Below are 133,953 nucleotides of genomic sequence, written 5' to 3'. Positions count from 1 at the left end.
GTTGCCATTTCCTCTGCCAGGGGATTTTCCCAACCCAGGGATGAAACCCACATCTCCTTCATCTCCTGCATTGACAGGCAGATTCTTTATCATTGAGCCACCTGTAAAGCCCTAATGAAGGCAATCATGAATAAATGTTTAACACTGTTGATTGTTGGCAAAAATAAGTCAGGGATGGAAGCCAGCAAAAAGTGTGGTTCCTCGGTGCTGAGAAAGAATGTAAGGTTCAAAGTAGGCCAGAAGTTTGGTTTGGATCCTGGTTTAGACCCTTAATGCCTGGGTGGCCTTGGGTAAGTAAGGGATTTAGCTTCTCTGAGCCTCAGTTTCCTCAGCTATGAAATAAAAAGTATCCTGTAGCACTAAGTATATATCACAAAGACAAGATTACAATTTCAAAATTAGATGAGATAATGCCGATAACATAAAAATTCATTCTTTTAGGTGATCGTCACTTCTTGCCTGGACTTTTCTATTGTGTAGGAAAGCCCCACAAACTCTATGCTCAACAACAGAATTATCCTGTATGTTCCACCAAGGTAGCTGATCCAATCCTGTCCCAGACTTTTGTTTGCATTCACCCCTCTTTTCTCCCCTTAGAACTTGATGGCTAGTTCCTTTTCCATATCTAAGACTTTCTCATCTGAGAATGAGGCTATTCTGCATCCATGGTGAAATCAGGTTATCTTTATAGCCCCTTTTGTTAGATAAGTTAGATAATTTAGATGTTGCTCTTCCCGACTCTGCGACTCCATGGACTGCAGCACACCATGCCTCCCTGTCCATCATCAACTCCTGGAGCTTGCTCAGACTCATGTCCCTTGAGTTGGTGATGCCATCCAACCATCTTGTCCTCTGTTGTCCCCTTCTCCTCCTGCCTTCAATCTTTCCCAGCATCAGGGTGTTTTCCAATGAGTCTCTTCTTGGCATCAGGTGGCCAAAGTATTGGAGTTTCAGCTTCAGCATCAGTCCTTCCAATGAATATTTAGGACTGATTTCTTTTAAGATTGACTGGTTTCATCTCCTTGCTGTCCAAAGGACTCTCAAGAAACTTCTCCAACACCACAACTCAAAAGCATCAATTCTTCAGTGCTCAGCTTTCTTTATAGTCCAACTCTCACATCTATGCGTGACTACTGGAAAAACCATAGCTTTGGCTAGACGGACCTTTGTTGGCAAAGTAATGTCTCTGCTTTTTAATATGCTGTCTAGGTGTGTCATAGCTTTTCTTCCAAGGAGCAAGTGTCTTTTAATTTCCTGGCTGCAGTCACCATCTGCAGTGATTTTGGAGCCTAAAAAAATAAAGTCTGTTACTGTCTCCATTGTTTCCCCATCTATTTGCCATGAAGTGATGGGACTGGATGCCTTGATCTTCGTTTTCTGAATGCTGAGTTTTAACCCAACTTTTTCTCTCTCCTCTTTCACTTTCATCAAGAGGCTCTTTGGTTCTTTCTTGCTCTCTGCCATAAGAGTGGTGTCATCTGCATATCTGAGGTTATTGATATTTTTCCAGGCAATCTTGATTCCAGCTTGTGCTCCATTCAGCCTGGAGCACATGGAGCATGATGGACTCTGCATATAAGTTAAATAAGCAGGGTGACAATATACAGCCTTGACATACCCCTTTCCCAATTTGGAACCAGTCTTTAGTTCCATGTCCAGTTCTAACTGTTGCTTCTTGACCTGCATACAGATTTCTCAGGAGACAGGTCAGGTGGTCTGGTATTCCCATCTCTTTAAGAATTTTCCACAGTTTGTTGTGATCCACACAGTCAAAGGCTTTGGCGTTGTCCTTTGCCTTCTGCCTATTTACTGTTATGGTATAGGAAAAGTGGACCTGGGGACAAACATGAATGAATTTGTTACATAGCTGTTGCTCTGATTCTTAGTCCTTCGGACTTGGGCTGGAATTACACTACTAACTTTCGTTGGTTTCCAGCTTGCACACAGTAAATCATGAGACTCCTTAGCCTCCATAATCACATAAGCCAATTCCGCATTATAAATTGTAGCCATCTCTATATCTATCTTCTGTTAGTTGTATTTCTCTGAAAAGCCTTGAGACAGAAATTGATGCTGAGAAGTGGGGTGCAGCTGTAACAAATACCAAAAAAATGTGGTAGTGGCTTGTGAACTGGTTAATGGGTAGAGGCTGCTTGTGATTTCTTATTCTTTTTCTTTCTTTTTTTTTTTTGCTGCATGAAATGTGTGGGATCTTAGTTCCCAGAACAAGGAACTTGCCCCCTGTGGTGGTAGCATGGAGTCTGAATCACTGGACTGCCAGGGAAGTCCCTGGTAGTGATTTTATACAAGCTAGAAAAAGTCGATATTGCCATGAAGGGACTGTTAAAGGGAATTCTGATGACAGCTCAGAAAGGAAAGAGGAGCGCTGTAGAGAAAGCTTCCATCTTCTTAGCGAATACAAATAATCACATACAGAGTGTTGGTAGAAATATGCATACTAAAGATGATTCCAGTGATGTCTCAGAGAGAAATAAAGATGTCATCAGACGATGGCAAAAAGGCATTCCTTATTACAAAGTGGCAAAGATCCTCTCCAGCTGTGAACCTGTGAAACCAGTTCAGTGATGTTTCTACCCAGTCTATGGTATTTTGTTAAAGCAGCCCAAAGTAAGCCTTTACCCAGAGAAATGAAGATTTATGTCCACACAAAAACTGGTACCCAAGCTTTTATAGTAGTTCATAATAGTCCCACACTGGGAACAATATAAATTCTTTAATGGATGAATTGCTGAACTGTGGTATTCATACCATAAAATACCACTCAACAAGAAAAAGGAAAAACCCCTGATAAATAGAACTTTGATGGCTCTTGAGGGATTATGTTGAGTTTAAAAAAGAAAGTAATCTCAAAAGGTTATTGTATGATTCCATTTGTACAACTTCTCTCAGTGAGGCAGCAGTGAGTGGTGACTAGAAATGAGACCTTAATTCTCTGCCCAGGAGCTGAACGTGGGCAACCTGTGTGAAAGCCAGGAATTCTAGCCACCAGATCAGCAAGGCCTAAAAGGCTAGCAGCTAATTTTCCTGGGATCTTTGTGCCCCAGTGAAAAATGCATTTATCACGCAGGCAGAAAATGTAAATGCAGGTATGAAGCTTATTATTAGAGACATAGCACAGCAACAAGTGGGAGAGCACAGAGAGAAATGGTTTGTTTAGTTAAGACAGGAGCAAGGAGAGATACACACCTGGAGAGAAAGGCTGTGGGTGTCCCCCCCTCGTGAGGTGGAGCACAGTAAGGAGACAGTTAAGTCACTTATATAGGGCAGTCCTTCTGGGTCTTTGTCTTGCTTCAGGCCAATTATCTGGTCTCTTTTTTCATAGCTGACCTATCCTAGGATATGCACCTGAGTGCACATGCACCCCCCAGCCAAGGTGGATCTTCGAATGAAGGCTTCTAGAAGGAGCAAGACTTATTATGGCCTGGCATTATTCCTTGACTTCTGACCCACAAGGAGACATTCTGTTCATGTGTAGTATCTCCCTCTTCCCAAAAGAAGGGGGAGCTGAGATCCCTTAATCCTTTACTCAGAAAGAGTTTTGCCCCTCTTTGTCCTTACCATGACTATCACCTTGACTATTGCCATGACTATTACCCTAAGGTGTTTATAAGGACAAATACTGACTATTTACCCTCTTTCTGTTGTTACTTCCATTTTGGAGGGCAAACAGGAGGGTGACTGTAAATACCTTCACTGGAGGTCATCTGTCTCTTGTCTCAAGAAATGCTAACAGTTATTAAGTACCCAACCTGAAGCCCACTTCTTCATGACCCATGAAATAAAAACAGGAAGCCAGTTGTAAATGTCTAACCTGAAGGCCATCTATCTCTCACATCACAACCTTGAAATGACAATGTTATCAAATCTCTTATTATTATATAGTAGAAGTGACAAATAGATTCAAGGGATTAAATCTGATAGGGTACCTGAAGAACTATGGAAGGAGGTTCATAACATTGTACAGGAGACAATGACCAAAACCATCCTAAAGAAAAGAAATGCAAGAAGGCAAACTGATTGTCTGAGGAGGCCTTACAAATAGCTGAGAAAAGAAGAGAAGCAAAAGGCAAAAGACAAAAGGAAAGATATGCCTATCTGAATGCAGATTTACAAAGAACAGCAAAGAGAGATAAGAAAGCCTTCTTAAGTATATAAGATCAGACCAGATCAGATCAGTCACTCAGTCGTGCCTGACTCTTTGCGACCCCATGAATTGCAGCACGCCAGGCCTTCCTGTCCATCACCAACTCCCAGAGTTCACCCAGACTCACATCCATCGAGTCAGTGATGCCATCCAGCCATCTCATCTTCTGTCGTCCCCTTCTCCTCCTGCCCCCAATCCCTCTCAGCATCAGAGTCTTTTCCAATGAGTCAACTCTTCTCAGGAGGTGGCCAAAGTACTGGAGTTGTAGCTTTAGCATCATTCCTTCCAAAGAAATCCCAGGGCTGATCTGCTTCAGAATGGGCTGGTTGGATCTCCTTGCAGTCCAAGGGACTTTCAAGAGTCTTCTCCAACACCACAGTTCAAAAGCATCAATTCTTCGGCGCTCAGCCTTCTTCACAGTCCAACTCTCACATCCATACATGACCACAGGAAAAACCACAGCCTTGACTAGACGAAACTTTGTTGGCAAAGTAATGTCTCTGCTTTTGAATATGCTATCTAGGTTGGTCATAACTTTCCTTCCAAGGAGTAAGCGTCTTTTAATTTCATGGCTGCAGTCACCATCTGTAGTGATTTTGGAACCCAGAAGAATAAAGTCTGACACTGTTTCCCCATCTATTTCCCATGAAGTGATGGGACCGGATGCTATGATCTTCGTTTTCTGAATGTTGAGCTTTAAGCCAACTTTTTCACTCTCCACTTTCACTTTCATCAAGAGGCTTTTGAGTTCCTCTTCATTTTCTACCATAAGGGTGGTATCATCTGCATATCTGAGGTTATTGATATTTCTCCCAGCAATCTTGATTCCAGCTTGTGTTTCTTGCAGTCCAGCATTTCTCATGATGTACTCTGCATATAAGTTAAATAAGCAGGGTGACAATATACAGCCTTGACAAACTCCTTTTCCTATTTGGAACCAGTCTGTTGTTCCATGTCCAGTTCTAACTGTTGCTTCCTGACCTGTATACAAATTTCTCAAGAGGCAGATCAGGTGGTCTGGTATTCCCATCTCTTTCAGAATTTTCCACAGTTTATTGTGATCCACACAGTCAAAGGCTTTGGCATAGTCAATAAAGCAGAAATAGATGTTTTTCTGGAACTCTCTTGCTTTTTCCATGATCCAGCAGATGTTGGCAATTTGATCTCTGGTTCCTCTGCCTTTTCTAAAACCAGCTTGAACATCAAGAAGTTCACAGTTCACATATTGCTGAAGCCTGGCTTGGAGAATTTTGAGCATTACTTTACTAGCGTGTGAGATGAGTGCAATTGTGCGGTAGTTTGAGCATTCTTTGGCATTGCCTTTCTTTGGGATTGGAATGAAAACTGACCTTTTCCAGTCCTGTGGCTACTGCTGAGTTTTCCAAATTTGCTGGCATATTGAGTGCAGCACTTTCACAGCATCATCTTTCAGGATTTGGAATAGTTCAACTGGAATTCCATCACCTCCACTAGCTTTGTTCGTAGTGATGCTTTCTAAGGCCCACTTGACTTCACATTCCAGGATGTCTGGCTCTAGGTCAGTGATCACACCATCGTGATTATCTGGGTCGTGAAGCTCTTTTTTGTACAGTTCTTCTGTGTATTCTTGCCACCTCTTCTTAGTATCTTCTGCTTCTGTTAGGTCCATACCATTTCTGTCCTTTATCGAGCTCATCTTTGCATGAAATGTTCCTTTGGTATCTCTGATTTTCTTGAAGAGATCCCTAGTCTTTCCCATTCTGTTGTTTTCCTCTATTTCTTTGCATTGATCGCTAAAGAAGGCTTTCTTATCTCTCCTTGCTATTCTTTGGAACTCTGCATTCAGATGTTTATATCTTTCCTTTTCTCCTTTGCTTTTCGCTTCTCTTCTTTTCACAGCTATTTGTAAGGCCTCCCCAGACAGCCATTTTGCTTTTTTGCATTTCTTTTCCATGGGGATGGTCTTGATCCCTGTCTCCTGTACAATGTCACGAACCTCATTCCATAGTTCATCAGGCACTCTATCAGATCTAGGCCCTTAAATCTATTTCTCACTTCCACTCTTAAGTATATACTGCAAAGAAATAGAGGAAAACAATAGAATGGGAAAGACTAGAGATCTCTTCAAGAAAACTGGAGATACCAAGGGAACTTTTCATGCAAAGCTGGGCACATTAAAGGAGAGAAACAGCAAGGACTTAATAGAAGCAAAAGAGATTAAGAGGTGGCAAGAAAACACAGAAGAACGGTACAAAAAAGATATTAATGACCCAGATAACCATGATGGTGTGGTCACTCACCTAGAGTCAGACATCCTGGAGTGTGAAGTCAAGTGGGCCCGAGGAAGCATCACTATGAACAAAGCTAGTGGAGGTGATGGACTTCCAGCTGAACTATTTCAAATCCTAAAGATGATGCTGTTAAAAGGCTGCACTAAATATGCCAGAAATTTGGAAAATTCAGCAATGGCTACAGGACTGGAAAAGATCAGTTTTCATTCCAATAAAGGAAGGTAGTGCCAAACATTGTTCAAACTATTGCACAATTGCACTTATCTCACACGCTAGCAAGGTAATGCTCAAAATTCTCCAAGTGAGGCTTCAACAGTATGTGAACCAAGATCTTCCAGACATATAAGCTGGATTTGGAAAAGGCAGAGGAATCAGAGATCAAATTGCCAAAATCCACTAGATCATAGAAAAAGCAAGAGAATTTCAGAAAAACATCTGCTTCACTGACTACGTTAAAACCTTTGACTGTGTGGATCACAACAAACTGGAAAATTCTTAAAGAGATGGGAATAACAGGCTACCTTACCTGCCTCCTGAGAAATCTGTATGCAGGTCAAGAAGTAACAGTTAGAATCAGACATGGAACAACAGACTGGCTCCAAATTGGGAAAGGAGTATGTCAAGGCTGTATACTGTCACCCTTCTTATTTAACTAATATACAAAGTACATCATGCTAATGCCAGGCTGGATGAAGCACAAGCTGGAATTGAGATTGCCGGGAGAAATATCAACAACCTCAGATATGCAGTTGATACCACTCTAATGGCAGAACATGAAGATAAAGCCTCTTGATGAGGGTGAAAGAGGAGAGTGAAAAATCTGGCTTAAAACTCAACATTCAAAAACACTAAGAGCATGGCATTCGGTCCCATTACTTCATGGCAGATAAATGGGGAAAAAATGAAAACAGTGACAGACTTTATTTTCTTGGACTCCAAAATCACTGCAGATTGTGCCCCATGAAATTAAAAGACGCTTGCTCCTTGGAAAAAATGCTATGACCAACCCAGGCAGCATATTAAAAAGCAGAGACATCACTTTGCTGACAAAGTTAAAGCTTTGCCATATAGTCAAAGCTATGGTTTTTCCAGTAGTCAAGTATGGATGTGAGAGCTGGACCACAAAGAAAGATGAGCACTGAAAAATTGATGCTTTTGAATTGAGGTGTTGGAGAAGACTCTTGAGAGTCCCTTGGACTGCAAGGAGATCAAACTAGTCAATCCTAAAGGAAATCAACCCTGAATATCCATTGGAAGGACTGATGCTGACGCTGAAGCTCCAATACTTTGGCCACCTGATGCCAAGAAGAGACTCATTGGAAAAGACCCTGATTCTGGGAAAGATTGAAGGCAGGAGGAGAAGGGGACAACAGAGGATGAGATGGTTGGATGGCATCACTGACTCAATGGTCATGGGTCCGAGCAAGCTCCAGGAGTTGGTGATGGGCAGGGAAGCCTGGCGTGCTGCAGTCCATGAGGTCACAAAGAGTCAGATAGGACTGAGTGACTGAACAACAACAACAACTATGTTCAGAGGATGACCAAATTAGAAGTTTAGTGACTGAACAATAATAATAATAAAGATGGAGAATGGCTTAGTGATTGCCAGGGGTTAAGCAGGGGATGGAGTTTGGAGAGAAGGAGGTGTGGTTATTAAAAAGGTGACACGTAATTAAATTGCATAAAACATGGACTGTAGCCCACCAGCTTCCTCTGTTCATGGGATTCTCCAGGCAAGAGTACTGAAGTGGTTAGCCATTCCCTTCTCCAGGGAATCTTCCTAAACCAGGGATCAGATCCGGGTCTCTGGCATTGCAGACAGGTTCTTTATTGTCTGAGCCATCAAGGAAGCCCACTTAAGTGTGGCTTTAAAAAGGTGACACTTGATTAAATTGCATAGAACTAAATACATGTGCACACACACACAAATGAATGCATGTAAAACTAAGGTAAGCGGATTATTACCAGTTTCCTGTATTATTTGTGATACTGTATTATTTGTTGTTGTTTTAGTCACCACATTGAGTCCGACTCCTCCTGCAGTCCTTTGCAGCCTCAAGGACTGTAGCCCACCAGGTTCCTCTGTCCATGGGATTCTCCAGGCAATAATACTGGAGTGGGTTGCCATTTCTGACCCAGGGATGGAACCTACGACTCCTGCATTGACAGGTGGATTCTTTACCAACGAGCCGCCTGGGAAGCCCTTTAGTATTATAGTTCTGCATATTTATGCATGATATCACTATCAGGGAAATTGAATAAAGGAGAAATAAAATCTCTTATTTCTTACAACTGTATGTAGATCTACAATTATGTCTAAGTAAAAAGTTTAAAAAACTGAAGACACATAAATAAATCTTGTTTCATTTTGTTTCATCACTCCCAACTCTTTCCTATCTAATTCTGTTCACTCTTTCCTGCCCAAATCATCATGACAAGTTATATATCATGGCAACATTATAAATTATTGGGGGTCTCATTAACAGAGAGAAGAATTAGCTCATGTGTTGGTTCTCTTGGGTCTCATTTCTGTAAATTTTCTTCCTCTCCTAGTTTCTTGGGCCATCTATGAGATGTAGTTCCAGCCAGGCAGCACTTGACTCCAATCTGGATCAGGGCTCCAATCCCTCTTCAAGAGTCAGAATGCTGTCTGGAATCTCCCCCAACATTTAGTGTAGTCACTTGTTTAATGATGATCTATTAGCTGGACTGTAAATTCCATGAGGATAGGAATCCACTCATTTATTTGTTCATTCATTCAGTAAATATTGCATGTCTACTAAGTGCCAGGCTGTTCTAGGTGCTGAGGGTACTCAGAGGTGTGAGATTAGTAGGTATGATGTGTATGAAACTAGTATCAGGAAGACCAGTTGGGTGGCAGCGGCAGAAACCCTGGTGAGAAATGATAGTGGCTACTAAGATAGTGGTTGTGGGATTGAAGAGAGGAGCCAAATGCAAGAGATGCTAGGAAGAAGCTGACAGGTGCATGTAAGGCATTAAGGAAAAACGAGAGACAAAAATGACTCCAAGATTCCAACTTTGGTGCCTCAGTCCCTAAGAGTGAGAATACCAGCAGGAAGCAGACTTTCACTGAACAGTGGCCTCTCACTAATTCCATTTTAGAAATTTCCTTTGGCACCTGGAGTGTTGAAGTATAATTGTTAATTCAACAGTTAAGTCATGGACTTGGGGTTCAGAGGAATGTTGCCTAGAGTTATATATCTGATAGCTGAAGTCATAGGAAGAAATGAGATTACGTAAGCAAAGTACTGCTGTGGTTCAGTCCCTAAGTTGTGTCTGACTCGTTGTGACTTCGTGGACGGTAACACGCCAGGCTCCTCTGTCCACCACTCCCAGAGTTTGCTCAAATTCATGTCCTTTGAGTCAGTGATGCTACCTAGTGATGGGTAGGTAGCGTCACTTAAGGAAAGTATTGGATACATAGAGGCAGGAAAGAGAAGCACTAAGTTGAATGGCGAGGTTGAAAAAGAGGAATCTCTTTACTCTATTTGCATGCATTCTCAAGTCACTTCAGTCGTGTTTGACTCTGTGACCCCATGGATTGTAGCCTGACAGCTTCCTCCAACCATGGGAATTTCCTGGCAAGGGTACTGGAGTGGGTTTCCATGCCCTCCTTCAGGGGATCATCTGGACCCAGGGATCAAACCTGCCTCTCTTAAGTCTCCTGCAATGCGGGCAAATTCTTTACTGTGGAGCCACAAGAGAAGCCTGTTTACTTTGCTTCCATAGAACTAAAACTAAGAATGTCAAATTGTGCCAGAATGTCAAGTAAAAGTAGGATTCCTGAGAATCTAGGAAAGCACACTCGTTCCCTGAACTTGCACACCTCTTCACAGGTGGCTGTGTGCTTATCTGAGGTCATTTATACAACTGAATGAACAACCGCCTCGGGGAACCATGCCCTTCTTCCCCAAGAGATCTTCTGATTATAAGTTGACTTTCTAGCTAAATTTGCATTTTGAGAAGAACAATAGCAACAATAATAACTAATATTTAGCACCTGCTCTGTACCAGGTAAACACTTTACATGTATTATTCATTTAAATTGTTCATCTTCTAAACCCTATGAGGTAGGTACTATTATTGATACTTACCCCACTTTATAGATAAAAACACTGAGATTCAGAGATGTTAATTTGCCTAAGATCACATAGTTAATGAGTAACTCGGTTTTATTAAGTCCAGAGTCCACATACTGAGCCAGTAGGCTATACTTTATCCCCAGAATAAGTGGATGACACTGATGCAAACATTCTGTTTTGCTTGGGTTATATTTTTCACTGTAAATGAACAAATAGACATTCCAATGATATTAGCAATGGCAATAATAAAGATTTGTGAGTTATTTGGGTGCAAGAAGTTGTCAAGATTAGGAAGTATAGACAGATCTAAACCTGACTGTGAAATAAACGAGAGAGAGATGGGAAGTCTTCAAGGCAAGTGTATTAAAGACATTTTTATTGCTTTTATTTTTCTTTTAAAGATGGGAGAAAGATTAGTTTGTTAGGTAAAAAAAAATGAGGTAAGGGAACACATTAGGGAAAGGAGGAAAATTGAGAGATTAAAGGACCAGAAGAGATACCAGGTCACAAACTCAAAGTACAGTTCAGTTCAGTAGCTCAGTTGTGTCCGACTCTTTGCGACTGCATGAATCACAGCACGCCAGGGCTCCCTGTCCATCACCAACTCCCGGAGCTCACTCAAACTCATGTCCATCGAGTCGGTGATGCCATCCAGCCATCTCATCCTCTGTCGTCCCCTTCTCCTCCTGCCCCCAATCCCTCCCAGCATCAGGGTCTTTTCCAATGAATCTTCACATGAGGCGGCCAAAGTATTGGAGTTTCAGCTTCAGCATATGAACACTCAGGACTGATCTCCTTTAGGATGGACTGGCTGGACCTCCTTGCAGTCCAAGGGACTCTCAAGAGTCTTCTCCAACACCACAGTTCAAAAGCATCAATTCTTCAGCACTCAGCTTTCTTTATAGTCCAACTCTCACATCCATACATGACCACTGGAAAAGCAAGGATAAGAAAGACTTCCTCAGAGATCAATGCAAACAAATAGAGGAAAAAAACAGAATGGGAAAGACTAGAGATCTCTTCAGGAAAATTAAGGATATCAAGAGAACATTTCATGCAAGATAGGCTCAATAAAGGACAGAAATGGTATGGACCTAACAGAAGCAGAAGATACTAAGAAGAGGTGGCAAGAATACACAGAAGAACTGTACAAAAAAGAGCTTCACGACCCAGATAATCATGATGGTTTGATCACTCACCTAGAGCCAGACATCCTGGAATGTGAAGTCAAGTGGGCCTTAGAAAGCATCACTACAAACAAAGCTAGTGGAGGTGATGGAATTCCTGTTGAGCTATTTCAAATCCTGAAATATGATGCTGTGAAAGTGCTGCACTCAATATGCCAGCAAATTTGGAAAACTCAGCAGTGGCCACAGGACTGGAAAAGGTCAGTTTTCATTCCAATCCCAAAGAAAGGCAATACCAAAGAATGCTCAAACTACCACACAATTGCACTCATCTCACATGCTAGTAAAGTGATGCTCAAAATTCTCCAAGCCAGGCTTCAGCAATACGTGAACCGTGAACTTCCAGATGTTCAGGTTGGTTTTAGAAAATGCAGAGGAACCAGAGATCAAATTGCCAACATCTAATGGATCATCAAAAAAGCGAGAGAGTTCCCGAAAAACATCTATTTCTGTTTTATTGACTATGCCAAAGCCTTTGACTCTGTGGATCACAAAAAACTGTGGAAAATTCTGAAAGAGATGGGAATACCAGACCACCTGATCTGCCTCTTGAGAAACCTGTATGTAGGTTAGGAAGCAACAGTTAGAACTGGACATGGAACAACAGACTGGTTCCAAATAGGAAAAGGAGTATGTCAAGGCTGTATATTGTCACCCTGCTTATTTAACTTATATGCAGAGTACATCATGAGAAACGCTGGGCTGGAAGAAGCACAAGCTGGAATCAAGATTGCCGGGAGAAATATCAATAACCTCAGATATGCAGATGACACCACCCTTATGGCAGAAAATGAAGAGGAACTCAAAAGCCTCTTGATGAAAGTGAAAGTGGAGAGTGAAAAAGTTGGCTTAAAGCTCAACATTCAGAAAATGAAGATCATGGCATCCGGTCCCATCACTTCATGGGAAATAGATGGGGAAACAGTGGAAACAGTGTCAGACTTTATTTTTCTGGGCTCCAAAATCACTGCAGATGGTGATTGCAGCTGTGAAATTAAAAGACACTTACTCCTTGGAAGGAATGTTATGACCAAAGTACAGACAACAGGAATATTAATAACTTATGATGAGAGAAAAGCTATGTCACTAAGAAATGGAACCAGGTGCAGATGAATTACAGAAAAAGGGAGGTGCTGGAAGCTTCAAATGATCTCTATGTTCTCAGTAAAAGAGAAGGAAATGCCTTTTCTGTGAGAATGGGAGACTCAAAAGAAGGGCATAAGGAGGGTGGCGACCGTTGCAAAAGCTGCTGTGGGAGAAGAAGCTGATGAGGAAGCGGTCATGTTCACAGGAGGACTGCCGGGTGGTTCGGAAAATCCAGCTGAGGTTGAAGACCAGGGACTTGTAAGGACAATACTGAAAAATTTTGTGATTTTTCTCGAGCAACTCTTCCCAACCTGATCTGAAATCTGAGAAACCTGTTAGTGGGAGTCTAATTTCATGATGCAGTTAAGGCAGAAGAGTAAAGACAGAAGGGGCTGTTCATGGTTTAAGCTAGCTAGTGGAAGGATTGAAGATAAAAGACAGGTGATAGATGGAAAGGGAAAGGGGGATTAAAAGAAAGAAATAAGCAGAGTTGGAAAGAAAGAAAGTGGTTGTCCAAGCATGAGATGTGAGAGTTAAAAATTTTAGAGGAAGTTCTAGCAGACAGTTGTAACATACAATATTGTACTAACTGCATGATTCAACTAATTGAACTGAAGTGCTTGCTGGCCAGCAGCAAGGTAATATAATAACTGGAGGTGCTATTTTCAGAATTGAAATTTGGCATTCGAAAGACCATTAGGAACATCGATTTTTTTTTTTTTTTTTTTTTTTTTTTAAGGAACTGCTGCTGCTGCTGCTACTGCTAAGTCGCTTCAGTCGTGTCCGACTCTGTGCGACCCAATAGACGGCAGCCCACCAGGCTCCTCTGTCCATGGGATTTTCCAGGCAAGAGTACTGGAGTGGGGTGCCATTGCCTTCTCTGTTTTAAGGAACACCAATGTTTATAAACGTCACGTAAGAGGCACGTTCTGCTTCCCTGGTGTTCACTGCCCTCTCTGTTGGCATGAGTTCAAAAGCCAGTGTGTTCTTTCTGTTTCAACTCCTAGAGGATGCTAATGCGGTTTTCTTTTTACGTATGGCTGCGTCAAATCTTAGTTGTAGCAGGTGGGATCTCTGTTGTGGGCAGTTGGGCTCCAGAGTGTGTGGGCTCTGTAGTTGGAACATGTGGATTCAGTAGTTGTGGGATGCAAACTTAGTTGCCCCATGGCATGTGGGATCTTAGTTCCCCAACCAGGGATCAAACCCTCAACCCTTGCATTGGGAGGGGGATTCTTAACCACTGGACCAACAGGAAAGTCCCAAGGTTTTCTTTCTTTTGACCAATATTTGTTGCCTGCTTAATAAAGCCAGACAGTCTGTTAGGTGTTGATGACTCATCAACAAATAAGATGAAATATCTATCCTCAAGAAGTTTAAATGCAGCAATCAATAGGTAAAAAATAATGCAGAATGATAAATACTATGATTATGTTAAAACTTGGGTGTCAGTGAGAGACCACATAACTCAACCTTGAGTAGTCATAAGAGGCTTCTGTGAGAAGGTGTCATCTAAAATGAAATAAAGGAGTAGTACATATAATCCCAGAGAAGGTGATGCCACTCCACTCCAGTACTCTTGCCTGGAAAATCCCATGGTTGGAGGAGCCTCGTGGGCTGCAGTCCATGGGGTCATGAAGAGTCGGGCACGAATGAGTGACTTCACTTTCACTTTTTACTTTCATGCATTGGAGAAGGAAATGGCAACCCACTCCAGTGTTCTTGCCTGGAGAATCTCAGGGATGGGGGAGCCTGGTGGGCTGCCATCTATGGGGTCTCACAGAGTCAGACACGACTGAAGCGACTTAGCAGCAGCAGCAAGTATAATCTAGGCAGATGAATGGGGAGGGGGAAATAAGAGGGACCTAATGTCACAGAGACATCTCTGTCTCTGAAGGAGCCTCTGAGTTCCTTGCATCTCTTGGTATCTTCATTCTTATAGGCCAATTATCTTAACATCTCCATACTAGGGGATATTTCTACCAGGAATCATTGAACCAGAAGATTTATATTTAACTGTCAGTAATGTTTCTTATTTATGTGTCTTTAGATATGTCAGCTAATCCCAAGTCAGTTTCTTCATCTTAAAACAGGAATAACAATACCTACTTCAGTTATTGACTTCAGTTAAGGACTTCCCTGGTGGCTCAGATGGTAAAGCTTCTGTCTACAATGCGGGAGACCTGGGTTCGATCCCTGGGTTGGGAAGATCCCCTGGAGAAGGAAATGGCAACCCACTCCAGTACTACTGCCTGGAAAATCCCATGGACAGAGGAGCCTGGTAGGCTACAGTCCATGGGGTCGCAAAGAGTCGGACACGACTGAGCGACTTCCTTCACTTCACTTCAGTTATTAAGATGATCAAATTAAGTGATACATGTGAAAGCACTATGTAAACGGTTAAATGTTACATAGATCTTAACTGTTCTTAGTGTCCTAAGATGTCATGTCCTATGCTTTTATATTCATTATGGGGATTAAGAAACCAAAAGTCCTGAATCGTTGCTACAGATTTACTGATACTTTTCAGGTCTGCCAAGTTTAAGCTCTGAAATAAATTGTTCTCTGAAGCTACTTAAAATGTTTGAATTAATGCCATAAATTATTGTCATTGGTCCTCTACTCAAAAGCCACCGCAGAGTAGATATGGCAGCTAAAGTATCATCTAGCAGTAGAATGAGCGATGCCATCCTTAGAGTACATGGGCCATTCTATGGTAAAAAAGATCAGTAGAGAGGAAAATCTGAAAATTAACAGGCCTAATAAATAGTGCAGAATAAAGGTGAGATCGTGTGGTGGGAGGATGAAAAAGATCTTTACTTCCAAATTTAGGATGGCCTCTTGAAACATCAACATCTGCTTTACTCTACTTCAGAAAAGCCCCTCTAACGAAAAATCACTGTATAGAATTGGTTTCTTGTTTGGTGGGCAAATTCATTTGACAAACTCATGCCACAGGGGTGGAGGCACTTAGGAATACTTCTAACAAGTGAATCTCTGCAACTTTTATATTAATTTTCCCCCTAATTTTACTAAGAAAAATTTTAAAAATACATACAGCTAATTTGAGAAAATTTTATATACTCACCTGTGTGTGCTGTGTGCTTGGTCACTCACCTGTGCCTGACTCTTTGCAACCTCATGGACTGTATGTAGCCCACCAGGTTCCTCTGTTCATGGGATTTTCCAGGGAAGAATACTGGAGTGGGTTGCCATTTCTTACACCAGGGGATCTTCCCAACCCAGGGATCAAACCCAGTTCCCTTGTGTCTCCTGCATTGGCAGGCAGATTCTTTATCATTTCACCACCTGGGAAGCCCCCACCTGAGTACCTACCACCTATTAATAGATTCTATCATTAACATTTTACTACACCTGCAAGGATAATTCTTTAGGTTAAATATTTTATTTTGAGATAATTGTTGATGCACATGCAATTGTAAAGAATAATACAAAGAGAATATTTGTTCTTTACCCAGTTTTCCTCAGTGGTACTGTCTTGAAAAACTATAGTCCAATGGCACAACCAGGATACTGACATTGATACAGTCAAGATACAGAACATTTTCATCATCTTAAGGATTCCCTCCTGCTGCCCTTGTATAGTCACATCCACTCTCACCTCTTCCCTAACTCTAGAAATTACTAATCTGTTCTCTATTTCCATAATTTTGTTATTTCAAGAATGTGTGGCATCATTCAGAATACAATCTTTTGGGACTGGCCTTTTTCTCTCAGCATAATTCTCTGTTGATTCATCCAAGCTGCTGTATGTATCAGTACTTTATTCTTTTTCATTGCTGAAAAGCATTCCTCTCTAGGAAGGTACAACAGTCTGTTCAACTGTTCACCTGTTGAAGAACACCTGAGTTGTTTCCAGTTTTGGATTATTATGAATAAGGCTGCTATAAACATTGGTGTACAGGTTTTTATTTTTCATTTTTGCCACACTGTGTGGCTTATGGGATCTTAGGTCCTCAATCAGAGATTGAACCTGGGCCCTCGGCAGTGAGAGCATCAAGTTTGAACCACTGGACCGCCCGGAGATTACCAGTGTACAGGTTTTTACAGAAACATAAATTTTCGTTTCTCTGGGATAGATGTCCAGGAGTGTAAACAATGGTAATTACAAATTTAGGTTTTAAAAAAATTTATTTTTTAAATTGAAGGATAATTGCTTTATAATATTGCTTTGGTTTCTTTCTAGAGGTTCTGTTGTCGTTTAGAAGTTGCTCTGTAGGAGCCGTTCCATATTCTAATGAGTTTTTGATGTATTTGTAGGGAGGCAGGTGATCTCCTCATCTTACTCCTCTGCCATCTTCTGTCCACAAGTTTAGTTTTTAAAGAAATCACCAAAGTTTTTCCACTGATGGGTACCATTTTACATCATCATTAGTAATATCTGAGTGATCTAGCCTCTCCCCTTCATTGCCGGCATTGGGTATTGTCACTATTTTTTTATATTAGACATTCATAGAGATGTGTAGTGATGTCTCATTGTGGTTTTAATTTTCATTTCTTTAATGGCTATTGACATTGAATATATTTTCATATGCTTATATTGTTCTTTGGTGAAATATCTTTTTATGCGTTTTGCTCATTTTCCATTTGGCTTTTTTTAATTGTTGAGTTTTGGAAGTTCTTATATTTTCTAGATACAAGTCCTTTGTAGAGCAGGAGGGAATTTTCTCAGGTCAAGTTTAAGACATCTGTGGATATCCCAGTGGAAATGTCCAGCTTGCGGTTGGCTGCATGTGTCTGTAGGTTAGGAGAGAGATTTGAGCAGAACATTAAGCTTTGAGAGTTGTGAGAGCACAACTGACATTACACTGGAGGGAAGACAATATTAGAGATGAAGGGAAAGAAGGTCAAGAGAACATTTGTACATACAAATAGTGTAAGAACTGAGAACAAATGGTTAAAGAAATAGGAGCAGATAGGAGAGTGGTGAGATGAAAACCAGAACCTGGTTTTTGCTTTACTGTATGGAAATGGCAACCTGCTCCAGTATTCTTGCCTGGAGAATCCCATGGACAGAGGAACCTTGCAGGCTGCAGTCCATGGGGTCACAAGAGTCGGACAAGACTGAGTGACTTTGACTACTGATGGGTATCATCTAGAATTTAAAAAAAAATCTACAAAGAGATGATGCTCACAAAACTGCTTAAAAAGCAAGTGAACTAGAGTTTTCATCAAATGCAATATTTAAAAGTTAAGTAGAAACATGTTAACTGCTATTATGGAGTTTTGCAATCAGGTAGTTGGATAATAGTAGCTATGTAATATATAGTTATATATTTTTTTTAATAAAGTGAAGGAAAAATTCAATTAGGTTGAGTATTATAAAAGTAAAGAAATTTATAGGAAAATTCTTCTAATTATTAATAAAAAACAACTTTTACCTGGATTTCCCCCAAATAGTTTGAACTTTCACCTTAAACTCAAGAAATGGTGAATCTACCCATGTTAAAAACAATAAGACTTTACTTTGTAGTAGCCTTAAACACACAGACTGCTCCTGTAGTGGGTTGAACAGTGTCTCCCCAAAATTTGTGATCACGCTTATTTGAAAATACCATCTTTGCAGATTTAATTTTAGTTAAGGATCTTGAGATGAATTCATTCTGGATTTAGGGAGGACCTTAAATCCACTGGCTGATGTCTTCATAATGGAAAGGAGAGGGAGATTTGGGCACAGAGAGACACACAGAAGGGGTAGAAATGTGAAGAGGAAGCAGAGATTGGAGTGTCTCTGCAAGCCAAAGAATGCCAGCGACTGCTGACAACCAGAAGTGACTGCCGATAACCAAAAGCTTTCTCTACATGCTAGGAGAGAGGTATGGGACATTTTCTCCCTCAGAGCCCCCAGAGGAATCAACCCTGCTGACACTCTGATTTCAGACTTTTGGCCTCCAGAACTGTGTGCGAGTACATTTCTGTCATTTTAAGATACCCAGGTTGCAGTAATTTGTTACAGCAGCCTTAGGATACTAATGTGGCTCCTCAGTTCAGTCGCTCAGTCGTGTCCAACTCTGCGACCCCATGGACTGCAGCACACCAGGCTTCCCTGTCCATCACCAACTCCTGGAGCTTGCTAAAACTCATGTCCATCGAGTCAGTGATGACATCCAACCATCTCATCCTCTGTCATCCGCTTCATCTCCTGCCTTCAATTTTTCCCAGCATCAATGAGTAAGTTTTCCAATGAGTCAGTTCTTCGCACCAGGTGGCCAAAGTATTGGAGCTTCAGCTTCAGCATCAGTCCTTCCAATGAATATTCAGGACTGATTTCCTTTAGGGTTGACTGGTTTGATCTCCTTGTAGTCCAAGGGACTCTCAAGTATTCTCCAACACCACAGTTCAAAAGTATCAATTCTTCAGCGCTCAACGTTTTTTATGGTCCAGCTCTCACATCCATACATGACTCCTGGAAAAACCAAAGCTTTGACTAGACAGACCTTTGTTGGTAAAGTAATGTCTCTGCTTTTTTAGTATACTATCTGGGTTGGTCATAGCTTTTCTTCCAAGGAGCAAGCGTCTTTTAATTTCCTGGCTGCAGTCACCATCTGCAGTGATTTTGGAGCCCCCCAAAATAAAGTCTGCCACTGTTTCTATTGTTTCCCCGTCTATCTCCCATGAAGTAATGGGACCAGATGCATGATTTTCATTTTTCGAATGTTGTTTTAAGCCAGCTTTTTCACTCTCCTCTTTCACTCTTATCAGTTCCTATCCCTCACCGTTTTCCCAGGCCCCCAAAATACCACTACAAATTTTTTGTTATTCATTAAAAAAAGCACAGATTTTTTTTAAAATTTTATTTTATTTTTAAACTTTACATAACTGTATTAGTTTTGCCAAATATCAAAATGAATCCGCCACAGGTATACATGTGTTCCCCATCCTGAACCCTCCTCCCTCCTCCCTCCCCATTCCATCCCTCTGGGTCGTCCCAGTGCACCAGCCCCAAGCATCCAGTATCGTGCATCAAACCTGGACTGGCAACTCATTTCATACATGATATTTTACATGTTTCAATGCCATTCTCCCAAATCTTCCCACCCTCTCCCTCTCCCACAGAGTCCATAAGACTATTCTATGCATCAGTGTCTCTTTTGCTGTCTCATACACAGGGTTATTGTTACCATCTTTCTAAATTCCATATATATGCGTTAGTATACTGTATTGGTGTTTTTCTTTCTGGCTTACTTCACTCTGTATAATAGGCTCCAGTTTCATCCACCTCATTAGAACTGATTCAAATGTATTCTTTTTAATGGCTGAGTAATACTCCATTGTGTATATGTACCACAGCTTTCTTATCCATTCATCTGCTGATGGGCATCTAGGTTGCTTCCATGTCCTGGCTATTATAAACAGTGCTGCGATGAACATTGGGGTACACGTGTCTCTTTCCCTTCTGGTTTCCTCAGTGTGTATGCCCAGCAGTGGGATTGCTGGATCATAAGGCAGGTCTATTTCCAAAAAAAGCACAGATTTTTATCATTGGCACTTACTGCATGGAGACAACAAAAGTATGCTCAGAGCTGGTGTTTTATTTTATTTATTTTTGACTGCTGGGTCTTTGTTGATATGCCCGGGCTCTCTCTAGTTGCGGTGAGCACGAGCTACTCTTTGTTGTGGTGCATGGGCTTCTTATTTCGGTGGCTTCTCTTGTGGTGCACAGGTTCTGGGCACATGGGCTTCAGTAGTTGCAGCACGTGGGCTCAGTAGTTGTGGCATGTGTGCTCGGTAGTTGTAACCCCTGGGGTCTAGAGCATGGACTTGGTAATAGTGGCTCATGGGTTTAGTTGATCTGGGGTACGTGGGATCCTCCTGGACCAGTGATAGAACACATGTCCCCTGTGTTGGCAGACAGATTTTTATCCACTGTGAAGTAAAGTGAAAGCTGCTCAGTTGTGTCCGACTCTTTGCGACTTCATGGACTGCAGAGTCCGTGGAATTCTCCAGGCCAAAATACTGGAGTGGGTAGCCTTTCCCTTCTCCAGGGGATCTTCCCAACCCAGGGATCAAACCCAGTAATACAACGGAAGTCCTAGTTGGTATTTTCAATGCTTATAAAACTAATGGCCAATTATTTAACTTTGTGCTCTCTGTTTAAAGTCAGTTTGCCTGTATCCTCTTCCAATTAATGTTGATTAGAATAAATTCATTTGGTTGGTTATTATTTGCTTCCTACAATCAAACATACTCTTTTTTTTCTTTTGGGCTGCCGATGTTAGCGATATGTTAGTTAGTGATGGCTGTTAGTTCCCAGAACAGGGATAAACCTGCTCTACCTGCATTGGAAGCACAGAGTCTTAACCACTGGACTGCCAGGAAAGTCTGCAAGCACACTCTTGCTTGGTCTACCTGAGAGAAGAGGGCTGAGACTGAGGTTAGTGATGGTCACTTTGAAATCTGGTGTCTGCATTATTAAAAATCCCCATAAATGAAGTATATTAGCTCATTGAAGTTATTTACTTTGCTAATAATTATTTACAATAAGGAAGTTTGAAACAACAAACTACTGATAACTATTTGAGGTAATAACCACAACAAAAATATTAACTTGACCTGTTCTCTGTCCAAGTTTTAACTAGAGGCAGTGTTTTGGTGGCTTCCCAGTTAGCTCAGGGGTAAAGAATCTGCCTGCCAATTCAGGTAGATGCAGGAGATGTGGGTTGGATCTCTGGGTCAGGAAGATCCCCTGGAGTAGGAAATGGCAACCTGCTCCAGTATTCTTACCTGGGAAATCCCATGGACAGAGAAGTCTCATGGGCTGCAGCCCATGGGGTCGCAAAGAGTCAGATAGAACTGAACAACTAACACTTTTCACTTTCAGTCTTAGGACTATTGACGTTTGGGGTCAGGCAATTCTTTGCTGTAAGGGGCTACCTAGTGTAATACAGGATGTTTAGTAGCATCCCTGGTCTCTATCCATTAGCTGCCTCCCTTTTCCTGTTGTGATGACCAAAGATCTCCAGACACTATGGGAAAAATTTTCCCCAGCTGGGAACCAACCATTGTTCTAAGTCTTGAGAGAGAAAGAAGCAAACCTCTGCTCTACTCCCCCACCTACACATGTGTTTTAAGCCAACCTTAGGTTTTTCCCATTTTATTGATATGATTGACATATGTGTGCTCAGTTGCTCAGTTGTGTCATATTGATATATAGTACTGCATATGTTTAAGGAGTATAGCATAATAATGTGACTTACATTTATTGGGAAAGAAGCTTAGTTTTTAATCCTTATCAAATACTCCTACCTCACTGTACTTGCAGTATCTTGAACCTGTTTCTAGGTTGCACTTATCATGGTTCATTATTATTATAAAGCATGGGGCTGTGTCCTTTCCCGTCTGTGAACTCCTCCAGGACAAGAACAGTGTTTTTACTTTGTCTGGATGCAGTAGAAGTCCTCAAGTTGAATGACCTTCTGTATTGCTTAAACACAAGAAATGTTCGCAAAGTAAGGGTTTCCCTGTAGTTTATTTCTTTTTAAGGATATGGAATATCTGTCTTGCCTCATGCCTTTGAATTTCGTAATTTTTAAACTCATCTTATATATTTCAATTAAAGTGAAAAAGCAGTGACCATCTTGACACTTCATGATGATTCAGCTTTGGATAAGTGAACCAATGTGTATCTTATTCCTCCCACTTTCAGTCAGAAGACACCTGCAGACTAAGTAACAGGAGTCATCGCCTTGCAAAGCCGTTTAGCAGTTTTGCCGAAACCAGCCTAGGCCTGGTCAGGACACAACGTCCACCAAGGGCGCTCTCCAGCCCGTGGCTATTAATACTCAAAGAAGCACACGGCTTTCCGTGGGCGGGCCGTTGGAAGACCCGTCCTTAGATGTGTGTTAATTTTCGGGCCTTGACATCGTTTCGGAAGCATTTAACTCCACCTCTCCATCCGGAATTAAAAACAACGCTCCCATTCCCGCCCGTCACCACCTCCTGGCCGCATCTCACTTTCTTTTTGGTCTTATGTTTCAGAAGTTCTGATTTTTCCTAGAGAGCTAGAGGGAAGCCAGGTAACAAAAGTGGAGTTCTATTACTTTATTTGCTCTGGTGGGACACTACAGGCAGTCCCACTTTGTTCCTGGCTCTCCAGGAGAAGACAAAAGTGGCGGTTGGCAAATTCAGCGCCCGCGCTGGGCTCCAGGTTTGATTGACAAGGACGGGCGGAGGGATCGCACGGAGGCGGGGCCGAGGAGCAGCAGGTCGAGCCCGAGACAAAGAAGGTTTTGGCAGCCCCGGGAGAAGAGGCAAGGGTTCCTTGGGGTAACTGGTCTTTGCGCTCTAAGGGGCATTTCGTGCAGTCGCTTTCTCATTTGAAGAGAGGGTGGGCGGGCTGACGGGCAGGCGGGCTGGTGGAGGGGGCCGGGCGGGAAGGGCCTGGCGAGGAGGGGAAGGGGGGGAGGGGGGGAGGACGGGGAACCGGGGTGGGGGCTGCGCCGCGGTCACGTGGTCTCCGCAGCAACGGGGTTGGGGCTGTTCTTCCGGGTTGCTGGCGCCGCGGGGCTGCAGCCCGGGTCTGCCAGCGCGGCGTCCCCTCGCGGCCCGTGGACTCCTGGCCTCCCCGCCAAGGTGAGCGTCAATGAGCTGGCAGCCCGGGAACGCTCCTGGGGCGCAGCTGGGGAAGGGGCGTGGGGCTGGTACGGAAGGTCGAGGTCCCCGAGGTGGGAAGGAGACCTGTCAAGGAGTAGCTGGGGGCGGGGTCGGCAGTGACCGGGGCGCCGGGTGCACCCTGGAGCCTGGGGCCGGGCCTCGAGGGCCCTCTTTCTGGTCTCAAGCTGCGGTGACTGGGAAGCGAGTCGGGGGTGGTGGATTCGAGAACTGGGTTTTCGCCGCAGAGGGCAGGGAACGAAGTGTCAGCTGTTCAGATGCAGATTTTGGAGCTTTGGGGGAATGGGGCTGGAGTTCTACGGGGTCCTTTCAGCTTAAAGGATGGAAGGAGGGTGGGAGGTCATAGAGGACTTTCGATAAGTGGTGCATCCAGAGAGGTGGCACCTGGACGCCCCGAAACTGCTTGAACCCGGAGAGAATTTGGGGTGGGTGACCGGCTGGAGACACAGGTGGTGGTGTTGAAAGTTTTAAGTGTATTGGGGGTGGGGTGGGGCAGGCTGGTGTTGGTCTGGGCGAGGCTGTACTGGGCTTAGAGTGGGGTCTGGGCTGGCGATGGGGGAAAGATTGTGTAGTGGGGCTGAGCTGATTCGAACTCCGGAGGCGGAATGACTATTATGCCGCCGATCTCCACCAATCGGCTTCAGAGGAAGGTTATAAATAGCGGTCCCTGGCAGATATTGGCCGGGTGGCAGTTTAGTTCCCGAGGGAGGAGCTTGAACCTGTGGGTTTGAGCGAGGTCACACTGCCTGCTAGTCTAAGCTTTGGTAGGGTATTGTGTCCTTGGTTGGCATGTCTCGCTTTTAAAAGCGTGACTTGTTTATTACAGTTTCAGGTGCCCTTTATTCGCCCTCTGGTGCAGGGAAGTCCTTAAGGAATCTGTAAGGAGTCTTGTAGGACAGGATGTATTCGGAACAGTGAGGGTTGTGTGCTTTTATTTAAAATGTTTCCCTCTTCTTCTGCAAACTGTGGCTGTTTAAAAATTAAAAAAAAATTGAATTGGCAGTTTAGAATTGCTTTCTTATCAGCAAGTGTGCTCAGGCTGCTTACCTCTGCTGATGGAATCACTTTTCCACAAAGCTACATAGCCTTTAATTTTTAAAGGAAATTTCCTGAAAGCCCTTGGAGAATATATTCATAGAACCCCAGGCTTCAGGTTATCTAACTCTAGTTACACATTCACTCAATCAAACAATACTTGCTGATTTCCTCTATTTTGTGCAAGGCACTGGGCCAGAGGTAATACTAAAGTGAATACTGATAGCAGTAAAGATACTGTGTCCTTTTAATCCTCACAGTGACCCTACAAGGTCCTGTTATTATTTTCCCCATTTTAAAGGTGATGAAATCAGATACAGAGAAGTTCAGTGACTTGCCAAGGTGACACAGCTAATGCGTTGCAGGTGGGGCTTCCAACTAAGAGTTTACACTCTTAGCCTCTATGTTATCCTCTCTCAGCTTCTTGCCTCCAAAGATTTTCTATTAGGGGAGATACCAAAATGACTTACATTAATTGGTGGTGTGAATGCCCCAATTTTCAGTTGTAAAGTTGCTGTCCATTTCTTAATAGCCATAGAAGCACATGGATAATAAAATAGCAGAGAGCTTTCAAGTGAAGTTAGGGGAAGATGTGACAATTAAGATAACGGCTCTTGAATAACAGCTCTCTGTGTCTGCAGTTCCTCCCCATCTGAGGATTTAGCTAACTGCACACTGTGTATATTGTACTATTGATATTTACTATTGAAAAATAGCCGCCTAGGAGCAGACCCATGAAGTTCAAACTCTGTTGTTCAAGGGTCACCTCTACTGTCTTTGCTGTAAACAAGTACTCGGCTGTGATAAAATGGTCTAGATATTCTCTGAAAACCTTTCAGGGTCATTTTTATTTGATTTAGGCTTAGTGACATTTTCTTGACACTAAACTACTTCCTTATCAACTGTCTTATATGCTCATAACTTGAATCAAGTAGAATCTGGGGGAGCACATGGTCTCTGAAGGCCTTGGCTATGTTGATGTCTGATGCCAGGGCTCTGTTCAACATCAAATTAAAATTTTTTAAGTAGACAGGGCAAATTTTGCAGACTCCAGGCCATGAAACAGGACTTCAGCTTTAGAGCATTGCAAAATCTCCATCTAATGATAAAACTTCTAGAGCCTGACTGTGCCCTTCAAGGGAGATTTCCTGCACTCCTTTTATAGAAGAGCAGACTGAGGTGCTGAGAAATTCAAGCCAAACAGCGAGTGAGTAGCAGGTTTAGACAATACCCGGGCTGCATTATAACTAGCTTTGTTATTTTGCTGATGAGGTCTGGGTAAGCCTGACCAGTGAGAATGGTGGTTGTTGGGGAGCTGAGATGATCCAGGAAGAGAAACTAGGGTAAATGAGGAGATTGGGCTAGGACTAGGTCCTTGGTAGTGGTAGGAAAAAAATTTCCCTTTCGACAGGAATTATCTTTTGTATATCTTTGGATCTCCCTCAGTTCTTGGCGTAGATTCAGTGATGTTTTCAGTGGGTGGCTGAATTTTGAACTTGTTTGTTCTCCATTCTCAGCCATGAATAACTCTAGAAGTGACCTCTGAATGAACGAGGAGGGTATTTATTGATTCAGGGATGCTTTAGAAAAACTGAGATGAAATGACATATATGGAAATACTCTGAAAATATAAAATCTTCTATCAGCATGTAAAGAATTATTCACATTTTTGGTTGCATGCCTGGACACATCTTACATGCTCCCTTTTCCTTAGCTTTGTTCATAGTATTCTGTCCTTCTCAAGTGCCTTTTCCTTCCTTTTCTTAGCCCTGTAGGAGGATATGATCTTCTTTGATGCCTCAAAGAACTTTGGACTTGTGTTACTCTGCTTTCTCTGTTATTGCTTGTTGACTTTTCTTATCTCCAGGTCTGTAACCGATTCCAGTTTAATTCTACAGATGCTCCTAATGGCTGTGCCTCTGAGACTCAGCCCTCCGTATGTTTATTGAATTAAAAGCATCAAGAATAAGCACTACCTGGATTGAGCATTTCTATTCCCAGTGTTGCTTTCTGGTATTTGCAGGAAGTGGCTTCAAGGACTTGTGGCAGTAGTTATGACATGAAAAATGAGTTAGACCCTTCTTCCTCTAGAGGCTGGAAGTATGTTTTTGGAGGCTGCTGGGTTTGGGTGCTGGGTCCCAAAAGGGCCCGCACCATGGGGCAGAGCCTAAAGGCATAGTAAGTGGAGTTAACTGTGGTTGACTGAGAAGAGTTCCTTCACATTTTTGAAGGAAAGAGCATTGGGAATCAGGGGGATGGTGGGAGAGCCTTCTGTGTACTCCCTGGGATCTGCCAGGGAGGTTGGAGAAAATAGCCACTGAAATCTCCAAAACAGTAAAGGTCAGTGCCATTTCACCTAGCTCATTTAGAGCTGGCAAAAACGGGCCTCAAGTGGTGAGAACCACTCACAGAATTCCTAGTTACGCCCACATATGCAAGCACAAACCTATGTGATAAAGTTAACTATGGAATTTTTTTCTTTTTTTAAAAATTGGAGTTGTATTTTGTGCGTGTTAAATTTTCTTGAGATGTACGCCTGGCAAACATGAATCTCACTCAGTCACGCTGGGTTTGGGGTGGGGGTGTGTATGTCTCTCAGGATGTATAGCCTGCTGCGCTGAAAAGGATGGTGGGGTTTTCTGTATTGTATAGTGGCCAAACAAGTACTACTGTACTATTTGGACAGTCTAAGGAAAGCTAAGGGGAATTTTGATTTTGTGCAGTTTTTGCTGGACAAACTGAGATGATAACTTTCATATATGATGTGACGGGACTTTATAGCAACTTTTCTTAACTTTCCAGCTACATTAAAGATCACTTAGACTTATGTGACCTAGCTTGGAATTGAATAATGAGTTTATAACTACAATTTTAAGTGGGAAAACAGATTCCAAGTTTTAAATACCTGAATTGGAAACAACCTTTTGAAGCATCTTCTTTAAGTAAAGGACTTGGCAAGTAAATTCTTTGTAGATGCCCATGTTTAACTGTTATTTTCCAACCTCTCTCAATTTGCTTTTTTTAAAAAAAGGTTTTTGATGTCCAAAAGGCAAAGTATTTTATTCTCAGCACATACATTTTTGCTTTCTTTCCTTTAGTGATTTACCTTTAAGGAAATTGGGGATCCAGAAAATCGGGAACTTCTGTGAACATGGCGAACCTACTGAAAACGGTGCTGACTGGCTGTTCATGCCCTTTCCTCAGCAGTTTGGGGTCCTGTAAGGTTCTACCAGGGAAGAAGAATTTTTTACGAACATTTCATACTCATCGGATACTGTGGTGTAGTGCCCCTGTAAAACCAGGTAAAGTCTCACTTTGAGTCATAGAAACAATAGATCTGATGATGGATAAACCACGCAGTTTTATAGCCTAGTGCTTGTGAGTGATCATTTTGAGTAAGAAACCAAATGCGTGCCTTCTTACATTTTCCATATACGGAAGTTCTTGGCTGTCAGTGCTAACAGAGAAGAATATACAATAGAAAAAGAAAAATGTTAAATAAATTGAGTTTATACCCAGGAAACCATTGGTCATAGTAACCATTTCTCCTAGTAGCTCTTCCTCTTTCCTAGTTGGTATTGGGGAGTCATACCATACATGGCTTAATGATGCTTAAGAATTAGGAACTAAACAGATTGATTGATCTGCATTAATGTTTCTGGATTTAGTAAGTGGCAGCTTCATCTCAGTTGCTCAGGGCAGAAACCTTAGAGTCATTCCCAATGCTTCTGATCGGTATAGATCAGCTCTACATCGTATCTTGAATCTGTTATTTTCTCACCATCACCACTTTTACAATCCTGGTCCAAGCCTCCATCACCTGTCACCTGGACTATTACATTAGTCTTCTAAGTGGTCTCTGTGCCCTTTACCTCTGTCCCTGCCAACAGTCTGTTCTGTACAAGACAATGAGAATGATCTTTTAAAAATGAAAGATCATGTTACCCTTCTGTTCAGAATTTGCCACCAGCTTCCTAGCTCACACAGAGTAATAGCTGAAGTCTTCCAGTGGCCTACAGGCTTTCTCTGCTAGGACTCCCACATGCTTCTGTTTTGTGGTGCAAGCCAAAAGGAGGAGAGGCTAAAAGGGGAACCTTCTAAGCTGTGTCAGATCCCTTTAAGTATCTTGCCCAAAGACCTTTCTAGCACTCTGTCTATATACCTCATTGGCCAGAACTCAGGTGGCAATATGTTGCTTTAAGGGAGACTTGGACATTTAGCCTTTTATTCTAGCTGGCAACATACTTAAATAAAAATAGCATTCTGTTATTTTTAGGGGAGGAACAGCATGGATATTTGGGAGGTATCAGAAGTCTTTGCCATATAGAATGATTCTCTTTTTGTTTGAAGGACCGTTTGTGCATTAAGCATGCCTAAATTGCTGAGTGTTTTCAGTTCTTATGTCTGCCTTTGGTAGATTTCATAGCCTCTTTTCTTATTCTCACGTGACAAGTCACTATTGGCAGGGTACCTGCCCCTAAGAGCCCTCAGCCTTATCTTCAGATTAAGTGTTCTGGAAGGCCAGATTATCCAGTGTGATAAGAAAGTGTATAAAGCAAAAGTCAGTAACTACACTGAGTACATGGGAATTGTCCTTGTAAGTGAAAGCGTGTACTTCAAGATCTCTATTATCAATTATGAGTAAGGCTTTTTTTGTTTGCTTAATTTCTGTTCTTGACTATTTCCTAGATAATTATTTTTTTAATTTCTAAAAGATGAGGATTCTGTTTATTCCTTAATGTAGCCACAATTTCATTAACACATTGAAAAGCTCGAAAAGTAATTTCAGTCAGTTTTAATATTTTCTCAAAATTTTTTTTAAACAGATGCCTAGTTCAAATTATGATCCAAACAGAGTCCATGTGTTGTATTTACTTGCTTGTCTCTTAGGTCTCTTTCAGTCTGTACGTTCCTCTTCTCTCTTTTCTTTTTATTTGTTGAAGAATTTAGTTGTCCTGTAGAATTTCCCACATTATTCCCTTAGTATTATTTAACTAGGTTTCTTGTATTTTCTGTAATATTTAGCTAGATCTCAAGGCTTGCTCTGACTCAGGTTTGCCTTTTTCAGCTAGTGTACTTCATAGGTGATGTTGTGCACTATCTGTTGTATTACATCAGGAGGATTGATCAGTGAGTTTAGATGTTGTCAGTGTGATCTATCTTTTGTGAAGTTCCCATCGATTTTTCACTCAGAGGCGCTAGCAGCGGTTTAATTGATTGTTAACTAAATATGTGATTTTATCAGTAGCTTTAATATCCTATCATTTTATCTTCATTTATTAGCTAGAATTTTTCTATTAAAAAAACTTTCCTTATGTTACAGTCATCCCTTAGTATCCATGGGGGATTGGTTCCAGACCTCCCGTGAATACCAGAATCTTTGGATGCTCAAGTTCCTCATATAAAATGGTGTAGTATTTGCATATAACCTACACAGATCCTCCTGTATACTTTAAATCATGTTTACGTTACTTATCTTTAGGTTAAATCATCTTTAGGTTGACTTTCCTGGTGGCTCATATGGTAAAGTGTCTGTCTACAATGCGGGAGACCCAGGTTCCATCCCTGGGTTGGGAAGATCCTCTGGAGAAAGAAATGGCAACCCACTCCAGTACTCTTGCCTGGATAATCCCATGGACGGAGGAGCATGGTAGGCTACAGTCCATGGGATCGCAAAGAGTTGGACACGATTGAGCGACTTCACTTTTTTTCTTAGGTTACTCATGATGCCTGTGTGTGTTAAGTCACTTCAGTCGTGTCAGACTCTGTGTGACCCTATGGACTGTAGCCCGCCAAGCTCCTTTGTTCATGGGATTCTCCGGGCAAGAATACTGGAGTGGGTTGCCATGCCTTCCTTCAGGTGATCTTCCTGACCTAGGGATGGAACCCGCAGCTCTTATGTCTCTTGCATTGGCAGGCGGGTTCTTTACCACTAGTGCCGCAATACAATGTAAAAAATCTAAGTTTGCTTTTCAGAACTTACGGAATTTATTTTTAATACTTTTGATCTGCATTTGGTTGAATCTGTGGATACAGAGTGCATGCATGCTAAGTCACTTCAGTCATGTCTGACCCTCCTGCATTGGTAGGTGGGTTCTTGACCACTAGTTCCACCTGGGAAGTCCGTGGATAAGGAGGGCCAACTGAATTTAGTTACTCTGAGGTTGTATGGAAAAGGTGGGTAGATGTTTGATCAATGTTCAGTATTTACTAGTTTTGCTCATCAGTTGGTTCTCTTATGTATTCATTTTCTACTTCTGCTGTATTAGGTGATTACAAACCAGCTTCACATGACACATTTATTTTATTATCTTATACTTCTGGACGCCAAAGCCTGAGATGGTTCTCACTGGTTGTCAGCAGGACGCATTCCTTCCAGAGGCTCTAGGGGAGAATCTGTCTCCTTGCCTTTTCCAGTTTCTGGAGACTGTCTACGTTCCTTGGCTCATAGCCTGTTTCTCTGTCTTCAAAGCCAGCAGGATAGCATCTCCAAATTTTTCTTTGACTCTGACTCTTCTGCTCCCTTCTTTCACATTTAAGGATCCATGTGATATATTGAGCCCACCCACATAATTTAGAATATTCTCCCTGTTTCAAGGTCAGTTGATTAACAACCTTAATTCCATCTGTTACCATAATTCTCCTTTGCCATGTACTGGAACATATTCACTGATTCTGAGGATTAAGACATGGATATATTTGGGAGACTGTTATTCATCTCACCACATATTACTTTCTCCAAAGTTGAGAAGCTTTTAGCAAATATTTATTTTTTGAATATTTTTGAATTTTGAAATATTTATTATAATGAATGCATGGATTTTAATATCTTTATATGTATTTTATGACATTTGAAATAAATTATTTTCCTTTTTGATGCTCAAATTGTCTCATATCTGGCCAGTGGAAGCCCTTCCAGGTTGATTCCTAAATCCTTTTGATGTGACTTCATCTGTCTTTGGTAACTTCCTTGGCATATGATATGTAGGACCTAGAGAATTTGAGGTTGTCCAATGAGTGAACTCTAGATAAGTTTATATAATTAATTTTTCACCTTAATCCAAAATATTTGCTATCTTTCAGTTATTTTCCTCTCTTTTAAGTAGAGAGGAAGATTCAGCATGTGTTTGCCTTTGGCTTACTATCAATTATTACTGCTTAAATAGTATGAGATCTAAGACTGTATGTCCAAATGCAGCTATTTTTAGGTTGATTTAGTCTCTGTAAAGTTTCACTTAATAAGTTACTCTGTAGAGATATTTTGATTTACCTTTTTATTATATATATTTAAAGTTTAGATTGCTAGAGTAAGTTTTCTAGACTTTAATAAGACATACAGAAGCAGATGCTCTTCATTAAAAAGATCATGCCCATATATTGAGTAAAACAACAGAAAAAAAAAACTAGTGTATTTTAGCTAAGGCTGGTCTGAACTGTATATAAATAATTTGTTGCTGTTCAGTTGCTAAGTTGTGTCCAACTCTTTGCAACTACGTGGACTGCAGCATGCCAGTTTTCTCTGAAGGTGAGATGTTCCAGGCAAGAATACTGGAGTGAGTTGCCATTTCCTTCTTCAGGGATAAATAATTTAACTGTGTTATACGGGTTCTTCTGTGTTGCAGGGAACAGAATCACAGCAGGTTATATTTTGTGATGAGGTTTTATTTTTGGTGTATGGATTTTTGGGAAGTATGGAGCACGGGGAACCGTTCTCCTCCTTCTTGGAGAAGTGGGCTGTTATTCTGGATGTCATTGTCGTCACTCCTCTTTTCCATCTGCATGCCCACTACCAGCGTTTCTACTGCTGTGGCTGCTGACCCTCTCCCTTCGATTACCTTGTGGCTCTGTTTACAAATAGTTGCTGCGTCATTCTACTCTCCTGGTCCTTTTTGGTGGGTCTCATGTCCCGTTTCTCTCTGAGAGATCCTGATTGGGTTGAATAGTCATTGGCCAACATGGAGTATCCACAGGGCCGAGTTCCTCTATAAGTTGTCTCATGCACTACTGGTTTTCCTTCTGTCTGGTTTGTAGACTGTTATCTTTAACCCAGCTGCTGATCCCCTGGTCTAATCAGTTGTGACCAAGAATAGATGATGCACAAACTGGAATCAGGATTGTGGGGAGAAATATTAATAACCTCAGATAGGCAGATGACACCACCCTTATGGCAGAAAGTGAAGAGGAATTAAAGAGCTTCTTAATGAAAGTGAGAGAGGAAAGTGAAAAGCTGGCTTAAAACAACATTCAGAAAATAAAGATCATGGCATCTGGTCCCATCACTTCATGACAAATAGATGGGGAAACAATGGAAACAGTGACAGACTTTATTTTCTTGGGCTCTAAAATCATTGTGGATGGTGACTGCAACCATGAAATTAAATGACACTTGCTCCTTGGAAGAAAAGCAATGACAAACCTAGATAGTGTATTAAAAAGCAAAGGCATTAGTTTGCCTACAAAGATCCATGTAGTCAAAGCTATGGTTTTTCCAGTAGTCATATATGGATGTGAGAGCTGGGCAATAAAAAGGGCTGAGTGCCGAAGAATTGTTACCTTCGCACTGTGGTGCTGGAGAAGACTCTTGAGAGTCTCTTGGATAGCAAGGAGATCAAACCAGTCAATCTTGGATGAAATCAACCCTGAATATTCATTGGAAGGACTGATGCTGAAGCTGAAACTCCAGTACTTTGGCCACCTGATGCAAAGAGCCGACTCATTGGAAAAGACCCTGACTCTGAGAAAGATTGAAGGCAGGAGGAGAAGGGGATGACAGATGATGAGATGGTTGGATGGCATCACTGACTCAATGGATATGAGTTTGAGCAAGCTCTGGGAGATGTTGAAGGTTAGGGATGTATGGTGTGCTGCAGACCATGGTGTCGCAGAGTCAAGACACGACTGAGTGACTGAGCAACAGTTACTTCCGTCTTCCTTAAAGATAAGGAAGGGGGCCATAAACCACAGAGGTTTAGTTTGATGAGTGGAGTTAGTTTGTTGAGTGGCCTTTCAACCCATTTTTCCCCTAAGAATAAGCTAAGCTAGCTAGTTATATGCCTCGAAGAAAGCCATTTGGTTAAATATTTTTTTTCAGGAGAGTAGGTGTAAGAATTTCCCATCATCTATCAAAAAAAGTTAAAAAATTATGATTATGAATCAGGAACATCACTTTGAACAGCAGCTTGTGCATGTAGTGTATTTTGAACAAATTTCCCATTTCCATTTTCTGAACTGCATTATTAAAACTTTGAATTTTGGTGGTGTTTCTTACCAAATTTTTTTTTTGTCTTTGTTGTAGGAATTCCATACAAGCAACTAACTGTTGGGGTCCCCAAAGAGATTTTCCAAAATGAGAAGCGAGTGGCATTGTCTCCTGCTGGCGTTCAGGCCTTGGTCAAGCAGGGGTTTAATGTTGTTGTGGAATCTGGTGCAGGTGAAGCTTCCAAGTTCTCAGATGATCACTACAGAGCAGCAGGTGCCCAGATCCAAGGGGCGAAGGAAGTGCTGGCTTCTGATTTGGTGGTCAAAGTAATTATTCCTTTCCCCCTTCCATTTATGGCTTGCTGACTTTTCTAAATCTTCTTGTAGAAAGATTACTTCTTGTACAAAGATTAAAGTACCTTCTCTTTTGTTATAGTTTTCATACTTTCAAATGATGCTTTTTTCCTCGAAGAAACGATTGCAAGTTGTGACTATTCTTCACGTTTCAGTAGAACTTTTATGAAAGTGAAAGTGTTGGTCACTCAGTCATGTCCGACTCTTTGTGACCCCGTGGGCTGTAGCCTACCAGGCTCCTCTGTCCCTGGAATTCTCTAGGCAAAAATACTGGAGTAGGTTGTCATGCCCTCCTCCAGGGGATCTTCCCAACCCAGGGATCAAACCTGGGTCTCCCACATTGTAGGCAGATTCTTGACTGTCTGAGCCACCAGGGAACTCAGAACTTTTATGAGGCAATGTGAACTATATTACTATATTTAAGCACGAGAAAAGAAGAAATGATCTTCTTTCTTACATTTGCTGTGTGGAATTTCCTTTTTATTGGCTAGGTAACATTCGTACCATATGGTTCCTATATGTCCACAGTACCCCTGGGTGAGTATTTGCTGCTGCTGCTGCTAAGTCGCTTCAGTTGTGTCCAACTCTGTGCGACCTCATAGACGGCAGCCCACCAGGCTTCCCCGTCCCTGGGATTCTTCAGGCAACAACACTGGAGTGAGTTGCCATTTCCTTCTCCAGTGCATGAAAGTGAAAAGTGAAAGTGAAGTCGCTCAGTCGTGTCCGACTCTAGCGACCCCATGGACTGCAGCCTACCAGGCTCCTCTGTCCATGGGATTTTCCAGGCAAGCGTACTGGAGTGGGATGCCATTGCCTTCTCTGGGGTGAGTATTTAACTCCTACTAGAATAGTAAGAGGCAAAGAACTCCTTGGACTGAATGCACAGTGGTATTCTGATATCTTGAAGGATCGTAGGTCAGTGATTTAACTGATGTAAGTATTATTTCCAGAGGGCAGGACTATTCTGGAAAAAGTAATGTTGGACTTAGAATAGACTTACCTACTTTAATAAAAGGTCTTAAGGTAATGTGTAATAGCTATATGCTAAAGAACTTTACAGATAAAATCTGAAGTGAAAAATCATGTAGAGAAAGGGAAACTGTATCAAGAGTATAACATAGATGAGCTGAACAGTAACTTAAATCTTAAGTCTTCTGTAACCAAGGCAGGGGGGGCAGGGTGGCTCAGTGGTAAAGAATCTGCGTGCAATGCAGGAGTCGCAGAAGATGCAGGTTCAGTCCCTACATCAGGAAGATCCCTTGGAGGAGGGCATGGCAACCCATTCCAGTATTCTTGCCTGGAGAATCCCTGTGGACAGAGGAGCCTGCTGCGCTATAGTCCATATGGTCGCAAAGAGTCAGACACGACTGAAATGTCTTAACACGCAACCAAGGCAAGTAGTGAGGTATGGATTAAATAAGCATGTTTATCAGGTTAAAATAGTCTCACTTTTCTAGGATAGACCAGCTTTTTTCCTACATTAATTTCTAAAGGGGAATCAATACATAGGCTTTTTTACATATAGTCAACTGAATAAACTTGTTAGGATCTTACATAGTGTTTTTTGCAGGAGACACAAAACTTTTTCTATAGAAAATTAATAACAAATTTATGATATGGAAATAAATAGTAATTTAAGTGTTTAAGCATTTAGGTATACTGATACTTGAGATAACAGTATAATAAAAGCTTAGGGGAAAATCGAAAAATAAGTATAAACCATTCTAATGTATGTTTTAGGGATCAAAAACCTTTTCAGATACCCCACAAAAAGAGGTTACTAGGGTGCACATAAGCTTTAGAAATGCTATGTGTTTCCTGTAGATTCACAACGTATATGAACCATGTTAAAGACACTGAGGAATCCTGTAATATGAAAACTTAAATAATTTTATATTTGTAGTAATAAACTACTTGACCTAGGGTCTCTCTTCTGAGTCAAGCCTGTTAATATTCTGAGGAATTCGTTCCCCCAAAAAGCATCTTCAGGGAAACATTCTGTTGGCTTCACTCACTCAGATGTCAGCAGTTTCAGCTAAGCATTTGATAGGGGCCAGGAGAATTCAAAGTTGTCCTCTAATGTTTATTAAATCTATATTATAGATTCTCACTGAGGAAAAAAATAGACCTTGTCAGAGAGTCTTAATTAAAGTCCAGAGCCTAAAATCACACGCATCACCACAGCAACAACTGAAATGGGAATGACAGATAAAGGTGTTTCATAGGTAAATTGAGATGAAATGCTGTTAAATGAAAGTATTGACCCAGTGTTTGTGTTTCGTTTCCTTTTAAAACAGAAGTCCCAGAGCTGTGTTTGTTCTGTGCTTTCTAGCCTAAGAGCACTGCTGTTGCAGATTGGGAGCTAATGAAATGATATACTTGAATTGAAGGTTGACTTTGAACAGGGATGTAAAACACATTTTAAAACACTTTTATAATTGGAAGTTTTAAAAATTTGGCTTGAAAAAGTAGACAGTTGAAACTTTCGGCATGTATGGTGTGTGTTCATTGACTTGATTCAACGTAACAGTACGTTGCAGCTTTTTGCTTAAACCCAACTCAGCAAGGCTACTGGTTTGAGTTGTGTCCATCTGTAGATTTTTCTGGAACTTGAAGGTGACATAAATCTATACACATGAAGATTTTAGTTTATGATGTTCTTAACTTCTAACCACTCCAAATGTTTATGCTTGCAAATTAACAAAAATTGAATCTTTGAACATTCAACAAAAGCTTACTGTCTGTTTATTCTAATGTTTCTTAATTTTACCAGAATAGTGGATTTTGGGACAACAGATTTGCTGTAGAACCTGTTTCCCCCAAAAAACAGATTGTTGTTTTTTTTAATTCCTCTACCTGTCATTGTCAAACCTGTCCTGACACTATTTCCAGGTATGTGTGCTTGTTACTCAAGACTAGGTCATAAGTTCAGTCAGATAATCAGTGGCATAAATTTCTATGTGCTTTATTTTGTTTAGGAATTGAGGAAGAAATTTTTTCATGAGAGATTATTTCTGGAGTGTTATTTCAATAATGGCATATTATTTTAGTTGTCATGTTTACTTAAAAATAAGATAAAGGTATTTACATTTTTAATCAGTGACTTTTTTTTTTCCCCAGGTGCGAGCCCCTATGCTTAACCCAACGTTAGGTATTCATGAAGCTGATCTTTTAAAGACATCGGGTACACTGATCAGTTTTATTTACCCAGCCCAAAATCCAGACTTGCTAAATAAACTGTCCAAAAGGAAGACGACAGTTCTGGCAATGGACCAGGTTCCAAGAGTCACAATTGCTCAGGGATATGATGCGCTAAGCTCCATGGCCAACATTGCTGGGTAGGTTGATTGTTTTCCAGTTGAACAAAAGCACAGTGGTGCTACAGAAACGTGCTCACTACAGCTCTTCTCTCGTACAATGATTTTACTTGTAGTGGCTAGGAGATTGCAGCCTTCCGAGAGTGTACTTCAGTTACTTTTAAGATTCATGTTCCACGGTCATCAGTAGGAAATGGCTATTCACTTTGCATGCTATTGTACATTACTTTTTAATCTTCATGGGCAGAAGGGAAGTAGTATTTCTTTGTACCAAAGGAAATGACTTTTGTTTTGAAATGTGTGCTTATTTTTCTCAATATCTGTTTTCATGAAAAACTGCATGGTAAGTAAACCATAGTCTTAGCAATTTGTAATTATCCAAAAGCTTTAATGTAGTAAACTCATATTTTACCAAAGTCAATAGCAAGGGTAGTGATAACAATTTAGGACAAATGGTTTAAAATTCACCTAAGTCTAGTACTGTTTTAAAGACTGTTATTTATATAGAATGAGAAAGGGTGCAATGTAGAAAGTCTTATTTTAGTTTACTAATTATGAGGCTTCTGAATCTATGCTTAAAAAGTACTTCTGATTTCTGAATACATAATGTTCCAATTTTTTTCCTTTGGAACTTATTTGTACTTTAATGGTGATATACTGTATTTCATGTGTGTATGTGTGTGTGTATCTATGTATATATTAGTTGAAATTACAATTTTATTGTGGTGTAATTGTCATAGAACATTGTTTCCACCTTAAAATTTATACAATGATTTGATATCTGTATATATTGTGAAATTATTACCAGACTAAGTTTAGTTGACATAAATTACTGTTGTCATAGGGTCAAAAATGGTAGAGCATTAGCAGTTTCATATGGTCCCATCTAATATATACATATTGATAGATTTAGCACTTTAATTAGATTTTGCCTAGGGAAATTTATAAATTATTTAATAAATAGGGAAAATGTCTGCACTTGAGGAAGTTTCATCTTAGGTCAAAACCCATGATAACTGAAGGCTAACCATGGCCAAGATGGCAATAAACTTCATTTGCCTGCCGGCCTGAATGCATTCCCCGTCTGTTGCCAGGACTGCTGTGTTGAGAAGAATTCTAGGACCCATTCAGCTCAGAGGAATGTGTCTCTGACTGAGTAACAGTCATGTGTGCCTATGCCTGCCATAGAGCAGGGATAGGCATAACTATGTAAGTGCAGTATATTGCTGACTCTGCCTGGAGAGTGGGAAAAATCTGGAAATCAGATGATGTTTATGAAATCAGCTTATCTAAGAAACGAATTAGATTTTAAGCAGAAAATGATTAATAGTGGCAACTTGCTAATATGAGTGAGGCACCAGCAAATGAAAAAAATTTAAAAATAAAATGATGCAGGAAGAAAGATAACCTGAATAAAGACTTTTACAGCTGACCCAGGAGCCGAAAGTTTTCTTAGGTTTCATATCTTAGATGTAGCATATCAAATGTGCCACAGATTCTTCTCTGGATTCCAGCTGTTCATTTTTGATGTGAAAGAGATGCAGTAAACAAAAATGACAAATAGAACACATTTTGTTTCCTTATGTAAGGAACCAAGGTTCCTTATGTACAGCAACCAACAGATGGTTGGTTTGAAGATTTTTTTGTGATGTGAATTAATGCAGAGGGACAAAGTAAACTTTTGTCACATTTATTTAGTTTCTGAAACAGCTTATGCAGTGTGGAACTTAAAATTTTATATAGGAAAGAAAGAGTCATTCAGTTGTGCCTGAATGGCCTGTAGTCTGCCAGGTTCCTCTGTCCATGGAATTTTCCGGGCAAGAATAATGGAGTGAGTAGATACTCCCTTCTCCAGCAGATCTTCCTGACCCAGGGATTGAACCCCAGTTTCCTGCATTGCAGTCAGATTCTTTACAATCTGAGCCATCAGGGAAACCTTTATGTAGGAAATGAACAATGTGAAGTTTTAAGGATGGTGTTGCTTTGCACATGTACGAAAGGTTATCCCAGTCAGTAGCTCTAGATCAGTGGTTTTCAGCTGCAGAATCTTTTGAGCAAATGAAACATGAGGGAATATAGACAAATCCAATAATTCAAGTGGCCTTAGTTGAATTAATGCTTTCTTGGTGGCTCAGACAGTAAAAGAATCTGCCTGCAATTCAGGAGACCTGGGGTTGATCCCTGGGTCAGGAAGATTCCCCTGGAGAGGGAAATGGCAACCCTCTGCAGTATTCTTGACTGGTGAATCCCATGGACAGAGGAGCCTGGAGGGCTATAGTCTACGGGGTCGCAAAGAGTCGGACATGACTGAACGACTAACACTTCACTTCAGTTGAATTAAGGGACAGAAGGGTATCCAGAAACACTGTGTCTCTGTTTTCCTTCCCATCCGCGATGCTCTAATAGTTGGCTGAAGTGTGAGCTTTTGGAGATCCAGGGACACAGTTTTAAAGAATCACTGTCTTATGTCCTGAGCTGATATATGCAAAAGGCATAGTTAGAGATGAATCGTCTAGTATACTTACCGTACAATATGTGATAAATCATTATCTAACTCACACACATAGGCGTGTTACTGTGACAACATGCTCCTCCTAGTTGACTGTGTTCATCTGAGCCTTTTTGCTCTCCTTCAAAACAGGCCCACTTTTATCACTTTTCCCCACTACCAACGTTTTCTTATACATTTCCTGTGTACTCTATCTCGTTTTTGTTTTTTTTCCCCCAATATAGCAACTGAGTCTTTTAATCAAAATTAATTTCTTCCAGTGGCCTTTGAGTCTTTATCATCTTTGCTCTCTGGAACTTTTTATCACTTGGATTCAGAACTAACAAGTAATATCATTAAAATATTTTTTCTTGCTATAAGTAATAGTAGTAACTATTATATGCTTTTGCATTAACTATTATAAAATTTTTTTACAAAAATATGACCAGATAAAGGTTTTTTTGTCAGCTAGTAGGTGGATCTTATCATCATAATGCTTGCATTATGATTATAATCTTTGCATTATAATGATAAGGTAGAGTGTTTGTTACTGAGTGTGCAAAAGTACCTTTTAAGTATAAAATAATATGAAAATGAAATTAATGTAATAGGTAATTTAATGTAATAAAAATACCCAGTAAAGAAAACTTGGTATAAATTGCTAGTTTTCGATGTATAGAGTGTTTCTTTAGTTAAAAACATACTTGCCAGGCACTTATCGTGATGCTTTATGGTAAGGGCTTTACTGGATTATCTTATTCAGTCCTTACAGCAACTCTAAGAGATCCTTATTGTCCCCAGTTTAGAGATGAGGAAACCAAGGATTAGAGAATTAAAAAAATTTGCCCAAGGTCACAAAACTAGTTAGTGATAGAACTCAGATTCGAATTGAGATCGTGCTGTCTCAAAATATGACAGTTCCAACCATTGGGGATCAGGGGAAGTGTTTTTGGTTATGAGGTTGGGATTTTGTTATGTATAACAGATAGCCAACCTCATTTTTTAATTTTAAAGATTTTTTCCCCATATTATATAAATGCTACACAGTCATCAAAGAAAATTTGGATGATAAAGTAACTGTAGTCCTAGCTGCCAAAGCAAACTGTTGTTAGCATTTTCTTGTCTTCCCTTTGCTTCTCTCATTTTATCCGAGCTAATTTTCTGTAATGGTCATCATGAAGTCAGAGAGCATCATGGGTAAGAATGTGTCTCTGCAGGCAGGATGCTAGGGTCAGACGTCTGGCTCTGCCATTTAATAGCTGAGGGACCTTGGTCAAGTCTCTTTGTCTCTCCATGCCTCAATTTCCTCACCTATAAAATGAAGATTATAGTTATATTTATCCATAGGGTTGTTGTGAAGATCAAAGGAGTAAGTATATATGCAGTACCTAGAGCTGTTTTTGACAGATAGTACTTACTCTATAAATTTTAGTTGTTATTCTCTAATAATTTTGATAATATAAGCTTAAATTCTTTAATTTTATAGACTTATTTATCCACTTATTTGTCTATTTTCCTAAGTTACAAGGCTGTTGTACTAGCAGCAAATCATTTTGGACGGTTTTTTACTGGTCAGATCACAGCTGCTGGAAAAGTTCCTCCAGCTAAGGTAGGTTAAACTTTTAATGTTTCTTCATAGTGTGAATTAATTAAAGGCAAGGATATATACAGTTATTTAAAAATTTTTGTTCTCTGTTAATGTCACAGTGATGACTTTTGTGTCACGTGTAATATGTGGTGGTGCCTCAAAGTTGCTTAAGATTACTTGGGAAAAAAAGAATTTTTGACATTTCTGGAAGTTCTAAGGTTTTTTTTTTTTTTCCTTTCTGTTTTTTACTTTCTAACTTGAATTCTTAAAGGGATTTGGGTGACTTATTACTAGTTTTTTAAAACTTCGTGATACCATTTAGCAAGCTCTCAACTTCCCAGTGATTGTGACATTTTGGCTTGGGAAGGACTTGGTTTTCTCACTTTTTGCCAAATTTTGGGTCAAGAGGACAGTAAATAGTAGGTGGTGTAGTCAGAGTATTTGGCAGGGGGAAAGGCTGCAGTTTCTTTAATCTATATTTAGAGCAGAGAGGAGCAGGAGATAAGAGGTCAGGGTGGCTAAGTGAAAGAATAGATTATGCTGTGACCTTCAAGGCCACATGTCGTAAATGGCAGTATAAGCACTTTGGTAAAGTATAGGAAACAGGACCTTAAATATTGTCATCTATCTGCAGAGTTCACTTTGGGGGGTATAGGTCTACTTGGTGCTTCCTGCTTTTACGTACTTTGTAATATCAATCCAGAGCTCTCACACAAAAGAAATCTGGAAAAAATGAAAAAAGACAATAGCAGCTTTGAGAACTCTAGTATATATGCTAGTGTGTATATAGTGTCTCTATATATCTATCTCGTATATTATATAAATTATATACTGGATTATATACTATATAATATATATATATATACACTGAATGGTTATATGCTAGATTCTAGTATATATACTAGTAGATATATTTATCTAGTATATAGCATAGTATACCTAGTATATAGCTTCCCAGGTGGCGCAAGTGGTAAAGAACCCACCTGCCAATGTAGGTGGACTTAAGAGATGCCAGTTCAGTCCCTGGGCTGGGAAGATCCTCTGGAGGAGGGCATGGCAACCCACTCTAGTATTCTTGCCTGAAGAATCCTATGGACAGAGGAGCCTGGCAGGCTGCAGTCCATAGGGTCACACAGAGTCAGACATGACTGAAGTGACTTAGCACACACACATGTTTAGTATATAGTATATATATCTAGTAGATATATGTATATATCTACTAGGATATATACTAGAAATCTAGTATATAACTATGTAGTATATAGTATATAATCTAGTATATAGTATATTACTTTAAAAACAGACCAGGTGGAACTTCCCTGGCTGTCCAGTGGTTAAAGTGTCACGCTTCCACTGCAGAGTTTGATCATTGGTCAGGGAACTAAGATCCCTCATGCCTTGTGGTGCGGCCAAAAAAATCAACCCCCCTCACCAAAAAAATCCCCCAAAACAGTCCAGGTGAAGCAGGTGAAGATGATGGCAAGTGGTCCAAGTGGAGGCCAGAATACTTAACAAGAAGGTACAAAGAGACAACGCAGAGGTCTGATATGTAAAGTGATTACATCCGGACTTCTTTCTTAGGATGATAAGTAAAGGTCTAGCCCTCATGGTGGTCAGAAGTTGGCTGCTGTTCTTAAACTGGCTGAATGCTTTGATGCACAATCCACTACTCAGTTTTGGTTAGAACCTTTCTGGAATTACATGAAAGTTGAGAGGAAAGCTATGATTATAAAAGATTAAAAAGTGAAACAGAAGACAAGGAGTAAAGGAAGGAGAAATCAGTCAGCTTTTAAAAGGTGGAAAAGTGACTGTCTTTACTGAGAATTTAAACTGCAGCATAAGAGATTTTAGTTACATGTCACAAACACTTGCCTGATATCAAAGAATTAGATAATAGATGGCCTTTTCAGGGTAGAATGAATATTTTGAGTTTCCTTTAAACATGGAGTGTTCTTACTTGTCCAGAATGAGCTAAAATCAATCTGTTGATGGCTGTGATATGCCAGGCACTGTTGCAGGAGCTGGGAACATGGCGTGAACAAGACAAACAAAGTCCCTCCCATATGTAACTTACATTCTAGTAGGGCCCACAGAGAGCAAATAAACAAACCATCAAACAAATATAGGAGATTTTTTAATATATGGAGGAAATGAACAGGATGGTATGGTGGGTGGGTAATGGGAGCAGGCTTCTGTAGTTAGGGTGATGGGGAAAGCGCCTGTAGCATTTAAGTTGGGACCTCAAGGATGGGAAGAAAGAAAGGGGGTTCAGGATTCTGGGCCAAGGGAGAAGCACCTTTAAAGACACTGTGATGGGATGGAATTCAGTGTGCTCGAGGAGAATGAAGGAGGCCTCTGGTCTTGGGGTGTGGTGAGTGAGGTGAAGTGTGATCTGAGATGATGTTGGAAAGGTAGGTCAAGGCTGGATGACGTGGGTCCTGTCTTCTTGGTCTTGTTTCAGAATTCAGATTGTCTTGCAGATGAGGGAAAGTCTGATTTAGGACTGTTTTGGAAAAACTCCACTCTTGCTTGTGTTTCTGATACTTCCTGTTACCAAATTTGTGGGGATTTTCCCCACCCCAGGCACTCCTCCAGCACCAACTGGGCACCCTACGGTTTCACTGAATTCTCCCACTGTCTACTTGGAGGTAGTGTCACATCTCACAGGTTAAGGGCTCAGGCCCATAGGACTGCCCTCACCTCTCAGATGCCAGTCACAAGTCTAGATTGCTACCTATGCTTCTGACAGGTGGGCTGTAAACCAGAGGTTCCCAACCCCCCTCCTTGGGTTTGATTAATTTGCTAGAGCTGCTCACAGAACTCAGGAAAACAGTTTACTTCCCGTTGACCAGTTTATTATGAAAGGATATGATAAAGGATGAGATGAAAATCCTGTTGGGAGAGGTGAGCAGGGCAGGTGGGAAAGGGTGTGGGGCTTCAGTGCCCTCTTTGGGCCCTACTCCTGGAAGCTCCCAGAACCCTGTATTTTGGGGATTTTTATGGAGGCTTCATAAGTAGGTATTTACTCCATTTCCAGCCTCTGTTCCCTCTCTGGAGAACGGATTCTGTCTTTTAAATTATGGGATCTTTTGTTATTTCTTGATTCAGGATAACTTGGCCCAGTCCACTTTTCTTTCTTTCTCTCTCTCTCTCTCTTCCTTCCTCCTTCCTTCTTTGTTTCTCTTTTCCTTCCTTTCCAGGGATTGGGCTTCGGTATGTGGAGTGGGATGGTGCCTTGGGGCCCAGTAGCATCTTATTCCCTCTGGTCCCTCTTTGTCTCCCTTCCTGTAAATCCCCTCTGCTCCTTAAACAAAGCATTCCCATTAAGATTGATAAATGAGATCTCTAAAACACTGCCCAGAGGTCACTGGAGCACAGTTCCACTAGCCTAGTCTTCTTGAAGAGGCGCAAGAAGTGGGCATGATGGGTGGGTGGGAATTTATAAACTTCACAGTATCTGTGGGTGTCTCTCTCTTTTTTTAGCAGGAACAAGGAGTTGCCTTCAATTGACTGAGAAGTATAATAGGGACTTTTCTCTGGAAGGCCCATTCTAGGCTAGAGACAACATTGTTCTTAGCTTGTTTAGAATGAGGAGACTCTTGTTTCTGAGGAATTCTTTGATTTCCTTGGCTCCAGTCCTGCCTTGGTTAGAGGGATTAGTTACATTGGTTTGGATTTCAGGTACAGTTCATTCACAATGGATCAAAGTTAGGCACTTGGTTCCCTCTCTTTCTTGTAGAAGCAATTGAGCTCAAAATAGGATTAGATGCTTCACAAATTGTACCCATCTCTGAAACTTATTTTGATGTTTTATGAGCATAAAGAAATATTACCCTGGGGATTCTATTAGAAGTAGCTTTGATATGGTGGGGAAGAACCGTCGGTCTTTAACATTCCCAACACTGCTGATGCTGTATATAGCTTTTACAGTGAGATGCTGGGTGTCACACTGTTTTAGTGAAGTTGTTTTAAACTTTACTTTTTTTTTTTTTTTAAGATTTATTTAATTGTGACTGTTTTGAGTCTTCGTTACTCTGCATGGGCTTTCTTTAGTTGTGAGCTGGAGCTGGTTCTCTTTGCGGTGTGCAGGCTTCTCATTGCAATGGCTTCTCTTGTTGCGGAGTGCGGGCTCTGGGGCTCCTGGGCTTCAGTAGTTGTGGCTCAAGGGCTTGGTTGTTCCTTGGCACGTGGAATTTTCCTGGACTAGGGATCAAACCCGTGTCTCCTGCATTGGCAGGTGGATTCTTAACCACTAGACCACCAGGGAAGCCCTATTTTAAACTTTTGAAAAACAGTGGTGGTCCAGTTAAAGGGTAGTCTATCCACTCAGTACATTTTCTGAGGACTGAATATCATCACCAGCACCACTGGGTGTAATGATGGATGCTAGTGTGATACCTAGCCCTGAGAGGTACTGGCTGATGATTTTACATAATCAGTTGATCATGAACTTTATTTTAAACATGCGGGTTCTGTTTTCTCTCCTAGATTCTGATAGTTGGTGGTGGCGTTGCTGGGCTGGCTTCTGCAGGTGCAGCCAAGTCCATGGGTGCCATTGTTAGGGGATTTGATACAAGGTGAGTGCTATACTCGTGATTGCTTTAAGGTAAAAACATTTTGCTTCAGGTGAATATTATGTTTTCCTTAGAATTTATAAACTGAAGTAGTGCATTGAAACTGTTGTATGACTTCTTTCCATTTAAAAATATTTCCACTTTTTCACAGTTTACTCAAAGTGAAAATGTATTACTTAGTGGGGGAAAAATTTAAGGACCCAGACACAGTACAGCAGAGATTATTTAAAAAAAGAAAAAGAAAACAACTCACACTCAGACTTGTATTTTCACATAGATTAGCAATGGGACCAGATTGGCAGGGTTTGCTAATCTCTCTCCTGACTTTCTTGTGTTTCTCTACTGTGTTTTATTTCTGCTTGAAATGTGTTTAGGCACTAGGTAGGGCTTGAAACGGAGAAGGCAGTGGCACCCCACTCCAGTACTCTTGCCTGGAGAATCCCATGGACGGAGGAGCCTGGTAGGCTACTGTCCATGGGATCGCTAGGAGTCGGACATGACTGAGCGACTTCACTTTAACTTTTCACTTTCATGCATTGGAGAAGGAAATGGCAACCCACTCCAGTATTCTTGCCTGGAGAATCCCAGGGACAGAGGAGTCTGTTGGACTGCTGTCTATGGGGTCACACAGAGTTGGACATGACTGATGAGACTTAGCAGCAGCAGCAGCAGGGCTTGAAAAAAGATGTTGTGAGTTTGAAGAAGGGGAGTAGTATGGGCAACATCTTGGAGAGCAATAGGGGGAGTGAAGGATGGGGGGTTGAGAGGCATGCTCTTCGTTGAAGGTGAAGTGTATTGGGCAGCAGTAGAGCCTCCAGATGAAAGTACTTGATTATGTCCATTGCATATTTGTTTAAAGCAGACACATCATCATTTTCCTAGGATTTCTTTAAAAGAGAAGTTTGATTAAAATTGTTCTTCATTTCAGGCTGCTATTTAGCACAGGGAGCTTGGCTTGGAGCTCTGTGATGACCTAGAGGGGTGGGATGTGGGGGGAGTGGGGAGGGAGGTCCAACAGGGAGGGAATACATGTATACACAAAGCTGATTCACTTCACTGTACAGCAGAAACTGACACACACATTGTAAAGCAATTATACTCCAATAAAAAAAAATATGAAAAAAAATGTTCATTTCAGAACACACTTTTTTGTTGTTGTTTAATCACTAAGTCATGTTAGACTCTATTGCAGTCCTGTGGACTGTAGCCTGCCAGGCTCCTTCTGTCCATGGAATTTTCCAGGTAAGAATACTGGAGTGGCTTACCCTTGCTTCCTCTAGGGGATCTTCTTGAACCAGGGATTGAACCCTCGTTTCCTGCTTGGCAGGTGGATTCTTTACCACTGAGCCTCCTGGGAAGCCCTGTCACTTTCTTAAAGTGTAAGACAATGGATTATTGGGACTTCCCTGTGGTCCAGTGGTTAAGACTCCACACTTCCACTGCAGGGGGCTTGGGTTTGATCCGTATTGTGGAATTAAGACCCTGCATGCTGCTCGGCCAAAAATAATTCAAAAGATAATGTATTATATCTCTGAAGTGAAAATCCGGGGGAAGGACTCCCTTTTCACACTAGAGGCAGCAGCTCATCACTCATCAGGGCCATCCAGGACCAGGGTCTTTCTGTCTCTCTCTGCCGTCCTCAGCTCTGGCTGAGGTATGAGCGTCCTTGTTCAAGCTGGCAGAAATGGAGAGAAGCTCATGTTCATCCATGCCTTACCTTTCCTGCCCTGCCTTCTACATCCTACCTTTGTGTCCTCTCCCTGACCGTGGCGGTTATCATGGGGCTGAAGGGCTTAGACCACTACTGTTTCCCAAATTTCCCTGATGATAAGAATGACCTGCAGCTCTTGCTAAAAATAGAGATTCTGGTCCCTCTGCTGGAGATTGTAATTTCAGTGGGTCTGGAGAGGAGCTTGGCAATTTGAATTTTTTATTTTATTTTATTTTTTAACTTTACAATATTGTATTGGTTTTGCCATATATCAAAATGAATCCGCCACAGGTATACATGTGTTCCCCATCCTGAACCCTCCTCCCTCCTCCCTCCCCTGAATTTTTAACAAGTACTTGGAGTGATTGTTGTCATTAGGGAGATTGGGATTCACTGTAGTGGACTGGATGTGGTGAGTTAAACACAGTAGAGCTGAGAGCTTTATTGGCTTTGGTTTTCCAGCTAGTACATAGAACTTGGCTGGTGTTTATTTATTTTTAACCTGAATGCATTTTTACATAAGTTAATTGTGTTGGTTCTTCACATTTATGCCATTTTTACATAAGTTAATTGTGTTGGTTCTTCTTACTATTTATGCCATTTATAGATTGCTTTTCTCAAACACAATTTAGTGAGGACTAGGGGCAAAAATCGCTTTGTAACAATATTTCTAAGTAAAAGAGTCTTTTATGTGGTTAAGTCCCCATAGTTGGAATGTTTACAAAGGATTTGACTGATGTCAAATCTGAATGTTGGTCAGATCTCACTTCATCATTGACAGTGGGACCTCTGTCAAGAAACAAAACTGATGACTGGAGTTGGCAGTAGTGAAATTTCTTTTGTGACTTAACTGAGTGATTTAGTTAATTAAGTTAGTAGAATTTCCTATAGTTTTTTTTTTTTCCCCCAGGAAAAAATATCATAGAAGTGTTACCTGTCTTTAGAAAAAAATGGAAACAGTCTGGTCAGAGATCTCAAAAAAAGGGGTGTGCACTTTTGAATTTATAGTTTTCTTAGCAATGTGTATACAAATGATCTTTTTTTCTTAACATTTTATTTTGTATTGGAGTATAATCTGTTAACAATGTGTTAGTATCAGGTGGACAGCAAAGGGACTCAGCCATAGGTATACATGTATCCATTCTCCTGAAACTCCCCTCCCATCCAGGCTGCCACATAACATTGAGCAGAGTTCCCTGTGTTATACAGTAGGACCTTGTTGGTTATCCATCGTAAATATAGCAGTGTGTACATGTCCATCCCAAACTCCCCAACTACCCCTTTCCCCCGTCCTTCCCCCCGGCAACCATAAATTTGTTCTCCTGAGTCTGTGAGTCTCTTTCTGTTTTGTAAATAAGTTCTGTAAATGATGATCTTAATTTCTGTATTAAGGACCTGAAATAACTGCTGCTTCCCCTTCAATAATCACCAGGGCCGCAGCTTTGGAGCAGTTTAAGTCTTTGGGTGCTGAGCCCTTGGAGGTGGATTTGAAGGAATCTGGTGAGGGACAAGGAGGATACGCAAAGGAGATGTCCAAAGAGTTCATTGAGGCCGAAATGAAGCTCTTTGCTCAACAGTGTAAGGAGGTGGACATCCTTATCAGCACAGCTCTTATTCCAGGTGTGTCATTACATCAGGGGTTATTGCTAAAGCACCTTTATGAACGATATTTTAACATGAGAGTGAGTTTAACGTCAGGATTCAAGTAAAGATAGATTTACTTCTAGAAAATAAGAAAGCACATGAAAGGCAGAAAAGACAAAATCACTGTGGCCTTTGGAGAAAAATGGTCATTCATGATGTGATATATTTTCTTCAGTTTCTTTTCCTGTATATTTTTATCTGTGTTTACAGATTATATACAATATTAGATTTATAAGCAGTTTCCTCTGTTTATACCCTTTAAAAATTGGTTTTTAATTTACTTCTGTTCTCTTTGTTAAGATACTACATTCTTATTATAGGAAATCCAAACAGTACTAAAAAATGTGAAGGAAAAAAGCGTACATTGAAAGTTCCACCAGAGATGACCATTATTAATATCTTGATGATTGTTTTTCTGTACATGAGAGATAAAGAGAGGGGGCTTTGTGTGTATGTATTTATGGAATTTCCAGTATATATTTTTTTTACTAAAGGATATGATACTTTGTCATGTTCTAATTACTTCCTTTGAAGTGTTTGGTCTTTGCACCCAAATCATGAGCTCTTTGATAGAAGGAATCACTTAAGTCCTTTACAGTATCTTCTAAAGAATGTTTTTCACTCAATAGATGATTGATATCCAAGCATCCAGCATTTATCAATAGTAAATAGTACACAGTAGCTTAATCTAGCAAGATTTGGGCGTGAAGAGACTCCCTCTTTTTTATTGCTACTTCCTCTCCTGTCCTTTCCTTCTGTTATTGAATAATGAATACCAAGCTGACTCTTATTTTTTTCCCTTTCCAAAAGAAAGTGAGCCAGATAACGAGAGCTTACAGGTTCAGGTTACTTGCGTTTGAACCTATAAAGGAGCTTTGCTTTCTCTAGGGGACTGTGGAGGATCAGGGAAGCTGCTTTGTCATGAGGTTATGGGAAGTGGGAAGTTCTCTTCTGGCACTCCTCCCCCTGCCCCTGCCAAATCTGGCTAATATACACCTAACAGCAGGAGATTGATTGGCATCATATCTATGAGCTTGTGGGGGAAATTGTGCCTCTCAAGCTCTCCGTTGTGTCCTCTTTGCCCACATGGTACCTGACAGGTGAGCTGCTCTCTCCAGGTACCTCCATCCCCCGGGAGCTGGCCAGATGAAGCAGATAGTGGGAAGGTGATCTGGGCTCAGCCCCTAGAGGAATCTGTGTGTGGAAATGAGCCTGGGGTTGGTTACTGGAGACAGGTGCAGACCAGACAGGACAGGAGCTCCCGCTGCTATTTGTGAAATCTGCTGGCCGCAGAGGACTCATGGACAAGCCATGGCAGGAGAGCACTTCAGGGTTCATCCTTTCCTTGTGTGGCGGTGGCTGCTGGCTCACCTCTTACACAGTTGGTTTTGAAGGAGGTGAGGTAGCCTTTGCTGTAGCCACCACGTGACCGTTGAAAGGTTAGCAGGCTGCAGGCCAGAGGAGTTAGGAGCTGAGTAGATATAACAAGTGGCCAGTAGAGGGTGCTAAAGCATTTACTCATGCAGTAAAATGGGGAGGCTTTGAAGCTGGTAGTTTTAGTGAAGCCATATTCTTTATAAAGAACCGAAGATAATTTGGGCATAGTGTATAGAATTATCATTATTATTTTTAAAAATTTTTGTTGGAGTATGGTTGCTTTACAATGTTATGTTAGTTTCTACTGCACAGCATAGAATTATTATTGATTGTAAAGCTTTAAGTAAGTGATAGAACTCAAGACTTCTTGTAAAAAACATTTGGACTTTCTGGGCCTACCCCCACAAAGGGTTTTTTTTTTAACCTAAAAAAGGGGCATATGATGAGGTGACTTTAACCTCTCATTTAAAAAAAAATAAATAGCAATAGTTAATAGTAAGTGTACTTTAGCAACAGGTCAAATTATATATAGTGGAATATAATATACACTATACTATGCTAAAAGAAGTTGTTGAGGAAGTTTTATGAGTCTGTTTTGCTGAGCCTTCCCTGTTTTCAGTCTTTTCTGAAGCAACCTGCTCAGAGCACTTTAAACCTGTACAATGTCCTTGACCAGTGCCATTGACATGAGCTTGCACTCATAAGGCTGATCTTAAAGGACTTTTCTGTTACTTTTTTTAGTAAGCCCTCCAAAAGAGAAAAGCTAATTCAAATATTATAAGGAAGATGGTCTTTTAAAGATCTTTCACATCCCTAGGGGACTGAAACTTGAAAGTATGAGCATTAAAAAAAAAAAAAGATTGAATTATATAAAGGTCCACGTGCCCTTTGAAAAATAGTGTCCTTGGCATTATACCCTTATTGACGTTTGTCCCAAGCCTTTGCATGGGGCACCTGACGGTGTGTGTCTTGCTCCTGAAAGACTGCTGGAGCATAAGTTGTTGTGAAGTTTTCCTTGAGTGGATCCAAAGGGGATTAAGTCAAATGTCAGAAGTTCCCCAAGTAGCAATTCCTTAGACAGAGATCCTCGCGGCTGTGCTGAAGACCTGGCCAGGATAAGAACATTAAGAGAGGAGCATGGGTAGTTAGCTTGCTTCAGGCAGCAATCATGCCAAGTGGGTAAATTTTCATTTCTCTTAGGCACACATGAGTCAGTGGGCTTGGACACACAATTACATTGTACTTAGGAGGATCGTAGGTAGAATGAGATGTTTCTATAGCTAGCTGCTTATTATGCTGCCTGCTATCTTTTATTTTTTTAGATTATTTTTAATTGAAGGATAATTGCTTTACAATATAGGTTTCATTTCTGGCACACATCAACATGAATTAGCCACAGATACACATACGTCCCCTCCCTCTTGAATCTCCCTCCCACCCCCAACTCTTTCCCACCCCTCTAGGTTGTTAGAGAGCCTTGGTTTGAGTTCCCTGATTCATACTGCAAATTTTCATTGGCTATCTGTTTTACATATGGTAGTGTATATGCTTCCACGCTACTTTCTCCATTCGTCTCACCCTCTCCTTCCTCCCCTCCACCCATGTCCATAGTCTGTTCTCTGTGTCTGCATCTCCACTACTGCCCTATGAATAGATTATCAGTACCATCTTTCTAGATTCCATGCTGTGTTGTGCTTAGTTGCTCAGTCGTGTCTGACTCTTTGTGATCCCAGGGACTGACTCTATCCTGCCAGGCTCCTCTGTCCATGAGGATTCTCCAGGCAAGAATACTGGAGTGGGTTGTGATGCCCTCCTCTAGGGGATCTTCCCAACCCAGGGATGGAACCCAGGTCTCCTGCATTGCAGGTGGATTCTTTGCCATCTGAGCCACCAGGGAAGCCCAAGAACACTGGAGTGGGTAGCCTATCCCTTCTCCAGGAGAACTTCCTGACTCAGGAATCAACCTCGGTCTCCTGCATTGCAGGCAGATTCTTTACCAGCTGAGCTTCCAGGGAAGCCCCTAGGTTCCATGCTGCTACTGCTAAGTCGCTTCAGTCGTGTCCGACTCTGTGTGACCCCATAGACGGCAGCCCACCAGGCTCCCCCATCCCTGGGATTCTCCAGGCAAGAAAGCTGGAGTGGGTTGCCATTGCCTTCTCCAATGCATGAAAGTGAAAAGTGAAAGTGAAGTCGCTCAGTCGTGTTCTACTCCTAGCGACCCCATGGACTGCGGCCCACCAGGCCCCTCCGTCCATGGGATTTTCCAGGCAAGAGTCCTGGAGTGGGGTGCCATTGCCTTCTCCGATACGCGTGTTAATATACGCTATTTATTTTTCTGTTTCTGACTTCACTTTGAAGTTCATCCACCTCATTAGAACTGACTCAAATGCATTCCTTTTTATGGCTAAGTAGTATTCCATTGTATTTATGTACCACAGCTGCTTTATTCATCTGTCAGTGGGCATCTGGTTTATGCTGACTGGTATCTTATACTATCCTCTAGATCCTCTCAGTTGAGTTGGGCAATGGATGAGGGCTAGCATTTAACTTAATGGCAGGTAACTTCAAGAGAGGCCTAGTGGAGAGTGTCAGTTTGTGGTTCTGAACCCACCAGGGAGTGCTCCCAACCTTCTTGTGACCTTTAGGGTCATCTAAAAAGTACCTAGAGAGACTCTTCATAAACTTGGAATATTTAATCAGGAAGAGACTGAATCAGATTGAAAATCTGATTGGTAAGTTAGGACTTATAGGGGCCAGGTGAGGAGGAATCGCAGTGGTTTAGCACTGACTGTTTAAGCAGATTTTGCCTAAATTCCTGAGACACTTAGGAGTGCCATGGGGCACACAGTAAATCCACCCTGATGGAAATAGCCTTCTCCATCTAGGACCTTTCCTGATGGCCACCCGCTTACAAAGCATGAGCGTCGTAGGGTCACTTGACATTCCCGTTCTCCCCTTGTCCACCTCAGGTCCTGCCCTCATTTTGTAACGGCACTGGAAAGCCTGGAATTTTGTTTAATACGGACAGCAACTTGGACTGCTCGTGTTCCCAGCATTGTTAGATAAAGGCATCTAAAGTCATCAGGATTGGAGCACATCCCCTCCCTCCCCACCCCCACCCTTACCTGTGCTGAATTTTGCACCCCTTGGTAAAGTGTTTGTTGCCCTTCAGTTTCTAGTCCCGGTTTAGCTTTGGGGCCCCATGTTAAACTAATTTCACGTTCCCTGGGCCTGATTTCAGTCCTGCTGGCTGCTGTGATCTGTACCAAGGCCAAGGATGTTCAGGCTTTAAACATATTGTTCCTTCTCTTGAGAATGCTGTCCCTGCCCTTCTCTGCCTTTTGAAGTCCTACTGAGCTCAGTAGTTACTCCCAGGGACGGAGGAGCCTGGTGGTCTGCTGTCTATGAGGTCGCACAGAGTCGGACACAACTGATGCGACTTAGCAGTAGCAGCAGCAGCAGTTATTCCATAGTTTCTGCTGTCCCCTACTTTGGAGTAAACACTCTTTTTTTCCCCCTGCATTTGTAGCATTTGCCTGTGGCTCGAATGCCAGCAGTGCTCAGCCCACTGCCCTGTGTTGTCCCATCTCCCTGTGCCTCCAGAGTGCCTGGCTTATTTCTGCCATGGATGGTGCTTATCACGGAGCCTTGTATACAACAGTAGCTCAGCAGATATTCCTGAGCTAATGTGGGTTCCTTCTTTATTCTCAGTTGATACAATCCCTTTCATTTTACCAATGCTATCCAAGGAAAGATACAATACTCTTGGGTAGGAATACTGCAGAGGCTAGTCTTAAACTAAGAAAGGAAGCTAGTTTTCTTAAATTTTCAAAACTAGGACTCTTGCTATATTTGCAATTTGAGGCGATTAGCTAGGCCTCTCAGAAGAAAGACTTAGGAAGTAGTGGGATGGTCTGTTCAGGAGTTAGAAGTATCCTGTCAGCCAGGAGGGAGGCTATTCCTTGGTTGATCATAAATTATAATGGGTTGGCCATATATGCTTGGACCTTTTTAAGGCACAATGAAGATTAGGGTAACAGTACTTTTTATTTTTGGGCTTCCCCAGGGGCTCAGTGGTAAAGAATCCGCCTGCAAAGGACCTTTGTGGTAGTTTTGCATGACTCTGGGGAATTGGGAGGGGATGTTCTCCCTTGATATGCAAGGGCCTTGGACATACGAGACCAAACCTGAGGGCTCTCACAGTCTCCTGAAAAATCAACACTGGTTTTCCATCAGATCTCCATCTGTCTCTTGGATTCCATCTTTCATATAGAGTAGAAATATAGTACAAAAGAGTAACTTTCCACAGTAATTTTCAAACCTGTTCTTTTAGGCAGGAGAATAATTGATTCAGCAATATACGTATCTTCATTTATGAAATTCCACAAAGATATTATTGTTTCGATAACTACTCAAGGTTATTCTCTAAAATAAAGCTTTATTTTTCAGATTTATTCTTTTCTTTCTGTAAGCATTGTGGTCCAATATGACAGAACTGTACAGATCAGTGATTTCCAACTTTTTTTGAAGAATGGTTTAACTTTGTTTTATTGACTAATCTGACTCATATACCAGCCTCCCCTCCAATAAATGCATTGTGTGATTGTATGGAATTTTGTAATATTACTTGTATGAAGTTTCATTTGTTTTGAGAATTTTGAAAGACAGAGAGAAATACTTAAATGTTGCAACATCAAGGGGTTGGTTACCACAGGCTGTCTACACACCTCTTTGTAACTTTCAGCAGAGCAGGACAACTTGTCATCAAGAAGATGATGCCAAAGTTGTGAGGTTTTGCATCATGTCTCAGTCTTGACTGTTTAGAGTATGTTTGAGCGCATTTAGTGAGAGACTGGGCCAAATTTAACAGATATCCGTTAGGAAGATTTCTGGCATGGAATCTTCTGGTTTGGTCTGTTGTTTCTCCCAAAGTGTGTTGCAAGATTGGGGAGCATTGTGTTCCCCTCCCTGGCAGTCCTTGAGATGAAAAGAATTGGGAGACTGATGCTGCTCTGGTGAGGACGACCCAATAGTTACAGCTACAACCAGCACCTTCCACCATGTACATTTCTGTTCTCCCTTCTTTCCTGTGTCTCAGTAAGAGTTAGGGAGGTCTAGCTGCCTAACAAATTCACCCCAGAGCTCAGACATTATAGACATTTATTTCCTGCTCAGTTAACAGGAATAAGGTGGTTGACACATTGGAGGGCAGCTCTCCTTGCAGTCTTCTGGGATTCAAGTATGACAGTATCACTATAATGGTGATGAGGCTCTGAAGGTCACTCAGGATACTGTCTCCGTTCCACTGACTAGTAGCAGAAGGCCATGGGGGAGTGTGCATGGGATGCCAGGAAGTGGCACATACCACCTCTGCTTACATTTCTCTTGCTAAAGACCTAGTCACGTGGTCAGACCTAACTGTGACGGAAGCTGGGAATTGTAGTCTAACAGTGCCCGCAGGAATAAGAGAACATTGTGGTAGTTTGCTAAGGCTGCCATAACAAAATCTCACAGACTTGGGGGGTGGGGGGTGGTGGTGGTGTTGCTTAAATGATAGAAATTTATTTTCTTACTGTCTGGAGCCTAGAAGTCCAAGATCAAGGTGTCGGCAGGTTTGGTTTCTTCTGAGGCTTCTTTCCTGGGCTTGCAGAGAGCCTCTTCTGCTGTGTCTTGGTGTCTTTTTTTGTGTGCGTGTGTCCTCATATTCTCTTGTTTTAAGGATACCAGTCATACTGGACTGGAGCCCACCCTGATGGCCTCATTTAATGTAATCATCTCTTTAAAGGTTCTACCTCCAAATATAGTCGTATTCCGAGTTACTATGGGTTAGGGCTTCAACATATGAATTTTTCTGGGGACACAATTCAGCCCATAGCAAATGTGGATTTTGGTGAGGAGCTAAAAGCTGCTTTCCTCTTCCCCTATACTGTGTGTGTGCTCAGTCACTTCAGTTGTGTCTGACTCTTTGCGACCCTATGGACCATAGCCCGCCAGACTCCTCTGCCCATGGAATTTTCTAGACAAGAGTACTGAAGTGGGGTGGCATTTCCTTCTCCAGGGGATCTTCCTGACCCAGGGATTGAACCTGCATCTCCTGCATTGCAGGCGGATTCTTTACCACTGAGCCACTGGGGACATCCCTTATAACTGCTTATGTTTAATCCATTCATTGGCGATCATATCATGGATTTAGAACCAGACAGAGTAGATTCAAATTCTAGTTCCACTACGTAACAGCTGATGTGTCTCTCTTAACTTCAGATTCCTCATCTCTGAAAAGGAGGTGAACATTTTCATCTTACAGAGCTGTTTTGAGGACTTGTTAAGGGAAAAAGCCCAGCGTAGGGCCTGGCACGTAGAGTATTAGCATAATCTCCTTTCTTCCGTTGGTGATGCCTGTCTTGCAGATGGTACCCAGACTGAACAGCTTGTTAAATTTTGCAGTAGAAAGTCTGGACATTCTTGAGCATTTCATGGTATGTCAGAGATAGTCTCTGAAATCTTCAAGCTTATGGACATAACTCATGAAGTTACAAAACCATTGCCATTAGATGGCAATCTAGCATGGATTTCACTGTGGAAAACCGTGACTTAACTTGCTTTTCATCTGACTTTTCTGAAGATATCTGTTTCATTAAGGGTTTTTCGTCAATCTCATTCTAAGTTTTCTGACATGGAAAAGAAAATAAGCAATATTATTTCTATTAAAAAATAACTTCCTAATTGTTTTATAAATTAGTGTATAATAAATATTCATTAATCTTTTTAGGGATTTTGGTAGCTGAGGTACACCTAAATGGGCTTCCCAGGTGGTGCTAGTGGTAAAGAATCTGCCTGCCAGTGCAGAAGACATCCATCCCTGGGTGGGCAAGATCCCCTGGAGAAGGGAATGGCAACCCACTCCAGTACTCTTGCCTGGAGAATTCCATGGACAGAGGAGCCGGGCAGGCTACAGTTCATGGGATTGTAAAGAGTCAGACTCAACTGTGCGACTATTGCTTAATGTAATATATATTTACATGTGTATTATATAATATACGTTTTCTTTTTATGTTACCATTTAAGTTTGGTAGGTTGTTTTCCTTTTTTTGAGAATTCCCATAGATTGTGATTCCATGGTAAAGCTTTGACTAATTTTAATTTTTATCTATACAGAATTTTATAGCTATAACAGGTAACTTATTAAGGTAATCCTGGAAAAATTTTTATAAATGTATTCTCTAGTTATTGGGTAAAGGCTTGTTTTTAGGTTTCTTCTTTAAATAAATCTTTAGGGCTTTCTCTAATCTGCTAAAACATGCTGTTACCCTTTTTGCTAAGTATTACATTTAGAAATATCTTGAGGCATCCAATTTGTAAAAGTCAGATTTTTGCCAGCCTGACTTTCTCTCTGGTTCCTTATACAAATAATTAATTAGGCAGAGAAAATTTTTGTCTAGTTCCAAGAATAGCATTCATATGTAACGTACTCTACTTGACTATTTAAGCTTAGGTCAGGATCATTCCGTACTCCCTGTTGGCTCAGATGGTAAAGACTCTGCCTGCAATGTGGGAGACCCTGATGGGTCAGGAAGATCCCCTGGAGGAGGGCATGGCAACCCACTCCAGTGTTCTTGCCTGGAGAATCCCATGGTAGAGGAGCCTGGAGGGTTGCAAAGAGTTGGACACGACTGAGCGACCAGCACTTTCACTCTCAGAATCTCTTTCTGTTCACAAACACAGCTATCTGTAGCCTCTCCAGTGATAACAGAGCTGGAGGGGGTTGGATCTGTGTGTTGCTCTGTCTACCACACTTGGCAGAATCAGAGACTCATTAGATCAGTGGATCAAAATGTTCAGCAGTTTTTTGCCACATCCAATCTGTTACATAACCAATGATCTCTTTTTTCCTTATGTATACATATATTTGTATACAAAGCCTTTTGTCCTGATCTGTAACGTTTTTACATTTTAAGACTAAATATTTGAACCCCATCTGTGATTTTGAAATTCCAAAAGAGCCCTTGGTGTATATAAGTTAGAATGCCTTTGGCTGCCAGAAGCAGATGTTCCAGCACAATCTGCCTTAAACCAGAAAGGAGATTTGTTGGATCTTGTAACTGAAAAAACTGGGCTTCCTTTGTGGCTCAGCTGGTAAAGAATCGGCTTGCAATGTGGGAGATCTCAGTTCGATTCCTGGATTGGGAAGAACCCCTGGAGAAGGGAAAGGCTACACACTCCAGTATTCTGGCCTGGAGAATTCCACTGACTATAGCCCATGGGGTCACAAAGAGTCAGACATGACTGACTTTGACTTGTCACTTGTAATGGAAAAAAGTCCAGTTATAACTGGAGAGGTATGCTCTGGGGAACCCTGCTGGGCTCCTTTGTCCTCTCAGCTCGGCCCTCTCTGGTTGGTTTCATCCTCAGGGATGAAAGGCAGGGGTAGAGGGGTAGAGGCAGAAGTAGCTTCAGGCCTCAGTGTGCACAGCACATTACACCACCAGAGGACAAGGCAAGCCCAGTCTGATGACTCCCTCTTGAAGAGCAAGGAAACTTCTTTTTCAGAAGCCCTTAGCACACTTTCCCTCATTCTTATTTACTTTGATTGGGTAATGTCTTCACTTTTAAAAAAATTTATTTTTACTTATGTATCTGGGTCTTAGTTGGAACATGTTGGATCTAGTTTCCTGACCAGGGATTGAACCTGTGCCCCCTGCATTGGTAGCTCAGAGTCTTAGCCACCAAAGAAGTCCCAACATCACTACTTTTGAACCAATAAGTGTAGGCTGGGCCTCTCAACTTATGCCTGGATTTCTGAACAGGTCATCAATAAGTTATCCTTGGGCCAGCCAGGCCTGCCTTTGGAGTAGTTTCAGGTCATTTCTCCTTAAAGCTCATGGACTATGTCGAGAAAATGAAAGTCAGTAGTGACAAGAGGATGCTAGATAAACACCAGTGCTCAATGTAAAATTGTGTTCTTGAATAATATTCCTTAATGCATAAATACTACAGTTCAGAGCATCTTTACATGCTCTGTTTTGCATGTAGTCAATATAGTAGTGTATTATATTAAAATTATCCTTGTGTTTATAGTACTTGTTCACAAGAAATCTATTTTGGTTTGGATAAATATATTTAATAAGTTATATTATTAATTTCTTTGTTACTATGTTAAATATACTATGTTCTTGTTAAAGCAGAAAGTTTTTCTTGAGCCTGCTTAATTTGATGCCTTAGAGGCCAGGAAGTTAGGAATTTCCCCATCTGATTAAATGCCATTGAATAATTCCAGTAAGTAATGCTAAATGTTCTTTGGAATTATTATAAAACTTTGTGGTAAACCTTTTTCATCTTGGTGTCTTGTTGTTCTTAATATTTTTAGTGGTTTCCTCTGAATTTTCCTCTTTTTTTTTTTTTGGTGTTATTAAAGTTGTCTGTGAGGGCTTGATTCTTTTTCTGCTAAGACAGAATCTGAAAATTCATTATTTCAGATGATCATGTTAGACCTGATTTACTCAGAGAGGTATAAATAACATTTTGTAGAACTTTCCAGTAAAGCTTTAGCTGTTGGTGTTTAGTTTAAGCTAAGTCTCTCTATTTGAATTTAGTGTTGTAGAGGCCAGTGGTATATTCTTTTGCCACATCGCAGGAAGTTGTTAAAGCTATTTTTAGAAACCCAGGTGCCGCCAGTGCAGGACACTTAAGAGACATGGGTTTGATCTCTGGGTTAGGAAGATTCCCTGGAGGAGGGCACAGCTACCCACTCCAGTATTCTTATCTGGAGAATCTATGGACAGAGGAGCCTGGAGAGCTACAGCCCATAAGGTTGCAAAGAGTCGTACACATGCGACTTAGCATGCAGGCTTTTCTAGATGTTTTTGAATTTGCCACTTTAACAACTACATCTTCAGTTCAGTTCAGTCACTCAGTTGTGTCCGACTCTTTGCGACCCCATGAATCGCAGCACGCCTGGCCTCCCTGTCCATCACCAACTCCTGGAGTTCACCCAGACTCATGTCCATCGAGTCAGTGATGCCATCCAGCCATCTCATCCTCTGGCGTCCCCTCTCCTCCTGCCCCCAATCCCTCCCAGCATCAGAGTCTTTTCCAATGAGTCCACTCTTCGCATGAGGTGGCCAAAGTACTGGAGTTTCAGCTTTAGCATCATTCCTTCCAAGAAATCCCAGGGCTGATCTCCTTCAGAATGGACTGGTTGGATCTCCTTGCAGTCCAAGGGACTCTCAAGAGTCTTCTCCAACACCACAGTTCAAAAGCATCAATTCTTCGGCACTTAGCTTTCTTTATAGTCCAACTCTCACATCCGTACATGACTACTGGAAAAACCATAGCCTTAACTAGACGAACCTTTGTTGGCAAAGTAATATCTCTGCTTTTGAATATGCTGTGTAGGTTGGACATAACTTTCCTTCCAAGGAGTAAGCTTCTTTTAACTACATCTTAGTATTCATTTAATAAGAAAACACAAGAGTATGAAAGCTACTATTAATTCAGTCACATTTCAGAATAAGTATGTGTGATGCACTGCCGTATAGGCACACATCAAGAAACAGTGCACATGTGTGGGGCACTTTTTCAGCCTGCAGTCAGTTCTGCGTGTACACAGAGATTCAAGAATACCTTATATTAATCTGTGGCGCCTCTTGTCTGTTGTTACTGTTTAGTCACTAAGTCGTTCTGACTCTTCTGTGACCCCATGGACTGTAGCCCACCAGGCTTCTCTGTCCATGGAATTTCCCAGGCAAGAATACTGGAGTGGGTTGTCATTTCCTTCTCCAGGTGATCTTCCTGAACCCCTGTCTCCTGCATTGGCAGGCAGGTTCTTTACCACTGAGCTACCAGGGAAGCCCATGGCACCTCTACTTACCCCAAATAATGGCCATCCAGTTGGGAAGCTCTGTAATTAGTGTTATAAATATCTCAGTTATTCTCCTAATAAAAATGTTCCCTAATCTTCGAATGCAACCTCCTTCAGTTCTAAACTGTTAGACCTCAGAGCTATAAGTACAGCTTTTCTTCCCCATTTAGCCTGTACATGGTAGGCACTGAATGGGTATCACTTGAGTCAGTGCATAGATGAAAACTTGAATGATGACTATGAGTGCATGATGTTCTAGATTGTCTTGGCAAAAGTACGGAAGTAAACTCCCAACTGGGAGGGAACTGAGTAATCTTACCAGGAACTTAATGTTCATGAACCACAAGAAACCAAGAAATAGTTCATGAAGTTGGACATCTTCCCAAACCTTTAACCCACAGTTTGTTTTGTGTCAGGAAATACATTAATATTTTTTTCTCCTTGTTGAGTTTTTTCAATCTCCTTTTTTTGAGGGGGTGGTTTGAAGAGATGTAAGTTTTAGTCTTTTTGTGTTTCTCATCTTCTGCAAATAAATGATAAAATCAACAGAAATGAGCAGTCAAAAGGGGAAAGCCCAAGCGTGTCTCTAAAAACCCTTGTATCTGCCTCTTTTTATTAATTTTTCTGCCTCCTTATACAGTCCTGTCCTGGAACACCTGATATGCTTATTTGATCTTTTATCCATGTGTCTAGGACCTGTACTGGGCTGTCACTGGGGTATTATGGGACATCTCTAAACGTTGGATTTATTCTTTTCGGTGTTACATGTTATATAAAAAAAACTCTGTGTGCATCTTCCTGTTTGCTATCCATCCTTAGTTATGATTCTGTCTCCCTGTGTAAGTATTTGGGTTCGCACTTTGAAAGGCTTTCCTAACTATATAGCTTCCTTTGCTGTAGCAGGGAGGGCAGAGGATTTTGAGTGAAGTGTTTTCTGTTGGTAAGTAAACAGACTGGGTAAGGGTTATTTCTTAATTATTTTAATTCTTCTAGTACAACTAACTCTTTAATCTCTGTCCTCTACTTAAAGGGGAAACTGGTTGTGATTATGCTTTGTTTATTTTTATAAAAATAGTGTGTGACTTTTGTTGGAAATACAGTAGAGTACAAAGTAGAAAATAAAGATCATTTGTGATCCTTCTACTCAGTGAAAAATACTATTAACATTTTACCATTTCCTTTCAGCCTTCTTCCCATGCATTTTTATCACATTAGATGAAGATAAAATAGCTTTCTTACCTGCCCCACTAAATACTCTTTTAAGTTTCCCCCTTAATATAATAAGTCATTAAGAACTCTCTATAAATATTTTAATGGTTTTGTTAGAATTTTCTTGTTTGAATGTACTGTATTTTATTTAACTGTTCTCCCAAAATTAAGCTTTTTATGTATTTCCAGTTTTTGTCAATTAAAAATGATACACTAACATTTTTTTCTGCTTTATTCCTATATCTGTATTTTCAGTTATTTCCCCAGGATTAATCAAATCTGGGAAGTAGAATTAGTAGATGAATATTAGTATTTTTGGCAATTTGGTAAACACTTGATATAAACTATGCTTTCCTGGAAAATTATGCAGTTCATAATCTCATCAGTATATCATCCAATTAATTGTTTGATTTCAGCAGTATTCAAGATTTTGTTGACTCTTTCAGTTTGAGGGCAAAAATATATCCCATTCTTTGTACTTGCATTTCTTTTTCTTTCTTTTTTTAATATATTATTTTTTTAGATTGGATTATAATTGCTTTACAATGTTGTGTTAGTTTCTGCTATGCAGCAGCATAAATCAGTTATATGTGTGCATTTATGCCTTCTCTGTTGAGTCTCCCTTCCACGCCATCCCCCATCCTACCCCTTTAGGTCATCACAGAACACCCAGCTGAGCTCTCTGTGCTGTATAGGAGCTTCCAACCAGCTATCTGTTTTACACATGGTAGTATATATATGTGTGTGTTCTCACATTTCTTTGGTTCTTACTGAGGGTGAACTGTTTTCATTGGGTTGTTACCTTTCTATTGAATTAGCCATTTGCATTTGCTGCTCATTTATCTATTAGGATCTTAGTGTAGTGTTTTGTTTCTATTTGAATTTCCGTGAACTTTTTATTATATTAATTTTTTGTCATGTTTATGTTCTTCTGAGGATAGTAATATATACCTTTTCATATTTAAATTTCTTGATGTTTTCCTTTGTAATTTTTCCCATTGCTGAAATTTAAGAAGTACTTTTCAGTCTAAAGACAAGAGAGAGATTTACCAAGGATATCTTTTCTTCTTCTCTTTGTGGGGGTGATTCCTTTATAATTAATTCTAACCTATAGAGTTCAGAGTTTAATTTGAAATAAATGTTGGGTTTGGGTAGATTTCCTCCTGAAAAGCTAACTAATCATCTTATTAATTTTTGTTCTTTCCATTTTGTAATGCCACACTTCGCATTTATTACATTTTTATCACAGTAGGCCATCAGGGTAAGATAGTATTTTGAAATTTCCTTCTCTGTCTTTCCCTCTCTTGACCTAATCTTTTGAGGATTTGCTCATTTGGAATTTTTATGTACTATTCTGCTCCTCTTTTGGCTCTGTTTTTTCCCTTCTGTTTTTAATTTGCATTTCTGCACTTTTCAGAATTTTCAAAAAATTAGTCCACATGTGAGTTCTTAAAGACAGCTGCACTGTTACATTCATCATTGTATTCCCTGTAGCCCTTATTGAATTTTTAAAGCAATAACATTAAAGCAAGCTCTTCTAGAAAACTTGGAAGATAAGAAAAAGCATAAAGAAGAAAATAAATTAGTCTTACCACTCAAAGATATCCTGATGCTGTTAAATGTACTCTATAAAATTTGCTAGGAACTATATACATGTGTACTTAGTCACTCAGTCGCATCTGACTGTTTGTGACCCCATGGACTATAGCCCACCAGACTATCTTGTCCATGGAATTCTCCAGGCAATACTAGAGTGGGTTGCCATGCCCTCCTCCAGGGGATCTTCCTGACCCAGGAATCAAACTGGGGTCTCCTGCATTGCAGGTGAATTCTTTACCAGCTGAGTTACCAGGGAAGCCCAGGAACTATATAGTATTTGTAGTATTTTGTGTGTGTGTGTGTGTGTGTGTATGCTTGAAACATTCATATATATGTGTATAATTTTATTTTTTACTAAATGGGAGCATCCTATACATACTGTTTTGTTGTATACTTTTTACTTGTAATAATTCCATGTTTTTTTAAACATTCCTCTGTGACTTTAAATATATTTTTTTGACTTGCATTCCCATTATTTGGCTATATACTAAATGAAATATTTTATGTGAAAGAAAATGCTATTCTTTCAAAGAGATTGAATTTCAGAGTGATAATACGGTCAGACCACCTGTTATCTCTGTTGCAGCAAAAATATGTGTGTGTGTGAGCCACTGTAGAATGGCTTTGTGTAGGTTGAATAGGTAAAATCAAAGAAGAGAAATAGGTGGTACATTAGATGCTTTGTAGGGAGCCTAAATGGTTTTGGCCACTTGACATCTTACAAAGTGGGCAGCATTACAGATCCAGGGTCTGAGCTATAGCTATAGTTATCTCAGAAGGAAGAAGGAATTCAGAATTTTGGGGGCAGGAGATGTTAGTTAGATGCCAAATCAAATTTGTGAGGTCGATGGTTGTAAAGTCGGTGCAGTTAGAAGTCACCCAAGGGGGTAGACCTGTATCTAAATTGGTTATAGCCAAAAGAGTAGTTTAAGGCATGTCAACCTAAGACCAGAGGGCACAAGACAGGTGGGATAAAAAACTGTGACCAACATGAGTCTGGTTAATAGAGATGAGGCTCTATTAGATGGGGCTTAGTAGAGATGAGGCACTAGAGGTGGGTAGTGACGACAGTCAAATTTACCCCTTTAAATTTGCTCCCTTATGTGGAAGCAACTCTATCACCCATAGCTTTAAATAACTGCAGAACTGAGCAGCATGACCTTTATTTTGGAGAGTCCTCAGATGTGTGTGGTTTGTATCCCCAAATTCCCATGCTCGAGTAAAGGTTAAAATATTGAGGGTGCCTTTATTGGACTGTAGCGTGGGAGCCTAGAGGAAAGGAATTCAAAATTCCAGAGAATTTTGAGTAGTGAAGCCACCAGGACTTCTGGGAGTTGTTTTGGGAAAGTGAAGTGAAATTCGTTCCGTCGTGCCTGGCTCTTTGCGACCCCCATGGACTTCTCCAGGCCAGAATACTGGAATGGGTAGCCTTTCTCTTCTCCAGGGGATCTTCCCAACCCAGGGTTTGATCCCAGGTCTCCTGCATTGCAGGCAGATTCTTTACCATCTGAGCCACCAGGGAAGCCCAAGAATACTGGAGTGGGTAGCCTATCCCTTCTCTAGGGGATCATCCCAACCCAGGAACCGAACAGGAGGTCTCCTGCATTGCAGGCGGATTCTTTACCAACTGAGCTATCAGGGAAGCAAAGACCTCCTCATTCTTGCTCCTTTCCACGGAGACTCAGAAGAGAGCCCCAGATCTTCCCTAAAAAACCAGTATGGTTGAAGCAGACAGTCCACTGGAGCAGTAATGAGAAGGAATGCTAGGCAGAGCGCTTCAGCTGGGGGAGAAAGGCCTTCAGTCACAGGAGACTTAGGAGTTGGGCTTGGTCTTGGAAGTGTTGAGTTTGCATTGAGAAAGGAGGTACACCCACTTGTATCTTTATAGCTGTTTTTTTCACATGTGCTACAAAGAAAGGTTATTTTTCTTTTTCAAATCACATGTATTCCAGTCAAATAGTCTGAGAAACAGATTATTATAATGAAAATTTTACTTTTAGTTGATTTCCATTTATAAAATTGACAGTGTTTTTACTAAAATTCACTCAGAGTTGAAAACTTTCAGAAGAAGAAATAATTAGCCTATTAGCTCTCTGCTTTCCGATAGTCAATCTCACAAGTTCATGCCCTTTTTCTTTTGGCTTAGATATTTACATTGTTTTGTGAAACTTGAACAAGATATTATACCCACCATGGGAGCCCCTGTTGAACATACTGATTGATGTATGTTAGCTTGAAAAATCCTTATGTTCGGTGCTTTATCCTCTATGTAAGAATTAGTATATGATTTAAAGTGTGAAATATCTCGAGAAGAGTATGCTCCATGAGAACAGGGATCTTTTCTGTTTATCTACCAGTAAATTCCCAGCACCAGTCATGGAACTCGACTCAACAGAGGTACAGAATAAATACTTTCGTTGAGTGGGAATAAAAATGTATGGGTGATTTCTAAGATGTTTTGGAGTTCTGGTATTCTGTTATTTCCATATCATGGTACTCCTCTGTCTCTTCTCGAAGTTATCCTGTTAACTTAAGGTTTCCAAGTGGTGCTAGTAGTAAAGAACCTGTTTGCCAACGCAGGAGCCATAAGAGATGTGGGGTTCAATCCTTGGGTTGGGAAGATCACCTGGAGGAGGGCAGCCCACTCCAATATACTTGCCTGGAGAAACCCCTTGGACAGAGGAGCCTGGCGGGCTACAGTCCATGGCGTCACAAAGAGTTGGACATGACTGAGGCGACTTGGCACGCACAGCACAATATAGTATGTGGGAAAATCTGGTGACATTGGTTCAGATGACTGGAAATACTATGTTGGAATTCATAGATTACTACTGAATATTCCCTTGACATTGTGATGTTTATGAACTGTCCAATTTGCATGCACACAGTTTCCTTACTAGCTTATTTATTATGCATTTACAAAAAAAAGGCAAAATGTTGATTTTTTTTTTTTTTTTCACAAGTGGAGCTGGGTGTAAACCAGCTGGAAAGAGCAGTGCTAGTTGAGGTTTCTGTGCTTAGCAGATGGCAAGTGTTGTTTGCTAGTTCAGTGGGTCCTTCCTGCCCATTGGCTTTGCGGCTCATGCTCATCCCATTTCTTCCTTAGGTGACCAGCCTTAACCTTTGTTATGAGCTTTAAGGGGTTTCTTGAAAGGGTTCAATTTGTGAGTATTCAGAGACTACCGTAATAATCAGAATATAGAGTTTTAAAAACTCACATATGCTTTATACTGTTTTCTGTTTTCTTTGGTTTTACTAGGTAAAAAAGCTCCCATTTTGTTTAATAAAGAAATGATTGAGTCCATGAAGGAAGGTTCAGTTGTTGTGGATTTAGCTGCTGAGGCTGGCGGAAACTTTGAAACCACCAAGCCAGGAGAACTTTATGTTCATAAGGTATAGCTCAGAGCTTCCTCTTGCTATGATCCTGATCCTTCATCTTTTAGTGATTTGTGAGAGGGTGTTTTTTGCTTTAAATATTGAGAGAAACTGAGGCTGGAAATTTTCTAAAATTAAAAATAGTCACATTTAAAGCTCTTTTTGAAATATGTATTCATGTGTATATAAAGATGTATAATTTCAAAACTTAGCCTTGGTTGAGAATTGTCCTGGAAAGAATGTGAGCATTTAGTAATAGACCTTTCTGACTGTATTTTTATTCATTTAGGGAATTACTCACATAGGCTACACAGACCTTCCCAGCCGAATGGCCACTCAGGCCAGCACCCTGTATTCCAACAACATCACCAAGCTTCTGAAGGCCATCAGCCCAGACAAAGATAATTTTTACTTTGAAGTGAAAGATGACTTTGACTTTGGTACAATGGGTCACGTCATTAGAGGAACCGTAGTGATGAAGGTGAGTAAAGAGATCTATTCCTTCCTGTGTTTTCATTTTGCATTTGTTCTAGGATTTTTGTTTATGGAAGAATCCTATAGCAATGTGTTGGGTTTATGCCGATAAAAATTATTTAAAAATCCAGAACAACTTAAAGAAAAATATTGCAGATATACATGTGACTCACCTAAAAAAATAGGAGAAGGCAATGGCACCCCACTCCAGTACTCTTGCTTGGAAAATCCCATGGGCGGAGGAGCCTGGTAGGCTGCAGTCCATGGGGTCACTAAGACTCGGACACGACTGAACGACTTCGCTTTCACTTTTCACTTTCATGCATTGGAGAAGGAAATGGCAACCCACTCCAGTATTCTTGCCTGGAGAATCCCAGGGACAGGGGAGCCTGGTGGGCTGCCGTCTATGGAGTCGCACAGAGTCGGACATGACTGAAGCGACTTAGCAGCAGCAGCACCTAAAATATGTATTGCTTTTGAAAAACAGAAAACAAACAAAACCCCCAGAACTGAATAAAGTAAAAATTAAACATTCCCCCGCCTATCTTCTTTTAAGTTCTGTTTTCTTCCTTATATATTCTATGCACATACTAATTGTACATCTATGTGTGTTTTTGTGACACAGCCATTATATATTTATGTACATGTATGTGGTGCTAATGGTAAAGAACCTACCTGCCAATACAGGAGACATAAGAGAAGTGGGTTCAGTCCCTGGGTCAGGAAGATCCTCTGGAGGAGGGCATGGCAACCCACTTTGCCTGGAGAATCCCACGGACAGCGGAGCCTGGTGGGCTGTAGTCCGTAGGGTCACAGAGAGTCGGACACGACTGATGGAAGTGACTTAACATGCATGCACATGTTATATATTTATATAAAATGATGTTATAAATTATATGAACTTCTATATTTATTTAAAATTGTTTTTCAAAGAGTTTTTCTGCAACACTGAATTGACTGAATGCTGGATGGCTTAAAAAGTGCAGTTCTTCTAATTTCTGTTAGGATGGCCAAGTGATTTTCCCTGCTCCCACACCGAAAAATATTCCTCAAGGTGCCCCAGTAAAACAGAAGACAGTGGCAGAGCTGGAGGCTGAAAAAGCAGCTACTATCACGCCCTTCAGGAAGACGATGACATCGGCTTCTGTCTATACAGCAGGTAAGGATTCCTTCTATGAAGATTTAGACTTCTTTGAATTATGACTGTATTATGTGAGTAATATATTAACTGTCAGAGTTAGTAAATGAAATGCAGTTGTCATTCATTGGATTCTCAGGACTTGACCTTGTTAGAAGCAGTTTTCACATGTGACATGTCACCTGTCCCACCTCTGTGGACTTGGAGACTGCATTGTCCACTCTCAGAGATGCAGGCACTGGGGTAAATGCTGGAATGAACAAGTGAGAAATAATACATAGGTGGTTAATACTTTTCTTTTATAAAAAGCATTTAAAATATAATTTTTAATGTTTTTATATATATACACCAAATATAAAGAGTAATGATGTATGTCAGATTGTGTTGTTATAAAGTTCATCTAAATGTGGTTATTGATTTATTTTTTGTGGTTTATAAAACATCACTTGTGATTATCTGCATCTCTGGGTAAGATGAGGGGACCAAATATTTGCTTTTAAGAATAAACTGTAAGTTATTCATCTAGTAAAAAAAATTCAGTTTTTATCTCTTTCTTTATAGTTTAACATAGATTCTTCATTTTCCAGTTATCTTCATGAAGACACTAAAGAATTGTCATAAAATAGTGATAAATATTCATTCTGGCTATGAATTGTTAGAATTTGAAATACGGAAATTTGATTTTAAGTCAGTTTCTGTCTCATAGAATGAATTAAAAATGTTTAGATCTGTGAGAGCCAAAATACAAACAAAAGCAAACTATAAAGAATTAAAGACTGGTACCAAGCACACAGAATTCTTGTAGCCTCAGCATTCTCCAAGTTCCCATGTGAGGCCAGATGTTTTAAGCTAAATATGTAACTCTCCTTGAATAAAGAGCAAGTCTCAGCAAAATGACTGAAAAAGCCTTTAGTTGTGAACATTGTGAATAGATGGAGCAGTGTCCCTACTTGCACTTACTTATTAAAAAGAAGGAACCATATAATTGTGTTGTACAAGGAGAGTATGGTCAGTAGGTTGTAAATTTCCATTTCTCTTTGGGATTCATAAGGAAATGTAGTGAGATATAACAGTGATTTATTTTTCTAGGTTTCTCTTACGTTTATTGAGTCAAAGTTTATTGCGTTTTAATAGATGTGACAGTGGCATATCCCAGTGAATAAAGGGATGGCCTTCTATTTATTTTTTTGTACCCTAAAAGTTCCTCCTTTATAATAAATCCAAGTGTTTTTCTTGAACGCTTCTACCATATGTTAGAATCTATTTAACTAGCTTTCTTCAAAAAATGTGATTTGCTTTTTTTCCTTTTTTTCTTTTTCCTTTATCATAGAGACTGAATGTAGCATATTTGACATTAATGAATGTCAAATGAAAAGACTTTAGTTTATTAAATAGTTAATAAGAAACCTTCAGCTGAGGAGTTTCTATCTTGGCCAACACAGTTGACTGCAGGTGATGAGAACTTACTGCTTCATAACTAACGTGGGCATTTAGTGAGTGCTAGGGCATCATGCTTAAACACTTCACATGCCTTAGCTCATTTATTCCTTGTAAGAACTCAGTGAGTTCGGCATATTATTATTTTCTTTTTCTAGATGAAGACAGAAAGGATTAATAATGTTACAGAGAATACTGGAGCACAGACAGGTTAAGTAAGTTGCCTAAGATCACACAGCTAGCAAGCAGTAGAGCCAGAATTTGAAGCAGGCAGCCTGGCTTAAGAAAACATATCCTTAAATATAACCCTGCACAGATTCTCTGATGTTTAACTGAAGCTCAAAACAATATTCTGTCTTACTCTCCCTCCAGATGGTTAACAGGCTATTCATGGGAGCCCTGGAAATCTTATATGTGGGTAGGGAAATAAAACTGCATAAACTTCCCTAGTGGTCCAGTGGTTAAGACTCCACACTTGTACTGAAGGGAACACTGGTTCAGTCCCTGGTTGGGGAGCTAAGATCATGGGGAACTATGCCATGTGGGGTGTCCAATAAACAAAATAAAAAAATTTAAAAATACAGTCTTACTGAATAATTTAAAGTAACTTGTCAGTTGCTAATGTTTCAGCTTTGCCACTTGTAAAGAAATAGTCCATATCAAGAGGAAAAAGTACCTTATTCAAGGAAGTTAAATTCCAGCATCCTGGTCATCCATTATGATTTGGTTTTCACTGACCGCTAGGTAACCCTTTCTTCTGTTGCAGAACAGCCATCCACATGTTTGCTGTTAGGAAAGGTGATAATTAAAGATGTATGTTGAGAGCTGAGTGTTTGTATTCTGCACATTCTTAATTTAATTTGTATTTTTTTCCCTTTTTCTTTGTAAAATCCTGTTTGCTGACTTGGTATTGAGGCTGGAGCTGACTGCCCTGGCCAGCAGTCCAGTCCAGATTCAGGAGCAATTGCAAAACTTCTGTCCCGGGTGGGTGGAAGCCATATGTTTTGGGGAGGTGCTGGAGTGGATGAAACCCTTCCTACTCTTTTAAAATCCCTCTTCCCAGCCAAATCTGAGAGTGACATGAAGTGGGCCTCCCCAAAGTCTGTCTTATAAAGGTTGTGTCTTGCCCAAGTAGCAAATGCTTTGGTAGATCCTTTATAGGCCTATAATTCTGGAATAAAAACACTTGTATAAACACATGTGGCATTGTCAATGAAAGTTAAAGCAGAGAAGAGGACAAGTTATGCAGAGGAAAATGTGCAAATTATTATTAAGGTGACTCATAAATTTTACTAGATGTTTACAGTTTATTTTAGGGGATGGTGGTGGTGGTCAAGAAGTTGAGTTTTGCTCACAATACCTTTAACTCACTTACACCTCCCTTCCCAATAAGGAAATGTCTTTAAAAAAAAAAAAAACTCATTATTTGCAAGGGTGTGGAATTTTAAAGCCTTGACTATGCCACATGTTTGTTTGTGTGTGGTGTGCGTGTGCTTTTAATCCTCCTGAGATAACTGGATGTGAGCTCACACTCTTTCCTGTTTCTCCAGGTCTCACTGGGATACTAGGTTTGGGCATCGCGGCTCCCAATTTAGCCTTTTCCCAGATGGTGACCACCTTCGGCTTGGCTGGCATCGTAGGCTACCATACTGTCTGGGGAGTGACTCCTGCTCTCCACTCACCGCTAATGTCTGTGACTAATGCAATCTCAGGTTTGTTCCCCTCTTGTTTTCCCTCATCTTAGGTTTTCAAGGGCTTGTTCAACTCACACAGTGCTTTCCATGAGGTTGATAAAGTTTGTGTTTCCAAATTGTAGGGCTTGGCATCGTGGTGGTGGTTGTGGTGACTTGGGCTCCCAGAGGTGGAGGGGTGCGGTTTGGAAGTAAGAAGCCAGGGAGGTGTGTCAAGCCTTTGGGCTGCCCCCATTTCAAGCAGGGCAGAGCCACTGTTTCTTCTTTCAGTTATGATTTCCTTTAAAGAAACGATTCCTCCAAAGAAATTTGGAAGCAGAGTTTCACAGGAGCATGATGGTTCATGCAGTAGTGCACACGGCTCTTCCCAAGACTGTTCTCTGTGGTCCCTAGCGATGGCTCAGATCTGAGGAATGAGACCCACATTGGACAGATATGGGAGCCGCTGGCTAGGAAACCTCATGGCCCTGGTGAGCGTCTCTTGCCACAGGCGTAGCTTTCAGGATCTCCACCAGTGAGGTGAAAGTCACTCAGTCGTGTCTAACTCTTTGCAACCCCATGGACTGTAGCCCACCAGGATCCTCTGTCATTGGAATTCTCCAGGCAAAAGTACTGGAGTGGGTTGTCATTCCCTTCTCCAGGGGATCTTCCCAACCTAGGGATCGAACCCAGGTCTCCCACACTGCAGGCGGATTCTTTACCGTCTGAGCCACCAGGAAATCTCCACCGGGAACAAATCCAATTCCAAGAAGTAGTCTACTCAGGAAAGCCCAAAGCTGTGGGCTCTCACCATCATATTTAGTTCATGTATAGCATTTTCCAGTTCGGATGCTTCGTATCCAGCAGAGGTCCCTTTTCACCACAAGTAATGTCATCTAATAACATCGTTGCTTTATATCATTATCAGGGGAACAGAGCTAGAAAGTTCAAGGTTAAAATTCTTACGCAAAAAGAGAAAATGTTTTGTCAACTCTTTGCCCACGAAAGTACTTCAGTGAGAATGTGTGTGGGAGCTTTCTCCTTCATGGTGCGTGTGCTTGTGAGGTTTGTCACTGATGACATTTGCTTTGGTAGCGTGATTGTTTCTGTTTACCACACGTGTGCTTTCTTCCCAGGGTTGACTGCAGTCGGTGGGTTGGTGCTGATGGGAGGACACTTATATCCTTCCACAACTTCTCAGGGCCTTGCTGCTCTTGCTACGTTCATATCCTCAGTCAACATTGCAGGTACGAGGACGGGGAAAGAATCCAGAGTGCTGTTTTTGGTGGGGACATGAGAAGCAAATATAAAATGATATATATTTGTTACAATGTATATATTAAATATATAAAATAAACATTCTGATTTTAAGAATTTAATCATGCCTTTTAAAAAATGTTTCACTCAGATTATAAATGCTCTATGTGAAGGGGAATTGGTTATTTTTGCCCATTGGTAATATTTAGAAACTTTTTGATAAAAGAGCACCCCTACCCCTGAATGCCCCAAAACAAATAAAATGATGTCTTGTTTCAGGTTAACTGGAAGGTTATTGCAAGCATAGTTTTGAATTAAGCTGACTTAGATCTATCACCATAGTCGGCCACGACTGAAGTGACTTAGCAGCAGTAGCAGCAGCAGATCTATCACCATAGCATCTTTAAATAAGTATAATTTTAGATAAAACTTTAGCCTTTTGCCTTATCCTGTCCCATGTTCCTGAAAACTGAAAGCCTAGCACATGACTTGTGTATGAAACCCATTTGATGCTATTTTGTAGCTAAAAATTCTTTAATGTGTCCAGCAGACCTAGTACTTGCTGATACGGTATTTTTTAAAACCACTTATTCTGGGGTTTAACAAATAGAGTAATCTATAAGAAAAAAAATACTGGCCTTTTGATCTTTTATTTTCCTGAGCTATTTGAATATCTTGTTTATTTTTAGTCATGCAGAAATAGTTGGTTCTGTGCTCTGATAGCACATTTTCTTCCTGAATGTCTCTAGGGTTCCCCCTTCAATGTAACTGGCTCGAATGATAGAATAACTTCTAATTTTGAGGTTTTAAAATATTAACTTAAAATGGTAGTTATTCCTAGATGATAAAGGTATGCTTAACATAGAAAAATCGTAGCACTTTAAAAAGTATGTTGCTTAAGATACCTCTTTTTGTTTTATATTTACTTTGATAAGGTGGCTTTCTGGTGACTCAGAGAATGCTGGACATGTTCAAGCGTCCCACTGACCCTCCGGAGTATAATTACCTGTATCTGCTCCCTGCTGGAACCTTTGTTGGAGGATATTTAGCCTCCCTCTACAGTGGTTATAACATTGAACAGGTGAGAATCTCTTTTGAAAGCTTTTTTTTGGTACTGTGTCTTCGTCCTGGTGAGATTACCATTACCAAAATTCTAATTCCACCAATCAAATACGACAGTAACTCTTGAAGCATCTTGATCAAATAGAACATTCTCATCCTCTTAAGAATCAGGACCCTGGATTTTAGAGGCAGCTTTGGCCGCTAACTCTGCAAATATGGCTTTATCTTTTTGTCCCTACATTTTTCCACATGTAAAAAGAGTCAAGAAGGTTATAAGTGTCCTTTTTATGTACCTAGCTGGATTTTTGTGGGGATACAATGAAATAATCAGTTAAGAACTTGAAAAATTTTTATTAAAATACTGTCAGTCCTTTTCCTATTTATTTATTTCCTCTATGGATCTGGCAGATGTTATGCCAGCGCATTTAAAAAAGAAAATTTTAAAATGAATGCTGAGTAGGAAAACAGAAATAATCAAGTTGAAGTTTGGAAAGTTCCGTATCTAAATATAATTTATAATAGAGATTCAGCTTTGTTCTGAACTCAGTCATACCTTTCTTTTCAATGACTATTTTAGAGTGCAGCCTCTCTGACAGCCAAAAAATCATGTCTCCCTTAGTTTCTGCTGTTTCTAACACGTATGTTGTTGAATGAACACAGTCTTTGAGAAGAGTTAGAGCAGTGAGTCAGGGAGATTTATGTCAGCATCCCAGATTTGCTATTTAATGATCATTTGTCCTTAGAAAAATTATGTAGCCTCTTTATGCATTGATTTTCTTTTATAAAATGAGGATGATGATTCTCTCCTCCTGTGAATCTCATGAGACTGGGTTATAACTTATGTAACGTGTATAGCATGGTCTCTGGCACTTACAGCCTCACGGGGTTGGCTCCCTTATAACATTGGGTCAGGTCTAGATCCCATAATAACTCCATTTAAATTTAAATGCATACTTTTATATGCATTTGTATGCTATCAAGTCCAGAAGAAATCAGTGTACGTAAATGGTTTAATTGCAAGTACAATTTAAAGTATTTAGTGTGTTAATATCCCCAATGGATAGGAATATATATAGAAATATTAAAAGAATAGATCATATTGGCTCTTTTAACTTTAAAATTGTCTGACTTTAAAATTGTCCTTAGAAATGTCTTAGAGAATCATGTTTCCTTGAAGTAGTTTTTAAGCTGATGGACTGAAAGTTTTTGATAACTTCTCTCTCTGTTTCCTCCTTTTCCTTTGAAAAGATTATGTACCTGGGCTCCGGTCTTTGCTGTGTTGGTGCCCTGGCCGGGCTTTCCACCCAGGGGACTGCACGTCTTGGCAATGCCCTGGGCATGATTGGGGTGGCTGGAGGCCTGGCAGCCACCCTCGGAGGCCTAAAACCATGTCCAGAATTGTTAGCTCAGATGTCTGGAGCAATGGCTTTGGGCGGTACCATTGGTAAGCACTTGTGGGTTCTGCCTTTATATAAACGCATGTCCTTTGAATACCTGAAGGCAGTTAGGCTCAGAGATTTAGGAGTATGTTGTTAGGAGTAAGAACTTTTACTTGCACTTCAGTTTCTGAATATATATGTGTGTGTTTGAAGCCTATATTGACAAAGGAATTAAGTTGCCTATTACGGAAGTTGCTTCAGTAAATGTTTTGGCAAAAGTCATCACAGTTGGTATTATAATTGTCATTCAGAAATAAACATTTTAAAACATTGAGTAATATGAACTGTGTCACAAAAGTGGGCTAAGAAGTGCCTTTACTCAGTTCTTGTTTTCCTTTACTGACTGTTCCTTTAGCTGATAATAGAACAGGAGGTTAGAATACTTGTATGTGTGTACTGTCTGTAGGCTCATGTTTTATTCTGCTGGGTTTAAATAACAGCAGACGATCCGGCTTCAGACCTGTTAAAAACACGGAAAACATGTGCCAGCAGAAAAATCACTGTTTTAATTTTATTCAGTGGTGTGTTGTGGTTGATTGTTAAATTTTCAGGAATCTTTTGGACTGGTTGTTAACACAGCCATTATAAAAAATTAAATTATATAAACTTAAAACTAAATGAATTAGAAACAAAGGTAATAATCCTGAATACTCATGACTTTCTAATGAATTAACTAGCTTTTATTATCTCCCGGAGAAGACGATGGCACCCCACTCCAGTACTTTTGCCTGGAAAATCCCATGGATGGAGGAGCCTGGTAGGCTGCAGTCCATGGGGTCGCGAAGAGTCGGACACCACTGAGCGACTTCCCTTTCACTTTTCATTTTCATGCACTGGAGAAGGAAATGGCAACCCACTCCAGTGTTCTTGCCTGGAGAATCCCAGGGACGGGGGAGCCTGGTGGGCTGCCGTCTATGGGGTCGCACAGAGTCGGACACGACTGAAGCGACTTAGCAGCAGCAGCAGTAGCAGTATTATCTCCACTTTTGAGATTATCCACGTGTCTTATGTCTGTGTGGTAGAAATACTATGTAATTATGGGCTTCTGTGCATCTTTTCCTGAATCCGTATTTAATGCCTTCACATTGTAGCTTCAGATTAGCCATGGCAGTTGTATTTACACCATATAGGTCAACAAATGCTACAAATCTGGGATTCATTTACTGTTTTGTTGATTGTCCAGACCTAAGAAAGTGATGGAGAAAATGTTAATGCAGTTTAAACTTAAATGTGTGTTTTGTCTGTAGCCATTATATTGTGAATTGCACAAAAAAATTGAATATTCTCCTAGTATTTGGAAACTATTTTCAGATTCAGCAGAATTCCCACTCACATGGTTGACAGTGAGTGAAGCTCTTACATGCACCTCGTTGTTTCACTGTCATTTTATTTGTTAAACAAAAATCTCAACCAGCATTCATGTGGGAACTATACTCATTCATCAGTTGCAAACACTAGGTTGGCTGCAGGTACCAGAGTTTGGCAAAAATCAACAAAAGCATTTGGTGAAAGTCAATTGGCTAGATGAAGCTTACAATAAAGAATATTGTATATATTTTTATTTTTTGAAACTTGTATACCACATACCTATTTATAAGTAAAACCTCCTATATTTACACACACACACACACACACACACTGTTTTTAAAAAACTTAAAGTTGGTTTATTTAAGTATAAAATCGACAGTATTCTAAGATTGGGAAGATAATACAAATATATGTATAATTATACATGTATAATTGTATATATCATTTCAGTGGATAAGAAAGTAATGACTTAGATCTACAGCTATTAAAAAGGTAATAAAAAGATAAATTATATTAAAGGTAATAAAATAGTGTTATGCATAATTTTATAACTATATATTCCCAAGAATGATATAGGCTGAGATTTTAAAATTAAAATAAAGATTTACATCTATTGAAATTGAAACAAAAAAGCATTCTTTCAGAAAAGTTCATAGTTTTACTAGTGAATTTTTCTAAATAGTTAAGGGAAAAATGAAACACCATTTTTACATGAATCTTTTTTGAGAATAGGAAAAAGGAGCATTCTCTAATCTGTTAATTTTTTACTTATTTTGTATTGTGTATAGTTGATTAACAATGTTGTGGTAGTTTCAGGTGAACAGTGAAGGGACTCGGCCATACATACATGTTTCCATTTTCCCCCCAACTCGCCTCCCATCCAGGCACACACACCTGTTTTTATCCTGGGAGGCTGGTGGTTAAATACTTACCAGCACAGCTTTAGCTTTACGTCTCCTGTTTTATTTCTCTGGGAAAGCGGTGCATACTTTCTTACAGTCCCTGGAAAGGCACTTGAAGGAAAATGCTTGTGCTGTAGGTTCCTGGCAGGAAAACCTTTAGATGTGGTCTTTGCAAATATTATGAGCCCAAGTCCTCTGTATCATCTACCTGTAGCCAGGTAACTCCTTCAGAGTCTCCTGGTTTGGTTGTTTTCTATTCAGATATTTGCATTTCATTACCTTTGGACTTGGCTTCCTTCTGCCCACCTGAAAACCTAGGCCGCCTTCATTCCAGCTGTTTCTTGTGTGCTAAGGGACAAGTGATGCCTAATAGGGAAGGGAGCCTAGGCTGTTCATGCAGTGGGGAGAATTTAAGGGGTTTAGTTGGAACTTTAAGAAATCTGAAGAAACATTAGTCCAGGGGAGTGTTCAGAGTTTGTGAGGAAAAGTTGATGCTATGTGTTTGGGTTCTTTGGGGTTGGCATTGATGAGGTGGTTGAAAGAACCTGCTATATGAAAGGGTATTTAAGCCAATGTTCTTGCCTGGATAGTCCTGTAAGAGAGTATTTTGCTAGGAAGTAGATAGTTATTAATGACAGTGATGGATAACCTTAGTGTTGTCTTTTTTTAAATTGAGGAATAATTGACATATACTAGTTTCAGATATACAACATAATGATTTGATATATACATATATATATTGCAAAATGATCGCTGCAAAAAGTCTATTTAACATTTGTCACTGTACATAAATATTTTTTTTCTTTTATGAGGATTTTTAAGATCTACTCTCTTGGCACCTTTCAAATCTGCAATATAGCTTTGTTATTAACTATAGTCACCATGCTGTACATTCCATCCCCAGGACTTACTCATTTTATAATGGGAAGTTTGTACCTTTTGATCCCATTCACCCATTCTTCCCACCCCTTACCTCCTGCCTCTGGCAGTCACCAATTTGTTCTCTGTATCTATGAGCTTCTTTGTTTGTTTAGATTCCACATATAAGTGAGATCATATGGTATTTGTCTTTCTCTGTCTGGCTTATTTCACTTAGCATAATGCCCTAAAGGTCCATTCATGTTGTTCCAGTGACAAGATTTCCTTCTTTCGTGTAGCCAAGTAATATTTAATTGTGGACTTTATTGGATTAATTCTCAAAGGTCTGTCATGCTTTAATTTTTCTTTGACTTTTATTTCCTGACAGGATTGACAATTGCAAAACGCATCCAGATTTCGGATTTACCTCAGTTAGTTGCTGCTTTCCACAGTTTAGTGGGGTTGGCAGCTGTGCTTACGTGCATAGCTGAGTACATCATAGAATATCCACATTTCGCTACGGATGCGGCAGCCAACCTTACCAAGATCGTGGCCTACCTCGGTACTTACATTGGTGGGGTGACCTTCAGTGGGTCTCTGGTTGCCTATGGAAAATTGCAGGGTAAGTGATCCAGTGTAACATGGAGGTGAATATCTGTTGTTTAGGGTGTTCAGGGGTCCATTTCAATTTCAGAAAATGGCTTAGTAGTAGAACCTATTAGGCGAAGAATATTTGTATGACTCTGGGAAACACTATGAAAGTTTTTTTCTCAAGAAAGATGGCTTCTCTTTATTGGTCTTTACAAATCTCACAAAGCTTTGAAGCCAGGGCTTCTGGAGACAGCTCATGGAGGAAACTAGTGCACAGAATTTGCCTGCAGGGACTAGTTGACATTTGATGATACATATGAACAAAATGCCATCTTCATAATTTTTGGTTAGACATGCCTGTATAGCATTCACAGAAATGAACTTTGTAGATTTCCCAGAATAGAGAGAGGCTTATTGAATAAATTTGTATGATTAGTATACAGTACTTACTTTGAAAACAAATACACATTTTAGAGGTTTAGTGTGGCAGCTTTGGCAACCATTAAAGCCAATCATGAAAATAGAAGTGGAAGGAAAAATAAAAAAAACTCTCATAGCTGCTTTCAGTGTTTTCATGAAAACGCGAGTCTCTGGAAAAACAGGTTTGTGATTTAAAAACCTGGTCTTGCCTCTCAGTAATCAAGTCATTAGAATTAAGTGGGGAACATCGTGAAACTTAAAAATCACAGAAGAGCTTAATGCCTATGATATGTTCTGTCTTTAAAAGCAGCAAACAAGGACCCTTTTCCCATGGGCTCAGTTGATAGAATCAGAAAAATGAATGGACTAAGACTCAGTTTTGAAGTTTGAAATAAATAAGACCACACTTAACTTCTGTCTTGGTCATATGGGAAGAAAAATCACTTTTCATGATTCCATGACAAAGAGTAATGAACTTGTGTGATCAAAGGAGAGTTAAGCTGAGCCATACTTTTCCCACCTCCATTAATGTGTATGTGTAAGAACTCTAATGTATGTTTTCATGTTTCAGTAGCTGGTGATATAAAGTGCTATTTTAAGTAGTATGTTTTATCCTAATATTACGTCTTGTAGCTTATGATTAAATGACTTAGACTGTTTGAGGGAATTTCTTGGGACACGTCTTAGGTTCTGATGGCCCCATCCTCTGCCCTAGGAATCCTGAAGTCCGCCCCTCTCCTGCTCCCTGGGAGGCACCTCCTCAACGCGGGCCTGCTGGCTGCTAGCGTGGGTGGGATCATCCCCTTCATGATGGACCCCAGCTTCACCACTGGCATCACCTGTCTGGGCTCTGTGTCAGCCCTCTCTGCTGTCATGGTAAGAGGTCAGAGATGGAAAGCATGTTCTTAGTGAGGAACTAAGTATTTTATTAGGTTACAGTCTGACCTTATTTCTGTCTCTTCAAGACCCCTGATGGAATAAACATGTTTTAATATGCTGTTATGTGTTCATCTTCGTAGAGTTTGAACAATATAGAAAAGTGTAAGGATAAAATCCCCCCTCTCTTCACTTACTCACTCCTGTCCACACTGTCACATGTGGCACCTTTATCGCTCTGGGGTCTTTTTACTCGATCAGTGTGTTGGTCAAGAGGAGTTTAAAGAGCCAAGGGTTTCAGTTCTGTTCATCAGGTGCCTGCTGTGTGGCAATTCCTCAAACAAGTGTCAGAGAGACCCTGCCCATTGGTTGCTCTCACATTTGCCGGAAGCTCTGATATTAAGCCGAATAGTCATATAAAGTGAAATGCATTTATTAAACCCTGTGTGTCCCGTGGGGGAGTTCAGAGAAACCTCCTAGGGTAGGTTGGTCTTCTCTTCCTGTCTGGTTATTGCATTTAGTATGTGGGTACATAGAGTATTCTGTGAGTCTGTATGTCACAATTTAGCATTCTGTTATAGCAGTGTATGGCGCTGCTCTATTAGTTCTGTGTCGTTCACGGATTACTTCATGTTTGTCTAGTATACTCTCATTGTATTCTTCAATGACGAAGTTTATGTTAAAAATTTAAAAAGTCATCTATGGTGCTTAGCACAAAGTTAGACATATAGTAATTGCTTCAGTTTAGTTCAGTCGCTCAGTCGTGTCCGACTTTTTGCGACCCCATGGACTGCAGCACGCCAGGCTTCCCTGTCCATCACCAACTCCCAGAACTTGCTCAAACTCATGTCCATCAAGTTGGTGATGCCATCCAACCATCTCAAATCTTCTGTCATCCCTTCATTTTATATGATTGTTTGGCTTGATATCAGAGCTTCCATCAAGTGTGAGAGCAACTAATGGGCAAGGTCTCTTTGACACTTGTTTTATTTTAGAGGGCTTGTCACACAGCAGGCACCAATGAACAGAACTGAAACCCTTGTCTCTTTAAATTCCTATTGACCGAAACATTGATCCAGTGAGAAGACCCCAGAGCAATAAAGGTGTCACGTGACAGTTGGGACAGGAGTGAGTAATTGCTTAGTCACCCAAAACTGTACCCTCAGATTTTCAAACCAAATAAGACTGGGCTTGTATTTGAGTTTTAGCTGCTTCTCTTGGCACCAGTAGGACCCTCCCTGCTCATCAGCTAAAGTCATAAAAAAATGTAACATCAACTCAGTGCTATTACTTTTTTCCAAGTGTAGACCCCTCTCCAATTTCTGCCTGCTCATGGTTAGTGCCTCTTAGCGATTTGGGGATTTTTTTTTGCAGGTGGAAAACATGGTTCAGTGTTTTCACTTTTATATCTGTAGGAGAGTTGGTCTGATAGGGGTCATTCCCAGGCATGGAATTTACATGTAAATATATTAATTGGAAGACTGGAATGATTATGAACCACAGTGCTCAGTGTCAGAGGTTCCTTTCCAATGCGTGAATTTTGAATTCCACTCTGGTTTTCGTCCTAGGGTGTGACTCTGACGGCTGCCATTGGGGGTGCCGACATGCCCGTGGTCATTACTGTGCTGAACAGCTACTCAGGCTGGGCCCTGTGTGCAGAGGGTTTCCTGCTCAACAACAATCTGCTGACCATTGTGGGTGCCCTTATTGGCTCCTCGGGCGCAATCCTGTCCTACATCATGTGTGTGGTAAGGAAGCAGCCAGTGAAGGAGAAGGAAATACTGTTCTGAAAATCAGGACCTGTCTGTTATTTCTTTTATTTGCAGTAGAAATGACCGTGTCAGTTCTTTTTCTCTCTAGCAGAAGTATTGGAGTGTTTCGTTTGAATGAATTTTCCAGACTGCTTGTAAAGTACCTGAGTGTAGATAATTTATAACATTAAATATCCAGACAAAAACCTTCTAACTTCATCTGGTGATTAAAACACTTAAGATTTTATTTTTTAATTTTTTCTTTGTGTATTACAGATCTCTGTGTTTACTTGTCTGATCATATTGTATATTGTGTGTTAGTTGCTCAGTTGTGTCTGACTCTTTGCGACCCCATGGGCTGTAGCCCCCCCAGGCTCCTCTGTCCATAGGATTTATATTTAATTTTTTTAATCTTCCAAGTGATAGTCTTTCTGCTTATATTAAAAATGCTGTTTAAATACTATTTTTAGGGTTTCGTACTAATCTATCATATGGATATTCAAAATTTAATTTCCCCCCCATGCTTTACCTTTAATGTTGTTTGATATTTCTTTCTTGTACATAAGTACATTTTTGGCATTTCTGATTTTTGTCTTAGGATGATTCCTAGAAGTAAAAGGGTGTGCTCATTTTTTGGGCTTTGTCTTCTTTTTGTCATGTGGTTTCCAGAAAACTTACTGCAATTTACACTCTTATCTTGAAGTTTTGTGGTCAGCATGGTTTGAAAAAAAAAAATTGACAGATACTTCCTAGCTTCTTTTTTGTTTCGAATTCTCTTCTATTAAGGCGAGAAGATAACCTGCAAATATGAAGTTTTGACTAAAGCACTTTTTCAAATGATAGCTATCATTCTCTAAATAATGGTTTTGAATGGCTGTGAAAGGACAAGCATGAAACTGGGTAAAGTCAGAATTGCCTTTATACCGATTGATCCTTCAGGCAGAAAAATGACTCCACCTTCATTCTTTTATTAGAAGTTTAAAAGCCCTTACTTTACAACTCAGAATTTCTCTTATGTTTTAATTTAAAATTGAATGCTAAAATTACCTTTTCATAATAAAAAAATTAGTTTTCTTTGGACATACTTTGAGTACAAAAATTTGAAAGCCTCAGTTCAAAACCAGCTGAGAGGTTTCAAAATAAAATCCTTCAAGTTGTGCAGGGAGTTTGGAAAGGTGTTTCTTATTGGAAGAGTGTCAGGCTTTGGAGTACTTCTTTTAAAGCAAATGTTTATAAAGAAGCAAAATTTATTCAGTTGTATTAGAAGTAGTTTTCTTGCTTCATTTGGTAAATTTGAATGGCCAGCAGGGGGCAGCAGATTGTCACTAATACTTAAAACTTACTGTGTGTGTGCCCAGTTGAGTCCTCTTTGCGGCCCCACAGACTCTCGCATGCCAGGCTTCTCTGTCTATGGATTTTTCCAGGCAAGAATACTGAAGTGGTTGCCACTTCTTACTACAGGGGATCTTCCTGACTCAGGGATTGAACCTGCATTTCTTGCGTCTCCTGCATTGGCAGGCAGATTCTTTACCCCTAGCTCCACCTGGGAAGTCCCACTTAAACTTACGGTTGATGTCAAATACTAATTTTAAAATTAAATGGGAGGATTTGAATTTTTACAAGGCCAGTGGGGAGATGAAGGGGGACTTGTATATAGTTCTTGAAAAGTCAGCATGGGTACCTTCTAAACTTTATTCTTTTTCTCTTAAATGGTTTTCCTTGTTGTTCACTCACCTAGTCGTGTCCAGCTCTTTGTGACTCCATGGACAGCAGCACACCAGGCCTCTCTTTCCCTCACCATGTCTTGAAGTTTGCCCAAGTTCATGTCCATTGCATTGGTGATGCCATCCAGCCATCTCATCCTTTGATGCCCCTTTCTCCTTATATCCTCAATCTTTCCAAGCATCAGGGGCTTTTCCAATGAGTCAGCTGTTCGCATCAGATGACCAAAATACTGGGGCTTCAGCGTCAGTCCTTCCAATGACTATTCAGGGTTAATTTCCCTTAAGATTGACTGGTTTAATCTCCTTGCTGTCCAAGGGACTTTCAGGAGTCTTCTCCAGCACCACAGTTGGGTTCTTAAATTTATCAGCAGTATTCCCCAGATTTCTGTGTCTTTTTATTTCCTCTCTTTTTCCCTGTTCACTTAGTTTCTTCTGTTGTTATAGTAACTATAATAACTTTTGAAATAGCATTTCTATAGCTTTAACTATAATAAGGTATAAAAGGCACTTGTTGAAAGTACTCTTTTCTACATGTGTTTCTGCAATTATATCTATCTCTTTGTTGTTTTTCAGTCGCGTCAGGTGGCCAAAGTATTGGAGCTTCAGATTGAGCATCAGTCCTTCCAATGTACTTCTGCAATTATGTCATCTTTCTGTAAATTTTTATCTGTTCTTTCATATTTATTGACCCGTTTCTGCTGTTCTTTTCTATTTTCACTGCCTCAGGCATGTCATTTACTGTCAGCATACCTCAGATATTTTTTTAATACTTGTATTATATATAAGGCTAACAAGGTCTCATAGCTGTCTGTGACCATAGAAATCACACTGGGTTAGATTGCTACTCTATAATAGCAAATTATAGTAATTTGGAATCAAGAACAGTTGAAGCTTTAATTTTTTAAAAATATTATTTGGTTACAAAAATAAAGGATATTTAATGAAACATCTTTCATTAAGAAAATAGAAAAGGATAAATAAGTATATAAAATAATCTACAATCCCATTACCACTTAACTGTTAACATTAGTCTTAATTCTTATCTTTTTTCATATGTACATGTTTAAATACCTTCTATGTTAACGTTTAGTTTTCTTACCAATAAATTTTAGTGTCTATGTATTATTATATCACAAAGATATATCATAATTTATTTATCCAAGTCCATGAGAGTAGTTGTTTTTAACTTTTTTTTTTTGCTGCAGTGTTCCTCCTTAGGCATCATGGATTATTTTCTTAGATCAAATTTCTGTGAGTACAATTACTTGACCAAAGGGAGTAAGATTTTTTTGTTTGCTGTAGATATTGATAAGTTGATCTTCAAAGGACATTCCAGTCAAAGCTCCCACCAGTGATGTGTGGGGTGCTTGTTTTATTGCTCACTGTCTATTCCTATGGCTTCTTGCAAAACAAACAAGATAACAAAAACACGCCTGCCACATTTTGTATTTCAAAAGTACGAATTTCCTTTCCTTCTCAATTTTCCTACTCTCTGACTTTTCACATTAATTTTCATTGATTCTTAGCTTTATTATAAGAAATTGCTTATTTCTTATAATAAGCAATTAGTTTTTTATAAGAAATGGTTTCTCCATGGCTTGTGCTTAGCAGCTTAGAGTGGTTCATAATAATAATAAAAGTGAAATAGCTGTTTGTAATTGGATGTAGTATACTATGCTGGGTGCTTTATGAATATTGACTCCTAATTCTCAAACTAGTTCTGAAGGTAGGAAACATTCTCATTTTACAAGGAAGCTATTTTAAGACACCTTTTATTATTTGCCTTTGTGTTTGTGGAGCCTGCCCTCGCACCTGGCACATTCAAGTGAATATAGCAGTTTTAAAATGAATGTTTTGTTAGCTCATTTCCCAGTTAGAAATCCTCTTCGAGAAGTTATGGTAGCAGAAATACTACCTCTTATCAATATCTGTTAATATTACTAGTACGTTTACCTTCATAATTTTATCATTTATTGAAGGAAAAATCCAAACCAGAGCAGAGTGGTGGAGTGGTTTTATTATGGGAGAGGGGATGGAATGGACCCTAAGTGTAACCATCATCCTGAAAATTGAATATTTGTTCTGACGAAGTTTTTTGGGTATCCTCTGAGTGTAATTCTTCGTTACATGACACCCAATATTATAAAAACTAGAAAATGTCAAAAGCGTCCAAATAGCCAGCTGAAATAAATGATTTGCTTTATATCCAGAGGTCATAGAGACATTAACCTCTTTATGATTTTATAGTTCATTTACTTGAGATAGTGTCTAAATTAGGGTTTGGGATATAGAGGGCTTACAAAAACGCAACAACGTTCTCAGACTAAATTCTCTGATTTGTGTACTTTGCTGCTTGTTTCCAAATGAAAATAAAGCAGAATGAAGTAAATGAAAGCCAAACCAAAAATAATTTTTTTTTGCCTTGTGATCAACTAATTAGCACCTACAAAGCATTGAAACGAGGGGATGCTAGTCAATGGTATACATGTTATTTTTGCTTTGGTTTTGTTTATTTTATGATCTTCCTTTGTTTTCATATTTATTTCTTAGTTTGCTTAGAATTATGTGAATTAAGGATCTCTTTAATGTAGCATACAATTTTCATTACGGGGCTTAATAACTTAAAAGGAGCAGTCCTGGACTGTGTTGCAAATGCTTTGTCTTGGAACTTGGGAACTCTTCAGGCTGTGGATCAGTGGTCACAGGGTAGTCTCATCAGTCTTAAGCAAGCAAAAAAAAAAAAAATAAAAAAAGGAAACAAAACAAAGCCCTAAATCCTCAACGTTTATTGGAAATATGATGTTGCAATGGTAAATTCAGAGATGAAGTTTGATTTAGTTTTTAAGAGACCATGTGGAATTAGTGTAATGGTGATATAATTGAGGATATGTGTTTAACAAGTTGACTTTGATTGTTAAATTACTGTGTGGTTCCCTATTTTTTCTTGTAAGATACCATCAGAAGTGGGTACACACTAATTAAATATTCTCAGAAATTCTTTCCTTCTCCTCTATTCAGCATTATAGGAAGAAAAGAAGGGCTCCTTTTAAGCCAAGTGAGAGTAAATTGGTCATATTCTTCTACATCCTATTCCTCTGTCATCTGTCTGTTTATAGGGCTATGTGATGGAGGTGATAGAGCCTCTTTGTACGTTTCACTAAAAGAAAATTATAGCAAAAATATTTTAGTGTTTGAAATTGTTCTTTGAAACCATTTTTAAGGGCAAAAATTGATAGAACACATTTCTAGTAATTTGGTTTCAAAATCCTGTGATTCAAAACTGGAAAGGATTTGTAAGAATCAGCAGATGTTGAATGTTTGGGAAGTCTCAGATATGGCTGTTTGGATTTTCATTCAACCTTGGATTTAAGTAGAGGAGGGTGTGTTAAGAATTTGAAACTTCATGTTGGATTAGGATGAAGAACTTAAAAGCATCACTTTAATTTTTCTCTGATCCTCTTATCTGTTGGTAATATGCATAAGCATATTCTCAGCTTTATTTTATATGTAATAGTCTTAGACAAATTTACCAGACTCTGGGCTCTGTAAATGTGAATGTCTGATAAATGAGGTTAGGTCAAAGGAACAACTTAAAAATTCTGACTTTTTGATCCACATCTTTGAAACATAAGTGAGGCTCTCCTCTTCTCTTCTCTTTTCCTGCCTTCGCTGTGTCCCACTTCAGCAGTTTATGTAAATCTCTCTCCTAAGGTGGTAGCAGGATGGCCTATCTTTGGATGAGTTTTTTTTTTTTTTTTCCCCTCTGATGTATTACTTATCACTGAAAGTCTCCAGATGCTTTTTGCTCTTTAATAATAAAGGGTTGTCTTTTAAAAAAAAGTATAGTTTGACACTTGTATAGCTTTAAAATAGTATAAATGATGGATCAATGATATGTTTATTCAAACCCTTAAAATAAGGTTTAATTGTTTGGAATTTTTTTATGAAATGGTATCAGTTTTGATCATTTAGGATGACTACTTTGATCATGTATAGTGTTCTGAAAATGCTTTTGATTACTAAAAACATCCAGCTTCTGGTCTTTTATTTCTGTCATTTTTTTTTTTTTTTTTTTTACCACCACACCTCTCGAGAGCTGCAGACAGTTTTCAAATCCGTTATTGTCACATGGTCCAGGTGTGTTTGTATGGTACATTGTTCAGTTCAGTCGCTCAGTTGTGTCCGACTCTTTGCGATCCCATGAACCGCAGCACTCCAGGTTGGATGATTGTAAATGAGCATCCAATAAATGCTTCCCGCTTACTTTTTCCTTAGATGGTTTTACTAGTTAAAAGGTGGGTATAAATTTTAGTAAAGCAGGGTATAAACTTACTCATTTACCTTTTGGAAGTGAACTGTTTAAAAAGGCTAATGATGAATCCAGTCACTTCTGTTCTTGCTTCTTGGAGCTGTAGGTGCTTTGAAAAGTGTCAGCTCCTTCACTTTTTTTTCTTGACGGCAGAGGGCAGCAGACTTCTAAATGATAGGGGTCTCTATCCTTTGATTCTTCCCTGTTGCCTCTTGACAGCTTGAACTTGTAGCAGAGTTCACGTGAGATATTGGTAGGTAGAGTCACCTTGTAAAATTTCTATAGCCTTCATTCTCTTTTACTCAGGTGAAATACATGCCAATATGGAGATGGAACTTGCTTAGTCAGTAGACAGATAAGAATGACTACATCAGAGTTTTTAGGCCTTCTCTGGTGGCTCAGATGGTAAAGAATCTGCCTACAATGACGGAGACCCAGGTTTGATACCTGCGTCAGGAAGATGCCATGGAGAAGGGAATGGCTACCCACTCCAGTATTCTTGCCTGGAGAATTCCCTGGGCAGAGGAGCCTGATGGGCTACAGTTCATGTCGTTGCTAAGAGTTGGACATGACTGAGCAACTAGCACTTTTTAAATATATGTGTTAAAGTCACTGGTAATTTTCCATTAAATGCCTTTCTAAAATTTATTTTGATGGAAAATATATCAGTGTGAAGTTGATTTTGTAGAAAACAATGATGTGATTTCCCAGATGTCTTTTTTTTTTTTTTTCCAACAGCACTGTGCAGTTTTATTAACCATTCAAGTACAGTAGCGTCTGTAAGATCGGGACAGAATTGGGATTTAAAAGTGAACAGATATTCAGCATCTAACAATTTGAAAGAAGCCACTACATACTCTTTTCACAGACATGTTTTCACGGAGCCAATACAGGACTAGCCATTAACCCAGCACACCAGGTGTACTGAAGTAGAAAAGATGCAACAAGAAAACTAGCTACATTAGAAAGACTTCGACACTTTAGAAAAAGAGTAAAACACTTTTTGTTTCTCCCCTTCAGCCCCTAAAACAACATCATACCGTCTGGATCTACCTATACAGTCCTACATCAGCTTCTAGAATATTTGTCAGGAGGGCAAAAGTAAAATGACACTGGCCAGTACAGTCTTTGGATATTTAGGAAGGGGAGGGGGAGAAAGTCAGTTCTCAGAGCAGATTAGTCGGCTTCAGTCTCATCAGCAGGATCTTTGGATTCTTTGTTCTTCCGCACTTCTTCAATGTGCTTGTCCTTCTCCCGCAAGTGCTCCAGCTTGGCGGCCATCTGCGCCTCTCGGTTCTCTTTTTTGGCCTCCATCTTGTGGGTCAGCTTCTCTTCCGCCATCTTACTGAAGTTGTTGTTCTCCTCTATCGCCTTCTGAAGCACTTCTTTCTCGTGCTCCCGTTTCTCAGCAAGCTGCTTCAAGACCTCAGCTTCATGGGACTTGCGTCTTTCTTCTGCAGCTTCTAATTTCTTCTGAATTTCCTCCAGGGAAAGATCCTTCTTCTTAGGAGGGGAAAGGGGAAATTCTGGGACAGATTCTTTTGATCGAGGGCTGAGAATCAGCTCAAAAGCCTGGCCTGAGGCACGCTTCTCCAGTTCCTTCACCTGGATATCAGAAGAAGCCATGGTGAAGAGAAGACAAGAGACTGGCAGTGTACTCTACACGATTCACTGGCAAGGAAAACCCTGCTCCGTCCGAGCCGCCTGGCCACACTCTTTTTTTATGATTTAAATTTTTGAAATAATTTTCAGACACTCGATCAAATTTATTTGGTTCAAATGTTTTAGGTGATCAAGTAAATGTCTTTAATTGACTCTGACTCTCGTATTCACAGAAAATTTATGTGGATTAAATTTTCACAGCTGATAATTTTGCTCTCCAGGCAATGAATCGCTCCCTGGCTAATGTGATTCTTGGAGGCTATGGTACCACTTCAACAGCTGGTGGAAAACCCATGGAAATTTCTGGCACGCATACAGAAATCAACCTTGACAATGCAATTGACATGATTCGAGAAGCTAATAGCATTATTATTACTCCAGGTAAAAAACCAAAACCCAAAAGCAAACAACCTGTAATCACTTAAAGTAATTTCTTGTAATAGGAAAAATCAAATTGGAACTTACTCATTTTTGAAAATATAATGGAAATTTAGAAGCAACCCTGTGATTACTAAGTGAATAGTTCTGGAATTCTTGGCTTAGGTTAATAGTTTGGGAATCATATGGAGATTTTATAAATTGAGGTAGTAGATTCTACCTGTGTTTTTCTGTGATTCAGTACAAAATGTTTAAATCATCGTTGAGTCTTGGTTATTTTTTTTCTCATTGATAAATGTTGGGCCTATGTCAGGATTAGATAGTATATGAAAGTGTTCAACTCACTCAGTAAAGGTTGGTAAATGTTAATATCTTTCTTTCTAAAAGTAAATATTTAAAAAAATCATTGAAAATCATGTGATTTCCAACAAGATGAGGTAACAAGTCCAGTAGAAAGGACTTGGTCTAGAAGTCAAAACACCTTACTTCTGTTTTTCATTTTGCCTCTAATAATTGACATGTGGCCCAAGTCACTTCATCTCCCCAAGCTTCAATTTCCTGAGGCTTAGCCCAGTACATCTTTACTTATCAAAGAATGCCATTGCATTTATTACAGGCAATAAATACATTGATTTCAGATTAGAATTTTAACTCTGTCATGCTATCATAGAAGTTTTCTGTAAAGAAATCAATTGATTTTGTCATGTGGGTAGTTTTTTGGTTGACTATGTGAAAGTGAAAGAAGGTGAAGTTGCTCAGTCGGGTCCTACTCTTTGCGATCCCGTGGACTGTAGCCTACCAGGCTTCTCCATCTGTGGGATTCTCCAGGCAAGAATACTGGAGTGGGTTACCATTTCCTTCTCCAGGAAGGATATCTTCCCGACTCAGGGATCAAACCCGGGTCTCTGGCACTGGAGGCAGATGCTGTAAACAACAAACATTAGCAGAATTGAAACTTCAGGTGACAGTCTTCTCAAGTGGGGGCAGCACTATTTTTCTCTCAGTATTTGAAACACATGGATTTGGGGATTTGGCTTCTCAAAGATGGAGCTGCTACTGTCAGCTAGCGTGTGTGTGAGCAGGTAAACCAAATATGCTATAAGCCTCGGACCTTCCTGCAGCATGGGTTGTCCCAGCCAGAGTGCATTGGTGTTACCTGTTGAGAAGCACTGTCCTGGGGTGTGAAAGTGGAGAGTAAAGGACATACTGTCTTCCTTTTAGGTATTTTCCATCTAGTGGAGAAGTCAGATCAGTAAATAATGCAAGATGGGTTATGATAAGAGCTGCATTGGACAGTGTAGGCACGTTTCTATCACGGGGAACCTAAGGATTGTTGGGAAGTCAGGATTTGTGTTGGACCCCAGGGGGTGGATGGTATTGGGGTGGGGGAGGTAGGGGGAATACCTTGAGCAGAGATTGGTCTTTGAAAAAAGGAGGGTAGGAAAGTGGGGATAGATATGAGATTCACTGGAAAGGGTGGAGGGACAGAACACAGGGGTTGAAGGAAAAGGGAAATGATTGATGTTTTTGGTCATACTTGAAAGAACATCAGAACTATGGAGCACTTTTTTTTTTTTTTTTGGAAGAGGGGGAAAAATCTTAAGTTCTTATTTGGAAACTTTAAGTTTGCAGTGTAGCTGGGACAGTGGACAGGCTGAACTGGAGCTCAGTGTTGGCTGGAGCGTGGAGGCAGATTGGGAGCTGTCAGGCAGTTGTTCGGGCTTCCCTGGTATCTCAGACAGTAAAGAATCTGCCTGCAATGCAGGAGACCTGGGTTTGATCCCTGGGTCGAGAAGATCCCCTAAAGGGCATGGCTACCTGCTCCAGTATTCTTGGCTGGAGAATTGCATGGTCAGAGGAACCTGGCGGGCTACAGTCCATGGAGTTGCAAACAGTTGGACGTGACTGACTGACTAATACTTTTTAACTTTCAGGAGGTGATTGAAGCTGTGGGATGGGCTGAGGTTTTCCAGGGAGAGAGTGAGGCGCAAAGTTAAAGCCCTGGGGAGACTCAGGATTTAAGAGCAGGAGTACAGAAGGAAAAGATCTGTTCAAGGAAATCGAGGAAGAATAGTGGCAAAGTTAGGAGGGTTACTAAGGGACGGCAGTGATCTCAAGCCCAGTAGGGTGACAGTTTGAAAACATTTATGTGAGAGCGGGCGAGAGCGTATACATAATGCGTGTGTGTGTGATGTGGGAGGGCGTGCCCAGCACTGTTGGACACCGTAGGGGACTGAGGAGGGACCATGAGATTTTGAATTTGAAATTTAGGCCAATATTTTTTAAAGTCCATATTTGTCAGTTTTTTGTTTTCACTTCTAGTCCTGTTAGCTGATTGCTCTTTTTGGCATAAAAATATGTTTCAATCAAGAGAGAAGTTGTAGTTCATACAATTTGAAATAAAACCACATTCTTCTGTATTCTCAATGCTCCTGTAGGCTACGGGCTCTGTGCAGCCAAAGCTCAGTACCCCATTGCTGATTTGGTGAAGATGCTCTCTGAACAAGGCAAAAAAGTCAGGTAAGTGCTTGCCGTGCGTGTGTGAAAGGAAAGGAAGAGCGATGGCTTCTTTTAGGTGCCTGTTTCTTCAAGTGGGGTTTTACCTGTGGTACTAGGTAGAGAAGTTGTAAAAGACCCTGTTCTAGCCTTAGTCTTACTTCCTAGTTTTCACTGTCTCTAATAGCATCCAACTTCAATATAGTCTCGTTTTAGAAAAGGAAATTCTTATGGTACTACATTCCAGGATACTTATCAATAGGGAAAAATGGATCCTGGTTTCTCTGTGGTTTGACTTGGGGAAGGAGGTCATCAAGGCATCTGAGTCCCATAAAGCTGTGTCTTTTGGGTTTCTGTTGTTCACACAGAAGGAGAACATCTCAAACGGGGTCTCCGAAAGGTGTGAGCCCGAGTGGTAAACCCGTGACTGGCTGATGGATTTAGCTCTCACACTCGGGCTAGAAAAGACTGCAGAAAACTTTCTTTTTCTGTGTATAAGATAGATAATAAAGCCATACACTTTTTGGACGGTGAATTAGAACAGCTCCTGTTGCTGCTATGTGCTACTTGGGCCCTGGATTCTGCTCTTGGGTGGATGGTTATTAAGCAGAATGTGAAGTCAAGGACTCTGCATTTCTAGATTATTCCCCCTGACCTTGGATAAAGGGTTTGTGGTATGTGAAAATGGGGTCAGGGTGGTGAGCCCTTGCAGTACTTCATGTCTGTCCTGTGTACCTTTGGGTCGGCCTTCTGGAACTCTGCTGTCTGGAGGCAGCGAAGGGGCCGGCTGGAGTTGTCCATGGGAGCATAGCTGCTGCGTGTTGTGTGGGGAGACTGGTTCACTAGCAGTTTCACTGACATGGAAGTCAGAGCAACAGGATAACTCTATTGTTAAATAAGATTGGTTCATTTACCAAGATGTCATTGCATATTGACAAAATTATTTATGTCTGTTAATAAAATTCCTTTGAGATATCAATCTTACACTTTTGCCTGGAGGAAGATGATAAGAAAATGAGCCAAACAGAGGGCCTAGAATTAATCAGACTATCTGTGCAGACTAGATGCAGAGTCCGACTCTTTAGCTCGAATGTTGCCGCTATGAACAGCAGTAGAACAGTCTTAGGTGATTAAATCAAAGGGTTATCTAAAAAGTTTTAACGTCAGCTGCATTTTCTTTCTTTCTTCCCACCCTTTTTTCCTTCTCTCAATCTTTTCCTCACTCTCCACCTTCCTGGGATCTATAGTGAGCCTGTGCTTTTTGAATACACAGAATTAAAATACTATTTTATGATAGGTCCAGCATTTCTGTCATGTAGATGGCTTCCATGTTTAGTAAAGTCTAAGATGAATTGATAGAAGATGAGAAAAGGCATCGTCTTTGTTTTCTAATTTTCACATGAGAGGTCTCATTTTGGTAGCTTATTCTTCTTTTCATAGAGGGTATTAAATGGGGCTTCCCTTTTAGTAGTCTTTGCCACTTAAAGTGTTTGCAGACCTACAAGTGGAAAGGATGTGTTACAGAATCTTTTATGATTTTCCTAAAAAGAAATTTTTTCTCTTTATTTGATCCACATGTAAAAATGTAAAATGTATTAGCGATGCCTTCTGTCACCACATGTTTAGGAGATGAGTGGCAATCATAATAAAACAGAAAGATGGCTTTAATGTCTTAGTTATTCTTAGGGAAAGGAATGATTAATTCGACATAACCTCTCTTGTTACCCACTGGTCAGCCCAGGTTGTGGATGCAAGGATGGGAAGCTTGACAGAAGGCAGGATGTGAAAGGGAAGGAATTAAGAGAGATGGGAAAAAAAACCAGGGATAAAGAAAAGGGATAAGACAAAGGAAATTTTAGCTTCTGACCTCATTTAAAATTTGAATTTTATCCATGAAGACATAATATAAAGTGCTATTTTAATAGGAGGATTTCTGTCACACTGCATTGAAAAAGTAACTATTTGACTTAAGATTTCTGGCAGGTATTTAATTAAACATGTATGAATAGTTTCTCAGTCATAATTTTTTTTTTAATTGAAATAATTTTGGGACTTGCCTGGCAGTCCAGTGGTTAGGAATCTGCACTTCCACTACAGGGGACCCGAATTTGATCCTTGGTTCGGGAGCTAATCCTGCAAGCCACATGGCACAGCCTCCCATGGCACAGCGCCCCGCAAGAAGAAGTAATTTTGTGACCAGGACATCAGGCTTTTCATGAGCGCTTTTAATCGTTTTGTATAATCATCAATTTTTATAATAATTTGTTAATAGTAAATGCTAATAATTTATTATGTGAATGATATTATTTGTCAGCCTAATTTCTACTTGTGAGTTAGGAAGAGTTCGCCACTTATATTGATTGCTCTGTTTCATATTAAAGATGGGATTATATATTAATATGTTCAAATTTTTTCTTTTTTTACTATAATGAATTTTCAGCATGGGCTTTGTAGTAAGTTATGTAAGTCTCATACTTGTATTAAATGAAAGAGAGCTATTCTTGCTAACATGACAGTAGATTATCATATTTTTCCTTTCTGGCTTCCACGGGAGTTTTTTTTTATTTTTTTTTAATTTTAAAGGGAATCATAGCAACTTTGTTGATTCTGCTTTATGTGCATCATCATCTTTCTGTAGCAGAAATGCAGATTTTCTTTACGAAGTTAGGTGTTGGCTTTTTCTTAAGAGGCACATGTCTGTTTGAACAAGAGATGGCTGCAGCGGTTACCTCGTATTTTAATGAAATAAATCTGTATTTACAGTTGGCGGTAATTTGGTCCTTTCATCACTCTGGAGCTCCCACGGTGTTCATTGAGCACAGCTGCTGGGCCTCTGCTGTTAGTAGATCTTTGTGCCTCAGGACCCCGGCATGCCTCACATCCAGATGTGGGGACATATTCTCACACATTCCCCGTGGAAACGTGCCCGTGTGGACATACGATTGTCATCAATTAGTTATGCCCAAGTGGTGCCAAGAAAAATTGCATCTGTCATACAGTCTGTCTGGCTTCATGGCCCATGATTGATTTAGAGACATTCCTGTTTTCCTTTACTTTGGCCATAGTCATAACATGCTCACAGAGACCTGAGGTTATATAATGAAGCACATGACATTTCATGAAAAGAGCTCATTTCAGAATGTCCTGGAAGTTCACTGACTTAGCCATCTTTACTGGCCAGGATATTGTTGCTTCCTGGACACCCAGAATACCTAACTTATGCTTGATCTCTGAAAGCATTTTATTATAAAAATCTTACGATACAAGAGCACAGACATTTTTTTCTCTTCGTTTTCCAATCTTTGGATCAATACAAGCTTTTCATTATAAAGTTGAGGTAGTGTTTCCAACAAATAATCCTTAGAAAGACATATTTTTTTTTCTTTTTGCAATTAATTAATCACTGCTTGATTTTCTTTGTATAAAGCATTATTGCTTTAAAATTTGTCAACTTTGATTGGCTAACTGATGTTATATATGGCTTTCCTATTAATGTTCAACTCTGTCTTTCTATTAATAATTTGCTGATAGAAATTTATTTCTAGGTGCTGAGAATACAAGAATGCAGAAGCTCATTTCCCACTCTCAAAAGTTTATACATAGAGAACAAATTGATCAACAAATGAACGAGTGAATGAATTCCATTTAATGTACCAATATGCTAAGAAGAGTGGAGTAGGAGGAGGGTAGGAAGGCAAAGGACAAGAGTAGATAGCTGTCAAGGGAATATTTTAAACCTTTTATTCTACTCATAACATGAAACTTTATTGCAGGTTTTAAAAAATAAATATTTAATTATTTTTTTCATCTTCTGTCTAAACATATCTAGCTGCCAATGGTATTTGCAGTTTAACAGTGTTTTACAGTCTTATGTGACATGACTGTAAGTTTAAATGTATGTTATTTTTGCTAGGAAATCTATTCTCTGAAGATACTTGAAGATGAAATATTTTGTTGCTCTAACTGGATTTTCCCGTTTTTCATGGATTAAATGCAGTCTAAATAAACAGAGTTCAGCTATCTTGGATTTGTTATATTTTGGGGTGCAGGAAAATCTAAGACATGCAGATTTGTTAAGTAATAAAGATATGTGCTTCTGAAGAGAACAGAGGTTAGGCCAGATAAAAAGATCCAGTGTAGCAGTTGAGGAAGGAAATAGATATTTTTTATGAGTTTCTTGCCAGCTTTGCATTACTTTCTTATTAGCCGTGACTATTCATGTCAGTGACCATTTCAGTGTGTGAATAATTACACAGTACTTGGTGCCAGGCGCTGTTGTAGGTTCTGAGAATACACCAGCGAATACAAAGATCAAAATTCCTGACCCATGTGGAGTTGACATTTAAGGAGAACTTAGTTAAAAGGTGTTAAGATATTCTGAATTGACACTTACAACCCTATTATGTTTTCAGTTCAGTCACTGGTTGAAATGATGAAGAACAGCAGGAGCGTTGATCATTATTTCAGAGTTTCCACTGGCACTCTTTGGTGATAAATTAGCCAGTGCTTCTGGTGTTCTGAAAGAATATGCTGTGTTTCTGTGCACTGAGCCTGCCTTCTTATAAAACATGGTGACAGGAGGATGGGTGATGGGAATTATTTGTGTAATTAGTCAAATGAGTGAAACTTTTGGTAGAAGAGAGGAAAACCAGTGTGCATTCACTTATATCTCTGGTCAACCTGTTGTATAAAATTTCTAGGAATCTCTCAGATCAAAGGTGTCTGTTGTGCTCCTAGAAAAGGGCCATCATCCTTCCAGACTCTTGACTGTTGATTAGATTGCCTCTGACTGCGTGATGTCCACAGCGTATTGATATAATGGAAAGAACAGAAGACTCTGTTAAAGGCTGTGATTTAGGTGCTTTATAAAGCCTCTCCCAGCCATGCTCTTCTAGGACTCATTCCTTGGAAATGATGATCACAGGCATTCCAGTGGTCAAGGGGAGAAACTCTTGCTATTGATGGAAACCAGTGCCTCTGACCATCAGAGTGATGTTTGGCTTCTAGGTCTACTATTAATTATTATAGAGATTTGAGCTGATTTTTGTCAATGAGGTTCATGTAAACATGGCAGAGGAGAAGTAAATAGAAACCCTCTTGTCATTTCATGTTCAAATTCTTCAGTATCCTTTTAATAATTTCCATTTCATGCTATTTACTAGCCATTATGTTTCAAGAGTCACTCAGCATCATTAAAATTATTCAGTCAGAAATAAGAAATTATGTATAATTTTCACTATTTCACCAATGTGCAAGCATATATATTCTAGAACTTTATCTGCAAATAGAATTTCAGTTTTCCCCCCAATATCATTCTTCATAGTCTTAGTAGTTATTTTGAAATAAAAACCATGTCAGTAGTCATACAGCTGCTGTTCTTGACTGCACTGGAATTGGTTCAGTGAAGGAAAAGGCAGATTTGGGCACAATTTATAATAATCTCATTGGCGTGGAAAAGGAAGTGTTGGGACAGTTTTCTGCACTGACATTTGCACCAGTCATCTGACCTGATCCTGATTAGATGGCTTCTTGTTTTTTTTGGGTGGCCCCAGTGTCATGGGCCACCTAAACACATGGTACATGTGGCCATAGCGTCCTGTCAAACGTTTCTTCACTCATACTCGTGGAACAGGTTCTGTTGTTCTGTAATAGAAAAACTGCCCCTGGGACACTCTTGTAAGCCCTTTAACATTCATTATTTTTTCCTGAAGAAGGGGAGGCCGTGGATGAATACCAGATTCAGATCAGAGTTCAGCCTTTGCTATGCTATGCTAAGTCACTTGAGTCGTGTCCGACTCTGTGTGACCCCATAGACGGCAGCCTACCAGGCTCCCCCATCCCTGGGATTCTCCAGGCAAGAACGCTGGAGTGGGTAGTTCAGCCTTTATTCACCTTCAAAGAAAAGAGAAAAGTACTTAGTGTTCTCCAATTCTGGCAGTTGGAAAGTTCGAGGAAATTAGAATTTTCTTTTTCATTGAGAATTGTGAGTGGGTTTATCTGAACCATTACTTCTGAAAAGGACTCACAGTTTCAAAAAGTTGGGTTTCTATCCTTTTGCCTAAGAAGACTTGCCAAAACATTGACTCCACAGCCCTTCTCATTAATCAGTTTTTGTGGATGACAGCTGCATTGCCGGGCAGATTTGTTTCCACTTTGTTTCCATGCTTCTCTTCTGAGGGAGGTACTAACCCCACACAGCTGGTCCCAGCCTTTTCACCAGGAAGGATACTGTGTGTGACATTTAGTCTGCTTCGTATTTTATAAGATTTTACTTCAAAATGCATTTACTAAAATTATTTCTTTTAAAAAAATAAGTTTTCCTTGTGCTTTTAATAGGTGACCTGTAGCTGTCAATCAGAAGTTCTGGTCAGAATGTGATAAACCAAAGAACCCTGTCTTTCCAGATCCTGTCATATTTTTCAAAGGTTAAAATTAATTAAAATATTTAATTAAAATAAATAAACATTTAATTAAAAATATTGAAAATAATAGCAAATCTTTTTATTACCTCCATGAACCTTCCTCAGAATGGAGCATTGCTACATGCAAACATAAAATACAAAGGTTCTTTGGGCGTACCTCCTGGCAGGGATTCTGTTACATCTGTAGTGGAATTCCCAGTCTGTTTTGTGACAGAACACAGTGTACATGTAATTGTTGTTAGTCTAAATAAAAGCGTCCTGCCTTAGGAAGCATTGTATTAGAGAGACTTTAAAGTCTATTTTAACTCTTAAAGTTTTATTGATTTATAGATATTTATGGTTAAAAACAGGAAGAATAAGTAGGCTTTTTATTTTCCCTTTGTTATATATCTTTTCCTGAGTTAATTTGTCAGCCACCTAGGAGCTGAGAATGATATATTTAGGAAAATTGTGCAATGATGTTATTGGGAAGGCAGAATTTCAAAATGCTATCAGCATACATTGTTCTGTGTAAAGTTCAATTTTAAAATATGAAACAGTAAAAGAAAGGATATTAACCCTTTGAATATCTTGGGTATGAGAATAAATTTTGCATCAGTCAGTTCAGTTCAGTTGCTCAGTCGTGTCTGACTCTTTGCAACCCCGTGATTCGCAGCACGCCAGGCTTCCCTGTCCATCACCAGCTCCAGGAGTTTATGCAAACTCATGTCCATCGAGATGGTGATGCCATCCAGCCATCTCATCCTCTGGCGTCCCCTTCTCCTCCTGCCCCCAATCCCTCCCAGCATCAAGATCTTTTCCAATGAGTCAACTCTTCGCATGAGGTGGCCAAAGTACTGGAGTTTCAGCTTCAGCATCAGTCCTTCCAATGAACACCCAGGACTGATCTCCTTTAGGATGGACTGGTTGGATCTCCTTGCAGTCCAAGGGACTCTCAAGAGTGTTCTCCAGCACCACAGTTCAAAAGCATCAATTCTTCGGTGCTCAGCTTTCTTCACAGTCCAACTCTCACATCCATACATGACCACTGGAAAAACCATAGCCTTCACTAGACAGACCTTTGTTGGCAAGGTAATATCTCTGCTTTTCAATATGCTATCTAGGTTGGACATAACTTTCCTTCCAAGGAGTAAGCGTCTTTTAATTTCATAGTGTCTGACAAAACATATAACCAAATAGTTGAAGGTTGTAAAAAGATTTTTTTAAAATCTGGAGATCCTTTTCAGTATTTGTAATAAGAGGCTGCAAAGTGGAGAAAACACACTAAATACTTCAGAACGGGGCCCAGTTGTCTCTGTAGTTTCTTTGTCTTAGTACTGAGTTGGGATACTTGGCTCTTCATCATGTTTTATTGCTAAACTAAATCTGGATGTTTCCGTAATGCAAGCAGGGAAATGTAGTTTATTTGAATGTTGTGGTAGGATCCATGTAGTAAATGGTTTATACTCTGTAAAAGTCAATAACTGTTGTGATACTCTGTGATCAGGATGTATTGTCCCCATGGCCCTTGATCATGGGAACTCATGTTGTTCCCTTTGGCACATGTGATGTCTGAAATCTAATTTGAAGTTGCAGAAAAACTCTAAGAATGGGACTTATATCATCGTGTGTTACTTTTGCCACCTGATGCAGAGAGCTCACTCTTTGGAAAAGACTCTGATGCTGGGAAAGATTAAAGGTGAAAGGAGAAGGGGCCTGCAAAGGATGAAGTGGTTAGATACCATCACCGACTCAATGGACAAGAATTTGAGCAAACTCTGGGAAATAGTGAAGGACAGGAAAGCCTGATGACTGAACAATAGCAACAATTATAAAAGAGGCTTAAAATTCATAGTTTTTAAAAATTTCTCTTTTACTAAATTTACCCATTTTACATGGAATTTATGAATAGCTTCTATATGCACTTTTATTTGTTTTTATTCTTTCTTGGTTGATTAAAAGGCTCTGAAGTTCAGTTGTTTGATTTGAGTGTATTATTCCACCTTTTTGGAACTGTGCCTGGGTCTGTTTTTAACTGGTGATAGAGGCCTTAGTTTTTATTATATAATGTTACACAAAAGACTTTATTGTTTTTATGCTTGAGAGAGGAAAATAGCAAAAAGTGTTTAACTTTTTCTTAAATTATCTTCAAGATAATTGAGAAGATTACCTTGACTTGTCAATGACATTTGTTGTATCTTTCAGTTAAGGAAACAGTACTTTTTTGCCTTAATAGTATCTATAGAAGAGTTAAATGTGGCCTTTTGAAATTTGACACTATTATAATAATTTGAATATTAGCTAAGACCAAGTGATCAACGAGTTCAGTGGTCACAATTATTGATCTCAGTCTATATTGATTATATAATTTCTCAAGCTTTTGCATGTAATTGCAAGTACAAAGAATTTCTGGCTTTTATTGGACCATATTGATATTTATTGGGATTTCAAGGTAAAAATTAGAAAACCAGTTTAAAAAATGCTGGCAAATCAGCATTTGTTTTAATGTGAAAATATCCCTTTCTTTTTATGTAAATTATCATTAAAAATGTGCATTTATTTGAACAATACAGATGAGTATTTATATCACAAAAATATGTTTCAATGTGGTATTATAATTGCAGGTTACATTCATTAAGGACTTATGTGCGCCAGGCATTGGTCTAAAGTACTTTGTATAAAATGCTCTTTACATGAATTATCTCCCTTAAATGTCACAGTAATCCTCTGAAAAGGCTTTATCTTCACTCCTATAGTACACAGGAGAAAAGGGACGCACACAGAAGTAAATTGTCTGAATGTTTTGAACCCAGGCAGTGGCACCCTAGAGCTCTTAGCTGCTACTCTTTACTACTTCTCTGAAATGTTTTTTTCAAAGGAGATATAGCAAGTTTGCACTTTATTGAATCAGTGCACTTTATTGGGCACGCTATGTTCCTTAAAACCCTTTCCTCCCCTCCCTACATCCCTCCTGTCCTTACTTCCCTCTCTTTATTTGAGTTGCTGTACTAGAGTGCCAGGCACTTTGGGAACTGGTAAATAGGACACAGTCCCTGTTCTCAAGTTGCTGCCAGTGTGGAAAGCACAGTCATCAGCCAGTTCCCATAATACAGTGCTTTGTAAGGAGGAGGAGCGTCAAGAGTGAGTTCTGGGAGCCTGGACGATTTTCCTGTGATCTCATTTTAGTAGTTATTCCTCTTCTGTAAAGTTAGGTTGTGGACAGGGACAACTGATCCTGTTTTGTTAATAAGCAAGTATACAATCAAGATAATTTTTGCGGTTTAAAGGGGAGAACCAAAAGGCTGCTAGGCTTTGCATTTCTGAATTCTGGATATTCTTCATGTGATGATGGAACATTGATGAACTTTAGCCATCAGTTCCTGGAAATTGCTGGTCATGGGCAACCAATGTCTGATATAATTAGCTTTAATCCATACTTTGAAGATTAGCCAGTTGCATAGGCCAGAATTATTATAAATTCACATTGACTCATCAACGTGCTCATATATATTCCTACAAATTTAGTGTGTTCTGTCATTTCTCTCAAAACATTGGCATTCTCTTGTAATAGCCTTCGTGTGTTTCTCTCCAACTTTAGAGTCTTAAAATTTAGTATAATAAATTGTTAGACAAACAGATATAAAGTGAGCTGTCCTTTGGGATATTCAGCATAACATGCTGGTTAGCTATTTACCCCTCACAACTAGCTCAGCAGAAACGTTGTCTTTATGCAGTCTGCAGATAATCAAATAATACAATAATAACAAATACATTTGGAGGTCTTTAACTTCTAATTTGGTCCAAGACACCTCAGTTAAAACATGAAGATGATAGCCAGATGGATTAAAGATAAGCAAAGGCAGTAAAATTTTACAAAATCACTGGAATCAGGGAGGGATGCAGAAGCAAATCACAAAATACAAAAGTAAATCACAAAGTGTATATTGACTTATTCAGCTAAAATGGAATCCCTGGTTCATGGAATTTTAGGACTGGAAAGGGAGTTTGGGTAAGCTGATTAATGACCCCCAAAGAAACCCACCTCTGAATACCCCACACTTGTGAATATATTACCTTATATGGCAAAAGGAGCTTTGTAGATTCAGTGATGATTTTGAGATGGAGAGATGATTCTGAATTATTTGTTTGTGTCCATGTAATCACTAGGGTCCTTATGAAAGAGAGGAAGAGGGTCAGTGTCAGAAGAGGGAATGTGACAGTGGAAGTAGAAGACAGTGATGCAGCCTCAAGCCAGGGAAAGGGGGCAGCCTCCAGAAGCTGGGAAAAAGGCAAGGGATGAGTGAATTTTCTCCTCAAGGTTCTAAGAGATATACAGTCCTGCTGACACCTTGGTTTTAGCACATGGGTGCTGATTTTGGATGTCAGGCCTCTGTAATCGATGCATATTGTTTTAAGCTACTAAATTTGTGGTAATTTGTTATATCACTAATAGGACACTAATACAGACCTTATATGTCCTATAGCACAGTGACTGAGTCTTTCTTGAGCCTTACCTGGGCTTCCCTGCTAGCTCAGCTGGTAAAGAATCTGCCTGCAATGCAGGAGACCTCAGTTTGATTCCTGAGTTGGGAAGTTCCCCTGGAGAAGGAATAGGCTACCCACTCCAGTATTCTTAGGCTTCCCTGGTGGCTCAGATGGTAAAGAATCCACCTGCAATGCAGGAGACCTGAGTTGGGAAGATTCCCTGGAGGAGGGCACAGCTACCCACTCCAGTATTCTTACCTGGAGAATCTCCATGGACAGAGGATCCTGGCGAGCTGCAGTCCATGGGGTCACAAAGAGTTGGACATGACTAAGTACAAGCCTCACCAATCAGATTTTGGGAGAGGAACAGACTGGGGTGCAACAGGAAGCACTTGTTGATGCTCAGAAGGATTGTGAGATTAGGAGAAATTTTTGGTGTCCAAAATTTGCCATGAGGATCTCAAAAGAGCACAAATTCATTACAGTTAGTGGCATAGGACGGAGAAGGCAATGGCACCCCACTCCAGTACTCTTGCCTGGAAAATCCCATGGATGGAGGAGCCTGGAAGGCTGCAGTCCCTGGGGTCGCTGAGGGTCCGACATGACTGAGCAACTTCACTTTCACTTTTCACTTTCATGCATTGGAGAAGGAAATGGCAACCCACTCCAGTGTTCTTGCCTGGAGAATCCCAGGAACGGGGGAGCCTTGTGGGCTGCCGTCTATGGGGTCGCACAGAGTTGGACACGACTGAAGTGACTTAGCAGTGGCATAGGATGTAGGTAGAGCAGTGTCTTGCAGTTGTTCTGGGAATCCTAAGTTTTACCAAAGCTGCTGTTCTCTCTTCCTAGTGGTTTTGACACCGCCCCCCGCCTCCCCCACCAAACACCCGCCATTAAATAAAGAGCTGTCTCAGCTGCCATAACTGCCTTGACTGTGTCCACTGCGGGCCAACCATCCTTAGCATTTATTTGTGAAATCCTTTTGAATCAATTTTGTACTAAATTGGTGGTTTGAACATCAGCTCAGATGAATGAAACCGTCTCTTCCTGATCCACAGAAAAGAGGCCTGAAACTTCTCCTAACTAGGGAGTTTGTTCTCTTGTGGCTTAGCTGGTAAACAATCCACCTGCAATGCAGGAGACCTGGGTTTGATCCCTGGGTTGGGAAGATCCTCTGGAGAAGGGAAAGGCTACCCACTCCAGTATTCTGGCCTAGAGAATTCCATGGACAGTCCATGGAGTCACAAAGCGTCAGATACTACTGAGCGACTTTCACATCCTAAGTTTTTGACAGAAAGTATTTTTTTAAAAATTTAATTCCAGTTCTTTCTTTTGCATTTGAAGACCACTTTCTTTCTTTCTGTTAAATGAAAATGGGGAATATTTGGTCAACTTCTGTTTTATTTGGTCTGTTTGAAAATCAGTTTTGCTTTTCTTTCTAGCCAGTTGATCTTTTTCACTTAGTGTGGGTTATTTTCTAAGTTGTTAGGTATTTTATGTTTCTCTTGAACCTTATCCAAGTGCCCTGTGATCCTTTTAAGCTGCAACTCCCTAACTAAATCTAGTTATTTAGTTATATTATGGGATCTAGTCAGTGGTGGAAGATAGAGTACCTTTTACTGATATTTGAAAACAATCCTGCATTAATTTTGAATGTTGACTTGAAATCACCACAGTTGAAATACAAATTGGCATTGCCTTTGAATAAAAGTCAGCTGATTAACAATATAATTTGATATATCAGCTGTATTACTAAGGAACTCTGTGAAGTGAAATGACCTTTCCAAACTAAAATTTTTGAGTTTAGGATGTGTTCTTTTGGAAATTATTTTGTTCTATCATTATTCAAAAATAATGACGTTAGGGTCCCCAAATTTAATTACAGAATATCTGCCTTGGTGGGCACATTCTTTGTGCTTTTAGTTCTTCCACATGCTGTTTGGGCTTCCCTGGTAGCTCAGCTGGTAAAGAATCCGCCTGCAATGCAGGAGACCCCTGTTTGACTCCTGGGTCAGGAAGATCCCCTAGGGAAGGGATAGGCTACCCACTCCAGTATTCTTGGGCTTCCCTGGTGGCTCTTGGTAAAGAATCCATCTGCTATGCAGGAGACCTGGGTTCGATCCCTGGGTTGGGAAGATTTCCTGGAGATGGAAATGGCTACCCACTCCAGTATTCCAGCCTGGAGAATTCCATGGATTATATATAGTCCGTGGGGTCATAAAGAGTCGGACACGACTGAGCGACTTTCACTTTTATATGATATTTAGAAGAACATCAAGTTACAATATTCTGTCAGTATCTGTGCATATCAAACTGCATTAAAATCATAGTAAGCTATAATTTCAATTTAAGTTCTTCTTGGCTGAGATTTGGTTTTATAATCTTGGTAATATATATATTTTTTAGCTATTATAAGGAACTGTTAGCTGGGGAGAAAGAGAAATATGGACTGTGCACACTTAACCACATGCCCATTCAGCAGAGTATCCAGGTGTTCTGTGTCTAAGAACTAGTTATTACTGATCAATTTCAATGAAGTAGCTCTCAGAGAACATGCTGAAAGTCTTTATTGATTTTTTTTTCTGTTGAGCTCTCTTTAAGACCTAGCAAAATCCTGTTTCTCATTCAAGCTTTACTCCTTAGATTGAGTGTGTGCTGATGATTTTTTATCTGAACCAGTCTTGATGCAAAATGCTGGTTTTATAACTCACTATATTTATCAGTTGGTATTCTACCATTATCAGTTCAGTTCAGTCGCTCAGTCATGTCCAACTCTTTGCGTCTCCATGAATCACAGCACACCAGGCCTCCCTGTCCATCACCAACTCCCGGAGTTCACTCAAACTCATGTCCATCGAGTCAGTGATGCCATCAAGCCATCTCATCCTCTGTCGTCCCCTTCTCCTTCTGCCCCCAATCTCTCCCAGCATCAGGGTCTTTTCCAATGAGTCAGCTCTTCGCAGGAGGTGGCCAAAGTATTGGCGTTTCAGCTTCAACATCAGTCCTTCTAATGAACACCCAGGACTGATCTCCTTTAGGATGGACTGGTTGGATCTCCTTGCAGTCCAAGGGACTTGCAAGAGTCTTCTCTACCACTACAGTTCAAAAGCATCAATTCTTCGGTGCTCAGCTTTCTTCACAGTCCAACTCTCATATCCATACATGACCACTGGAAAAACCATAGCCTGGACTAGACGGACCTTTGTTGGCAAAGTAATGTCTCTGCTTTTGAATATGCTATCTAGGTTGGTCATAACTTTCCTTCCAAGGAGTAGGTGTCTTTTAATTTCATGGCTGCAGTCACCATCTGCAGTGATTTTGGAGCCCCCAAAAATAAAGTCTGCCACTGTTTCCACTGTTTCCCCATCTATTTGCCATGAAGTAATGGGACCAGATGCCATGATCTTAGTTTTCTGAATGTTGAGCTTTAAGCCATTATAGGGGAGAGTATTCCCTCCTTCCGTTTCTTTCTTTCATTATTGACCTAATCTGTTATCAGTCTTTTTTAAAAAATAAGTTTCTAATAGCTTTATTTTATGATTTTTTTAGCCATGCCGAGAGGCATGTGGGATCTTGGTTCCCAACCAGCGATTGACCCCGTGCCCTCTGCAGTGGAAGTGCAGAGTCTTGACCACTGGACCACCAGGGAGATCCCTGTTATCAGTCTTGACTCCTAAATTGCCTTTTCCCCCAGAGGGTTATAGTCCATTACTAACCTTATTTATTTTGGTGTTCAAATTACTTCTTATTTTTATGCACCTTAATGTCATGCATGACACATCCGTGTCCCTCTCGTATGTGTGTTTATTTTGCTTTGTGTTCTGCCTTCTTTCTCAGTTTCTGTGAGAATTAAACAAATTGAATCTTTCCTCTTTTATGAAATTTAAATTCTTTATTCCATATAAGTGAGCTTTACCTTTTCTGAGTCTGTTATTATCTTTTTTTCTTTCTGCTTCTGTTATTACTTGTGAACCTAAGGGATTATGCATCCCTTCCCATCATTGAAGAAAGGTTTAGAAGTCCTGAATTGAAGACTGTGATGCTTGTTTACAAAATCAGTCACCTCTGAAACTTCATTCATATGTCTTTGCTTTTCCTACATTCATGTAATCAGAAGGCTTAGGAGTATATTTTGGTTATTTCAATATACTACATTTTCTCCCATTTTTTATATTAATGCTTAGAATATTATTGTTAGAGTAAAGTGACATTTATCTTCAGATTTGAGGGTTTGTAATATAACTCCCATTTAATGAACATATACTATGGTGCCTGGAGAAATTCTTTTCAAATGTCTTGTCCTACTGCCGTTGTGAAAACATTAAAATTTTAGAGTAGACATCTCAATCCCAGAGTCTGTGTGATATTTTGGAAGTGCCGAATATAATTTGTATTACTACATGAAAAATGTGAACATGAACTGTCAGTATTTTGCCTCATTTCTTTTGTTTTCGGGGTGATTAAAAACTCTCATTTGAAACAGACAGTGATACTAGGATAGCAGTGTCTAGCCAAAAAAAAAAAAGAAGAAGAACAGTCTTAACAATCTTGTTTTTAAGAGAACATTTAAAAATTTTACTCAAGTATTAAACATTTACATTTCCAAAAATGATAGAATTTGTGGTTAAAGAATTTAAGCTTTATGAGATGGTGAGGTTGGGTGACCACAGTCTGGAGTAGACTGACTGCCTTCATTTTATTCTCACTAAAATAAAAGTAAACAACTCACTGAGGAAAGAGATGATAAATGCCTTTTAACAGAGTCTTCAATATGTACACTACTGTATAGAAAATATTATCATATAAAATAGATAACTAATAAGGGCTTACTTTATACTATAGGGAATTCTACTGAATACTCTGTGATGGTCAATATGGGAAAAGAATCTGAAAAAGATGAATATATGTATAACTGATTCACTTTGCTAACACAGATTGTAAATCAACTATACTCCAGTAAACATTAAAAAAAACACAAGTCTTGGATTATTTTTTCTATATATTTAGATTTAATTTATAAGCACTTATCTTTAAGTCAATTTAATATAGTTCAGCCAGTCAAAGTAAGTACCATCACACATACATACAAATAATAAAACATTGTCCCACAAACAGAAGGTCAAAGTATAGCTCGAAGATTGCACTTCTACTCCCAGAGAGAGGCTTCCATGTAGATTGAGAGCAGATGCAGAGCTGGCACTCAGGGAACCCAGAGTGGCTCATTTCCCCCAAGGGAGTAAGCCCGGAGTGGAGTGGAGAGAATTTCCAATCTGTTCATTCCTGTGACAGAAACAATTACAGCTGAAGAGTTGTGCATGCCACCATACAAAGTTCCAAAGTCCCAAAGCGGCATCAACACAGTTTGGTTGTTCCCAAAGTTACCGGCTGCTGACCTTTTTTCTCGAGTCTTAGACTATTAATAGTCCATTCTACACAGTTCATTCTACCTCCCACCCCTAGTAGGTTTTCAGGACCTACTTCCCAGCATGTGGAGGTGCTGGTAAATGTTTTGCACTATTGTAGGTACTTTCTGTACGGAAACATTTTTTTTGCCTCCTATGTCCATGCAAACATTTAAAAAATTAAAAAAATATTATTATTTGAAACTTCCTGTGTTCTCAGTTTTTCTCAGAGAATACTGTAATTTGGATTCTTAGAATTCCTTATTTCACCCATTTAAGCAGAGATAAATAGGTATTTCTCAAACCTTTTCTGCAGGGTTTTATATAACCCTTGGCATGAGGTGGGCTTATAATAACAGCTGGTTAGTGCTCTATGGGAACATTGAGAGAGCTGATTAGTAACTTACCAAACATCATATAGCTGGTTATCTTGAGCTGATAACAAAAATACCTCTTAAATTGCCTGACCATACTGACTGTTGTATAGTAGTGAAAAGTACAGACTTTTGAAGGAGACCTGAATTTGAATCTCCAGTTACCCGTTTACTAAAAAAGTTGTCAGGTTGCATGGCACATCTTGAAGAGTCGGCATTAGCCATTATGCCAAAATATATGCAAGCAACCCTTGTTATTTGCATTCTTGCTCTTTCGCTCTTTTTTAGATATAGGAATGTAGCTCTATAGCTCAGTTTATTTAAGTTCTAAATTTGAATCAGGTGCTCTGAATTCTAATTTTTGATGGAGATTATTAAAGATGATTTAGGGATAGAATGAAATAATGTATAAGAAATTTATAAATTGTATCACAATATAAAAACATGAATGTTAATTTCTCTTAAATGAAGTTAATTTTTTTCCACTGTAAAGCTGTTCATTCTCATAGAAAATTTGGATAACATAGTTGGATAACTTTCTCTGTGAAAGTAGGCCTTTAACTTATGTGCATGACAGTGTTTTTCATGGCAAATGTTTAATTCCAGGCTGACTTCAGAAAGATTAAAAAAATATCAGAAAGTATCATGAGAGAACATAATACTTATTAAATGTAAGGTGGTATTATTTATTAATGTTGTTGGGAGTTCATTGGACTTAAAACATATATGGAAGAGTCAGGTTCTAAAGCCACACTTGTTTTCTTGAGAGCAGTTATAGTTTGTATATACTGAGATCTTGAATCTCCAACCTTACTATTTGTAGATTAATGGTATATCTGGACTGATTCTATTCCTTCTTGCAGAGATCAGATAGTACCAGGAGAAGCAGAGGTGCCAAGAACAGAGTGTGCAGGTCTGGAGGTGATCCTGGGGTCCCGGTACATTTTGGCCCATTAAGTAAGGCCAGCTGTTCATTTGTTTCCTGTCTAGGTTTGGAATTCACCCAGTTGCAGGCCGAATGCCTGGTCAGCTTAATGTGCTGCTGGCTGAGGCTGGGGTGCCATATGATATTGTGTTGGAAATGGACGAGATCAATCATGATTTCCCAGGTAAGTGATGGGGTACTGGTGAAATTCAAGTGTTCTTAATATGAATAGAGCAATGCCAGTCTGAGGACATAAATTGTGGGATTACTGCAGACCTGCTCCCAGAGGAAGAGTAACCTGCTCCTATTAAGTAAGCAGTTGAAATTAAGTCAACGAAAGATGATACTGAAAAATAGTGAGACAGGATCTGGGAGCACCATGAGTAGTCATCTCATTGCAAGGAGATCTGAAGGAGGGTGGAAGTCTTGGGGGACAGTGCGGTGGAGTGGAGTGCCTTGCAGAGGCTTTAGGAACAGAGCTGGTTTTGGAATCCAGGTCCTGACTCTGGTTTACTCGTGCCCTTGAAGTTGGTGCTCAACTTCAGGCTTCTCATTTATAAAATCATTTCCATCGATGACTTAGTATCTGATTCTTGCCAGTGTCTTGAGATTTTAGTGGTTTCAGGTGCACCAATTCATGGTCAGTCAGTACTTTCCTGTTTTCTTTGAAGTACTGGGACTTCACAAATAAGGGGCTGGACTTGGTGGCTTTCACTGGCTAGATGTTGAATGCTAATGACATTTGACCCAAAATCATGTTTGTTAAAATTAAACCAGTTCCCTCTGGCAAGTATCCACTGTAAACCTAAAAAAATACTGTTTATTAGAGAAAAATAATGAAATTGTGTGTATGTCTAGATTCACATGGCATTTTTGGCAAAGTTCTAAGGTAATTTAAATTGCGGTCCTTAAAGAGGGAATTTAGGCCATTTTAATTTTATGTCCCCGTTTTAGATTTCACTGTTGGTAAATTATGTGTGAAACTTGGCAGTTCCAGGAGTTATGGACACAGCTTTAATATAGTACAGACTCTCAGACCATGTTCTTTTAGATGTCAGATTGCATATTAAGTGGTCATTTTGAAAGTTGAAAATGGAATGCATATCTTTAATGTTACTGGCAAGATCATTTTGAGATAATAGCTGTAAAGTCAGATTGGGCTTTCCTGGTGGCTCAGTGGTAAAGAGTCCAACTGCAATGCAGGAGATGCAGGTTCGATTCCCGTGTTAGGAAGATGCCCTGGAGAAGGACGTGGCATCTCGCTCCAGTATTCTTGCCTGGAAAACCCATGGACAGAGGAGCCTGGCTGGCTACAGTCTGTGGGGTCGCAGAGTCAGGCACAACTTAGCAACTGAACAAAAGCAACAGCAAAAGTCAGATTGGGTAGATGCATGGAGGGGAGGGAAAGCATAATAATACAAGCTGCAGTCAGGGTGCTCAGGTTCAGATTCAGGACCTATTGCTTTTAAGCTGTGTGATGCTGGCTAAGTTACTGAACCTCTCTGATAAAGCTCTTTGTACAGTGCCTGGCACAAGTGTTCGTCCTATAACTATTAGCTTATTATAACAACTATTATATTGTTTTTAAAAAGTAAGATCACCATCATTTGCCTCACGTGACCAATGTGATATTTTTATTTTCTTTTGTAGACACTGATTTGGTTCTTGTAATTGGAGCTAATGACACTGTTAATTCAGCGGCTCAAGAAGACCCCAACTCCATCATTGCAGGCATGCCAGTCCTTGAAGTCTGGAAATCAAAGCAGGTAAAGTTTCAGACTTGCATTTCATTCTAAGAATTAAAGGTCTCTTAAGATATGTACACAGAACTTTTCGTTGGTTATTTGATGAGAAATGATGATGCCTTTTAGGAGGCTCAGGAGTTAAGAGGAGATTTAGGGTCCAACTCTCTAGATACAGCTTCTGTCTGTTCTGTGGTCACCAGAGAAACTGAGTGAATGCCCTGAAGGCATCCTCAATTAGAACTGCTGCTGCTGCTGCTGCTGCTAAGTCACTTCAGTCATATCCAACTCTGTGCGACCCCAACCCACTGAAGTGGGTTGCCATTTCCTTCTCCAATGCATGAAAGCAAAAAGTAAAAGTGAAGTCGCTCAGTTGTGTCCGACTCTGTGCGACCCCATAGATGGCAGCCCACCAGGCTCCTCCATCCATGGGATTTTCCAGGCAAGAGTACTGGAGTGGGGTACCATTGCCTTCTCCGCAATTAGAACTAGAGGAGATTATCTGGGTGGATTAATGCAATCTGTAACCACAACTGAAAAAGGACCTGTGAGCTTTGGGGATGAGGCTGGCTGAATTCCAGGCCGAGTCCAGTGAAGCAGATGGCTTCCCTCTGGGACAGTGAGTTAATATCATCACCTTCACATATGAAGATGAGCACATTTTTTCATTTAATTTTTTTGAAAGTGTTGGGCTTCCCTTGTCAGTTAGCTGGTAAAGAATCTGCCTGTAATGTGAGAGACCTGGGTTTGATCCCTGGGTTGGGAATATCCCCAGGAGAAGGGAAAGGCTACCCACTCCAGAATTCTGGCCTGGAGAATTCCATGGGCTGTATAGTCCATGGGGTTACAAAGAGTCGGACACGACTGAGTGACTTTCACTTCACTTGTACATTATGGAGTGTCCAGAAGAAAGGTGATTTAGAAATCCAGACAGTAACATGGCATACGGAAGCAAGCCCTGCTCATAGCACATTACTTCTGAAAAGGCTAACTGCTAGATTGTAGGGAAATCTAGCCCTTATGATTTTGCTCTGTCCCAACTGTGGGCAACTCTTTTCACCACTCTCAACTCATATCTGGATTTTAAGAATCATTATAACATATATATTTCCCTTTAATTTGTCTCTCTTTATTGTAAAAATGTGATTTTTAAACATAGTGTCTGTGGTGGGTGAGTACATGGGACATGCACTTGTTCATATGTATTTAAACAATTACTGCATCAATCATCAGTATTTGAGAGTTTGCACAGTACCTTACTGTATTAATGGTATAGGGGACATGAATACATTTGCTCTGCTTCCATTTTTGAATAGACTCTGTGTCCTAGAAGAACGTAGAAAGGCTTTTTGAAGAATTAACTTGATATTCAACAGGATAGCAACATCTACAATCTGTGTAATTGTAAATGTCTAGAACACATCAGTGTTAGAGAAAGACTTACCTCTTCATTTTTCTTTGTGGAAGCATTCTATTAGTCATTAGCTCTGTTCTGGGGCACACTGGATTACTCTTTGGGCTCTTGTCTTACATCTTTCTTGTCCAGTATTCTTTATTTTAAATCAATGGGCTAAGAATCATACCATTTTCCCACTCAACTACTTTTATCTTAGGATTGGTAGTAGAAATTTATGCACTAAATTTGTTGTCTTTAGCCCATTCAGAGAAAGATGGTTATTATTATTATTATTATTTTTCTTGGAAAATGTTATACATTGTCTTTATAGACAAAAACACTGGGGGGAAAAATCACTTATCACTCAAGAGATACACTGTTTTTAACAGGACCTTTTCTCTAGTGGAAGTAAGAGTATGGGCATATTTGAAGAATTCAAGTTAATACAAAGTAAAAATGCATTTAAAAATACTCCTTGTGTATTTTAAAAGTCTTTGTAGTAAAGAATCAGTAGTGGTACATGCTTTGTTCAAAGTTAGGGCAGGACAAAGTTTGTGTCTGACATGTCCTGGCCAGGTCTGTTAAATGTACTCTCTCACCTAATCTTTGGTTCTTAGGTCATTGTTATGAAGAGGTCCCTAGGTGTTGGCTATGCTGCAGTGGACAATCCAATCTTCTACAAACCTAACACAGCCATGCTTCTAGGCGATGCCAAGAAGACGTGTGATGCTCTGCAGGCGAAAGTTAGAGAATCCTACCAGAAGTAAAATATAAAGATCAAACCACCTCTTCACTTGCGGGAACAGGCAAATAAATTATTAACGTATACAGCTGATATACATCTGTAGCAAAACTCTTGGAAGAAAAGGAAGACTCTGAAGAAACAAAGCCAATAAAGGGAAAATTTTCAAGAGCTGCGATCCATCGATTTTAAAAAAGGATTGATAATTCTAAATGTCTTTCTGTGCATATTTTTTTGTTATGAATTCTATAAGTATTTTACAAAAGGAGAAAAAACAGTCTCATTTTAGGTATAATCCATTTGGATTTTCCTCAATAGTCAGCAATGTTTTAAGAAATTAAGTCTATGATTTTTGGGACTTACATTATACATGGATTTGAAAAAATCTGACACAGTGTAAACATTACAGCCACCTGAATTTATGTTTTTTTCACCAAATGTGACTAATTTGAAACTTTTATCAACTCTTGAGCTGTCGTCTTAACCATTTAACCATAATCTGAATTAAGCGTATCAAATTGGTTTCAGTTTTTCAAACTGTACTTTAAAGTCTGTATTTCAAGGGTATATTTTCTCACTTCTATTTTAATACATTAAAGGACTAGATAATCTTTCAGAGATGCTGGAAGCAAATCATTTGCTTTGTATGTTTCATTAGAACACCAATGAAACATGTAACTTGAAATCAGTATTAGCTGTATTTTTTAAACCCCATTTCCAATTGGAGATCTCTTTTAATTTCAGTTTATATGTGTAGTACTGTATTAAGTGCACTTGAATGAAATTCTACTATTTGCCTAATAAAATGAGTTCATCATGTTTGCATAGTAATGTAGCAGTTGTCTCTGGTGACAAAAGGCTAAAATCAAATCTGCCTGTTGTTAACAGCTGAGGAAGGAATTGCTATCATGAAATAGATGAGATTAAATTGTCTTACCTGTTTGGAAGAATGACTTTTTTCCTAAATCATTGTGTATTTTAAGGTGTTATGTAAATGATAACGTTTGAGAGAAATGGTGGCATTTTTCTACCTACCTCTTTGTTTAAGCAGCAGAACAGATTCTGCCTTTTTAGCACCAGTAAAGATTGTCCTTTTGCAGTAAAAGTGTAATTTTCTTTGTGTCTTTGCTAGTGTGCCAAAAGTTCTCTATAGGTTGAGTGTGTGGTGAATATTCGGAATGCCTATTTCTCTATATAGTTAATTTGGCATTGAGTTTCTTTCTTTTCACTTGTTTTTGGCTGTGCTGGGTCTTCGTTGCGGCATGGGCTCTCCTCTCGTTGTGGAGAGTGGTGGCTGCTGTCTAGTCGCCGTGTGCGGCCTTCCCACTGTGGTGGCTTCTCTTGCTGCGTTGACCATGGGCTCTAGGACACCCAGGTTTCAGCAGGCTTCTATGTCGTGTGGGCTCGGTAGTTGCGGCTCCTGGGCTCTAGAGCACAGGCTCAACAGTTGTACCACACGGGCTTCGTTACTCCACAGCATGTGGGATCTTCCTGAACCAGGGGTCAAACCCATGTCTTCTGCATTTTTACCACTGAGCCACTAGGGAAGTCCCAGCATTGTTTCTTGAGACAGTTATTAACATGTAAACACTATCTGTAAATCATAAAAAGAAATAACTGGTGTGAAATTTTTTACTATAATGCTCATGTTTATTGAATTTATAACTCAGTATTGGTTTGATCATCAGTTTCTATTTTGCTGTGCCTGAGATTAAGATCTGCATGTGTGTGCATGTGTTTAAATCAGGAAAGACTTCTTTTTAATTTTTAAGTGGTAAATGCAATTTGTTAATGGATCTCAGATCATTTGTAACTTCATGAGTGATTTATACAAAGAAAGTTCTATTTGAAGAAAGTAAACAGTATCTTGATTCATTCCCTTTCCTTTTCTCAAAGTAGTTGTAGGTATATCTGTGTTTTTTTGAGGGGGGGAGATAATTCCTTCATTCTATTTAAACTAAAATAATTATACTTGGATTTATTATTTCCATCATTTATAGCAAATATTTTTCTATATTTTTAAGATTTAGGATGATCTCATTTCTTTGATACTTACTAATCATTCAATTGTGTTAATTGAAAATTCATATTCTGGTTGATTTTATTTTACTTTATTGTTTAAGGGATTTTTGAATATATATATATATATATATATATATGTATAATTCCTTAAAGTCATACTCTAAAAGATTATTGATCTTGGATCATTATTACAGTGAGGTCTAAGATCAACAAAATAATTTTCATTCCTCTTATTTTACTATTCCTCCCTTTCTGATAAGTCATACAACTGGTAAATAGGACTTATTTTTTTCTGTATTGATCTATTGTTCAGTATGTCTTTTTGATATTCAACTAGAAATAATTTTTAAAAATCCATTATATCCTACAATCTGTTACCAAAAAAAAAAGAAGCAGTGAAGTGGCAATGTTGACTTGTGTTTTTAGTCTTATTAACCATCCTTTAATTTTCTTACATTTGTCTCAATTTGGGAGTTTGTGTTTAAGTTACTAATCTAGCTAAAACATATTATATAAGTAAATGTATACATTTTTATATATTCTATCTGTATATCTATTTTTCTAACTTTGAACAGTTTTCTAGTACATAAATCTTTTTATGATTTTATATACTCTTCTTTCTATGGTTGGAATAGAGAGATTAAGAGAGGGGACTGATCTCTTCGGTAGACTTTCAGTTTTTCTGAGCCAGTGGATATCAGTTAAGTATTTGGTAATGGATCTGGAAGGTGGGCCTTGGTCTTTCTGAGTCCATTTAAGTCATGACCCTGATTTTTAGATTTTACTCTTTTCTTATCCAACACAAATATGGGATATATTATGTTATTATGTATCAGTCAGCTTTAGGGTTTAGTTCAATTTATCTGGTCCCAAAGCCTTACTTTGTATAATAACTTATAACCCATATGTTTATATGACTTAGAGGCAAATTTTCTAGTCCCCAAAGGCATAAGTCTTGTGAATTAAAGCATTTTAGCACTGGAAAGTTGGACAGCTCTTTTGTGTAGATAGGGGAGAATAGTTCAGATAGCTAATTTATAGCTCTTGCCAGTTTTTGAAAGTCTTTGCCAACAAATTGTACTGGGGCAGAATAGTTAAAAAGAAAAAAACCCAAACTCCAAACTTCACTCCAGTGGCGGTAACTTGCATAACCCGGTTGCTCTTTAGCTTCTCAAGGGAAAGAAGAATTAGGTTAATTAACAAAGAGAAAAAAAGAAAAAAAAACTTTTCTAAGTGAAACTTTTAAAGTGTTGATTTACTAAGGCAGCAGAAATAGTAACATTTGAATTTCAAAACAGTCAAGATTGCTGTTCTTAAACTCTTATCTCTTATACGTTTTATGTAGTGGGCTGAGGAATTGAACTATTTTCTTACTATAATACTTAAGTAATTACAGATATTTAACATGGTATATACTGTAATTGTGGATGGAAATCTTTTGGATGCTGGTAAAATAGTGATATAGATGATACAGTAATTAGAATGACCAATATTTCAAGCTGTTACATATAATGATTAAGACAGTGGTGGAAAAAAACAGTTAGATTATAGTAGATAATTCATTTGGGGAAAAAGTGGAAAACCATATTGGATAGATAGAGAAAGGTCAGTTTATGGAGAACTTTAAAAGTGAGGTGTATTACATCTCAGTCATGTTGATGGTCAAAGCATAAGACTGCCTTATTCAGTATGAATTATTTGTACTTCATATTTTTGCCAAAGATTATAACCTTGAACTCTGCTTTTCAGTTCTTTCCAAAAGCCTATTTGTGAAAATTAATACCAATAGGAAGATTGCTTAAAGGATATGGAGTCCAGTTTGCCCCTTGATATTTCAAATTTCAAAGACCAAACCAGATCTTCTGAGAACTGGGTGCTTGGGCTGCATTGTCTGGGTTATTGTGAGAAACAAAATCAGGAAGATGCTGGAATGGAGAGGGTGCCCGTAAGATGGGGTGATGTGTGTGGGAGAGTCCATGTGGCAGCAATGGAATAGCAGGGACTAGAAGTGGTTGTCATGGATTTTGAGAAGGATTGAGAAGGGGATGTGCATTTGGGGTATGCAGGTAACACCTGGAGTGATGGTGAATAGTTCCTTCCCACCACAATGGAGAGAAGGGAAAAGGGAAGTGAGAACTCAGCCAAAGGATCAAGTTCAGTTCAGTTCAGTTGCTCAGTCATGTCCGACTCTTTGCGACCCCATGGACTGCAGCACGCCAGGCCTCCCTGTCCATCACCAACTCCTCAAGTTTACTCAAACTCATATCTATCGAGTTGGTGATGCCATCCAGCCATCTCATCCTCTGTCATCCCCTTCTCCTCCTGCTGTCAATCTTTCCCAGCACCAGGGTCTTCTCAGATGAGTCAATTCTTTGCATCAGGTGGCCAAGGTATTAGAGTTTCAGCTTCAACATCAGTCCTTCCAATGAATATTCAGGACTGACCTCCTTTAGGATGGACTGGTTGGATCTCCTTGCAGTCCAAGGGACTCTCAAGAGTCTTCTCCAACACCACAGTTCAAAAGCATCAATTCTTCGGTGCTCAGCTTTCTTTATAGTCCCAACTCCCACATGCATACATGACTATTTGAAAAACCATAGCCTTGACTAGACGGACCTTTGTTGGCAAAGTAATGTCTCTGCTTTTTAATATGCTGTCTAGTTTGGTCATAACTTTCCTTCCAAGGAGTAAGAGTCTTTTAATTTCATGGCTGCAGTCACCATCTGCAGTGATTTTGGAGCCCAGAAAAATAAAGTCTGCCACTATTTCCACTGTTTCCCCATCTATTTGCATGAAGTGATGGGGCTGGATGCCATGATCCATGGCATCTGAATGTTGAGCTTTAAGCCAACTTTTTCACTCTCCTCTTTCATTTTCATCAAAGGCTCTTTAGTTTTTCTTCACTTTCTGCCATAAGGATGGTGTCATCTGCATATCTAAGGTTATTGATATTTCTCCTAGCAATCTTGATTCCAGCTTGTGCTTCATCCAGCCCAGCATTTCTCATGATGTACTCTGCATAGAAGTTAAATAAGCAGGGTGACAATATACAGCCTTGACATACTCCTTTTCCTATTTGGAACCAGTCTGTTGTGCCATGTCCAGTTCTAACTGTTGCTTCCTGACCTGCATACAGATTTCTCAAGAGGCAGGTCAGGTGGTCTGATATTCCCATCTCTTTCAGAATTTTCCACAGTTGATTGTAATCCACACAGTCAAAGGCTGTGGCATAGTCAATAAAGCAGAAATAGATGTTTTTCTGGAACTCTCTCGCTTTTTTGATGATCCAGAGGATGTTGGCAATTTGATCTCTGGTTCCTCTGCATTTTCTAAAACCAGCTTGAACATCTGGAAGTTCACGGTTCACATAGTGCTGAAGCCTGGCTTGGAGAATTTTGAGCATTCCTTTACTAGCATGTGAGATGAGTGCAATTGTGCGGTAGTTTGAGCATTCTTTGGCATTGCCTTTCTTAGGCATTGGAATGAAAACTGACCTTTTCCAGTCCTGTGGCCACTGCTGAGTTTTCCAAATTTGCTGACATATTGAGTGCAGCACTTTCACAGCATCATCTTTTAGGATTTGAAATAGCTCACCTGGAATTCCATCACCTCCAATAGCTTTGTTTGTAGTGATGCTTCCTAAGGCCCACTTGATTTCCCATTCCAGGATGTCTGGCTCTAGGTGAGTGATCACACCATCATGATTATCTGGGTCATGAAGATCTTTTTTGTACATTTTTTCTGTGTATTCTTGCCACCTCTTCTTAATGTCTTCTGCTTCTGATAGGTCCATACCATTTCTGTCCTTTATTGAGCCCATCTTTGCATGAAGTGTTCCCTTGGTATCTCTAATTTTCTTGAAGAGCTCTCTAGTCTTTCTCATTTTATTGTTTTCCTCTTATTTCTTTGCAGTGATCACTGAGAAAGGCTTTCTTATCTCTCCTTGCTATTCTTTGGAACTCTGCATTCAAGTGGGTTTATCTTTCCTTTCTCGTTTGCCTTTTGCTTCTTTTCACAGCTATTTGTAAGGCCTCCCCAGACAGCCATTTTGCTTTTTTGCATTTCTTTTTCGTGGGGATGGCCTTGATCCCTGTCTCCTATACAATGTCATGAATCTCTGTCCATAGTTCATCAGGCACTCTGTCTATCAAATCTAGTCCCTTAAATCTATTTCTCACTTACACTGTATAATCATAAGGAATTTGATTTAGGTCATACCTGAATGGTCTAGTGGTTTTCTCTACTTTTCCTCAATTTAAGTCTGAACTTGGCAATAAGGAGTTCATGATCTGAGCCACAGTCAGCTCCTGGTCTTGTTTTTGCTGACTGTATAGAGCTCTCCATCTTTGGCTGCAAAGAATATAATCAATCTGATTTCGGTGTTGAGAAAGGGATCAAGATCGCTCCTATTTCCTCTGTTGTAAAGATGGAATAGGAGGATCTTATAACTTTTTCTCATTCTTCTTCCTGTGGCATTTGGGAGAATGAAAAACAGCAGCCATGTGATCTGATGTAGGGGATAGTAAAAACCCATGGAATGCATCATTTATGAATTGAAATAAGGCCAATTTTCCCCACCCTACTACTTTGTTTTTGGTTTACAATAGAAAAAGCAGCACTGGGAAACTTCTACAACAAGGTGTAGGACTAGATTTAGCCTGTGGATTTTGATTTAAACCAGTCCTTTCCTGGAACTGATTTTCCAAATGCCCGTGGGTTGCTATCAGTCAGCCTTGGTTTTTTTCTTCCTTCTTTCCCCCAGTTAGGGAGTGCACTTTCCTAAGAAGTGCAATACAGTGGCTAAACCAGGGTCTTGTGCTGGTTAATTCTATTCAGACCATGCGATTCCAGTCCTCGCCACACACACACGGTTAGAACTGAAAGGTTACATCTGAATCTCTCCAGAGAAATGCGAGAAAGTGTGACTAAATAAATAACTCCTTTGTATTATGTCTGCAGGGGAGACGGTTTTTTTCCCCAGAAGGATGAGATAGTGTCATGACTTTAGAATGTTTTGTCACCGGTCTCCCAAGTTTACTGGAACGTTATGCTTCAGAAGTCACGCCTTCTAGAAGGCCTTTTAAAACTTTCAGGGCTTTACTGATTCATGGAAAATTTTATTCTTGAAGATTATAGTTAGCTCTGTGGTTTTGTCCCACTGGGATATATATGGGCATGACGACTTAGGCATACTTCAGGTCCACACCCTTGTGTCTGATTGGGGTAACTGCTTCATTAGTGTTGGGTGTAATTCTAGTAACTTGGAAACATGGTCTCATAAAGATTGGAATCATTATTGTAAATGAGACCATAGCAAAAAATCTTATGAGCTTACTGTATGCATAAGAATTTGAGTACCTATACTGGCTCTGGTCTTTGCTATCGTGCCTCTTGGGCTTCCCAGTTGGTGCTAGTGGTAAAGAACCCTTCTGCCAATGCAGGAGATGCAAGAAACATGGGTTTGATCCCTGGGTTGGGAAGATTCCCTGGAGCTGGAAATGGCAACCCGCTCCAGTATTCTCGCCTGGAAAATTCTATTGACATAGGAACCTGGAGTGCTATAGTCCATGGGGTCGCAAAGAGGTGGGCATGACCAAACACATGCACACACGCACGCATGCGCACAAACACGTAGAGTGCATCTCACCCCAAATACTATTTGTGTAAGGAGCACCAAAGGTGGGTTTTAACGATGAACCCGGTTAAACAGTTTTGGTCACTATAAAAGGTGTTACTGTTTTCTACGTAATGAATCACTTTTGGTCATGCTTCATTTTTGGAGTGTATCGCTTTTCAGTAAATTAAGCACAAAGCCATTTAAATAAATATTTTACCGGGCAGGACAGAAGGAGGGCAGTTTATATTATACACTATTTAATTATTAAAAATACAGTTCAAATCTCAGCCAGAAGAAGCCAACTTCTTACAGAAAGAAATGTGAAACAACTGCCTGCTGTCTTTACACGGCATTACAAAAGTTGCTGGTTATCCAGTTTGTCCTTCCGCTCATTCTGTCTTTTTGCCTCATACACAAGCACCTAAGTCCTGAGGATGCTTCCTACTCAGGAGCAGGATAAAGAAACTTTTGGAGCAGGTGCTTTAGTTTTCCGGGCTTTGCTTTTCAGGATCACACCTGCTGAAAGTCCTTGCCTGCTTTGGCCTCTGACACCTTTCCACCTGACAACCAGTCAGGCCAAAGCTTTTTGCTGTGAATTTTTGTCTCCTAGGTCAAAAACTCGAGATGTGCCAAAAAATGACTATTTTTTCCATGAATGAACTGAATTCCTCAGACCTCCCATTTTTGCTGGAATTGGAAACTTGACCTTTAATTCAGGGCATTTCCCCCTCCTACCCCTAGGGGCACTCCTTCCTTCTGAGGCAAGGTGGGTTGGAGGCAAGGTGAATTACATAACCTCAAAGTTTGAGAGGGATGAGTCAGATCCTTGATCTTCATCTGTCCAGTCTGGAATGCTCTGAAATACACATTGTTCTGTCTAGTCCTGGTTTCTAACATCTTTGCCGATTGACATCATCTACTAAATGAAATAAAAAGTTATAAGATCATTTAAAGCAATGTGGAATGGGGAGGAAGAAATGCACAAGTGAAAGATAAGATAATCTCAATATATCTTGGCAAATTTCTCCTATTCCTACAATTTATATTTGGGGTGAAGCTCTGAAAACAAAATACAATTTATATTTGCGGATAAACTTTTTTCGCCTTTGTGTGAAAATGGAATATTAGTGTTATTCCTACAAAGAATGTAGTAGGTGCCCTATTGTTTAAATAATTTGAAATGGAATTGATCCAAATGCTTCCAGCAAGAGTTTTAAGGAGTCATTTTATTCTTCTGTGAATACCTGAATTGCTTCAGAAATCTGTATTATTAAAAATTTAAAGACATGGAGTTGTTTTGGGGAAGGTTTTTTTCCTCCCTTCCCTATGTGGAATATAAAGTACACTATCTTTAATTTCTGTTAGTTTATTAACAGTGCTTTGGTGTTAAATCTATAGTCAAAAGTTTAATAGATTCATTCATAGTTGAAGCACCTCTGAAACAAAGCAAGGTCAAATCACACCTCCTTTGATAATTATTATCTTTTTTAAGGACACAAATTAGTATTTCTAGCCCAACTAATGTTTTTTGTACCAATGAAATATTTTTTTAATAGTAATTTCTGTGTATGTTGTTAATTGTAATTTTCAGCAGGAGAAATTGGAGAATAGGGCATCACAATCTTCCCATAATTACCCTGTGGCAGATGGAACAGCAAGAACCTTATCTTCCGCCATTTAGCTGTATTTTTTCTTAAATCATGAGTGCCTGGTTGTTTGAATAAATGTCATGGTTCCTATTTTATGCATAAGCTTTTTGGCCCTCTGGAATAATATCCCACCCCCCCCCCCCCACCATGGAATTGTAGGAAATTGAGCAAAACAAAGAAGACATTAAATCATAAGATATTAAATCTTGGCTATTTAAAACTGCCTTGATTTAGTATTTTCATGCTACCACTTGCAATAGACTACAAGATAGAACATGGGGCGATAGGGAAGTGCTTAGCATAAAAGATGTTCCTGAAGTACCTGGGATGACAGGAGCTTGCCAAAGTGGAACAGAGGCTGAGATGAGTGCAGGGGCCACTGCTGAGCGTAGGAGACCACTCACTCACATGATAGGGGGAGGAAACCCCCCTGCAAAGAGAGAGACCCAAGGAGCATTTCATGAGATGAGAGAAAGTCAGCTCACAGTGGTTCTTGTTGATTCTAAATATGGAGGCAGGGGATGTCAAAGGAGAGAAGAATCAGAGAGCTCATTGGCATGAGGCTTTTGGAAGGGATGGTGGAGTAAGAAGTTTCAATTCAAAGTAAATGAAACCATAAAGTGGGCTAATGATAGGAGTAATGACATTTTCTAGATTATAAGATGATGTGAGAAATTGCTTATATTTGAAATGTCCTGAATTCTGTTCCCTCTACCATTGACTTAGTTTGGTCTCTTTTGTCTGTAAAATAGGTAATCATGTGGCAGTGAAAAGCCTAACCATTTATTATTTATTGTGCACTTTGTGCCATGCCAGGTAACAGATACACATGACATGGTCCCTTGCAGTGAAGTATGAGATGCATAGAGGAGCATAGTTTGGTGTAAATGTAAAATTGAAAGGATTTGCAAGTCATGGATGGAGCTTAGAGAAGAGAATGACTATTGTTGCGTGAGGAAGAGTGGGAAATAAATTCTGGGGAACATTTGCAGAGAAGTGTTCTGGAAGATAAATCAGAGATGACTAGGCACACAGGACGGAGAAGGCAATGGCACCCCACTCCAGTACTCTTGCCTGGAAAATCCCATGGACGGAGGAGCCTAGAAGGCTGCAGTCCATGGGATCGCTGAGGGTGGGACACAACTGAGCGACTTCACTTTCACTTTTCACTTTCATGCATTGGAGAAGGAAATGGCAACCCACTCCAGTGTTCTTGCCCGGAGAATCCCAGGAATGGGGGAGCCTGGTGGGCTGCCATCTATGGGGTCGCACAGAGTCGGACACGACTAAAGCGACTTAGCAGTAGCAGTAGCAGGCACACAGGAAGGAGCAGGTATTTAAAATGGAGGAGAAAGCATATGAAAATTAACTGGATCAAGAAAATTCAAAGGAAGTAATTCTCTTCAAATGTGGAACACTATAGCTTTTTAATTAATAGCTATCAATATTTTATATAAAACTTGTGCTAGAGGACTGCTATCTTCCAGGTTACTGTGAGCAAGAGACTTCAGGTCATGATTTGAAACAGTCAGTATTTTTTTTTTTTTTTACTCCTTTTCAGTAGTTATTTGTCAATTTTGATACGGACTTGTCTCCCTTTCCTTATGCTGCTGTCAAGCCAAAGTAAAATAAAAATAATATTCCTGAGATTTTCCACAATATGTTCCTTACATAAATCATTGAAGGTATGATGATCAAAACATCTCATTTAATGACTGCAACCATTTCTCCTAACATATTAAAATTAGATGACACATTTCACCACCTTTTACAGATTGAGTGATAGATTCAATGATTCTTCTAATAAATGATTCCTTTTTCTAGAGGACATGATACACCACCAAGGGAGATTTAAGACACTTGTAACATCTATCTTCTTTGTGTCAGAGTGCAGATGTGCGGGGATGATGTTTGAACATTTGAAGAAAGGTATTTTTAGTGATGCTTTGGTGATAGTATATGCTCATATCCAGAGAAAGACTGACTCCACTTGCAGAAATTCAAAGTGCACTCATTTTTGCATGTGGGGATCAATCCTTCTTTGGCTCTTTGACTCCACTTTGGACCGTGGGCATTAACAAGTGACATGCAGACACCTTGATAAATGCCTGTGCACTAGGGCTTCATCTTTTGGAAAGTTCCTACCTGGGAGCCTGTTGCCATGCTATAAAGAAGCTGGGCTGAGTCACGAGGGGCAGCTTGAGAGATGGACCTTGCAGGCATGCCTAACAAACAGATTTCTGTGAAATAACAGATGGTTGTTTGGGGTGGTTGTTATACAGCAATGGACGGCTGAAACAAGCTATGGCAAAACATTAATAGCAAACTTGAACCCTTTTTTTCCCCCTTAAACTATGCATTAACTTAGTTCTATTATTTTTTTATCCCTTCCTTCTTTTTTTCCTTTCATGTCTTTTTTATATGAATATGCTTTGTTGCATGAAACACCAGTGCCTTCTAAGGCAGCCACGAACTTCTATATAAGTTTGCTTGGGCTGCCATTAAAAAGTACCACAGAGTAGACGACTTAAATCATAGAAATCTATTTACTCAAAGTTCTGAAGACTAGAAGTCCAAGCAAGGTATCAGAAATGTTTCCTTCACAGGCCTCTCTCCTTGGCATGTATATGATTGTCCTTCCCTGTTTCTTCATGTAGTTTTCCCTCTGTCCATTTTTAGATTCCTTCTTATTTCTTCCTGCTATCTCCACTTTCCCTTTTCCTGTGGAAGCACGGATGGTCATTTTTCTAGGCAGCAAGAGCTAGGAGACACTTGGAACCCCTGCTTACCCCAGAATATCTTCCTTATCAGTCTGTCCTGGTACTTGAATCTTTAACATTATTTAAATAATGATTTTTTTCCCTTAAGCTAAGAATTTCCATCTCCAATGATGAACATACAGCTAATCCTGGACACATAGCATTTATTCTCTGGAGAAGGCAATGGCACCCCACTCCACTACTCTTGCCTGGAGAATCCCATGGACAGAGGAGCCTGGTATGCTCCAGTCCATGGTGTTGCTAAGAGTTGGACATGACTGAGTGACTTCACTTTCACGCACTGGAGAAGGAAATGGCAACCCACTCCAGTGTTCTTGCCTGGAGAATCCCAGGGACAGAGGAGCCTAGTGGGCTGCTGTCTATGGGGTCGCACAGAGTCGGACACGACTGAAGTGACTTAGCAGCAGCAGCAGCATTCACCATTGAGTCAGGATTAGTTAATTTGCTCTCCAAGGAAATGGCTGAGAGGGACTGCTTACTGGCTCTGGCTTGCCAGAGGACCTTGCCCACATGCTTACTTTTACTTACTCCTGTTTTGCTCCTCCCCTGTTTTGCCATCTAGTTAACTATGACTCTTCCTCCCACTCTTGAATCCATTAACTCTTTCTTTTTTTTTTTTTTGAAAGCTCTTTTATTTTTTTAATATACATTTATTTATTTTCATTGGAGGCTAAATACTGTACAATACTGTATTGGTTTTGCAATATATCGACATGAATCCGCCATGGGTATACACATGTTCCCCATCCTGAACCCCCCTCCCACCTCACTCCCCATACTTAGAGAAGTGTCCCAGAACCCCCAATTGTAGGAACAGCCAAGAGGAGCTACCCCACATCCAAGGTAAGGAGCAGTGGTTGAGCTTTGCTGGAGCAGCCAATAAGAGATACCCCACGTCCAGGTAAAAGAAACCCAAGTAAGACGGTAGGCTCTGAGAGAGGGCATCAGAGGGCACACGGACTGAAACAACAATCACAGACAACTAGCCAATCTGATCACACGGACCACAGCCTTGTCTGACTCAATGAAATTAAGCCATGCCATGTGGGGCCATCCAAGATGGATGGGTCATGGTGGAGAGGTCTGACAGAATGTGGTCCACTGGAGAAGGGAATGGAAAACCACTTCAGTATTCTTGCCTTGAGAACCCCATGAACAGTATGAAAAGACAAAAAGATAGGGCACTGAAAGATGAACTCCCCAGGTTGGTAGGTGCCCAATATGCTACTGGAGATCAGTGGAGAAATAAATCCAGAGAGAATGAAGGGATGGAGCCAAAGGAAAAACAATACCCAGTTGTGGATGTGACTGGTGATAGAAGCAGGGTCCGATGCTGTAAAGAGCAATATTGCATAGGAACCTGGAATGTCAGGTCCATGAATCAAGGCAAATTGGAAGTGGCCAAACAGGAGATGGCAAAAGTGAACATTGACATTTTAGGAATCAGTGAACTAAAATGGATGGAATGGGTGAATTTAACTCAGATGACCATTATATCTACTACTGTGGGCAAGAATCCCTTAGAAGAAATGGAGTAATCATCACGGTCAACAAAAGAGTCGGAAATGCAGTACTTGGATGCAATCTCAAAACAACAGAATGATCTCTGTTCATTTCCAAGGCAAACCATTCAATATCACGGTAATCCCTGACCAGTAATGCTGAAGAACCTGAAGTTGAACAGTTCTATGAAGACCTACAAGACCTTCTAGCACTAATATCCTCAAAATATGTCCTTTTCATTATAGGGGACTGGAATGAAAAAGTAGGAAGTCAAGAAACACGTGGAGTAACAGGCAAATTTGGCCTTGGAGTACAGAATGAAGCAGGGCAAAGGCTAATAGAGTTTTGCCAAGAGAATGCACTGGTCATAGCAAACACCCTCTTCCAACAACACAAGAGAAGACTCTACACATGGACATCACCAGATGATCAACACCGAAATCAGATTGATTATATTCTTTGCAATCAAAGATGGAGAAGTATACAGTCAGCAAAAACAAGACCAGGAGCTGACTGTGGCTCAGAAAATGAACTCCTTATTGCCAAGTTCAGACTTAAATTGAAGAAAGTAGGGAAATCCACTAGACCATTCAGGTATGACCTAAATCAAATCCCTTATGATTATACAGTGGAAGTGAGAAATAGATTTAAGGGACTAGATTTGATACTGAGGGCCTGATGAACTATGGATGGAGGTTTGTGACATTGTACAGGAGACAGGGATCAAGACCATCCCCACGAAAAAGAAATGCAAAAAAGCAAAATGGTTGTCTGAGGAGGCCTTACAAATAACTGTGAAAAGAAGAGAAATGAAAAGCAAAGGAGAAAAAGAAAGATATACCCATTTGAATGCAGAGTTCCAAAGAATAGCAAGGAGAGATAAGAAAGCCTTCCTCAGCGATCAATGCAAAGAAATAGAGGAAAACAACAGAATGGGAAAGACTAGAGAGATTTTCAAGAAAATTAGAGATACCAAGGGAACACTTCATGCAAAGATGGGCTCAATAAAGGACAGAAATTATATGGACCTAACAGAAGCAGAAGATATTAAGAAGAGATGGCAAGAATACACAGAAGAACTGTACAAAAATGATCTTCATGACCTGGATAATCATGATGATGTGATCACTCACCTAGATAGACCCAGACATCCTGGAATGTGAAGTCAAGTGGGCCTTAGAAAGCATCACTACGAACAAAGCTATTGGAGGTGATGGAATTCCAGTTGAGCTATTTCAAACCTGAAAAGATGATGCTGTGAAAATGCTGCACTCAATATGTCAGCAAATTTGGAAAACTCAGCAGGACCCACAGGACTGGAAAAGGTCAGTTTTCATTCCAGTCCCAAAGAAAGGCAATGCCAAAGAATGCTCAAACTACCGCACAATTGCACTCTTCCCACACGCTAGTAAAGTAATGCTCAAAATTCTCTAAGCCAGGCTTCATTAATACGTGAACCGTGAACTTCCAGATGGTCGAGCTGGTTTTAGAAAAGGCAGAGGAACCAGAGATCAAATTGCCAACATCTGCTGGATCATCGAAAAAGCAAGAGAGTTCCAGAAAAACATCTATTTCTGCTTTATTGACTATGCCACAGCCTTTGACTGTGTGGATCACAATCAGCTGTGGAAAATTCTTCAAGAGATGGGAATACCAGACCACCTGACCTGCCTCTTGAGAAACCTATATGCATGTCAGGAAGCAACAGTTAGAACTAGACATGGAACAACAGAGGAGTTCCAAATAGGAAAAGGAGTACATCAAGGCTGAATATTGTCACCCTGCTTATTTAACTTCTATGCAGAGTACATCATGAGAAATGCTGGGCTGGATGAAGCACAAGCTGGAATCAAGATTGCCGGGAGAAATATCAATAACCTCAGATATGCAGATGACACCACCCTTTTGGGAGAAAAACTAAAGAGCCTCTTGATGAAAGTGAAAGAGGAGAGTGAAAAAGTTGGCTTCAAGCTCAACATTCAGAAAACGAAGATCATGGCATCCAGTCCCATCACTTCATGGGAAATAGATGGGGAAACAGTGGAAACAGTGTCAGACTTTATTTTTCTGGGCTCCAAAATCACTGCAGATGATGACTGCAGCCATGAAATTAAAAGACGCTTAGTCCTTGGAAGGAAAGTTATGACCAACCTAGATAGCATATTAAAAAGCAGAGACATTACTTTGCCAACAAAGGTCTGTGTAGTCAAGGCTATGGTTTTTCCAGTGGTCATGTATGGATGTGAGAGTTGGACTACGAAGAAAGCTGAGCACCACAGTATTGATGCTTTTGAACTGTGGTGTTGGAGAAGACTCTTGAGAGTCCCTTGGACTGCAAGGAGATCCAACCTGTCCATCCTAAAGTAGATCAGTCCTGGGTGTTCATTGGAAGGACTGATGTTGAAGCTGAAACTCCAATACTTTGGCCACCTGAGGATGAGATGGTTGGATGGCATCACTGACTCAGTGGACATGAGTTGGGTAAACTCCAGGAGTTGGTAATGGGCAGGGAGACCTGGCATGATTTGGTTCTTGGGGTCGCAAAGAGTTGGACACTACAGCGACTGAACTGAATAGAACCAAACATCTCATCTCCAGAGAAATTTCAATTCAACTTTCTTATATGTAATTATGTTTATATTGCCTAGAACTGTAAGCTCCAAAAGGAGAAATTTTGTCTCTTTTCGCCCACAATATTTAGCATATATTCTGACTTCTGGCGCATACTCAAAACATATTTGTTAAATGAATGAATGAATGAACTGAGAGATTCTGAACAATGCAGTTTTCTCTTACTTTTGTACTTTAGAAACTGTTGTGCCTGGACTGGGTGTTTTATTACTGTTGTGGTCAGGGGACACACAGGCACATGGCATTCTAACAGTTCTATGAGATGTTTCAAGAGGGGAAATAAAAGGCTAAGAGTGCAATGTGGAAACTAAGACCCAGAGCAATGTGGGCTCCCTTACTCAAATTCTAATTCATGGATAAAAACATTCTCAGAAGCAAGAAAACTAAGAGCTAGCATGAGTACTAGCATGCATTGTAAAAATATCACTGCTGCTGCTGCTGCTAAGTCGCTTCAGTTGTGTCTGACTCTGTGCGACTGCATAGATGGCAGCCCACCAGGCTCCGCTGTCCCTGGGATTCTCCAGGCAAGAACACTGGAGTGGGTTGCCATTTCCTTCTCCATTGCGTGAAAGTGAAAGTGAAGTCGCTCAGTTGCATCCGACTTGTAGCGATCCCATGGACTGCAGCCTACCAGACTCCTCCATCCATGGGATTTTCTAGGCAAGAGTACTGGAGTGGCTTGCCATTGCCTTCTCCGAAACATCACTAGGCTGCCATAAAAATTAGTCCTATTTTTCCATGCAATAATAGTTAAAAGCTTCCTTTGCTTTTATAATTAAATGATTTTGGATTTATGAAGGAAGAACTCTAAAGCTTTTTTAAAATTGAGGTATAATTTCCATATAACATTGTATTATTTTCAGGTGTACCACATAATGGTTCTATATTTGTATGCACTGTGAAATGATCATGACAGTGTCAGAACTATAATGCTTTAATACACTTTGCAGTTCTCAGATTTATCTTCCTTAAGATCTGTAAGAATTAAGCAGAAAGAATGCTTATTGTGGGTTTACTAATACGAACAGAAAAAGGAAGTGTTGGAGCATGACATTTTATTTTAACATGGCTATTGTGACTTTGAATGGCTTGAGCAAGAATCACAGTCATGATTTAGCCAATATTCCACTTATGAATAGCATTTTTATAATTTTCTGAGAGTTGTGAATCAAAAGCCTCCAATTTTATTTCCTTAGGAGTAACTGTTCTTTGTTCTTCAGTTTAGGTTATTTGGGAGCTAATTGATCTGGAGAAACATTTCCCAAAATGTGATGGTAATGACAGGTAAAAGAAAAACAGGTTCTGTGGTTACAAAAGTTTAGGAAATGCTGGATTAAACAAAATTCAATAATATTTTTCTCTTTTTAATTACAGGGCTGCTATTAGTAACATGCACTGTAAATCTGCAAGAAGAAAGTATATAATATACAGCATTTCCCATTATCATCTGATCACTGAATTTTTAAATTTAATTAAGCACTTTATTTTTTGTGTTGCATGTTCTTTGGAATTTAAATGTGTTCTACTAAACACTTTGGACTTCTCTGGTTGCTCAGATGGTAAAGAATCTGCCTATAATGCAGGAGACCTGGATTTGATCCCTGGGTTGGGAAGATTCCCTGGAGGAGGGCATGGCAACCCACTCTAGTATTCTTGTGTGGAGAATCTCATGGACAGAGGAGCCTGGCGGGCTACAGTCCATGGGGTCGCAAAAAGTCAGACATGACTGAGCGACCAAGCACACCAACATTTTGGGAGATGTAGCCCAGAGAGAAGTATCCTCTTATGCATAGGTATAGGAGAGGTATTGGCATTTACCAAATCCCTGGTGATGCATTTCTCTCCTGTCCTTTCCCTTAACCACAGCCCTATGAGCCTCCTGTTCTAGGAACTAAACAACTCTGTTCCTGTTCCTAAAATTGTGCTAATTATAATAATGGCTTGCTGCTGCTGCTATTATTATAGCCGCTTCAGTCGTGTCCACCCCTGTGCGACCCCATAGACGGCAGCCCACCAGGCTCCTCTGTCCCTGGGATTCTCCAGGCAAGAATACTTACCTTCATTGAATACTGACTACGTGCCAGACATAATTCTAAAGCTTTTCAATGTAATAATTCATTAATCACAACAGAGCAATCCTTTCAGTAGGCATCCCATTGTACAGATATGGGAGCTCAGAGTCCAATTAATTAAATGGAGTCAGGATTTGAACCGGAGCCATCTGGCTTCACTCTGAACCACAGTACTATGCTGTCATAGAACTGACTTGCCAACTAACTTTTAGAAAACAACTTCTTGGTAAGTTGGGAACTACTTGTAATTTGTGAACTCCTTGGGATGCTAAACAAAGAAGCAAGAAGTACAGTTTAATGTACCAGTTTGACATTTGCTTAACTTCATGCATGTGTTTGGCAGAGTCAGTTTTTCCAAGAGATTTCTTCACCTTTTAGAAATACAGAATCTGTCATCTTGATGTGGTGCCATGAGAAGGATCATGTGCTTCACTCCTACAGTATGAACTTGCTTGTTTTTAAGTGCAGGCTGCTCTTGGGTTTTCCCTTTCTTTCTTTTTGTATAGTGTAGCTGTATTTGTATAGTGTAGTGTAGATCTTATTGTATTCTTAAGCATACATATCCATACAACAGGTCACAAATAATTTGATTACCAGAGCACATCATGATTCCAGTGTTAACTAACATACCTTCTTTACTGGAAAGTTATGAAGCCTGTAATCCAGTTTGGTTGGGGGCAGATTCTCTGTCCT

General features: G+C 39.9%; 2 protein-coding genes across 6 annotated transcripts; one reads left to right on the top strand and one right to left on the bottom strand.

Annotated features, from left to right (window-relative positions):
• The first annotated feature begins 22,694 nt into the window (after positions 1-22,694).
• Positions 22,695-116,091, top strand: NNT (nicotinamide nucleotide transhydrogenase). Of its 5 annotated transcripts, none has more exons than XM_006056202.4 (22): positions 22,695-22,845; positions 27,574-27,777; positions 33,771-34,000; positions 37,148-37,365; positions 41,354-41,441; positions 45,909-45,997; positions 49,138-49,325; positions 67,652-67,785; positions 68,057-68,248; positions 69,247-69,400; positions 72,367-72,528; positions 73,623-73,733; positions 74,679-74,824; positions 76,054-76,249; positions 79,701-79,934; positions 81,039-81,199; positions 82,768-82,947; positions 90,867-91,026; positions 93,462-93,543; positions 111,172-111,290; positions 112,757-112,872; positions 114,862-116,091. In XM_006056202.4, exons 2-22 carry the CDS (start codon positions 27,627-27,629, stop codon positions 115,009-115,011), a joined length of 3,261 nt encoding a protein of 1,086 aa, XP_006056264.1. In that variant the 5' UTR covers positions 22,695-22,845; positions 27,574-27,626; the 3' UTR covers positions 115,012-116,091. The 5 variants fall into 5 exon arrangements, with proteins under 5 accessions (XP_006056264.1, XP_006056263.1, XP_025126326.1 ...); XM_006056201.4 differs by lacking the exon at positions 22,695-22,845 and adding an exon at positions 22,871-23,079; XM_025270541.3 differs by lacking the exon at positions 22,695-22,845 and adding an exon at positions 22,871-23,095.
• LOC102416659 (stathmin-like) lies at positions 89,974-90,694 on the bottom strand. The gene has a single exon (XM_044932584.1). It carries the CDS (start codon positions 90,607-90,609, stop codon positions 90,160-90,162), a length of 450 nt encoding a protein of 149 aa, XP_044788519.1. The 5' UTR covers positions 90,610-90,694; the 3' UTR covers positions 89,974-90,159.
• Positions 116,092-133,953: the final 17,862 nt, after the last annotated feature.

The sequence above is a fragment of the Bubalus bubalis genome, chromosome 19 (genome assembly GCF_019923935.1).
Source record: "Bubalus bubalis isolate 160015118507 breed Murrah chromosome 19, NDDB_SH_1, whole genome shotgun sequence".
NCBI classification, from domain to species: Eukaryota; Metazoa; Chordata; class Mammalia; order Artiodactyla; family Bovidae; genus Bubalus; species Bubalus bubalis.
Note: the sequence above shows the minus strand (reverse complement) of the source record. Positions and strands in the feature narration are given on the sequence as shown.

What these genes read in the sequence shown, in the direction of transcription:
- LOC102416659 (XM_044932584.1), bottom strand. Translation starts at nt 90,609, where the DNA reads ATGGCTTCTTCTGATATCCAGGTGAAGGAACTGGAGAAGCGTGCCTCA.
- NNT (XM_006056202.4), top strand. Translation starts at nt 27,627, where the DNA reads ATGGCGAACCTACTGAAAACGGTGCTGACTGGCTGTTCATGCCCTTTC. An exon ending in TGTGACTAATGCAATCTCAG is followed by an intron (nt 72,529 to 73,622) that starts GTTTGTTCCCCT and finishes CTTTCTTCCCAG; the next exon opens with GGTTGACTGCAGTCGGTGGG. An exon ending in AAGTCTGGAAATCAAAGCAG is followed by an intron (nt 112,873 to 114,861) that starts GTAAAGTTTCAG and finishes TTTGGTTCTTAG; the next exon opens with GTCATTGTTATGAAGAGGTC.